The sequence below is a fragment of the Bos mutus genome, chromosome 7 (assembly GCF_027580195.1).
Source record: "Bos mutus isolate GX-2022 chromosome 7, NWIPB_WYAK_1.1, whole genome shotgun sequence".
NCBI classification, from domain to species: domain Eukaryota; kingdom Metazoa; phylum Chordata; class Mammalia; order Artiodactyla; family Bovidae; genus Bos; species Bos mutus.
In genome coordinates, this window is record NC_091623.1 from 99020486 (window position 1) to 99164664 (window position 144179).

At 38.1% G+C, this 144179-nt stretch overlaps 2 protein-coding genes, 1 non-coding gene and 1 pseudogene across 3 annotated transcripts; 3 read left to right on the forward strand and 1 right to left on the reverse strand.

Moving 5' to 3' along the window:
- Window positions 1-2118: 2118 nt before the first annotated feature.
- Window positions 2119-2222, reverse strand: LOC138988661 (U6 spliceosomal RNA). Its single transcript, XR_011464933.1, has one exon. It is a non-coding gene; the product is annotated as a U6 spliceosomal RNA (small nuclear RNA).
- A 26753-nt stretch (window positions 2223-28975) lies between these two features.
- SPINK5 (serine peptidase inhibitor Kazal type 5) lies at window positions 28976-113012 on the forward strand. Its single transcript, XM_070374898.1, has 34 exons — window positions 28976-29134; window positions 30564-30589; window positions 34524-34651; window positions 36493-36565; window positions 46707-46834; window positions 48636-48702; window positions 54863-54990; window positions 56637-56718; window positions 58582-58709; window positions 59900-59981; window positions 61087-61214; window positions 61651-61732; window positions 62072-62199; window positions 64968-65016; window positions 71284-71411; window positions 72978-73065; window positions 78229-78356; window positions 79999-80083; window positions 80955-81082; window positions 81791-81854; window positions 84119-84246; window positions 85304-85400; window positions 86843-86970; window positions 88597-88669; window positions 89570-89697; window positions 89838-89916; window positions 92590-92717; window positions 93517-93589; window positions 94291-94380; window positions 94490-94617; window positions 95519-95618; window positions 104544-104674; window positions 106774-106852; window positions 112731-113012. Exons 1-34 carry the CDS (start codon window positions 29080-29082, stop codon window positions 112737-112739), a joined length of 3276 nt encoding a protein of 1091 aa, XP_070230999.1. The 5' UTR covers window positions 28976-29079; the 3' UTR covers window positions 112740-113012.
- Window positions 98988-99890, forward strand: LOC102269662 (DNA polymerase subunit gamma-2 pseudogene; annotated as a pseudogene).
- A 12498-nt stretch (window positions 113013-125510) lies between the features above and the next one.
- On the forward strand, window positions 125511-129667 carry LOC106701174 (double-headed protease inhibitor, submandibular gland-like). Its single transcript, XM_014480393.2, has 6 exons — window positions 125511-125627; window positions 126351-126382; window positions 126898-127019; window positions 128458-128500; window positions 128953-129065; window positions 129515-129667. Exons 1-6 carry the CDS (start codon window positions 125561-125563, stop codon window positions 129570-129572), a joined length of 435 nt encoding a protein of 144 aa, XP_014335879.1. The 5' UTR covers window positions 125511-125560; the 3' UTR covers window positions 129573-129667.
- Window positions 129668-144179: the final 14512 nt, after the last annotated feature.

Genomic DNA, 144179 nt, shown 5'->3' on the forward strand with positions numbered 1-144179 from the left:
TTGATGATGCTATGCTAAGTGAAACAAGACAGACACAGATGGACAAATGTTCCATGATTCCACTTTATCCACAGTAGTCAAACTCATTGAAATGGGAAGTAGAAGGATGGGTTCCAGGGGCTAGGGGGAGGGGTAAATGGGAAGCAGTTGTTTAATCAGTTTCGAGCTTTAGGGATGCAAGATGAAAAATCTTAGAGATCAGCTGTACAGCTTTGTGCTTATAGTTAATACTGTACAGTACACTGAAGCTTTTTAAGAGGGTGAATCTGAAGTTACGTAGTTTCTACTGAAGTTGAATAAAAAAGAAGAAAGAAGGACACTAGGGGAACCCTCAAAAGGCTTTGGTTGAAGACTGAAAGCAGTTCAAATAAATGATCCAACAGGAAAACTGACAGTATACTTAAGGGACCTTCAAAGCTGAGGTACCAGAGTTTTATTTTTTAAGGTTTTGATATTACATTACAATCAATGCATAGTCACCAAGGTAAAATTCAAGTGTGTTGAACTGCTCTAGACATGTTTTGGTGATTAGTAATTTTACAATTTTGAGTTTCATATTTTTTCAAGAGTTCTGTTGATATACAGATATACAGTTCTGTTGCAATACTTAGAACCGCTGTCCTGCCTTTACTTCTGGGAACAACAGATTTCCTTTCTGCAGCCCTTCATTAGTTCTTCTGACTTCACTATTATCCTAGCTTTAAGCTACTTTTTTATGTCTTATTTATTTTTTTGTTTGTCAGTATTTTGATTTTCTCCATATTGTACCACTCAAATTCCATCAGGAAAATTTAGCTAAAATAGAGGGTTATTTAGCTAAAATAGCATCCATTGCCTCTCTTATTCAGAGCCAAGTATTCTCAACCTATGGATTGACTGCCCTGGGACCATATGTCCACTTTGTCCAGTCGGTGCCCTTGTCGTCCCATACTCAAAAAATGGCCTAGGGCTGCTTTTTCCTCAGATGAATTGGGCAGGGCAGTTTCCTCATAGACAGGTAATGCATCATGGAAGACAAAATTACTATTATTGTTATTATTTGAAATTAGAAGACATTTGGTCTAGTCTCTCTGTGGCATAAATGAATAATCTTTGTTCTGAGAGGACGATGTAACTTGTCCAAGGCCAGATGACTTGTAATTAGTCAATGTTCCAACATTTCTCCTAAAGCAGGTATGTTTGGCATGGTAATCAGCATTGTTAAGGGAAATTATCACATGGCAACACTTTTTCTTAGCACCACCAATCTGTTATGGCATTTGCCACAGTAATTGCTATCATGACTGAATATTGGGATAGATAGATAGAAAGAGGTAAAGATAGAATACAGAGATCTCAGTTGGTAAAGAATCTGACTGTAATGTAGGAGACCCCGGTTTGATTCCTGGGTTGGGAAAATCCTGTGGAGAAGGGATAGGCTACCCACTCCAGTATTCTTGGGATTCCCTTGTGACAGCTGGTAAAGACTCTACCTGCAATGCGGGAGACCTGGGTTTGAACCCTAGTTTGGGAAGAACCCCTGGGGAAGGGAAAGGTGACCAACTCCAGTATTCTGGCCTGGAAAATTCCGTGGACTGTATACTCCATGGGGTCCCAAAGACTTGGACACAACTGAGTGACTTTCACTTCTCTTAAATATATTTTAAAACCACAGCTTGTAATATTATTTTCAAACAACTTTGATAATTTTTCATTTTACTTTTTTTCCAAATATTACTCATAAAACTTAGCTCATTTCCAGTAAAATATCTTTTTCAAGTCCACTTCAAATGTCATTTGTTCTAACTTTGGCCAAGTATTAAAATAATATTTCCTTATTGATTATGTGTAAGTGAGAACAGTTTCCATTTATGATAGTCCCTAACTTATAAAGGTATATCATATTGCTCTTCAATTTGGCATGCCAAAAGTTGTCCATACTCAGCAAATATTTAAAGCAGAATAAGTAACAAAGATGTTTCTTTTAATAGAGCATTAATCTGGTATTCAGACTTCCTATAAAATATTTGATACTAAAAAATATCAGGTAGAAGAAGCCATGGGAGATAAAGCTGAATGAGTCCTGAGATCCAGGTATCGCGTCCTTTACATTGTGGTCCCAATATCCTTTTCTTGCTTTTTTATATGGAACTCCTGACTAATTTGCATGTCATCCTTGCACAGGGGCCATGCTAATCTCTGTATCATTCCAATTTTAGTATATGTGCTGCCGAAGTGAGCACCTAATATCTTTTCTAATTGTATTTGTTGTTATTTCATTCACCTTTTGTTACAGTCAAATTAAACTCTGTGATATCACTGTTCCTCCAGATATACATATCCTGAGTCTTACCCCACATATCTCTATGTTGACACCATTTCTCAAGGTTCATTTCATTTCTCAAGGCTTTTTTTTTTCCAGATTTCATGTCTCTTATAAACTTTTTCTTCATATTTCAGCTGATAGTACAATTTTTCATTCTAAATTCCCATGCCATTATATTGTTTGGCAATTAACACTTTTTATTTCAAAATAGAGCTACATTGGGCATACGCCTTGCCTACCCTATTATAAGATCCTCGAAGGCAAGACTTGTATCTGATTCATCTTCAGTAACTTCCACCAACTTTGAAATTGATGTTCAGTAATGACTCAGCAAATCAGTGAATGAATAGTTTCACTATGTGTGCTGCTGAAGCAAGTACAGTGAAAGAACAGTTTTGATATAATGGGAAATGAGAAGACATCTTTAAAAATGAAGAGAAGGGATGGCTAATCTGAATCATGCATTCAATGAAGAAAAATACAGTTCTTCATAACAGGAGTATTTAGCATACCTCTGAGCAACTGAGATAAAGGAGGAAAATAGGGAGAAAAGTACACACTTGACATTGTTGTGATTTTCAAACAGTTTATATCTTTTTCTTCTTTCATTTTGATCAATAAAGTATATAAGTCTTGGCAGGTACCCCATCCTAAATGCTAGATGTGTACAAATGATTTGAAAAGTTATGATCTTTGTACTTGGCTGCCTGATGTGAAGAGCTGACTCATTGGAAAAGACTCTGGTGCCAGGAAAGACTGTGGACAAGAGGAGAAGGGAGCAACAGAGGATGAGATGGTTGGATGGCATCACTGACTCGATGGATAAGAGTTTCAGCAAGTCTGGGAGATAGTGAAGGACAAAGAACCCTGGTGTGCTGCTGTTCATGGGGTTGCAGAGTTAGACAGGACTTAATGACTGAACAACTGTACTTGTAATGTAGGGGGAGGCTAGGTGAAGTGTACTAGTCCTCCCATCTCTGTTTGGAAACAAAACACTTTTATTTATTATGTATGTTATGGTTATATTCAGGCTTCTCTGTTGACTCAGACAGTAAAGAATTTACCTGCAGTTTACCTGCAGGAGACCCGGGTTGAATCCCTGAATTCAGAAGATTCCCTGGAGAAGGGACTAGCAACCCACTCCAATATTCTTGCCTGGAGAATTCCATGGACAGAGGAGTCAGGCGGACTGCAGTCCATGGGGTTGCAGTGAGTCAGACACGACTGACTAACATTTTCACTTTTTCACTTGCATCGTTATATTCAAGATTATATTTGAACAAATTCTGTTGTTTAAACATTGAATTACATATAGCAAAGACAGAAATGTTGCCACCTCCAAAGTAAGAACAGAAAACACTTAGGAAAATTCTGAAGAAGCAGAAAGAATGGAAGTGAGGAAAGCATCCTTTGGAATGCAAATATAAGGTAAACCATGGCTTTAACAGTGAAAAGGATCAGAAATACAAATAAACCTCTGTATGTGACCAGCTGTGAATCCCTAGGTAAGTAACTTGGTGAAGTTTCATCAAAGGTGAAAAGTCACTCATGAAAGATCCTTGGAAGGAAAGGATCTTGACATTAGATCTACAAGAAGTTCAGCTCTGGAGATGCTTTTGAAAAAGTAATGATTGGAAAGCTTGGAGGAAACAGAAGACCTAAGTAAAATGTCCAGTATTCTATATGTTTTTTAATGGTTCTTTCTCTCAAAAATGTGTTATTGATGGATTTAAGATTTGTTCATATATTCTGTACTCAGGGGAGGATTTTATTTTTAAAATCAGAAATAAGAAATTGGCCAATCCTGTAAAACATTCAAAAATAAGTATCACTTGACTTTTCTATCAGTATATTATACTCCCTGTGGAATATAGCCAAATTCCTTGTTCTAGAATCAACTGTATAATCACCAAGATAATCAATGAAGCTTTGTAGTTAGTTCTGGTTAATAGCTCTAGAGTATAGTCTCTGAACATCTCTATTGGCATTTTAGATTGGATAATTCTTTGGGTGGGGAGAGTTGTGCCTTTCAGAATGTTTAACAGCATTCCCAGTCACTTTCTGATAGGGGCCATAGAATATCCCAAATTGTGATAAACAAAAACACCTCCATACATTGCTAAGTGTCCCCCGGGGGGCAAAACTGCCTCTACTTAAATTAAAACTATTTAAAATGTAAATGAGCAGTCAAATCCCATTATGAGTCTGAGTTTATTCCCTGACATACAGGGTGTTGAATAGTCAATCCTCAAATCAGGCAATGAATGAGTGAGTGAAAAAGTTGTGATTGGGAAAAATTACATGAAGCTAGGAGTCAGGAGAAGTGAAATGAGGTTTCAGCTCTCCTAGTCTCTAGCTATTTGTCCTTGAATCTATGGCTTCCCCTTACTGATAAAATGAAGATATTTTAATATAGTAGAATATACTATGACCCATTCCTGCTCAAAGACTATGACACATTTGTGACTATTCATAAATTTATATATCAATACACCTAGTTCTTTGGGTATTGAACTCTTGCAAAGACTGGAGACTCAAGAGGGCTGTGTGTTTTCTTGTTAGGATCTGACCTGAAAGGTTTTCAGTATTTTTTCCTTTGGTGAGAGGATTCACCTCATATCTACTCTCACTGTTTACTTCCATGAGAAATGAAAGGAAAAACTGAACTCTGACAAAGGCATTTATTTGGCCCTAAGATGATATTAATTTTTTCCACCCCTGGAGAAGAGGCCTGGGGCCAAGCTGTTTGGGTTATGCAAGCACCTTCTGCTGAGCTCAGAAGCCTAGGCCAAGTGGGCAAGGAATCAAGAGTGAACTTCCATGGGAATTACAGTGCCCATTTCTCTCCTCTTGCCTCCCTTCCCAGAAAACCAACGTCAGAGGATGTTCTTCATTTCCGCCCTAAGTAGGCTGCCATTTTCCCATTGCATCACAAGTCAAAGATGAGAGATTATTTTGACTCCCAAGAGTTGTTTTCAGAGCACACCAGTTAATTAGGTGACAAGACAACAGGGTGGAGTGATACTTTATTATTCTGGATGTCTCCACACCCACAATGGATTTGGCCTGGTGCCGCAGCCAGTCACCCTCACAGCAGTGGCATCTTACAATGCAACCTCGCCCAGATGACAACAAATTGTATTTTTTAAGGACTAACTTTAATTTAAAAATTGCATATAGTCATTCATCTAGAGGGAAAAAAAAAAAAAAAAAAATTGTGTCAGAGCTTCCCTCTCTTCTTCTCCAAACCTCACATACTTGTTTGAGATTTTGAAATGTGACGAGCTAGACTTGTAGGTGAATATATAATACCTGATAAAGACAGGAGCTGAGGCACACAATACCAGTCTTCACCAAGAAGAGTGACTGGCTTCTTCCTAACACCTTATAGCTCAGAAATTCCTTCCTTTTATATTGTTTAATTATATCTTCATTCAGGTTCACTTTTGTATTTTTTTTAAAAAAACTTTTAATTTTATATTGCAATATAGTTTCAGGTGGACAGCAAAGGGACTCAGCCATATATATACATGTATTAGGGCTCACTCTTGATAGTGTACATTCTATGGGTTTGGACAAATGTATAAAATGTATAATGCCTATTTCCACCATTATAGGATTATACAGAGTATTTTCAGTATCTTAAATATCCTCTGTGAAGCAATACACTTCATTAGTACAGTTTAATTGGTCTACCTTCTTTTTGTTCCCTTTTTTCATTTCCCAGTATGCCTCACCTCATTAGTAATTTAGGAATTTAATCTCCCTCACTTTGGGTAAAAGTGAGGACTGGAATTAAAAGGCTTCCTAATTCCATATCAAACACTATTTTGACTTTATTCATGAACTTGCAAATGAGCTAAAGGCGTAAGAGACTGGTAACAGAAAGAAAAGGCATTCCCTCCAGTCTCATTCCCTGCTGAATAATAAGCCACTTCCTCTCTTTTCAACAGGTGAAGTATTTGAAAATTTATGGGCTTAGAGTGAGCTGTTTGATTTTCTGAACTATTTGAAAAGGTATCGCTTCTTGATGACTCAGAAGACCTGTCAGTCTGTCCAGCATTTGTGGCTATTGTTCCATGAGAGCAACCCAGTTCCTTACAAAACTATACCAGCTGGAGTACAATAAGTTGTCCAAAGCAAGGGGTACCAAGAAGGAAATAACTCCCCTCACCTGGAGTCTATTAGTTCAGTTCAGTTCAGTCACTCAGTCTTGTCCAACTCTTTGCGACCCCATGAATCACAGCACGCCAGGCTTCCCTGTCCATCACCAACTCCCGGAGTTCACTCAAACTCATGTCCATCAAGTCGGTGATGCCATCCAGCCATCTCATCCTCTGTCGTCCCCTTCTCCTCCTGCCCCCAATCCCTCCAGCATCAGGGTCTTTTCCAATGAGTCAACTCTTTGCATACGGTGGCCAAAGTATTGGAGTTTCAGCTTTAGCATCAGTCCTTCCAATGAACACCCAGGACTAATCTCCTTTAGGATGGACTGTTTGGACCTCCTTGCTGTCCAAGGGACTCTCAAGAGTCTTCTCCAACACCACAGTTCAAAAGCATCAATTCTTTAGCTCTCAGCTTTCTTCACAGTCCAACTCTCACATCCATACATGACCACAGGAAAAACCATAGCCTTGACTAGACGGACCTTTGTTGGCAAAATAATGTCTCTGCTTTTAAATATGCTATCTAGGTTGGTCATAACTTTCCTTCCAAGGAGTAAGCGTCTTTTAATTTCATGGCTGCAGTCACCATCTGCAGTGATTTTGGAGCCCCCAAAATAAAGTCTGCCACGGTTTATCCATCTATTTCCCATGAAGTGATGGGACCAGATGCCATGATCTTCGTTTTCTGAATGTTGAGCTTTAAGCCAACTTTTTCACTCTCCTCTTTCACTTTCATCAACAGGCTTTTTAATTACTCTTCACTTTCTGCCATAAGGGTAGTGTCATCTGCATATCTGAGATTATTGATATTTCTCCTGGCAATCTTGATTCCAGCTTGTGCTTCTTCCAGCCCAGGGTTTCTCATGATGTACTCTGCATAGAAGTTAAATAAGAAGGGTGACAATATACAGCCTTGACGTACTCCTTTTCCTATTTGGAACCAGTCTGTTGTTTCATGTCCAGTTCTAACTGTTGCTTCCTGACCTGCATACAGGTTTCTCAAGAGGCAGGTCAGGTGTTCTGGTATTCACATCTCTTTCAGAATTTTCCACAGTTTATTGTGATCCACACAGTCAAAGGCTTTGGCATAGTCAATAAAGCAAAAATAGATATTCTTCTGGAACTCTCTTGCTTTTTCGATGATCCGTCAGATGTTGGCAATTTAATCTCTGGCTCCTCTGCCTTTTCTAAAACCAGCTTGAACATCTGAGAGTTCATGGTTCACATATTACTGAAGCCTGGCTTGGAGAATTTTGAGCATTACTTTACTAGTGTGTGAGATGAGTGCAATTGTGCAGTAGTTTGAGCATTCTTTGGCATTGCCTTTCTTTGGGATTGGAATGAAAACTGACCTTTTCCAGTCCTGTGGCCACTGCTGAATTTTCCAAATTTGCTGGCATATTGAGTGCAACACTTTCACAGCATCATCTTTCAGGTTGAAATAGCTCAACTTGAATTCCATCACCTCCACTAACTTTGTTCATAATGATGCTTTCTAAGGCCCACTTGACCTCACATTCCAGGATGTCTGGCTCTAGGTCAGTGATCACACCATCATGATTATCTGGGTTGTGAAGCTCTTTTTTGTATAGTTCTCCTGTGTATTCTTGCCACCTCTTCTTAATATCTTCTGCTTCTGTTAGGTCCCTACCATTTCTGTCCTTGATTGAGCCCATCTTTACATAAAATGTTCCCTTGGTATCTCTAATTTTCTTGAAGAGATCTCTAATCTTTCCCATTCTGTTGTTTTCCTCTATTTCTTTGCATTGATTGCTGAGGAAGGCTTTCTTATCTCTCTTTGCTATTCTTTGGAACTCTGCATTCAGATGCTTATATCTTTCCTTTTTTCCTTTGCTTTTCACTTCTCTTCTTTTCACAGAAGCAGAGTCTATTAGGTGTGCACCTAAAATTAAGCACTGGTTTTTAGCACTTCCTACAAAATATTTCAACAGTTTAAAAGACCCAGAAGTGGATTTCCCAGTTGTGGTCTCTAATTCAATGTAGTCAGCAGCCTAATGAGAAAATCTTTCTAACAACAGATAGCACTGGGCACTCTCCATAGTCCAGGTACCATCTAAAGACTTTACATGAAATACCTCATGTAATCCTCATGGCAATCATATAACACTTCTCAGGTTAGTCGTTAAGAAATTGAGACAGAGAGTTTAGGAAAAATGTCCCTGGTCACACAGCCAAAAAGTCAGTTTTTGAATTCAGATAGCATTGCTCCAGGAGAAGGCAATGGCACCCCACTCCAGTACTCTCGCCTGGAAAATCCCATGTATGGAGGAACCTGGTAGGCTGCAGTCCATGGGGTCGCTAAGAATCCAACATGACTGAGCGACTTAACTTTCACTCTTCACTTTCATGCATTGGAGAAGGAAATGGCAACCCACTCCAGTGTTCTTGCCTGGAGAATCCCAGGGACCAGGGAGCCTGTGGGCTACCGTCTATGCAGTCGCACAGAGTTGGACACAACTGAAGCAACTTAGCAGCAACAGCAGCAGCAGCAGCATTGCTCCAAAGCCAACATTTCTAAGTTATATCTCCATTGACTCTTAAGTAGGCTTCAGCATGTATAACTTGAACTGCTACCAATAATAATAGCTGTTTTAACCTTTTCACAAATCATGTCAGTCTGCTCAACAATTCTGTAAAGTGAATGATTCTCTTATCATGTTTGCTGAGATCAATATGCTAGCAAGTTACACATTTCCAAAAACTACTCGTCTTCTGTGGTGCAGGTTAGAGAACTAATCTTCTCTGTCCAGACAGTATTGGGATCCACCTGCGGGAGATCGGCCAGGAATCCTGAAACACTTTGCTTTGGCATTAAGAAGCGGGAGTCTGGAAGGATGAAAACTGCCCCCTCTATCAAAATAAATTATGACATTTGCAGTTAGATCATACCACTTAGGAGATCAAGGTACTGTGGATGTGTGGTTTTAAATTTAAATAATTAGGAAAAATCATTCTGTTAGTCTTAGCAAATGGTGCTTTGTGACCCCATGAACTGTATCCCACCAGGCTCCTCTGTCCTTGGGATTCTCCAGGCAAGAATAATGGAGTGGGTTGCCATTTCTTTCTCCAGGGGACCTTCCTGACCCAGAGATTGAACCTGTATCCCTTTCATCCCCTGCATTGGCAGGCAGATTCTTTACCATTGAGCCACCTGGTAAACCCTTTAAATTTAAGTAATTAGGAAAAATCATTCTGTTTGTCTTAATCCTCATATCTTCATCTGTAAACTAAACAAGAGAGCTGGATGACTTTGTGTCCTATCCTGCCCTAAAAATGCTCAACTAATTTTTAAAAATAGCATTTTTGTTCTTAAAGATAATACCCACTTTGTGCAAAAAACTTATCAGACAAGAAAAATGAAAGAGAAATATGAAAAATCATAGGTAATTCACTCAGAGATAACAAATGTTAGGACTGTCATGTAAATCCATTTCTGTCTTCCTTGAGATATATATGATATTGAATGTCAATTTTTTTGCTAAAGTTGAGTTTATTGAAGTGAAATTTATAAAGGCAAAATTCAAAATTTAGGGTGTATATTTGCATAAGTTACGATTAACAGTCACTTGTGTAACACACTTCACCACAGAGTATTTTCACGTGCACCTTTGTGGTCAATTCTGTATCCTGTCCTTTGGTTCATGGCCCCTGGAAGCCACTGATCTGATTTCTGCCCTTGTAATTTTGTCACTTTAAAACTGTCATATGAATGAAATTTTGTATCTAGTTTCTTTCACTTAGAATAATGTTCTTAATGTTCATCCATGGTGGAGTAGTTCATTTCTTTTTATTCTTGAATAAAAATCCACTGTAAGGATGTACAATAGTTTTTTTTTTAATCCATTCACCAACTGATGTACATTTGGATCATGTCTGTTTCTCAGTGATTATGAACATAATTGCTATAAATATTCTAAGTTTTGTGTGAACATATATTTTAATTTTCCTTTGAATAAATACTTAAAAGTGAGATTTCTGAGTCCAATGATAAGTATATGGTTAGCTTTATAGAAAAAAAGGATTTTGTAATCTACATGTTTTAAAACCTTTTTTTTTGGAATTTTGCTAAGATAGTACCATACGAAGAAGTCCTGTATATTCTTTACCCAGTGTCCCCCATAATGAAATCTTACATAATTATAGTATAAAAGCAAAACTAGGAATTTTACTTTGATGAAATGTATCTGAGTGGTTCCATGTTATTTTATTGAATGCATAGTTGTGTCATCAATCAGGATATAGGATTTTCCATCACCACAAAGATTTCCCTCGTGCTACTTCAGTAGAGTCCATCCATATACTCCATTCCCTCTCCAACAGCCATCCTTCACCTCTGACAATCTGTTTTCCATGTCTGTAATTTTGAATGTTATATAAATTGACCTACATTATATGCATTTTGGAGATAGCCTTCCTTCACTTAGAATAATGCCCTTGAAATCCATCCAAGTAGTTACATGTATACATAATTGATTCCTTTTTATTGCTGAATAGGATTCCATGGCTCAGTGTACTAAAATTTGTTTAGATGCTCAGTTGCTTTAGTTGTATTCCAACTTGTTGCAATCGCATGGACTATAGCCTGCCAGGCTCCTCTGTCCATGGCATTTCCCAGGCAAGAATACTGGAGTGGGTTGCCATTTCCTGCTCCAGGGGATCTTTTCAACTGACCCAGGAATCAGATTTGCGTCTCTTGCATTGGCAGACAAATTCTTTATCACTGAGCTACAAGGGAAGCCCAAAGTTTGTTTAACCATTCACCTATTGAGGGACATTGTAGTTGTTTCCAATTTGGAGATATTATAAATAAAGCTACTGCAGGTTTTTGTGTGGATGTAAGTTTTCATTTTTCTGGGATAATTGCCCAGGAGTGCAATTACTGGGTAGTATAATTAGTATATGTTTAGTTTTGTAAGCAGCTGCCAACTTACTTTCCAGAGCGGCTGCACCATTTTACATTCCTACCAGAAACATATGAGAGATCTGGTTTCTCCAAACACTTGCCAGCATTCTATGGTCACTGTTGTTTATTTTAATCATTCTGGCATCCCACTCTTCTAAAGTTACTTTCTGCTCTTTCCTTTCTCATATATCAACACAGTCAAAAGGAGTACTACATATTCTTTCATAGAGACCCCACATTATTTTGCTCCTGGAATTTTGTGTGCATCATTCTGCTGAAAAATCAGTTACATTACCATCCCCACATGTTCAAATATTCTTAATCCTCAAGGCCCACTGCTGTCTTCCAGATAGAAATAATGTATCTTTCCTGGACACTTCACTTGTACTTCTTTTATGACACGTTAATATTTTATGTTCTGTTGAATCATTTCTGAGGTAAGTATTGGCTTCCTTACCAGGGTGCTAGATTCCTTAATGCAGAAAAAATTTTTTTAATATTTTTATTCTTCCAGCAACTATGATTTTCAAGCTTTCAATTAATAAAATTCAACATGATGCCTACAAATTAATATTGATCTAAAATTTTGGTTGGCATTAGTATCCTTATATATAAGGATCCAAGAGAAAAATGCTTAATTTCAAATCTCTATGTTGAATGCTTTCTTAATCTTATACCAACCCCATTGTTTCTAGTTAATTTCTACATAGGTTTCTATATAGCATTCAAATTTTATAGTTTAAAATCCACTTATTCTACCCAGGCTCAAATAGTAGCAGCCCATGCATGTGATCTCCTAAGTGTTAATTGTGGTTTTTCTGCCATCTCTGGTGTAAAAGACAATCTCTCTAAGACAACCACCTGCTTTATTTCTGGACAGATTTCATTGCTAGAGAGATTTCCCTTTCAGTGGAGTCATAACAGCCTCTAACTTTGGTCAGATTCTAGCTTTACTCTCTTGGGTTACATGGAGTAAATTTTTTTTTTTCTACTTGATCATAAGGAATTTCAAGACTTTCCTAAGTATTCAAAATGCCAATGGGTAACAATTCTGTCTTAAAGTGAGTTATAAACAGATACTATGATTTATAAACATATGAATAGTTTTCAGCTAATGAAACAATAAGAAATATTCTCTCATGTAATTTTTGTAAGTCTAGGTCTCCTTTGTTAGGTACAAACATTAAGAGTGGTAAGAGAGTCGTCTTTGGTAAACTGATCTCTTTGTCATCTTGAAATGATTCTCCTTATCCCTGGTAATATTCTTTGCTCTGAAATCTACATTTTCTGATATTCATATAGCCAATCAAGCTTTCTTTTGATTAATGTTAATCATCTTTTTACTTTCAACCTATTTCTATCTTTATATTTCAGAGGAGGCAATGGCGCCCCACTCCAGTACTCTTGCCTGGAAAATCCCATGGACGGAGAAGCCTGGTAGGCGGCAGTCCATGGGGTCGCTAAAAGTCGTGCACAACTGAGCGACTTCACTTTCACTTTTCACTTTCATGCATTGGAGAAAGAAATGGCAACTCACTCCAGTGTTCTTGTCTGGAGAATCCCAGGGATGGGGGAGCCTGGTGGGCTGCCGTCTATGGGGTCGCACAGAGTCAGACACGACTGAAGCAACTTAGCAGCAGCAGCAGCATCTTTATATTTAAAGTGCATTTCTTGAAAGCAGCAAATAGCTGGATTTTCCTTTTTCATCTAATTTGACAATCTGTCTTTCAATTTACAGGCTTACATATAATACACATATTTTATGTCTAATACACTTTTTGTTGTTCAGTCACTAAGTCGTCTCCTACTCTTTGTAACTCCATGGTCTGCGAAACACCAGGCTTTCTTGTCCTTCACTATCTCCCGGAGTTTGTTCAAATTCATGTCTACTGAGTTGGTGATTCTATCTAACCATCTCATCCTCTGCCACCCTCTTCTCCTCCTGCCGTAATCCATCCCAGCATCTGGGTCTCTTCCAATGAGTCGGCTCTTTGCATCAGGTGGCCATAGTATTGGAGCTTTAGCAACAGTCCTTCCCATGAATATTCAGAGTTGATTTCCTTTAGGATTGACTGGTTTGATTTTCCTTGAAATTTTATATAAAACATATTTACATTTAATATATATTTTTAATAAAATATATAGATTTAAATATAGATTATTGAGTCTGCCATCTTTATGTTTCCTATTGGTCCCATCTGTTTTCTTACTACCTTTATCCTTTTTTCTGCTTTTGGATAAATCAAGTATTTTATGATTTCATTGCATCTCCTTTGTTAATTTATTATCATGTATAAATTTTTAGTTTTTTATTATTAAAGCAGTTGTTTTTAAAAGAGTTGTAAATAATAAGAAAAATTCTCATATATTTCCCCATGTAGTTACACTTTCTAATGATATTCTTTCTTTTGTGTAGATCCATATTTTCATGTGATATGTATTTTTCTCTTGCCTGAAAATCTACCTTTAACATTTCTTTTAGTAAAGGTATGCAGTAAGGGATGAATTCTTTCAACTTTTATATATGTGAAAAAGTCTTTATTTCACATTTTTTTTCACCATTATTTTTAAAAGATGTTTTTATTGGGCACAGAGTCCTAGATTTACAGTATTTTCTTTCATGCTTTAAAGATCTTTAAAGATGTTGCTTCACTGTGTTTTTACTTGTGCTATTTCCAAAGAGAAAAACTGTCATTCTCCTAGTCTTTGTTATTCTATATATAACAGCCTTTCTATACCCACCCTCTGGCCCTGTAGTTGCTATAAAGACTTCCTCACTGTTTTTTAGCAACTTGCTAATGATATGCCTTGGTATGGGTTCTTTCCATTTCTTATATTTAGAGTTCACTACGATTCTTGACCTGTTGGTTTATAGTATGGAAAATTTGGGGCCATTATTACTTCAAATATTTTTTCTGCTTTCCCAGGCCAACTTTTGAGAACTCTAGTTAAATTTATATCAGTCTTCTTATATTAGTTGTCCCACAGACCACTGATGTTCTTATCTTTTTCCTCTGTGTTTTATTTTGCATCATTTATATCATATGTCTTTTATAATTAATTTTTTTTGATGACATTCAATTTACCATTAATCATATGTAGTATATTTCAAATTTTGTACTCCAAGGTCCAATTTTTATTTTTTGTGATTTGTATCTTCCATGTCTCTTCTTTACATTTTCAAACATATGGAACATGGTTATAACTGTTTTGTTGTCCTTGTCTGATAATAACAATATCTGTGACAGTTTTGAGTTAGTTTTAATTGATTGATTTTTCTCCTCACTATTTTCTTCCTTCTTTAGCATGCTTGGTAATTTTTATTGAATACCAGACATTGTTTTATATTATTGAGTAGAGAATGATTTTTTATTTCTGTAAATAATTTTAAATTTTGTTCTCAGATACAGTTCTGTTCATTGAAAACTGTGAATTCTTTTGGGTCTTGCTATTACCATTTGTTAGGTAAGAGGGGAGAAATATTCACACTAGAGCTAATTATCACCTACTACTGTGACACAGCCCTTTTGAGTATTCTGTCCAGTAGGGTTGAGTTGCCTTATGAATTTTGAGATTTTTCCAGTGTGGTTGATAGGAACAGGTACTAGTCCTGATCCTGTATAAACATAGGGTACTGTTCTCTTTAATCATTTCAGATGGACCTTTCTTTGATCTTGAGCAGTTACTCATATGTGTTTGGTGATCAGTACTCTGTGGAATCCTTAAGGGTTATTCATATTTCTAGGGTTTCCACTGATCAGCTCTCTCATCTCCAATATTCAGTTTTGATAAATTTCAACTGACTTCACCTTCCTGGAGTCTGAGCTGTCTCCTTAACACAGGGTCTGCATGGCTGTACCTGAGTTTCTCCTCCATTCTCTGTGACCTGTAAATTTTCTAAGGACAGTAAGCCGGGGCAATTTTAAGGTTCACCTTGTTTGTTTACTATCTGTTTATCATGGGTCACTTGTCTCCATTTCAAGAGACTGCTGTTCAGTATCTTGAAAACCATTGTTTCATCTATTTTATGTGTTTGTTTTTATTTGTTGACTTACTACAGAAGTGTAGTAAGTTCTGCAGTACTGCAGAAGTGTATCTCCGGTTCCTATTACTTTGCTGGGATCATGAGTCCAGCCAATTCTTTGGGTTGAATTTTCCTTCTTAACGTGAATTCCATTTCCTGTTTCTTGGTCTGTCTGTGGTAATTTTGGATTGTATGCTAGTCATTTTCTGTTTACTTTGTTAGGTGATGCATATTTTTCTTTCCTCTAAATGTCCTTGAAGTTGGTTCTGGAACATAGTAAAGTTACTTGAAAATACTTAGATAATTTCTAGCCTTGCTTTTAAGCTTTGTTAGGTAGAAGCAGAACAGCCTTTTGTGGATTATTTTGTCCCCCTACTAGAGAAATACCTTCTCAGATTTCTAACCGAATGACATATTTTTTCCCCCATTTTATTGGTGGGAACACAAGCCATCTCCTCTCCTGTTTAAACTCGAATATTATTCCCTCTACTTCTTAGGGTGAATTTTTCCCCCAGCCTTGAGTAGTTTTCTCATGTAGAATTATTTATTATCACTCATTTGAAGACTCTAGGTGGATAATTTGCTACAAATCTCTCCTTGAAGTTCTCTCCTCTTGGTACCATGCCACATAAATTTTAGTTCTCTTGGTCTCCCCAACTCTCAGCTTTCTATCCTCATCTCAGGGAGATTGTTGTGCTCTATCTGTGTTTTCTCTATGCAACAGCCTAGAAACTATAGACAGTAAACTGTGGCAATGTAGATCTAACTGGGGTTTTATTCTCACTCCCAGGGATCATGACCTGCATTATCTAATATCCAGTATCAGAAAACTATTGTTTAATGTAGTTTTTATCCTAATTAAAAAAAATTATTTCAGGGGGAGGAAACCTCCTTTCCTTGTTCCTGTATCTTGGCCAGAAACAGAAATCTTATCATTAAAACAAAATAAAAGACAAAACCCCTGGTGTATCCTTTAGCATGAGCTTCCCGGGTGGTGCTAGTGGTAAAGAACCTGCATGCCAATGCAGGAGACGTAAGGGACACAGGTTCGATCTGTGGGTTGGGAAGATTCCTGGAAGAGGAAATGGCAACCCATTCCAGTATTCTTGCCTGGAGAATCCCATGAACAAAAGAGCTTGGTGAGCTACCGTCCATAGGGTCCCAAAGAGTCGGATATGACTGAGTGACTTAGCAACTCTTAGCATACATATTAATTTTTTGTTTCTCTTTTCAGAGAATAAAATAGGTATTTAGTTTTCTTATTTGCCTTCTCATCATTTCCTTTCTAATGAAATTATGAAAGCTGTACCTTGAAACATCTTTCACAGTGTTAGAAAAGGCTAAGGGCATAGGGAAAAGGCGATGGAATCTTGATTGAACAGACTTCTGTTGAACTCCAGCTTTCAGCACTTACTGTTTGTATCTTTGAGAAAGTTACTATATCTGTAAGTTTTGCTAAAATGAGAATGTTAACAATAATGTAGGTCCAGCCTGCTCAAAAGTTGATCTTGAGGCCCAAATGAGAATATGTATTAAAAGTTTTAATTTGTGGGACTTCTCTGGTGGTCCAGTGGTTTAGGACTTCACCTTTCAATGTAGGGGTGCAGGTTCAATCCCTGGTCACAGAGCCAAGATCCCACATGCCAAGTGGCAAAAAAAAAACCCCAGAAACATAAAACAGAAACAATGTTGTAACAATGAAGACCTTCAAAATGGTCCGCATCAAAAAAATCTTTAAAAATTGTAATTTGGAAAGCATTTGACATGTTAATATTTGCCCTTCATCACCAAGATTGGTTCAAATTGAATTATTTCTCTCTTTCAGTGTACTTGGTGTCCTTCTCTTTATTTTCTTTCTGAATACCTGCCTCTCTTTTGTACTCTTTTCATGTTTTCTTCTTTCTTATCCTAATCTCACTGAGTTGGTGTTTAGACCTCATGGGAGAGTATAAAAATATATATCAGAATATATATATATATATATGGATATTAGGAGACTTGAATTCTGACAGTGATTCCTTTTATGGCTAATAGACATGAGGGAAATCATTCAACTGGGCTTATTTTCAGTTTTACTGACTATGAGTGGAAATAAGACATTATCTGCTTATCTGAAAGAGTTAATGTGAGGATCAGGTATATAAAATATAGACAGTATATAAATATTTCTATATATACATGTTATGTACAAATCGGTATTGTACTATTGTTGTTATTATTTATTCTCTGAGTCATGTCTGACTCTTTGTGAGCCCATGGGCTGTAGCATGCCAGGCTCCTCTGTCCATGGGATTTCCCAGGCCAGAATACCAGAGTGGGTTGCCATTTCTTCCTCCATGGGAACTTGCTGATGCAGGCATTGAACCTACATTTCCTACTTGGCAGGTGGATTCTTTACTACTGAGTCACCTGGCAACATCCTTATTGTACTGTGTTATTCTATAAATATTATTATTATATTATAAAATCTTATACAAAATTGCTCTGTAAGTACAATAATGTAAATGCCTTTATTAATGCTAGTAAGTGCATAGAGTTCTGAAATAATTTCCTATACCCTTTTATAATACTTCTCAGAAGCATAAGTAGTATTTTCTGTCTAGAAGTGAAAGAAAAATAATCTTATCTTATACGGTAGGCTAATCCAAGGCTGTGTATATAGATAAATGTTCACTACATACAACTTCTTGCTCAGAAATATTAAAATTACTTTCTGGAAAATACTTTCTTAAATAGAGGTGTTTTATAGGAAGGACTTGGTGATGCAATGCATTAACATCATGTAGGAGGTGTCACTCAAAAGAAACAAAACCCCACTAAATGCAAAGTGATTTCTACATTCACTTTTAGACTCAACTCCTGCCCCCAAAAGACTGTTAGTTAGCTAACATTTTTAGTGTTTGTTAGTGATATAGTGGAAGCTAAAAATTCAGATAAAAGAATTTACTAAAGCACAATGTTGGCTTTCTTCATTATTTAAGGAGTGATTCATTATTTAAAACAAAAAAATATTGGAGTATACTTGATTTACAATGTTATGTTAATTTTAAGTGTACAGCCAAGTGAATCATTTATACATATACATATAACCACTTGTTTTTAAGATTCTTTTTCCAGATAGGCCATAACAGAGTATTGAGTAGAGTTCTCTATTCTATACAGTTGGTCCTTATGAGTTATCTATTTTATATGTAGTAGTGTGTTTAGGTCGATCTCATTCTCCCAATTTATACCTCCTTGCCCCTTACTCTCTAATAACCATAAGTTTATTTTTTTACAAGGAATGATCCATTTTGATTTACTGAATTTTTCATATGGATGAAGTCTATATACCTTTTTAACTCCAGCTTATTTTTTAGAATTGAGATTATCATCAGGGAACCCCCTTCTAGAGGTCAGATATCTTATTTTATGCTAGTTTGACTCAATGGACACCCTTTTAAAAAGATTTTCACAGATTCAGGTGAACAGTGATTTGTATGATTAATTTCTATTTTTTCAATTAGACTATATTTTCTTAGAGATTAGAAACCGTATCTTTTATTCACAAGTACAACACTGGGCTCTCAAATGATATCAAATAAATGTAGGCATTTATTCTTAAAGAGATGGGAATACCAGACCACCTGACCTGCCTCTTGAGAAATCTGTATGCAGGTCAGGAAGCAACAGTTAGAACTGGACATGGAACAACAGACTGGTTCCAAATAGGAAAAGGAGTACATCAAGGCTGTATATCGTCACCCTGCTTATTTAACTTATATGCAGAGGACATCATGAGAAAGCTGGGCTGGAAGAAGCACAAGCTGGAATAAAGATTGCCAGGAGAAATATCAATAACCTCAGATATGCAGATGACACCACCCTTATGGCAGAAAGTGAAGAGGAACTAAAAAGCCTCTTGATGAAAGTGAAAGTAGAGAGTGAAGAAGTTGGCTTAAAATAAAGCTCAACATTCAGAAAACTAAGATCATGGCATCTGGTCTCATTACTTCATGGGAAATAGATGGGGAAACAGTGGAAACAGTGGCAGACTATTTTGGGGGGCTCCAAAATCACTGCAGTTGGTGATTGCAGCCATGAAATTAGAAAACACTTACTCCTTGGAAGGAAAGTTATGACCAACCTATATAGGATATTCAAAAGCAGAGACATTACTTTGCCAACAAATGTCCATCTAGCCAAGGCTATGGTTTTTCCACAGTGGTCATGTATGGATGTGAGAGTTGGACTGTGAAGAAGGCTGAGCGCTGAAGAATTGATGCTTTTGAACTGTGGTGTTGGAGAAGACTCTTGAGAGTCCCTTGGACTGCAAGGAGATCCAACCAGTCCACTCTAAAGGAGATCAGTCCTAGGTGTTCTTTGGAAGGACTGATGCCAAAGCTGAAACTCCAATACTTTGTCCACCTCATGCGAAGAGTTGACTCATTGGAAAAGGCCCTGATGCTGGGAGGTATTGGAGGCAGGAGGAGAAGGGGACAACAGAGGATGAGATGGCTGGATGGCATCACTGACAAGATGTACATGAGTTTGAGTGAACTCTGGGAGTTGGTGATGGACAGGGAGGCCTGGAGTGCTGCAATTCATGGGGTCGCAAAGAGTCAGACACGACTGAGTGACTGAACTGAACTGAGTGGTTATGTGTTGTATTCATGTGGGCAATATTATGGAATCCATTGGAATACCATAACACCTAACTTTGGACTTACATTTAAAACTTTTTAAAACTACAGTTTGGTAATTTAGTCCCATACTTGACAATTCTCTAATTTATTAATCCTTTTTTCTGTCTAATGAATCAGAATTGTGATATGACACAATGGTTGGTACTATTTAACTTGCTGCTTTTAGAACAAAATTTTAAGTCTTAAAACCTAGACATGAGCTCCATCTTGACCACGTACAAACCATGTGGCCTGGGGTAAGTCCCTGTGCACAGGCATCCCCCAAGTCTGTGTCCAAATTTCTTCTTATAAGGGCACCAATCAGTTGGGTTAGGGCTCAACCCTAATGACCTCATTTTTAACATGATCATCTTATGAAAGGATTTTTTTCCTTAAATACAGTCATGTTCTGAAATACTAGGGGTTGATTAAGACTTAAAAATATGAATTTTGGAGGGACACAGTTCAGTCTATTGCAAGGAGTGTCTGAGATAAGTTAGTTATAGGTGTAGATAGTATGGTCACTACAGTGGGTGGTAGTTTGGAGTTTGGGCTCTGGATTTAACTGCCTCTATTTGTACTGACTGTTAGCATTTTCAACAACCACTGCTTACAGCCTATATGACTTTGGAAAAGTAATAGAGTCTCACCAAACCTCACATCACCAGATGGTTGACACCGAAATCAGATTGATTATATTCTTTGCAGCCAAAGATGGATAAGTTCTATACAGTCAGCAAAAACAAGACCGGGAGCTGACTGTGGCTCAAATCATGAACTCCTTATTGCCAAATTAAAAATTAAATTGAAGAAAGTGGAGAAAAGAACTAGACCATTCAGGTATGACCTAAATCAAATCCTTTATGACTATACAGTGGAAGAGAGAAATAGGTTTAAGGGACTAGATCTGATAGACAGAGTGCCTGATGAACTATAGATGGAGGTTCATGACGTTGTATAGGAGACAGGGAGCAAGATCATCCCCCCAGAAAAAGAAATGCCAAAAAGTAAAATGGCTGTCTGAGGAGGCCTTACAAATAGCTGTGAAAAGAAGGGAAGTGAAAAGCAAAGGAAAAAAGGAAAGATATACCCATTTGAATGCAGAGTTCCAAAGAATAGAAAGGAGAGATAAGAAAGGCGTCCTCAGCAATCAGTGCAAAGAAATAGAGGAAAACAATAGAATGGGAAAGATTAGAGATCTCAAGAAAATTGGAGATACCAAGGCAACATTTCATGTAAAGATGGGCTCAATAAAGGACAGAAATGGTATGGACCTAACAGAAGCAGAAGATATTAAGAAGAGGTGGCAAGAATACACAGAAGAACTGTACAAAAAAAGATCTTCATGACCCAGATAATCACGATGGTGTGATCACTCACCTAGAGCCATTCACATCCTGGAATGTGAAGTCAGATGGGCCTTAGAAAGCATCACTATGAACAAAGCTAGTGGAGGTGATGGAATTCCAGTTGAGTTATTTCAAATCCTGAAAGATGATACTGTGAAAGTCCTGCAGTCAATATGCCAGCAGTTTTTTGGAAAACTCAGCAGTGGCCACAGGCCTGGAAAAGGTCAGTTTTCATCCCAATCCCAAAGAATGGCGATGCCAAAGAATGCTCAAACTACTGCACAATTGCACTCATCTCACATGCTAGTATACTTCACTATCCTTGAAATTCTCCAAGCCAGGCTTAAGCAATACGTGAACCATGAACTTCCAGATGTTCAAGCTGGTTTTAGAAAAGGCAGAGGAACCAGAGATTAAATTGCCAACATCTGACGGATCATCGAAAAAGCAAGAGAGTTCCAGAAAAACATCTATTTCTGCTTTATTGACGATGCCAAAGCCTTTGACTGTGTGGATCGCAATAAACTGTGGAATATTCTGAAAGAGATGGGAATACCAGACCACCTGACCTGCCTCTTGAGAAACCTGTATGCAGATTAGGAAGCAACAGTTAGAACTGGACATGGAACAGCAGGCTTGTTCCAAATAGGAAAAGGAGTATGTCAAGCCAGTATATTATCACCCTGTTTATTTAACTTGGACTTCCCTGGTGGCTCAGATGGTAAAGAGTCTGCCTACAATGTGGGAGACCCAGGTTCAATCCCTGGGTCAGGAAGATCTGGAGAAGGAAATGGCAACCCACTCCAGTATTCTTGCCTGGAAAATCCCATGGATGGAAGAGCCTGGTAGGCTACAGTCCATGGGGTCACAAAGAGTTGAACACGACTGAATGACTTCACTTTCACTTTTATTTAACATATATGCAGAGTACATCATGAGAAATGCTGGGCTGGAGGAAGCACAAGCTGGAATCAAGATTGCTGGGAGAAATATCAATAGCCTCAGATATGCAGATGACACCACCCTTATGGCAGATAGTGAAGAAGAACTAAAGAACCTCTTGATGAAAGTGAAAGAGGAGAGTGAAAAAGTTGGCTTAAAGCTCAACGTTCAGAAAACTAAGATCATGGCATCCGGTCCCAGGACTTCATGGCAGATAGATGGGGAAACAGTGGAAACTGTCTGACTTTATTTTTTGGGTCTCCAAAATCACTGTAGATGGTGATTGCAGCCATGAAATTAAAAGACACTTACTCCTTGGAAGGAAAGTTATGACCAACCTAGATAGCATATTGAAAAGCAGAGACATTACTTCATCAACAAAGGTCCGTCTAGTCAAGGCTATGGTTTTTCTAGTGGTCAAGCATGGATGACCATGAGTTGGACTATAAAGAGAGCTGAGCACCAAAGAATTGATGCTTTTGAACTGTGGTGTTGGAGAAGACTCTTGAGAATCCCCTGGACTGCAAGGAGATTCAACCAGTTCATCATCCTAAAGGAGATCAGTCCTGGGTGTTCACTGGAAGGACTGATGCTGAAGCTGAAACCCCAATTTTTGGGCCACCTGATGCAAAGATCTGACTCATTGAAAAAGACCCTGATGCTGGGAAAGATTGAGGGCAGGGGACAACAGAGGATGAGATGGTTGGTTGGCATCACCGACTCAATGGACATGGGTTTGGCTGGACTCCAGGAGTTGGTGATGGACAGGGAGGCCTGGCATGCTGCAGTTCATGGGGCTGCAAAGAGTTGGACACAACTGAGTGACTGAACTGAACTGAAACCTCTATTTTTCATCCTGTAAAAACAGAACAAAATGGTATTTACTCTTTATTATTGTTCCTGTCAGTAAGTACACCTTAATGATGTACTTTATGTATGTACCTTATGTAATGATGTACATTATGGTACATAAAATGATGCACGATAAATGATAGCAAATTTTGTTTCTTTGCAAACAATTGAATAAAGAAAGCTGAGTGCTGAAGAATTGATGCTTTTGAACTGTGGTGTTGGAGAAGACTCTTGAGAGTCCCTTGGACTGCAAGGAGATCTAACCAGTCCATCCTAAAGGAGATCAGTCCTGGGTGTTCATTGGAAGGACTGATGCTGAAGCTGAAACTCTAATACTTTGGCCACCTCATGAGAAGAGTTGACTCATTGGAAAAGGCCCTGATGCTGGGAGGGACTGGGGGCAGGAGGAGAAGGGGACGACAGAGGATGAGATGGCTGGATGGCATCACCAACTCGATGGACATGAGTTTGGGTGAACTCCAGGAGTTGGTGATGGACGGGGAGGCCTGGCGTGCTGTGATTCATGGGGTTGCAAACAGTTGGACATGACTGAGTGACTGAACTGAACTGAAATATATTTTCCTAATTTTACCTACAAATTTGACAATTTTCTCATTGTAAGTATGCACATAAAATATTTCAGTATAAAATATGCATTACTCTTTTACCTAAATTCAGTATACTAGCTACTTCAGAATTAAGTCATTGTAATTTTCCCCCAAAGGACTTTGGCTTCAGAAACCTGTTTTCTACAGTCAGAATAAATCCTAGGAGACTTCAGAACATACAGAATTCCCAGGTAATGGATAGTATAGTGTCATGGAACAGGGGTCTCTGTAGTATCAACTGTAGGAGAAGCTGAATATTGTATTTAAGAACCAAATATTACACCAATACATGAAACTTAATACAGTCAAACATTAGGTATTGAATCATTCTGTTTTCTTAATCCTAATCTAACAAAAACAACAATTATATCTATAAATAGTAAGGTCTGTATGCTTAGTGATCAAACAGCACCCATCTCATCTTGTTCTTAGATAAAATGATATGCTTATCTCTATAGTCTCTTAGCCTTTCTAGACAGACAAAAAGAAATTCTCATAGAGGGAGTAAGATACAAAGAGGTGATTAAATAGATAATCCCACTAAGGGATTGTAGGCTTCCCTAGAGACTCAGATAGTAAAGCACCTGCCTGCAATGTGGGAGACCCAGGTTCAATACCTGGGTTAGTAAGAACCCCTGGGAAGGAAATGGCATCCCACTCTAGTACCCTTGCCTGGAAAATCCCATGGACAGAGGAGCCTGGTAGACTACAGTCCATGGGGTCTCAAGAAGTCGGACACGACTGGGTGATTTCATTATTCATTATAAGATATTGTAAGTAGAAAAAAATATGGGAGCCCCCTATAAGTTAATGGATAACTCAAGAAAGCAGATTTACTTAGCAATAAACCATGCAAGATGCACGAGACAGACCCCAAAACAATAAAACAGTGGTGACATGAGATTCCCATCCTGCCCAGTGAGCTCAGTAAGTTAATGATCTCCAGGACATGGTCTCTGCACACATAAAAAATAATAATTTGTGCACCTAGCTTGACCATGTAGGGACAAGAAAACTCCCTTGCTCAACCTGGAGGAGGAGCTAATTATGGAAGCGTGACATCTACTTAAGAAAGACAAAGAAGGTCTTCTCTCTCTCCCCGCTTTTCCTTTGATTGTAAAACTGTAGTTCCATAAGTTCTCAGAACATGGCATTTCTCACTTGCCCACTTGTAAACTTCAGAAGAATCCTATTCTAAAAAAATCACTTCTTAATCTATCACTTTGCTTACACTGAATTCTTCTCTGCGCTGAAACATAAAGGACTGTGGTAACAGAGCTCTTCAGAGCCCCGGAAAAAACACAATTGGTTTCAATACCTGTTAATAGGACTTTCAAAAAAAGAAGGGGGGTAAAGGCTGTTTTCCAGTTAGTGTCTTCAAAAAAGGAGAATTCAGACTTGTTAGTCAGGAAAAACATGAGAATCTTAGGAAAGGAAACAAAAAATTAAGAAAATAAAAAATTAATTCATGTCCTAAGAACTATTAGGTTATATACTTTGTCAATCATGGTCACAGCATGCTTCTTTTTATCATCATGGGTTTATGGTTGTGTGTATCTATGAATGTGCGAGAGCAGGCAATAAATAGAAAGGACCACTTTAGCAATAGAATGTTGTACCTAGTTTAAAGCACTATAACATCCAGATTCTCTTGAACTGCCTGAAAATCTATGCGCTGCCAATGAAGGGTGTAAAAAATAAGAAAGTGGCAAGGCTGGGACTACCATTGAGGCTAGTTCCTACTCTGAGGTTTATGAATGACACCATTTCTGGCAGGTAAGGAAAGGATAATGATACCTGCTCTGCTGCCTCACAGCATTGAATAAACAAGTCAAGACAGCTCATGGAAGACAGATTGTTTGGAAAGATGCAGAAGGTGGTTTAACTGTAAGGGACTATAGTTATTAAACTGTTGTGATCATCAAGGAAATCTCAGCATAGAAAAAGAGACCATCTGAACAGTGATCTGCTAACTTTGGATTTTAGAAGTAACCTTTGTCTTTAGTAATACTGCTGATCTGCAAAGTCTTGTTTCCTTCATAGTTTTCTTGTCTCTTCCCCATGTCAATATCCTTGATGCGGATTCAGATTCTGGGCCACTTGATACCTGTGTTGAATTGTAAAGTCTATACTTTTTGCAACCTAACTCCATTCCTTTTTAATGGGAAGGAAAAGGGTTGTGCATATTTGATGAAAAACTAAAAGAGCTGGGAAAAAAATTTAGAATTTAAGGAAAGTATTCTGACAACCTAATACAAAAGTACTCTATTAACCCAGCTCTCTAAAACCTTGGTTTCTTTCATTTGAATTTCAAGTCTATGGTTTTCGAAGTAAGACGTGATTAACAGAGTATGTGATCAATCACCTCTGGATTTACATGTCTAAAATGAAGTGGAGAAGTAGCTCTGATGACAAGAGCCAGCTGACACGTGCTTCTGGTATTGCAGTGCTCGCTGAATCTTCTCTTGGCGATTTTATTCTCCTGGAAGAGGTTATGAGTTTCAATCCTCTTATGCATCGTTTCATAAGGTTCTGGGTGTCCGTGAGGAACTCTTCTCCAGTAAGAAGGGAACTAACTCCTTCAATCCTTCCTCATAGCTGGGATACTTTAGAGACACAATCATCTTTCAGTTCTTTGTTACACCCTCTCACCACTTCCACTCCTGGGAAGACTGTCCATTTGGGCTAGATTTGATTTTCATCATTGCATATTACATAGTCACCAATTCAATTTAAGGCATTAAACTTTCCTACTATCAATAATGGGCTTCCCTGGTGGCTCAGTGGTAAAGGATCTGCCTGCCAGTGCAGTAGACATGGGTTCAATCCCTGGGTCAGGAAGATGCCCTGGAGAAGGAAATGGCAACCCACTCCAGTATTCTGGAAATCCCATGGACAGAGGAGCCTGAAAAGCTACAGTGCATGAGGTTGCAAAGAGTTGGACATGACTGACCGCACACCCACACACACACCATCAGTAAGAGTGTATGGTTAGGACACATTTCATATGTTCTACCAGAATAAACGGAAGATTAAAAAATTAGTATTGGCATGTCATTATACAGAAGATGATTTTTACAGGAATCAATGATGACCAAAATCTAGCAACAGCTTCAGCAAATTTAAATGGCTAATACTTTGATTTGTTTTAGGTATCATGGTTTAGAACACAATGATAGGATGAAAAAGAGAGCTTGTATCTTGACTTTTTGATTTTACTTCAGAATGTTTTGGGATTGTTATTTCTATGCTGAGCAAACTTAAATCTGTCATTGTGGACCACGTCTAAGAGATGTTGACTTTTCTTGGAGTCTTAGAAATTACCTAGGAAGCCACATTATTATAATGAGATGAAAATGCAAGACCAGCTATCAACTATAAAGCTTATCACATGTACTTGGAATTTTCCTGAACATTACATACACACACACACACACACACACACACATGATTTACCTCTAACTCTTATAACAATTGTACAGTATAGTTTTACTATCCCTACTTTACATATTTGGAAACAGGCTGAAAGAAAATAAGTGATTTGCCCAAGGCAACATGGCTGGTAACTTATGATCAAGATTTGAACCCAGGTTTACCATGAGCCAAAACCATGTTCATTTCCATTACACTGTATAGTTGCAAAGACAGAAATAGAAAAATTTTCTGATTCCCTGTCCCATTCTCTTTCCATTAAGCTATGACAGATATCAATTTTCTAATCTGTAATAGTAATGCAATCTGAACTTGCTTTCTATGGTTACTAATTTTACTAAACTGTTGGAAAGAAATACAGAAATACAGCACAGACCTTGAGACCAATGATTATATTTTATAGGAAAGAAATTATTTCATGAAAGAAAGAAAAGGAAACACAATGGCTTTGATGGTATATTCAGAATATTGACATGACCTCAGCATTGGCTAGCCTTAGATCAGTTTTCTGAAACAATCTTTAAAAGGGCTTTGATCCCATTGAATCCAAAATTTCCTTTCTATAGATTTGGAAATGTATAGAATACCAGAATCCAACCATTTGGCTTTGATTTCAGTCACCTTTGCGTAATTCTCCAGGTGCTTTATTGAATGGAGTAAAATAAACCAGTAGACAAAAGGCATTGCTTATAGAATGGAAGAAGGAACTAAGGAGAAGATACTTTCTCTGGAAAAGTTATCTATACTTTTAGATATTTTGTTTCTTCTTTACTTCTTGGGAAACTAAATAATGAAGTATTACAGGAGTAAACTTAATCTAAAACTGATTTAAGTGAAAATTTCCAAACAGTAATTTGCAAAGTGATGGACTGTGGAAAGTTAAATCGTGCATCTCTAATGTTTATGATTATGATGTTTGGCTAGCTACAGAAAAAGCTTGCACATTTAAAATGTCTTTCAGATTGAAAAACTTTAAAAGTAGCTGTGTGCAAGCTTTTTTTTTTTTTTTTTGTGGAGAATGTGAGTAGCTATGCACAAGTTTCAATTTCACATCTTTCTGCCTTTACTAATGTATAGTGGGTGAAAGCGTATGGAGTTGAAAAAATGTTGAAATTGTGGTCTTCTCTTCCATCTCAATGGTGCGCTTTTGGGAAACTCATAGCTTTTTCTGTTAGTTTCTGTTTCCCCAAGTCTTCAGTGTTTGAATTTTGATAGTTATCCCTTAGGGTCATTTTATAACATATATGAGTCTGTGACACTGAATTGAAACACTCTAGGACAGATGCAGATGGAAGCAAAAGGAACCCTGGGTGCTCTTGCTAGCAGCAGCTTTCTCCAGATGTCTTTAAATCTTTACCTGACTTGTAGGACAACCCATCTGCCTTATTTTCCCCTCCCTTCTCACTTATGAAGGGAGCTGAATTAGAAACACATTTGTGTATGAGGAAATGTGTCTAGGGTTGGTGAGAAATTCAGTTCTCATATTGGACTCTGGAGTGTTAAACTTTGAGTTTTGGACATAATCTCTTGCCTTCTAGGGCAGGTATCTTGAAAACACATTAGAACTACTTTAGAAATAGCTTTTGTGCGAATCTGCCACCTTGACAGGATCCTAAAAGATGGAAACTAAATTGATGTGGTATATTAAGTTTAGCATGACCTTGAACAACTGGTTTTGCAGTGTTGGCTGTTGTGGGTGTTACCCACAGTTATATTATAAAAGTGAGCTGCATCTCCACGGCTTCAGTCTTAGAGCACCAGCTGGTGAGCAATGCAAGAAGCAGACTGGTAACCAACTTACATCATCATCAACATGAAGATAACCACAGTGCCAATGCTTCTGACCCTGGCTGTTTGTCTCATACAAGGTGAGCAATTTGCCTATAATCTAAGCCTCTTGCCACACATTCCAAAGCTCTAGGCAGAGACTTCTCTCCCTTCCTCCCTCCTCAGTGTGTGTGTGTGTGTGTGTGTGTGTGTGTGTGTGCTTGTGCGTGCGTGCGCACATGCATGTGTATACAAAACCCTGAACTATCTTGCCAGACATAGAGTTTTGAAGAATTACATATGCAACTTTATAAATAGGGTATCTTTAAAAAGGACATGTAGTGTGAGATAATCTGAATTTTTATCCATCAGAAATTCTTCCATTAATTCAACATTAATTCTGAAAAGCTAATAGAGTCTTCTCCATATTCCCCTCACCAAACATATAAGTTCATAGTGATATGAATTATATATATATACATATTTAGAATATTAAATGCATGAAACATAATTATATGAATCATGTAGACAACAGATATTTAAAACTTAGATGTACTTAATATGTATACTTTAATACTCTACTTATATATAAACATTAAAAAATCAAATTCAATCATCTGGTTTTAAACCAGCATGCTTTCTAGCAAATTTTATTTTTGTGTTTTCAAATCCTAAATGAATTGAAAGTATTTCTTCTACATGGTAAGGGTCTTTCTTCTTTGGGTGCCAGGAGATGATAGGTTTTTGATTTTGCTATCTGAATTTGAAGGGAACACAGATTACCTAGACTTAACTTGCTGTGAAGTTTTATGTATTTTAAAAGGAAACTTCAGAGATGGAGAGTGAGGAGACTATTATACACAAATGATACCCACTTTCCTAAAATGAGTGTCTTGGTACCAAAAATAGTCTGTTAATGAGAGAGCGTATTAGTCTGTAATTTTAATTTTAATGTTCTGTGACCAATACCTTCATATTAATAATACAGACATATTATACTGATGGGAACTAATAGCTTTGTTAAAAACACAGAAACAGGTGTTTATGAATCAAGGCATAATATTTACCAGATCTCTAAATTTTGTGGCTGTGACTAGGAGACAGTATTACCAGAATCCAGAAAATTTAATTTTATGTACATAGGATATAAACTTTATGCTACACTATTCCTTAAAACTGTGATTGATATATTGGATATGTGTGTTATAATTTTAAAAGAAGCCTACAATACTTTGTTCTGAAAGGATTTTTTAAGAAGTTAGATATTTTGAGGGGGTCAGAAAGTATATGAATATTATTTTTTGAAGAAATTGGCACTTTATGAATGAGAGGTCTTTGTTATTGTATATACTGCTGGTGCAATGCCCTCACTTTACTTGCCATGGTGCATTTTAATGTGTTCAAATCAATTTGTGGTTTTAAAATATATTGTTGTTAAAATAAGCAAGAAACTACACTCAGTGGATTGTTCATTTTACTTATTAAATGTTGTACATTCCCTTAACTTTGGTTTCTGTATTTTTGTCCCAGATGCTGCCAGTGAAGATGTAAATCAGGTTAGTCCTGCTTTTTCTGTTCATTGAATTCATTCCAAGATCCCTGAAGAAAAATGTTCTGTGACCAACACCTTCATATTAATAATACAGACATATTATACTGATGGGCACTAATAGCTTTGTTAAAAACACAGAAACAGGTCTTTATGAATCAAGGCATAAATCACACACACACACACGTCAATGCATTAATGATAACAGAGGTTGGCAAGAGGTTGTCTATCACACTAAAGGAATGCTTTACAATTCCACAAACAAACACATTAGTGAATTACTCTTGTTCAGCTTAATAGCTGAAAAAGTCATGACGCACACAGGAAGCTGAAATAAGTTTTCTTATGATCACTATGCAAAAAGGAATTGTCTATATCGTGTATATATTCAGTGTATATAGTTCATTCAGTACATATTTACTGAGCATTTTTTGTATGTCAGATCCTGTTTTGAGGTGCCAGGAATATAAAAACAAAAAAAGAATCCTGCCATCATGGAGTTTACCTTGTAAGGGAAGAAAACAGACAAGGTAGTAAGTAACTTAGCAAAATATACAGTACATTAAATAATGATTAGTGCTAGAAGGATAGAAGATAGGAATTTCTGTGGATGGAAATGGTATCAGTTCTTCTCAATAGTCAACTAAGTTTCCTCTGAGAAGATAGCCTTAGAACAAGGATAGCATAAGATGCAGAGGGAGTGAATCATGAAGATACTTGCAACTCACAGCAGACTGAGCAGAAGCACCTGTGTTTAATTTCTATAGAAATTAAATATTTTTTAATATATTTGAAAGCCACATTGAGAGAGCCAATTATACACACACACACACACATGCATGCACAACTGTGCCATTATTTCAGATTTAAAATATTTCTGGTTATGAAGCAGATATTTACGTCTCTCAAAAATCATGAACATTAGAAGAATAAAATAATACAAAGATTGTTTTCTACACCAAAACTCATAAACATGATTAAAATACTCTTGCTGTATTTTATTAACTTTTTTTAAAAGAAACTTGTTACAGGAATATTCTAGAGAATTCCATTATAGTCTCTGTTATTTCATTGAAGTTTGCTGATTAAAGAGGTTCAGAAACTTCCATTGCATAAGTAGAGTGGGATGATAGGGTAGGAAAAAAGACTGGATTTTTGATAATCAAAGAGCGTGCTTGTTTGGATATTTTATACTCAAAAAAAAGCGTATTGTGTAAATCTCTCTGTGCATGAAGAAATATGTTTATTTTTTCAGAGTCTATGATAATGGGTGGTAGTTTCTAGTGCATACTTCAAATTTTGCACTGATATTTCTCATACTGTTAAATTCTTATTTCACTGAAAAGCATTTTAAAAACAGAAATTTAGCCTCCTCTTATGTTGACAAAAGCAAAAAGAATATGAAAAGTGATTATTTATCTGGAAAAAATTCAGATCATAGTCTGAATATTTTGTCAGAAATGAAAACTATTGATTTGGTCTTCCTTACAATGCTGGATTTTTTTATTTTCCGAGTTTGGTAGCTCGAGGTCTTTCTAGTACCATAAAACATGTTGAATGTTACAAACATGTGCCAGAGCAGCACAGAAAAGCACCAGAGTGATCTACAAGGATCCTTACTAAATGCTTACATTTGTCATCCCAGAAGGGTAATTACGAAGCCACATCAACCGTGTTGGTGCTTTAACATAGAGCAGGGGTGATACCAGCTCCTGGGGTTTATTCGGATGCCTGGGGAGGGACAATGGAAGACAATGAGACGGGTATCACAGCCAGTGAAAGAAAACAGAAAGAGCTTGGCCCTACAGGGCTCCAGTTTTTCTGAAATAAGTGGAGAAAACACGGAGAGCAACAAACAAAATTGAGCCAAAGACTGGAAATTACATCATGAGTAAACAGTTGCAGGGAAGTCATCTCCCCACCTCAGAACCCCTGATGGTCCAGACCTGTTCCTGTTTCAACCTTCTCTATTATGGTCTTTGGGAAGCTATTTCACTTTTCCCAAAGAAAAATGCAACTGTTTCTTTCAATTTTTATGGACTTTTCCTCTTGCCCAAGAGAATATACTGGATAACCTCATAACTCAGAAAAATAGCACTGAATTCCATCTTTACTGATTACAAACTGTGAACAAATTTCTAAACCTATTTTTTGGGACTCTGTTGTCCATTTGTGTGGGAAAAAAAATAAGAGAAGAGGGTCTTTCTCGGATTTAGGAATTTATCTAATTGTGATATTGGAGAAATCCAATTCAGGAATTATTTTCGTTGACAATGTTCTTTTAGAGTTGACCAATAGAAACTATTTAAAGCTTCATTCTTCATGAATTTTTGTTTCTAGTATGTTCTTTAAGACCTGCCTCACAAGAAATATATATTTATTACAAAGACACCAGGCTCTTCTCTCATTCCATGACAAGAATTTTATTTGGACTTTATAGGTTCAGTTATATCCAGCCAGTTAAGCAGTAACTTGCAACATCAGCATAAAATACTACAGAATCAGAGACCAGACATGGATCTCAAAAGACCTAGTTGTCAGTCTGCTGCCATAAATTGTTATTGTGCTACTCAGATAAAATCACTGGTTGGTGATCATAATCTTAGAGATGTCTTAGTAGGTTACCCTTAGCAAAATTTCCCAGGGCTGGTCTCTGAAATTATGTATTCTTCTTCATCATTAATCATTCTTCATTCTGCAAGTGCTATCACCTGCCTCCCAAGTATAGGATGCTGGGTTAGGTACATCATTGTCCATTAGATGGTAAACACCATTTAGGCCAAGGATCCTTCTGCCTTATTTATTGCTATATCCATGGCACCTAGAAGAGTATAGTATCCTCATAGTGTTTGTTGACTGACTGAATGATTACTATAAAGATATAGGAGGTTGAGTAGAATTCTATAATCAATCCTTTGGAACAGGTGCATTTGTCAGCATTGGATCAAAGGCTTGATTTAATTACTTATGTTTTCTGTTATGAGGATATTGAAGCCTTTTTTCAAAGTCAAAACAAAACAAAATATAGACCAGTGAATTTCCTAAACTAATAGGCAATGTAATATTTTAAATCAGTGCTTTACTAGGTAGTGCAAATGCACCATTAATACTAAGCTCCTAGAAAAAAATTGAGTGTCATATACCCGGCCTTCATTAAATATATTGAGTATCTCAGAGGTTAAAGCGTCTGCCTGCAATGTGGGAGACCTGGGTTCGATCCCTGGGTCAGGAAGATCTCCTGGAGAAGGAAATGGCAACTGACTCCAGTACTTTTGCCTGGAGAATCCCATGGACAAGGAGCCTGGTAGGCTGCAGTCCAAGGGGTCGCAAAGAGCTGGACACGACTTCACTTTTACCTTCACTTTCTAACCTTCTCAGCAACCTTTACATATACCTTTCAATGACAATTATTATTGAACTATGACATTAGACATTTTTATATGTATGAGCTTAGCATATTCCAATAATAAGCGTGGCAACAACAACAGCTATACTAAACAGGAAGAAGAGGTGAGGTAGAGAACCTAATTATTGAATATCTACAAAGTATCAGGCCCTCTTTGAGGGATTTACATGCTTATGATATTTAATCCACACAAAACTTATGAAGCATGTATACTTATAAGTGGGCCTTTGAGAATTTCATTTGCCATGACTATTGGACTTATAAATGAGAACCCTGTCATATAGGCTCAGATTTTTTGACTCCAAGTCCCTTGTTCTTTCCATTTTGCTAATGGTTTTAGATGAATGCTTTTAGATGAATTTTCAATCTCCAACTGGCAATCCAGATTCATTATTTTTATTTGTATTATCTGTATCAAGTTGAGTGAATGTCTTCCATACAAAGAGGGTAGTGGTTATGAAATAACACTGTTCTTAGAAGGTAAAACTTGCTGTGATGAGGTTTCTGTAAACACTTTTTTCATATTTTTCCTAAGGAAACATGCAGTGAATATCGAGTATTGATGAAAAATGGAAAACTGTTCTGTTCCCAAGATAAAAAATCTTTTCAAAGTCCTGATGGAATAATGTTTGTCAACAAATGTGCTATGTGCAAAATGATATTGTGAGTAAAGTTTATCTTTCTTTCAATTGTTTTGAATTACCACTATTCTGTGAACTCAATATATTTTTATTTTCTGTCACGTATATTTTTCTGAATCTCAGTTGGTAAATAATAATGCTCAGCAGATGATACCTTTTGTCAAGTAAAGTTGGATAAATGCCTCCCACCCACAAAGATTTTAATAAGCACTTATGGTGTTTCAAAATATCCCAGAGGACTCAGTATCAGTACCTTATGTAGTACTTAATAGTCTTTTGAGGATGTGGTTCCAAGTTGAGTTTTCTTACCTTGGGAGAAAATGATTCTTGGGCCTGTTAAGACCTGACACTGTTGTATCCCTGAGAATGATGTGATAGCCAACCAGGAGAAGCAGGATATAGCCTGACTCTGGGAGCTCCCAGTAGGGCTTTAGACCTCTAGGATTATGCTAGCATGAAAGGACTCTAGAATCGATTGTGGCTTCCAACTGCCTGCAACACAGAATTAATATCCTGGAAGTTTACTGACACCTTTGCAATGCTTCCTAACTTGATTTCCTTCTCTCCAGTGACACCCAAAAAAAGTTTGGGTTGGAAAAGGAAAACCCTCAAATCAAAGAAACTTAATTTACTTTTGAACAGGGAATCCATTCTCAGTTTCTGACCGTCAAAACTTCAACTCTGGTACCAAGACAACACTAAGCTAACCCATTGAAGATAATTATAACTGGTAATGTGTCAAGGGATTTTATCTGACATACTTATTAATATTGGGATAACAAAGCTCTGATCACATATGCTTCTAATGAAGACATTTTGGAAGATGAAGGAAGGCAGGGCAAAATTTAGGGAGGGGAGACTCCCAGGGCAAGCTGAAGAATCCTTAGTCTTTTGAAAGCTGACTGTAAACCAGTAGGTATATTACTTACTAAAGAGTTTTCTACTTGTTAACATAAGATGTTTAGATAGGAGACTGAAACTATGAGTAAAATAAATTTATTGAAAAATAAAACAAAAATACAATGCCTTTAAATATGCAAGGCAGGTTATTTATCACTTTGAAGTCACTCAGTCAATTATTATGTTACTTATGTAAATTACATTGAGATAAACTTGGAAACCTGGAAAGAAGGAGACTGCATGAGGCATTAAGGTTTTCTTTAAATTGCTCAGTGTGCTCTGTGGGTCCTTAAGAGGCTGGAGCCTAAGACCAAGACAGGCAAGCAGATTTGGGGTTGATGTGAATACAGCCTTTCAAAGAGAGCCTTCTGAAAATAGTACAAATGGCTTTTAGAGCTGGTGACCATCTGGATGTTGGCAGTATTTATGGTGGGTAGTGTGTTGTGCCAGAGAAGGCAGTGGCACCCCACTCCAGTACTCTTGCCTGGAAAATCCCATGGACGGAGGAGCCTGGTAGGCTCCAGTCCATGGGGTCGCTAAGAGTCAGACACGACTGAGTGACTTCACTTTCACTTTTCACTTTCCTGCATTGGAGAAGGAAATGGCAACCCACTCCAGTGTTCTTGCCTGGAGAATCCCATGGACAGAGGAGCCTGGTGGGCTGCCGTCTGTGGGGTTGCACAGAGTCGGACACGACTGAAGAGACTTGGCAGCAGCAGCAGCAGCAGTGTGCTGTGCAGTTAACAATAGAGATTGTTGCCTTCAATAGGAATACATTTAAGATGGATGTATTTCAGTACTCAGGAGAAGTCTGTGGTATCTGTGGTCAATTCTGGACATACTTCCATTTCTGACAAGCTAGACTGGGCTGAGAACAGCCAAAATTCAGTTTACCATGTATGATGTTAGTCCTAAAAATTGGGCAAGCATGTCTGAGCTATTCTATTCTTTGCTATCTTCCAGGGAAAAAGAAGCAAAATCCCAGAAAAGGTACAGGCTTTTAACAAGAGCCTCCAGGGCTACTGCCCCAGGAAAGGTGAGACTGTTTTGAGTCAACTTGTCTTACTTGCTTTGGAGATCACATTCAACTCTATTCAGATCTGTTTATTTCCTTATTACTAGGTCATCACCTGTTGTAAAGCCAGCTACTTAGAAGGGAGGGAACAGGGCTTAGTCCAGGGGTGGGCTAAATATGTGGTACCGCTTGTCCATAGGCCCAACCCATGACCCAACTCTCTGAAAACATTCTGGGCACTAACAGATGTAAGAGTAAACCAGTGTGGTGACTGCCTTGCATGGTCATTTCTCATTCCTACTATCCTGTCTCGGTTCCAACAAGGCCTTCATGGGACTATAGAACTAAGTTCAAGTCTCAGAATTTGGACAATTTATGTATCTCTGGGTCTCAGTTTATTCGCTTTTGATATGGAACATGGGTCAAATGAGAATCTAAATTTAAAAGGTCAGCTACAGTGTTTAACATGTGTTAGCAGGCATGTGACTCATTTCCTTTCTCTTTTCCTCTGAACATATTTTCTAATACTTGGAGATTTCCTCTAATTCAAGTAGACTGGCTTGTTTATATCTATTTTGCAAATTGGAATTCAGGCTAATATTTGTTGGAGAAAACTGTTCTGTGGTAAAATTTTAAAAAATTAAATAAAATGAAAAAACTATACAGATGCAACCCAACACACAACCACTTCCCTTTATACATAATTTTTCCATGATACAAAAATTTTTATTTGTATAAAAAAATAAAAATTCTAAGCCCTGATTGGGCAAAGTCTCTGGCTGGCCTACAATATCTCACAATAAGGTATTGATGAAGCTGGAGCTATCACAAGGTGTTCTGACAACTAGTCATATTATTCCAGGTCTCCTATGTAGCTTCTTCTCCAATATCTTCTTTCTCTTCCTCCTCTCATGCCTCTGACACATAACCAAAATGATCAGTCAAGGAAGGCACACCCAAATTACCTTAATATCCCTGGTCTAACCAAGCTAACATCTTCCTTGTCAGTGTTACTCAGGACTGTCTGAGCACCTCAGCTTCCACAATAGACCTGGTCAACCAAAGTCTTTGCCTGGGCTCAAACGGTCTCACTTTTACAACAATGACACAGTCACCATGCAACTGATCAATAACTACAAACTCTGAGGAAAAGGGGGCTGCTTTTATGCTCCCCAAATCTGTGAGGGTCAGAAAGGTTTACTTGATTTTTCAAATCTGCCTTTCGTTGTCACATTTAGAGAGAGGCTTATAATGTAAAATCCATTCTCCTCCTCCTCCTCTTTTTTCTTCATGAAAAGCATATATATCAATGGTGCTTTAAAAAATTCAAAATACAAGTAAGTGACAAAAATCCCCCAAATACACCACACACACACACACACACACACACACACACATATATCATTTTTAATGCTACTGTTTTAAAACATTACTAGTGATATGTTTTCATACACAGACATATATTTGCTGAATTTTAAAATAAGAGCTTTAAGAAAATTCTAGAATATCGAAACAATATACTTCTCTGTTATCATTTTATGCCTGAATTATAATTTTGACCTCTCAATAACGTTCTTATGGTTACATATTTTGCTACCTAGGAAATGATTTACTTATAAATGAAGGCAGTTAATATTTGGCTGTGTGCCTTAAAGTAATTTCCTTCTAGATTTTTACATGTCTGTGAATAGATTAATGCAACTATACATTTTTATTGTTGCTATTTTTCTCCTCACTATAAAAGAAAACAATCTACTCTCTCTGTTTAGATTTCTCCCATCAAAAATTAACCCTGCCTCTTACTCTCAGAGTAAGATGCTCTACCTGTTCAAGAAAGTTTCTCCTACAGACATCCTCTCTCTTGCACCATCAATCTATTCTTCATTAGTGTATCTGTCATTCTTTAACCTTATAATTCTGATATCCATTCCATCAACAAGACTTGTTGGTTTTGCCTCCAACTAATATTTCAATTTGACTCCTTTTCATGATTTTCATTCCTACCACCCAAGTTTTCTGAACTTGCATAATTTCTAAGCATAACATCTTTGGTCTATGTAGAAACTTTTGTTTTTTAATTGATCATTTCATTCATTCAGTATTTCTCATTGATTTAGGTTGCCAGCTTTCTAGTATATTAAGTAGGGTTACATGTATGTGTTTCAGAGTTCCTTATTTGTTCATATTAGTTCATTTCTTTAATAACTAATAATGCAATTCCTCTTTCTCAGTTTTTCAAAGTTGACTTACCTATGCACAGGAAATACATTTTCCACATGAATATTTGAAATAAAGAAATTTACTAAGTTTATTAAAAAATCAAACGAGTTTGGGAACTCGAGATAGTTCAGGCTACAGAGAATTTATAAATTAATTTGCATAAAATTGACTTTTTACAATAGTAACTTGCCTACGCGAAAGGCATAGAATATCATATCATTAATTCATGTAATTTTTGTGGCTTCCCTGGTGGCTCAGAGGTTAAAGTGTCTGCCTGCAATGCGGGAGACCCAGGTTCGATCCCTGGATTGGGAAGATCCCCTGGAGAAGGAAATGGCAACCCGCTCCAGTATTCTTGCCTGGAGAATCCCATCGACGGAGGAGCCTGGTAGGCTACAGTCCATGGGGTTGCAAAGAGTCAGACATGACTGAGCAACTTCACTTTATGAAATCCAAAAAATATTCTCCACAGGTATTTTTATGTTTTTGCTAAGACTTAGAAAATTGGCAATTTTACTGCTCTTTTGAGTGGTATTTTTGTTATTTATGGTATTTATACCTGATTATTGTTGGCATAGACAAATTCTATTGATTTCTATAAGTTGATCTCATATTAAAAACCTTTATGATACCTTGTTAATTATTATTTTTTACATGTTAATTCTCTTGTATTTTTCTTGGAAGCTGATCACATCATCTGTAAATAATAGAAGTTCTGTAACTTTTCAATTTTGTTACTTTATTTCTTTTTCTTTCATCATTGGCAATAATCTAGAGTTCATACAGTAGTTCAACAGTAGCAATGATAATGAACTTCAAACTGCCCTTTCTTGTTGTGAAGTTGCTCAGTCGTGTCTGACTCTTTGCAACCCCATGGACTGTAGCCTGCCAGGGTCCTCCGTTCATGGGATTTTCCAGACAAGAATACTGGAGTGGGTTGCCATTTCCTTCTCCAGAGGATCTTCCCGATCCAGGGATCGAACCTGGGTCTCCCACTTGTAGGCAGACGCTTTTACTGTCTGAGCACTAGGGAAGTCCTTAAGATAGCCCTTTCTCGGCCCATCTTAAATGCTATATATCTATAAAGTTTCTCCATTATATATAATGTTTACTATAGGTTTTTTTTTTTTTCTGTAAACTTTAATAAGTTTAGAAGTTCCTTTCTGTTTTTATTCTTCTCAATATGTTTTACTCATTATCACATGCCTTCTTGGCAACTATTGAAATAATTTTACAATTTTTCTCTTTCAATCAATTAATATAATACATTTCTGGATAACCACACTGATGCTAAATCATTATTTTCTCAGAGTAAATCATACTAATCACATTGCATTTTTAGTACACTGTTGAATTTGCATTGTTAATATTTAGAAAATTTGAAGCTATTTTTATAAGTGAAATGAGTCTCTACTTTTCCCTTTTAATTATTCTCATGTGGTTGGGAATCAATGTAAAATTACCCTGAGGGGTGGCACTTCAAACTATTGCTGAATCAGGAGTTCAGCAAATTCCCTCCCCAAGGAACAACAATAATGCTACCCAAAATTGAGTAAAATAACCACTTTAGCACTCTAGAAATTGACCAGCAGCCTATGTTAATCTGATAATCAGTTATGTTTTAAAAACTGTTGAACTTTGGATAAGAATGATGGGAGTCTATGGTCCTCTTGCTTAATAATAATCACATCTCACCCCCATGGCTTGGTTGATACGAAGGGTCTACCAAAGAAGAGAAGACTGTGGATCAGTAACTGCATCGCCAATGTTGAAAGGGGTTTATTGAATTTGGAGTTGTGGGAAACTGTCATATCCAGAGATATTTTTGGTTGCTCCAGTGAGGAGAAAGATCTTAGGGCTGTAGCAGTAAGCATATTTCTGGCTAAGTCTTCATAAAGGGGCAGCAGAGGCTAAAAGGGACTAAGCAATTCAAAGTCCTGGCCAATCATGAAGCTATGGGCAAGCACTTACAAGACACAAGAATATCCTCAAGAAAAGCAAATGCTGAGGCAGATATAAAAATAGCCTGAGTTTTTAATATTCTCCCATACATACATAGGTCCTTCTGTGGAGGATGAAAACTTTACTGGCTTTGAGAAGTTTGTGCATAAACTGTGTCCAATCATTGGCCTGCTGCTAAGTTACGCAGATCTAGGGAGAAGCAGCTCTGAGACTGCATTAAAAAAGAATTAGTAGGAGACTTCTCTGGTGGTCCAGTGGCTGGGAATCTGTGCTTCCAGTGCCGGGGGCCCTGATTCAATCCCTGGTCTGGGAGCTACATCCCACCTGCCGTGGCTGAGAGTCTGTATGCTGCAACCAAGAATCCTCATGCTGAAAGTAGGAGCGCGTACCACAACTAAAGATCCCTCATGCTGCAATGAAGATTGAAGATCCTGTGTGCTCCAGCTGGGACTGGGCACGGCCAAATAAATAAATAAAAGCAAATGTTAAAAAATTAGGAAACTTGAAGATAGATTAATAAAGTTTAACAGAAGTAGTACAGAAGGAAAAAAATATTGACCAAAAATGTACAGAGTCGCAGAGCCCTTGAGACAAGTATATCAATACATGTGAAACAGGGATGTCAGAAATAAAAGAGGGAGACTGGATAGAAAAGTTATTTGAAGAAAAAAATGGCTTAAAATGTATCAAATTACTGGGCTTCCCTGAGAGCTCAGTTGATAAAGAATCTGCCTGCAATGCAGGAGACACTGGTTTGATTCCTGGGTTGGGAAGATCCCCTGGAGAAGGGAAGGCTACCCACTCCAGTATTCTGGGCTGGAGAATTCCATGGACTGTGTAGTCCATGGGGTTGCAAAGAGTTGGACACGACTGAGTGACTTTCACTTCATGTATCAAATTGGATGAAAAAATTAATCTTTATAGTCAAGGATTTCAACAAATTATAAATAGGATAAAGGAGATTTACAGCTAGGCTCAGGCTTCCCTGGTGGCTCAGTGGTAAATAATCTGCCTGCCTATACAGCAGATTTGAGTTCCATCCCTGGGTTGGGAAGATCCCCTGGAGAAGAAAATGCAACTCAATTCAGTATTCTTGACTGGAAAATTCCATGGACAGAGGAGCCTGGCCGGCTACAGTCCATGGGGTCACAAAAGACTCAGACATGACTTATGATTAAACAGTACCTCCACCACCACCTAGGCTCCTCATGATGAAAATGCTGAGATCAAGAAAGAATTTTAAAAGAAGCAAAAGAAAAAACAATGCATTATATATACAGGTTATAATTGATGACTGGCTTGTCATTTAAAATAATGAGGTTCAGAAGGCAATGGAATGAGATGCTCAAAGTGCTGAAAGAAAAAAAAAATGTTAACCAATATTCTATATCCACAAAAATTATCCTGTAAAATTAAGTCAAAATAAAGATATTCCCATATCAATGAAATCTGAGAGAATTTGTTGCCTACAGATTTTACAAGTAATAATATAGTTCTTTAGAAAAACGAATGACCACCAGATGATAACCTGGAATTATACAAAGAAATAAACAGCACTAGAAATGGTAAATATGGTATACTCTATAAATATATGTTGCTTATTTTCACCTAGCTTCTTTTGAAGATATTACATACAGCAATGATTATAATGCTGTTTTACTGGGTGTACAAATATTATATAACATATATAATAGTTATAGTACAAAAAGGGATAGAGGAAATAGAGCTACAATTAGGGCAAAGTTTCTATATTTTACTAAAATTAAGTATTCATTGGTAGTAAATTGTGATCAGTTAGGATGCTTATTATAATCACCAGAGTAACCAATCAGAAGTGACATGTATACCTCCAATTAAAAATAAATTAAAAAAAAGAAATGACATGTATAATAAATACATAAAATCAACATGAGAATAAAAGAGACACACTAGTAATATTTAACCCAAAATAAGGCAGTAGTAGACGAATAAAGAAGTAAAAAGAACAAGAGTGTATTGAAAACAAATAGAAACATAGCATATATAGATACTATCCTATGAATAATTATATTAAGTGAAATGGTTTTGACATCCCAATAAAAAAGGCTGAGATTGTTATATGCTAAGAAAAAAAAGCAACTGTGCCTCTAGTACATACTCCTTGAATTCAAAGTTTTAGAAAAATGGATTTTAAAGCTATTTGAACTGGGGCATTCTGGGGAGAGAATATCTTAGACTAACATATCTGCTGCTGCTAAGTCACTTCAGTCGTGTCCGACTCTGTGCGACCCCATAGACGACAGCCCACCAGGCTCCCCCGTCCCTGGGATTCTCCAGGCAAGAACACTGGAGTGGGTTGCCATTTCCTTCTCCAATGCATGAAAGTGAAAAATGAAAGTGAAGTCGCTCAGTCGTTCCCAACTGTGGGGTGCCATTGCCTTCTCCGAGACTAATATATCAGTTAATATTTATTCATCTGTTCAACTTTCCTCCTGCTTATTATCCCAGTGTAGATATTTTATATGAGTTTTATAGCCATGTCTCCATTTTGATATCCATACAGATACTCACAGTATGCTTCAACTGTGTTTCTCAATGTTGATACAATTATTTCTAATATCATTGTGCATGGGTGCTAAGTCGCTATCCTTAAACTGTTATCCTCTCTTTCATCAGTTGTACTAGAAACTATAACCTTAGATTTTTAAAAGAGCATTAATTCGCTTTTGGCTACGCTGGGTCTTCATCGCTCTGTGGACTTTTCTCTAGCTGCGCTGAGCAGGGGCTCACCCCTCAGTTGCAGCGCGTGGCTTCTCTTGAACACAGGCGCCAGGTTACCTGTGCTTTAGTAGTTTACTACTGAGCCACCAGAGAAGCCCAACATTAGCTTTATATTAATTTTCTCTGTAGTTTCTGTTCTTTATGTCATTCATTCCTATTTATGTCTGCTCTGCTGCTCATTTTACAATGAGCTGAGCAATACTTTGGTCTTTAAATTTTCCTTTTTTAAATTTCATGACAAGGGTATTTGAAGGTATCGGTAATCATCTACCTCAGATTTACTCCTGAAGTGTTTTCCTGTGTCATTCTTTGCCAGTCATTTCTTAATTTTCCTCCCTCCCAAAGTTATTTAGTAATACATTATTTGATTTTCAAATATGCGATAATTTTTCCATTTAAAATTAACCTTTAATGTGATTGAATTATGTCTAAAGTGCATAGGCCATTTGACATTGATCCTCTGGAATTTCATAAAACTTTGTGGCCTGATAAATATTCTGCTTTTATAAATGTTTTATATGTTCTGAAAAAATTGTTTATTTTCTGTTTCTTGGATGTAATTTTCTATTAAAATCTAATAACTTAAACATCTTAATTTTTTCCTTTGATATGTCAGTTTCTGAGAAGTGTGTGTTAAAACCTCTAATATCAGTTATTGATTTATGTAATGATTACATTCTATTGCTTATTGTTTGACATATTTAGAACCTATATTATTGAATATATGCTCATGATTATTATGCTTTCTCATTATTTTCTTCCCTTATGTAATGTCCTTCTTTGTTATCTATGATGCATTTTGGACTAAATTCTATATATTAAGTATTATTATTGTTGCTTCTGCTCTCTTCTTAGTTACTTTTCTTATCCTATTATATTTGTGTATTTTTCAACTTTAATTTTTTTTAGTAATTTTTTTTCTGCTAAAGTGAGCTAGAAAATATTCAAGGCCAAGCTTCAGCCTCTGCCTCTCCTGGTGAGTGTCAGGAGAGGACAAGGGATAAGTGCCAGAGCTGAAGGTTCTAGAACCAGCGTTGCTAACTCTAGTTTGCTGCCTCTTGACCAGGTCAGGAATCCACCTGTAAGCTCTCAGAAATTGTCAGCATCAGGAAGAGGTGTTCTCTGTGGGCTGTGATCCACCAGCCCTTGGAGTTTGGAGGAGGAGGTGGAGGTGGAGTAGTAAATGCTTGCACCTGTTCTCACCACCTCCCAGCTGGGCTTTTCATCTGCCCATCACCCTGCCGACACTTGTGACTTAGTATCTGCTGTTGAGTTCATTGGTGAAGGGGCAGAGGAGGGATGGCCCCAAGCTAATTGCTTGGGTCCTTATCCCCTTGCTTCTTCAGTTTCTCCAGAAATAATTTGTGAGAGAAAATCAACAGCTTTTCTTCATGCTCCTGCTTTTTCCTTATGTTCCAGCAACACTTCTCTTCCCTCTGCTCCTTAAGCAGGAGAATCTAGTTCCTATCCCCAGTCCTTTGCAATTCTCCACGCCTGGAATGTTCTTCCCAAGGATCTTTAATGCCTGGCTCCTGCTCATGAATCTCATCTCACAGTAAATGTTACCTTTGCAGAAAGATCTGTCTCGACACTATATTTAAAACAGCCACCGTCTGGACGCTACATTTCATAGCACTTACTATAACTTAACGTTGTTGTGTTCACTGGCTATCTTGTCCCATTAGAATGTAAATCCCTTGGAGTTTGTATTCCATTTCTCTTTTGTGCTATGCTAGGGTCATAGTCTAGTGGAATACCTAGAGACTAGTAAATATATAATTGGTTTTGAGGAATAAATGAACCACCAAATGAATAACATACCACATATGGCCATGGCTTATCCTGTTTTCTCTCTATTTTTAACTTCTTCCTAAACATTCGACATGAAGATTGGGCTATGTTTAAAGATTTTCTTTTCTAGTTTAAATTCTTTTTCCTTTTTAATTGTCTTCTAGGAGAGTTCCTCAGTGTAATCTTCTGGTTCACAAGTGTATTTTACATTTGTGTCTGTGCTACTTTTATCTTTGGTATTATGTGGCATACTAGGGCATAGGACCATATTCTACGTTTTCAAATCTATAATTAAAACATTTTGTTATAACAATAATGACAACAATTTTTTTGATAAATGTCAGAATGGGGGGAAACACGGGGGGACTGACTTTGAAAAGAAAGAAGATGCTCTCTTCTTCCTTCTTTGATGGAGGTGTTTGGAAAGAACGAATTCTTGCTGCACCTGAAGTAGAATACTGCTTATATAGATGAAAAGCAACTGATAGCTCCTGAAACTGGAGTGGATTACTTTGGTAGTTAGACCTTTCATCTCTATTTCTGCTTTCTATGAAGAGAAGAGAAAAGAAAAGGAGGGAAGGAGGGAAAGAAAGGAAGCTACATGTGTTGTACAAAGGGATCTACTTCAGCTACTGAACCTGAGTAGAAAGCCCTGTCCCTGACAGTCAGGATCTCAGGCAGATTACTCAACCACACTTTACCAGTGTTTCCATATCTACAACGAGAATTGGACCACATACCATCTTTTGATGCTAAAATTCTGTGAGCCTGTGATAACAGGGGAAGTGAGTGAGTGCCTCGTACACCTCACACTTGATTTTTTATAGTGGGATGATTTTCCCGAGTCAAAGTCTGGTGACCTTCCAATATGCAAGTGCAGCACCTGAGGTTACCTCCACCGAGACATTTAACACGTTGTATTTTTTTTTTCCTCAGATTCATTTAAACTATATTTTTTTCATTTTTTAAAATTGAAGTACAGTTGATTTACAATGTTGTATCAGTTTTTTCTTCTGTACACCAAAGTGATTCAGATACACACACACATTGCTTTTAATATTCTTTTCCATTATGGTTTATCATAGGATACTCAATACAGTTCTCTGCAGCACACTGTATTTTAAAAGTCTCTTTGTATCACCCAGTAGATTGTGAACGAGTTCAGGGCGAGGACTGTGTTCTAACTTGGTTCTAGCACATCACAGGCTATCCACGTTTACTAACAAATGAATAAACAAGTAAATGAGCTCTATAGTTAACCATGTGAATTACACAGCACTTAATGACCTGCTTCTACACACTGGCACTGCTCCAGGTAGCTAGTGTGTCCTGGGCAGAGGGCCACTGGGCTCTATAAAATTTCTGAAGGCAGTGTTGTAAGCATTACCATCAGGATGGTAAATGTCACGTTCCTTTCTCTGTTCTTCAGGATATATGTAGTGATTTTCGGCCTTATGTGAGGGATGGAAGACTTGGATGCACGAGGGAAAATGATCCAGTTCTTGGTCCTGACGGAAGGACGCACGGCAACAAGTGTGCAATGTGCGCTGAGCTTTTGTAAGTATCCTCACCCCCTCGCAGGCTCGCAGGTGAGTCTGTTGAGAATGCACTTGGTTGCTGTTCTGAGAACCACCCCACAGAGCAAGAAAGTCCTTTTCCTGAAGCATGTTATCCTTGATCTTTATAGGGTGAAATGGTCCCTGCTTCCACAGTGTCTTCTCTTTCTATTTCATATTATCTGATAATGTTTCTTAAAGGGAGTGGATAAAGTGGTTGTACTAGTTATCTAATTCAAGACTGTTAATTTCTTTAATTATAATGACTTAAATGCATAGTGTTGTTTAAGGCACAATATTTCAAAATTTAAAAGGTGCTCTCTTCTGGAATAATCTAAATAAGTAATTTGACATGCACTGCTTTATTCAGGCATGTGTAGATACTCTTTCTGAAAATGGCAGTTGAAAATAATTATGTCGTGCGCCTAAATGTATTAGTTGTATAAAAGGTGGGGTGGGCTTTGTGAAAGGGAAGAACTCTTGGGTTAATCTTTCTCTCAGTGCCTGATGCTACTCTGAACACTGAGCCCCAGATATGAATAAGATCCAGGTAGTCTTTAATATTCTGGCTGTTAAACAAAGCACAGACTCTCTAATCTGTGTGTTAGAAAGCCTTAAATGCTCTGCTTACATTGTTGGATCTTTAAGATCACGACAGGGAAAGACTCAACAGATTAAAGAACTTTGCACCTGTCTTTGGAAATCACAGTATGCTACTGTAGAATTCAGGCCTTCCCTGGTAACTCAGCTGGTAAAGAATCTGCCTGCAACGCAGGAGACCCAGGTTCAATTCCTGGGCCAAGAAGATCCCCTGGGGAAGGGATAGGCTATCCACTCCAGTATTCTTGGGTATCCCTGGTGGCTCACACTGTAAAGAATCCGCCTGCAATGCAGGAGACCTGGGTTCGATCCCTGGGTTGAGAAGATCCCCTGGAGAAGGGCATGGCAACCCACTCCAGTATTCTTGCCTGGAGAATCCCAATCGATAGAGGAGCCTGATGGGCTACAGTCCATGGGGTCGCAAACAGTCAGACATGACTGAGCAGACTAAGCACAGCACATTGTGGATTTCAAGGGCGTGTCCTCTCAGGTTTACAAAGCAGAGACTAACTGGTTTCCAGACAGGAAATCATCCTCATTTCCACTTTCTTATCTACAAGGCATGTACTTTTAGTGCTCAAACCTGCCCTAATTCTGTGATTTTGTGTTTCTTTTCATTCCCTAGCTAAAAAAGAGAATTTGACCTCCTTGACTCCTGGTTTGTTTCTTGCTCCATAGAACTAAGATAGTCATGCCTATTTCTAAGATAAGATTGCAATTATATAATAGATCTGAAAGGATTTCCAAGCTTTGTTCAATGTAACTTTTTAGTGACAAGGGTGCTTCTACATGAAGACAAACAAATGCTTTACAAGGTATAAAAAGCTATACATAAGGGTGTGTTTGACAACATGTACTTCAGATGCTTAGTTCGGTTTCACGCTTGTCACAGGATTGTTTTAAAGCTCTTGGTTCTGCTTGTTAAAGCAAGTTTTCCTGACAGTCTTATGTTTGTCAATCAAGTAGCCACACCCATCCAGTTTTACAGAACAAAGCTTCTAATTGACTGTCAGTGAGTTAGTTTCACACCCACCCTTATCTCTGGCAATTTTCTGGCTCAAACATTTGAGACAGGGGAAAGCTTGTCTCATGTAAGTGGATGGGTTTAGCAAGCTAGAGCACAGGGTATAGAACTGCTTAGCACAGAACTGGACATTGAAAATCTGATACAGTCATAAATCAATCAACTGTTTTCTTAACAGCTTAAAAGAAGCTGAAGAAAATGCCAAGCGAGAAAATGAAACTAGAATTCGACGTAGTGCTGAAAAGGTAAATTTCTCATCAACATAATTTAGTTCCTGTGGACATAAATATTAACTTACATTTGAACCTTTAAGGTAATTCAGTAATGTCACTGTCCATTATTATATTGAGCTTTTTTCCTTAAAGTTCCCCAAGTTGAATTCCTGCTATACTACTCCTAGAATAATCTTCCTAGTATATTAATCATTAGATTCAACTTTAAAATAGCTTTTCCCACCTAAAGCTCAAAATGTGCAATTTCTGTCCTTGCTTAAAAAAAAAAGACAAAATTTATACAAATTAAATACTATTTCATTTCCACCAGTCTTCTCTTTGACTTAAATTACTTTTGCTTTGACTAGGTTAGTTTAAAAAGCAATATAATATAAATTTGACAGAAATAACTTTAAAACAATTCCAGAGTCTTTTAAACAGTATATTCACTGGTGTCTTTGTATAATCCTACTAATGCAAGTTAGTTATTCATTTTTCCATTATGGTTATTATGTTCAGAGAGGCCTGCATTTATAAAGGTCATGCTTCTAATTAAACAAAAACTTCAAATACTGATATTGTGGTTTTTAAAATACCTTTAAAATTAAGGATTTTTCAAATTATTTGATGATTTAGCTTTTCAATCTAATATAAAAAAATTATTCTTTTTGTTAATTGAATACTCATTGTAGGTAACGTAGCCTGGATTTCTTAAATCACCAAGGTTATTAAACCTTACTGTCAATGAAAATGATGGTAGTTATTTTGGTAATAAGGTTCCCTGGTGGCTCAGTGGTAAAAAAGCCACCTGCCAATGCAGAAGACATGAGTTCAATCCCTGTGTTGGGAAGGTCCCCTGGAGAAGGAAATGCCAACCTACTCCAGTATTCTTGCCTGGAGAATTCCCATGGACAGAGGAGCCTAGCAGGCTACAGTCCATGGGGTCACAAAGAGTCAGACATGACTGAGTGACCAAACAACAACCAAGTCTTTTGCTGAAAAGTGAGGACACTTGAGTTTTAGTCCTGCTCTGAGTGTGTCAAACTGAGCAACTCATCTCTTCTGTCCATGTCTCAATTTTCTTATTAGTAACATATGGAGGCTGGGTAAATGATTTCAATCGCACCCTCCTGTTGGATTCCAATTCTGTGTCCTGTGCTCTTTTGCGCTAATATAAGGATACTATTTTTGTGGATTGTAGGGCCTGTATTTTCCTAAAGGGACATGCAGGTCCAATTCTTGGTAGTTAAGCGCTGAACTTCCACTTCATAATGCAATTCAATGAATCAAATGTCCCACCCTAAATAGGGCACTCAGAGTTTAAGAAACACAGAACACTCATAATTATCAATACTTTGTTCAACACTCACTGAGATTGCAAAAACACTTCTTTTGTGGTGGTTGTTAAATGTCAGTTTAACACTTTGGGTCACCTTGTGAGATCAATATTGCATTACTTCATCAACAGACAGTTCCTTTTCCCTTGTCTTTCATCCTGTCTCAGCTACTTTTCCTTCTTTTACTCTCAATGGCTGGGGTCATTGTTTTGATGGGGTCATTAGATGTGATTTTGTTGAATGGGACTGCATTAGAGTGATGGCTCAATATTTACCCCATGATTAACCTGTCAGTGGGTTGATCACACAGTATGTCTTTAGAATCTCCTTGGATGAATCATAACTTATAAACTGAAATTATCATTGTTTCTTTTATGGGAACCATTGAGCATTAATTTTATTACTATGCTATGATTATCAGATGACAGTCTTCTGTGTCTGTATTCCTAGATTGTTACAATCAGGAAGTTGAGAGCATACCTATTACTCCTCCAAAAACAAGTATCTTCTCATTAGATTCTCTTTTAAAGTATCCTAGTGAAATGTGAGTTATTTTTTCAAAATTAGAGAATACTAGATCTAGGAAAGGTCCTAAAGAGCAGCTATTCTGAAAACCTCCTTTGTGTTGGTAGTGAGACTGAAGTCTCAAAGGTGAGGGGACTTTGCTATGGTTTCCCAGTGAGTTAGAGCCACAGTTTAATTTCACTTCTGACTCCAAATCACATTCTTTTATTAAATAAGGCTTTTAATTGAAGTATAATTAACATACGGTGTCACATTAGTTTCAGGTATGCGTCATAGTGATTCGATATATACATATATATGCCAAAATAGTTTTATTTAATTATATATATTATAAATATATAAAAAGTTTAAAATATATATTTATTCCAAAACATAACTTATATATATCATTATTCATATATACATATATATATGCCCTCACCAAATAGAATTTTATATATATATATGTACACACATATATATACACACACATATATATTTATGTGTATACATTTATGGCCCTCATCTAATAGAATTTTGAAAACACAGAGAGAAATACTGAAAATACTGAAAAATACTGAAAGCATCAATCAGGAAATTTGTGGATATAGACTTCTTCCAAATTTGGGGATTAAGTCGCAACCTTCTTAGGTTTTCTAAATAGATATATCTACTACTGTGGTGTTGGAGAAGACTTTTGAGAGTCCCTTGGACTGCAAGGAGATCCAACCAGTCCATTCTGAAGGAGATCAGCCCTGGGATTTCTTTGGAAGGAATGATGCTAAAGCTGAAACTCCAGTACTTTGGCCACCTCATGTGAAGAGTTGACTCATTGGAAAAGACTCTGATGCTGGGAGGGATTGGGGGCAGGAGGAGAAGGGGACGACAGAGGATGAGATGGCTGGATGGCATCACTGACTCGATAGATGTGAATCTGAGTGAACTCCGGGAGTTGGTGATGGACAGGGAGGCCTGGCGTGCTGCAATTCATGGGGTTGCAAAGAGTGGGACACGACTGAGTAACTGAACTGAACTGAACTACTGTGGGCAAGAATCCCTTAGAAGATATGGAATAGCCCTCTTAGTCAGCAAGAGTCCAAAATGCAGTACTTGGGTACAATCTCAGAAACCACAGAATGATCTCAGTTCATTTCCAAGGCAAACCATTCAATGTCCTAGTAATCCAAGTATATACCCCAACCACTAATGCTGAAGAAGCTTAAGTTAAACAGTTCTATGAAGACCTACAAGACCTTCTAGAACTAATACCAAAAAAAAAAAATATATATATATATATATATATATGTATGTCCTTTTCATCCTAGGGATTGGAAAGCAAAAGTAGGAAGTCAAGAGATGCCTGGAATAATAGGAAAGTTTGGTCTTGGAGTACAAAATAATGCAGGACAAAGTCTAACAGAGTTTTGCCAAGACAACACTCTGGTAATAGCAAGAGACGATTCTGCACTGTGACATCACCAGATGGTCAATACCTAAGTCAGATTGATTATATTTTTTGTAACCAAAGATAGAGTAGCTCTAAACAATCAGCAAAAACAGGACCAGGAGTTGACTGTGGCTCAGATCATGAACCCCTTATTGCCAAATTCAGGCTTAAATTGAAGAAACTAGGGAAAACGTTAGGCCATTCAGATATGACCTAAATCAAATTCCTTACAATTATACAGTGGAAGTGACAAATAGATTCAAGGGATTAAATTTGATAGACAGTGTGCCTGAAGAACTATGGACAGAGGTCCATAACATTGTACAGGTGGTGATCAAAACCACCCCTAAGAAAAAGAAATACAAAAGGCAAAATGGCTGTCTGAGGAGGCCTTAAAAATAGCTAAGAAAAGGAGAGAAGCAAAAGGCAAAGGAGAAAAGGAAAGATATACCCATCTGAATGCAGAGTTCCAGAGAATAGCAAGGAGAGATAAGAAAGCCTTTTTAAGTGAACAATGCAAAAAAATAGAATAGGAAAGACAATAGAAAAACAGAAGAATAGAAAAACAATAGAATAGGAAAGACTAGAGATCTGTTCAAGAAAATTAGAGCTACCAAGGGAACATTTCATGCAAAGATGGGCACAATAAAGGACAGAAATGGTATGCACCTAATTGAAGCAGAAGAAATTGAGAATGAGTGGAAGAATACACAGAAGAACTATACAAAAAAGATCTTAATAACCCAGATAACCATGATAGTGTGATCACTCCCCTAGGGCCAGACATCCTGAAGTGTGAAGTCAAGTGGGCCTTAGGAAACATCACTACAAAGATAGTAGAGGTGATGGAATTCCAGCTGAGCTATTTCAAACCATTAAAAATGTTGCTGTGAAAGTGCTTCACTCAGTATCCCAGCAAATCTGGAAAACTCAGCAGTAGTCACAGAACTGGAAAAGGTCAGTTTTCATTCCCAAAGAAAGACAATGCCAAAGAATATTCAAACTGTCACACAATTGCACTCATATCACATGCTAGCAAAGTAATGCTCAAAAGCCTTCAAGCTAGGCTTCAACAGTGACGTGAGAACTTCCAGATATACAAGCTGGATTTAGAAAATTGCCATCATCTGCTGGATCATAGAAAAAGCAAGCGAATTCCAGAAGAAAACCTCCTTCTGCTTCATTAACTATGCTAAAGCCTTTGACTGTGTGGATCACAACAAACTGTGGAAAATTCTTAAAGAGATGAGAGTACCAGACCACCTTACCTGCCTCCTGAGATATCTGTATGCAGATCAAGAAGCAGCAGTTAGGACTAGACATGGAATAACAGACTGGTTCCAAAATGGGACCAGTAATCCTTTAGTATGTCAAGGCTGTATGTTGTCACCCTGCTTATTTAACTTATATTCAGAGTACATCATATGAAATGCCAAGCTGGATGGAGCACAAGCTGGAATCAAGATTGCCGGGAGAAATATCAGTAACCTCAGATATGCAGATTTCACCACCCTTATGGCAGAAAGCGAAGAAGAACTGAAGAACCTCTTGATGAAAGTGAAAGAGGAAAGTGAAAAAGCTGGCTTAAAACTCAGCATTCAAAAAACAAAGATCATGGCATCCCATCCCATTACTTCATGGCAAATAGATGGGGAGACAATGGAAATAGTGACAGACTATTTCCTTGGGCTCCAAAATCACTGCAGACGGTGACTGCAGCCATGAGATTAAAAGATGCTTGCTCCTTGGAAGAAAAGCTATGACAAACCTAGACAGAGTATTAAAAAGCAGAGATATTACTTTGCCTACAAAGGTCCATCTAGTCAAAGCTATGTTTTTTCCCGTAGTCATGTATGGATATGAGAGGTGGATGATAAAAAAGACTGAGTGCCAAAGAATTGATGCCTTCGAACTGTGGTGCTGAAGACTCTTGAGAGTCCTTTGGACTGCAAGGAGATCAAACCAGTCAATCCTAAAGAAAATCAACTGTAAATATTCATTGGAAGGACTGATGCTGAAGCTGAAGCTCCAATACTTTGGCCACCTAATGGGAAGAGCCGACTCATTGGAAAAGACCCTGATGCTGGGAAAGATTGAGGGCAGGAGTAGAAGGGGATGACAGAGGATGAGATGGTTGGTTTTCATCACTGACTCAATGGAAATGATCTTGAGCAAACTCCAGGAGATGGTGAAGGACAGGGAATCCTGGAGTGCTGTAGTCCATGGGGTCACAAATAGTTGGACATGACTGAGCAACTGAACAGCAAGAAAAGATAAAGATTAGTCTTGATGGCCCACAATTCTAAGTGAAAAGTGAAGAAAATTAGGTTCACTCTCTGAGGTTTCCACCTGCAGTGTTAGAAATGAGCACTGATGAGGAAGAGTAAATTAAAATGATCCACAGAGTGAAAAACAGAGTAAGCATACTGTTGGATGCCATCTTATTTCTTTTCCCTTGCAGATTATGCAGATTGTTCTTGACTTGTTCTATTAAGCAGCTCTTAAATATCTTATCTCACAGATTCTATATTCTGCTTATTGGCAACATTTCTTTTGTCTTGGCTGCTGTGTTTTGTTATGTTCTTATTCTTTTGGAACCCCATGACAGACCTTTTATTTTTTCCACAGATTTGAAAGTTAACAGTAACTATCTGATCTTAGAAAATATTTCCTCAGCCTGATTCTTTCCTAGGCTCTTTTACCTTTTAGTATATGAACCACACAGTAGATACAAGTACCAAGTAATTTGACAATATAATTTCTATTTTCTCATTAACTCTCCTTAATATATGTGTTTATGAACACCTTCTGGATATAATATCCTTTGAAAATAAATACATGATGTACATTTTTCTAGGTTAAAGGGTAGGAAAGTGCTAAATGTAATTACTTGTCTTTTTTAAAGGATCTTTGCAAGGAATATGAAAATCAAGTGGGGAATGGAAGACTTTTCTGTACACGGGAAAGTGACCCTATCCGTGGCCCTGACGGCAGGATACATGGCAACAAATGTGCCCTGTGTGCTGAAATTTTGTAAGTATAGATGTGGTTTCTTTGGAGTGACTCAAAGGTGAAGTAAAGATTGACTAAAATGATGGGATAAGAACAGTGTTTATGGGAAGATTTGCTGTTGAGAACATCTGAGCAATGCTATATTCTCTACAAATCATAATGCCACCTAACAAGCAAGCTCTAATATTTCTTTTTTAATACAAGTGGATTCTAGTTTCCAGTAAGATGACTGGATCACAAAATACTTGTTACCATTTCTTCCCATCACCTTTGTAAGCCTTCTTGTGAGCTAGTCATAGTGTGCGTGTGCTCAGTCATGTCCCACTCTTTGCAAACCTATGTACAGATCGAGAGTTAAAAGTAGGCACCAGGACTGATTATTTTCCTTCAGTTATTACCACATTAGGGCTGCTCAGGTGGTGCAGTGGTAAAGAATCTGCCTGCCAATGCAGGAGACACAAGAGATGTGGATTTGTTCCCTGGGTCAGGAAGATCCCCTGCAGTAGGAAATGGCAACCTGCTCCAGTATTCTTGCCTGGGAAATTCCATGGACAGAGCAGCCTGGAGGGCTATACAGTCCTTAGGGTCGCAAAAGAGGTGGACGTGACTAAGCAACTGAGCACACACATACATACATTACCCCACTGTGGCAGAATAGATGGGATGCCCACAAAAAAATTCATGTCCATATGTGAACTAGATTAACTATCTTTTCATCTTGGACATCTGGCCCTGGGAAGAGAGCAAATCCCACAACACATAAATTAGGACATATATAAAGATGGCTCAGGAAAGGTCTCATCATACTTTCTTTCAGATCCTTGAACTCTATAAGCTCTTTCCTCTGAACTGCTAGTTCTTCTGTTGGTCAACTAATGTCTCTTCTGTGTATTTCATATCAAAATTATACTTCTTTGGATAAGATCTCTTAAAATCACTGATTAAATTCAATCTTTATAACATTTAATAGTTTCATAACAATCTTAATAGTTTATATTTGTATAATTATTTCCAGTACTATCTATCGACTATCACTCTGCTCTACTTGTCCGTAAGTTCTAAGAAGATAGAATATGTGCTCATCTTGCAAAGTACTCTATGCCCAGGGTGCTATCTAATGCTTGCCAGCAAATAATTACTAACCAAATGTTGAATAAATAATGGATGAATGTATGGACAAAGAAGCTTTTTTAAGGCTAACAGCAATACATGGATGTGTGTGTACATGTGCACATGTGTGTGTGCACGCACACACACTCTCTCTGCCAAAGAGAATGAAAACTATCCTATAAGAGAAGAATATCCAATATGAAAACACAGTAAAAGATGTATAACTCATTTCTACTCTGAGGTATGGGATGTCTTCTTAAAGAAGGTAGAATTTAAGTTGGGGGAGATTTAAAAGAGAAGATGACAAAAAAAGAAAAAAAAAGATTGCTACAATGGGAAGAAATGGCAAACAGCAAACTTGAAGGCAAAATGAAAGGGGTTCTTTGGGAAAATAGTAAAGATTTCAATTTAATCAGGGCTTCAGGGTGATTTGAAAATGTTTGTTCTAAAACTCAGGAACACTTAGCTGTTTGTTTCTACCTGCATCCAAATGACTGTTTTACTACTTAAAGATTCAAAACATCTATATTTATTCCCCTTTTCATTTCTGTCTCCAGCAAACGGCAATTTTCAGAAGAAAAAAATAAAGCAGATGAAATCTTGAGAAAGGCTAATGAAAAAGCTAAAAGAGATACTGAGGTAAGGATTAGTTTGATCAACTTAGTTATGACTTTTATAGGGGTGTGTGTGTGTGTCTTTTACTCCAGAATGGAATGGCTACCTGCTCCAATATTCTGGCCTAGAGAATTCCATGGACTGTATATAGCCCATGGGGTTGCAAAGAATCGGACACGACCGAGTGACTTTCACTCACTCACTCACCATCTTAGCTCAGACACCTACCAGCTTTCCTTTGCACTGATGCATTGGCATCCTGCCTGGTCTCTATACTTCTAGCCAGCATCCTCCTCAATCCTCAAGATTCATCTTCCATGTTGTTTTCAGAGTACGAAACATCCATGAACCAATGGCATTATGGAAATTTAATGTTTAAAGTATACTGGGCCATTTCACTCCATGAAGAAACTCTACTTCAAATAGCTCACTCCCTTAGTCCACCTTCTGTCTTCATGTAACTCTTATTGTTAAGGTCTCAGTTTCAGTTGCTTTCTCCCTTCAATTCTGTGTTACAAAGGCCTTTTGATTTTAGCTATCAAATGCCCCCCAGCTATCCTTTTATGTTTCATTTTCAGTTTCTTCCTTCTTCTCTTTTCCTTCCTTCCCTCTCCCTCCCTCCCTTGTCTTCTATAGTTTCCCTAACTTCAGCCTTTAGTCACCTAAACCCTCCACATATCTGACTGGACAAACTTTTTAAAACAAAAATCTGATTAGATTTTTCTCTGCTATAAATATTGTTTTCCTGTTTCCAATGAATAAAGTGCAGAAGTCTTTTCAAAGTTGAGTGGTCTGCTTCTGACTTATCTTCAAATTCTCCTTTTGACCAGTTCCCAAACCTTCCTCTTTGTGTCCTGATAATTCTTTAGCCAAATGGCACCCCACTCCAGTACTCTTGCCTGGAAAATCCCATGGATGGAGGAGCCTGGTGGGCTGCAGTCCATGGGGTTGCTAAGAGTTGGACACGACTGAGCGACTTCACTTTCACTTTTCACTTTCATGCATTGGAGAAGGAAATGGCAACCCACTCCAGTGTTCTTGCCCGGAGAATCCCAGGGACGGCGGAGCCTGGTGGGCTGCCGTCTGTAGGGTCGAACACGACAAAGTGATTTAGCAGCAGCAGCAGCAGCATTGTACTCATGGCTGTGATAGATTATCTGAAAATAACCTGTTCCTTTAGGCCTCTGGCTTTGCATATCATAATTCCTCCTGGGGTTCATTTTTGCCACATTGTTTTCCTAGACACATTCTAAAGATACAACTCATGATAAATTCTTCTGGGAACTTCCTTGAATCATTCTTTCCTTTATGCTGCTGCTGCTAAGTCGCTTGAGTCATGTGCGACTCTGAGACCCCACAGACGGCAGTCCACCAGGCTCCGCCGTCCCTGGGATTCTCCAGGCAAGAATACTGGAATGGGTTGCCATTTCCTCCTCCAATGTATGAAAGTGAAAGTGAAGTCGTTCAGTCGTGTCCAACTCTTCAAGACCCCATGGACTGCAGCCTACCAGGCTCCTCTGTCCATGGGACTTTCCAGGCAAGAGTACCAGAGTGGGGTGCCATTGTGCACACTTAATTTAAACATGTGTCATATCCCTTAGCTTTTCATATTGTAATCCCTTATCCTCTTCATTCAACATAAAAGGGCCAAATCACATTCATATTTAATCCCTCTAACTTAATACATTTGTTGAATACTTAAGTGAATGAATCTTTTAAGGAGAAATATCACAAATTTTAGAAAATTCTAAACCCTAAAAGTTTTATTTTTGATCCTTAATTCCTCTTTTCTAACATCTTTGATAAAGAATATCATACATTTATAAAGAATATCATACATTTATAAACAAAGAACCATCTCTAAACTGTCTGATTTCCATTATTCAGAAACTGTGCATTGAGTATCAGGATCGTGCCAAGAATGGAGTACTTTTCTGTACCAGAGAAAACGACCCTGTTCGTGGACCAGATGGGAAAATGCATGGCAACCTGTGTTCCATGTGTCTAGCCTTCTAGTGAGTATAGACTTTTAGAATGTTGAGGAGTAAAAGGATCCTACAGTAATTTAATAGAACTAGCCTGTTTTCAGAACTGGGGAGGGAGCTACAGAAGTTACACAGAGAATGTTAATAATAGAGGTGGGAGTACATATCTAGAGCTATTTATGCCAAGATGTCTGTTTCCCCCAACATCTATTCCTTCGCACTGGAACATCCTGATTTACACAAATATCAAATTCTCCTACTGCTGAAGCTTCATATTGTGAACCTGTTGTACAAGTTTATAGGCATTTAGTCTTCCCCAAATTAACACATAAACTGCAGAAACTGATTATTAAAGTTGTCCATGAAACATCCATGAACTCATAAAATAACAGTACATGTTGCTTTTTATAATGTGACATTTCTCAGTAAGTTATAATTGAGTTTGGTTTCAAAATCTGGGATTGGGCTCAGCTTATTTGATTGAGTTCAGATTAAGTAGTTCACTACATTTAGTTTGACCTTTTGCTTTGACTGACAACCATGTATAGTTGAAATACCATCAATTAACTGTACATATCATACAATTCCATTGTATAGAACAAACAGGCTCATTTGGCTTATCAAGGTATGGCAATTATTAATCTTTTTCTATCCATCCTACATTTCCTTATAGAGAACACAGTCATGAGTAGGCAGTACATATAAATTGAATTAATAAATCTAGGATATACATGAGGTGGTAGATTGAACATAGACTTGAGATGAAAGCTCTTGGTTAGTTGTGGTCATATCCTGAGATTATAAGCAAAGCCCTCACTACTTCACCTTGTGTCTGTGAAACAAGGGGACCAGTCGGTGTGCTCTGTTAAGGCCACTTTCAGCCTCCAGGTATAATGTCACCAAGCTAGTAGTTTTGGTATCTCCTTGATGAATGCCGATGATGTTCCTTTTCTGAGCATGGTCAAGAAAGGTAATTTTCGGAAAGCAAGTCTCCCAGTATTGCTATCTTTATCTCAATGTTAAGCAGAAACTATGAAGAAGATATGGTACTTTACCACAGTGGAGGCTGTTGTGTGCTGTTTCTCATTAATATGTAGTGATAAAGGGGCCACGTTGCTTCTTCCTAAGGAGGGAGGACAGATTAGCAGTGCAGGAACATGGAGAAGCCATTGCCTGGGTTTGGTTCTATGGATCTGTCCTTTTTCCACCCCCTCATTCAGCCAAGCAGAAGCTGAAGAAAAGAAAAAGGCTGAAGCAAAAGCAAGAAGTAAAAGAGAATCTGGAAAAGCACCCTCATATGCAGTGAGTAGACTATAATTTGAACACACTTCAAAGAACCTAAATGCTGGCATACTGCCCTGCAAAAATCCCCAGAAAACCTTAACCCTTCAATCTAGAGATGACATTGAGATGCATGCTATGGCAGACTGATCAATTCTTGCTGCTTCAGAGACTAACTCTGTACAATGAAAAGGACTTATTTGCAGTCTGGGGAAAAAAAATGAGTACTAGCTCTACTTTTATCATGTAACAGACTGGACTAGCTTTTGCTACTCAGTTTTCAGAGACACTTGGTGTGTATTTTCTACAGGTGAATTTTTGAAATTTCACCTCTGAGTTGGGTTAAAAAATACCTTGCACACCTGGAAAAAACATGATTTTTACCTTTGAAATGCTACAATATTCATTTTCATGGACCTATCTAAGTTATCATAACTTGTTTAAATGATAAAAGTCGAATCCTCCTTTTCTAATTTTTTTTTCCTTATCCAGCCATTCTCCCTAACACAGCTGGACTAAAGTTTCAAAATATCAACCAGATCGTAATACTTATCTTCTTAAAATGCACAAATCACTCATTGTCAACTGAAGGATGCATTTTAGTCTCCTTCGCTCTCATTTGGCTCCGTACTGCTGTTCAGAAATTCATATGCTGCTATATATGCCATGTAGTCTCCAACATGTGCCCCTCAGCTCATTTTAGCAATCTCAAATGTATATTTCTCAATCTATTTCTTAACCAGGAAAATTCTACTTACTCTTCAAAGTCTCACTCAAGTTATTGTAATTCCCAGAAAACATCTTCCCTGATTTCCACAATCAGATTTCATGGTCCCAACATTTGGGTTCTCAGATTTTCTTGGACCTGTATGTGTGTACTTGTTTCATCCTATGTCTAGTAGAGTTTACTTGCCTCCCTCTTTTATTATGCATCCTCTGATGTCTTGTTTGTTTCCGTCTCTTAGCAAATCATGAGTTCTGTTCCTTGAGTTGAATTTCATATTTGAAAGAAACACAACTAAAGTCCTGGATTCAAAAGATTAGTTTCTACCAGTGGAGATGCTTTGAACTTCTGCTTTGAATGGGGATGAAATGTATTTCTAGATTACCTTCTCTATTTTGGCAGGAGGTGTGCAGTGAATACCGCCAGTTTGTGAGAAATGGGAAACTCCCATGCACCAGAGAGAACGATCCCGTCCAGGGCCCAGATGGGAAGATGCATGGCAACACCTGCTCCATGTGTGAGGCCTTCTTGTGAGTAGAGCGGCTGCTGGGAAAATGAGGGAGGGTTCTGTCCTTTCTGCTTCATCTCTCTCTCTTTGGGAGCTTTATTCTCTTTCTTAAATTGTGTCTGTTTCTTGTCAATGGCATTTGTATGTGTGTGTGTGTGGCACATTTTAGCACAATGTTGTAAGAATCCAAGAATGATTCTTGCGTATTACTTGCTGGTTGAGTTCCCATGGGAGTGTAAATGATCTGAAACAAGGATCACACCCTTGTGGAGTGGGATATGAAATCATCGGAAATCATGTGACAGATCACTAGCAAACATAGCAATATGCCCAACAGTGCATACCTAGTTCATAATTTATATCAACTGTAATAATCAAATATTTGAGTACTTTAGATCACTTTCAATCTGGATAGTCTAGAATTCTTACTCATTTCTCTTTAAATGACTCTCTTTTAGCCAAGCAGAAGAAAAAGAAAAGAAAAAGAAGGAAGGTGAATCAAGAAATAAAAGACAAACTGAGACCACACCTTCCTTTGAGGTAAGAGGAACTTCTGCAACAAGTCAGAGGCATATGGACCTGGGATCCATAGGTGGCGTTCAGGGCACCCATAAATTCTCTAAAACCGTATGAAACACGAATATAGTTTGTGTTTGTGTATTTGTTTATATGTGTGCATGCACACATGTACATAGATAACTGTTTCTAGGTTGAGGGTCTATAAATTCCATCATTTAAAATTGCTTGTGTCCTCAAAGTTATTCTAAAATTTACCAACTGCTGAACCCCATTTGAGAAAAAAAGTCTAAACTTCAGGATTTTTTGCAATCTGATCCAACTTGTGTTCAACAGCTCAGACTTCCCTCCTTGATTTCACAGGAGCTGTGCAGGGAATACCGCAAATCCAGGAAGAATGGACAGCTTCTCTGTACTCGAGAGAACGATCCCGTCCAGGGCCCAGATGGGAAGATGCATGGCAACACCTGCTCCATGTGTGAGGCCTTCTTGTGAGTAGAGCCCAGGGGTTCTGAGGCTTGGGGGCAGGGAACTGCTAAGGGAAGTTTTCAAATAATTATGAATAACACATTTTCCACTTAGGCATAGCTAGCCTTTTTTTCTGTGTCACATTTAAATGAACTGAAAAACAAAAACAAAACAAATCCAAAACTAAAAAACAAATGGAGAATTTTTAGATGATAACTTCTGTGATGCAAAGAATACAGAATCATTTCAGGACATTTCAGAAAGATCTTTTTTTCAGAGCAGAGACTACTCTGTGAAAACCACACTAAATGCTTTTAGTTTTATGAAGGATTATTAACTGAAAGAGGAAATACATGAGATTATATACATTGATATCATTATGGTATACAGCGGATTTTAGGAATTTTTTGTTTTGGTTCACTATTTTTCTTTCTACTCATTCTGTGTGACCGCAAGCAACAGGATTAAAACTGATGAGAGATACAGGGAGACAGATTTGGATACAACATGAAGATGAACTCTGCAATAGTTAGAGAAGGACTGCTTCAGGAATGATGATTTTATTGTGCAGGAGTTCAATACCCCATTTATAGGGACTAAAGTATGACTCTATTCTCAATAGACAACGTGGTATGTCCTCTTAAACCGGAGTCAATGATTTTCCTTAAGTCTTTTGCTCTTTGTCCCAAGGGATACTCTATTTTCTATATGCCTAGAATTTCTGAAGGAGAAGGCAGTGGCAACCCACTCCAGTACTCTTGCCTGGAAAATCCCATGGACAGAGGAGCCTGGTAGGCTGCAGTCCATGGGGTCGCTAACAGTCGGACACGACTGAGCGACTTCACTTTCACTTTACACTTTCATGCATTGGAGAAGGAAATGGCAACCCACTCCGGTGTTCTTGCCTAGAGAATCCCAGGGACGGGGGAGCCTGGTGGGCTGCTGTTTATGGGGTCGCACAGAGTTGGAAATGACTGAAGCAACTTGGCAGCAGCCGCAGAATTTCTGAAAGGACTCAGTCATTCCATCTCCCCTAGCTGAGAGCAATATAACCCAGGAGATTTGTCCCATAGTGTGAGAGAGCCATGGAAACATTAAAAAAATCTGTTACGTGGAAATCATGACAATGACCATATAATTATCATAACCAACATTTATTGAATGCATATAATCCACATATACTTGTTGAGGGCTTTGCTGCCCAGTCTCATTTAATCTTTACAGCAACCGTATGTAATGGGTTTGGTATTATCACAAGTTATAGATGAAAAAAAATTAAGGCCCAGAGAAGATGAGGATGATATAAATTTTGGCACAGGAAAAATGAAGAAAATGATAAGATTTCTCATTGTTTTGGTAGTAACATTTACATGTATTTAGGCTTATTTCAGTCTATTCTTGATATTAATCTTTCAGAGATGAGGAAGTAAGACTGCCACCTAATGGTCATCTCTGCTGTTTCCTCTAACTACATTATGAAAGGGAAATGTGTTAAATCTTACAGACAATTTACACTCATCATAGTAAAGTTTGGATCAGTTTTCAAATAATGAAGTTTAAGAAACTCCACAATTTTGGAGCTATTTTAGTTAGTTTCTTCCATCAATGTAAAAATTATTCAATTAAAGTTTTATTATCTCATATTTTAAGGATATGTTAGCAAAGGCTATTGCCTTTCTTAAGAATCATGCTTTCCTCCATAGTCATTTCTTGCACACTTTAATAGCATATACAAATAGAGTTCTCAACTTTTTAAGTTTTAATTTGATCAATGAGAATTTATGCTGATTGTAACATATAAAAATTGTTTTTGTCTCTATATGATTGAATTATCTGCATTATAGATCAAATTATGCTCTAGACTGAGCATATTAAACTCAGTTTGCAACACTGTCACTTTTCCAAAATGGCTAAGAGCTGTTACTCTCATTTAAACATAGGCCTGTTCTTGGAGAGTTAATTTTCAATAATGCTGATAATGCTGATGATATTGATCACTTTTATCAATCCCTTTATTATATACCAGATACTTATTCTCATTGCTTGGCTATGTATCAACTCATGTAATGCTCACAACAGTCCTATGAGAGAAGTATTCTTATTACTTCTCCTATCCTTCCACTCTATCTCCCACAGTTAAAGATGACAAAGACACAGATAGGTTGACACTTTCTGTGTTTCTTGTTCAATTTTGCTGCAGAGTCTTTCTTCTTAATCATCATGCTATACTCCTCCCAGAAGCTAAATATTACCACTTTATAAAGAGTTTTTTTTTGGAGGGGGACTTCCCTGGTGGCTCAGACAGTAAAGAATCTGCATGCAACCAGGCAGATTCAATCCCTGGGTCTGGAAAATCCCCTGGAGAAGAGAATGGCAACCCACTCCAGAATTACTGCCTGGAGAATTCCATAAACAGAGATGTTTGGTGGGCTACAATCCATTGAGTAGCAAAAAGTCAGACATGATTGAGCCACTAACACCTTGACTTGCAATGAAGAGTTTTGTACCTTTTGCAAATGCAAAAGAATCAGCAAGTAAGAAAGTCCTATTGCAAGTTATTTGCTGAGAAGCTAAATAGGTTTCCTTGTTAATTAAATGATTATTTCTTGAATATCATTCTCTTGAGATGAAATAAATCATTCTAATTATTACCCAATAAAATGATACCTACTATAACTGGATCATTGGAGTTGCTTGAGAAAAATGAAAGCAATGAATGATCAACCAGTGAGTGTTAAGAATCTACCATATTAAGATTCATTTCTTTTCTCTTTTATCCTATTTCTTACAGTCAGCAAGAAGACAGGGCAAAAGCAAAGACTAAAAGAGAAGATGCAAAGGTAATTTTCTCACAAGTTCTTATATTATACCCTAACATGATTTCTCTACAATAACACTCTAGGTATCTCATTAGCGTAAATGCTCCCCTGTTTAATTTTTATGGGACACAGAAAGACAAATACCATATGATATTGCTTGTATGTGGAATCTAAAAAAGGTGGTACAAATAAACCTATTTAAAAACCAGAAATAGAGTCACAGATGTAGAAAACAAATTTCAAGTTACCTAGAGGCAAAGTTGGGACGGGCGGTAAACTGAGAGATTGGGAGTGACATATACACATTACTATATATAAAAACTGGGATTCCCTGGTGGCTCAGATGGTAAAACATCTACACGCAATGAGGACACCTGGGTTCGATCCTTGGGTCAGGAAGATCCCCTGGAGAAGGAAATGGTAACCTACTCCAGTTCTCTTGCCTAGAAAATCCCATGGATGGAGGAGCCTGGAGGCTACAGTCCACTGGGTCGCAAAGAGTTGGACATGACTAAGCGACTTCACTTTCTTTTCTTTTATAAATAAAATAGATAACTAACAGGAACCTACTGTATAGTACAGGGAACTCTCTCTCTATATATAATTTCAGTTCCATTCGGTCACCCAGTCGTGTCCAACTCTTTGTGACCTCATGGACTGCAGCACACCAGGCCACCCTGTCCATAAAAAACTTCTGGAGTTTACTCAAGCTCATGTCCATTCAGTCAGTGATGTCATCCAACCATCTCATCCTCTTTTGTCCCCTTCTCCTCCTGCCTTCAATCTGTCCCAGCATCCGGGTCTTTTCCAATGAGTCAGTTCTTTGCATCAGGTGGCAAAAGCATTGGAGTTTCGGCATCAGCGTCAGTCCCTCCAATGAATATTCAGGACTGATTTCCTTTAGGATGGACTGGTTTGATATCATTGCAGTACAAGGGACTCTCAGGAGTCTTCTCCAACACCACAGTTCAAAAACAACAATTCTTCAGCGCTCAGCTTTCTTCACAGTCCAACTCTCACATCCATACATGACCACTGGAAAAGCCATAGCTTTGACTAGATGGACCTTTGTTGGCAAAGTAATGCCTCTGCTTTTCAATATGCTGTCTAGGTTGGTCAGAACTTTTCTTCCAAGGACCAAGTGCCTTTTAATTTCATGGCTGCAGTCACCATCTGCAGTGATTTTGGAGCTCCTGAAAATAAAGTCTGTCACTGTTTCCACTGTTTCCTCATGTCATAATTCCAGATGTCATGATCTTAGTTTTCTGAATGTTGAGCTTTAAGCCAACTTTTTCACTCTCCTCTTTCACTTTCATCAAGAGGCTCTTTAGTTCTTTGCTTTCTGCCATAAGGGTGGTGTTATCTACATATCTGATATTATAGATATTTCTCCCGGCAATCTTGAATCCAGCTTGTGCTTCATCCAGCCCAGCATTTCACATGATGTACTCTGCCTATAAGCAGGGTGACAATATACAGCCCTGATGTACTCCTTTTCCTACCTGAAACCAGTCTGTTGCTTCCTGACCTGCATACATATTTCTCAAGAGGCAGGTTAAGTGGTCTGGTATTCCCATTCTTTCAAATTTTTCCACAGTTTATTTTGATCCACACAGTCAAAGACTTTGGCATAGTCAATAAAGCAGAAGTAGATGTTTTTCTGGAACTCCCTTGCTTTTTTGATGATCCAACAGATGTTGGCAATTTGATCTCTGATTCCTCTGCCTTTTCTAAAACCAGCTGGAACACCTGGAAGTTCACAGTGCATGTACTGTTGAAGACTGGCTTGGACAATTTTGAGCATTACTTTGCTAGCGTGTGAGATGAGAACAATTGTGTGGTAGTTTGAGCATTCTTTGGCATTGCCTTTCTTTAGGATTGGAATGAAAACTGACCTTTTCCAATCCTGTGGCCACTGCTGAGTTTTCCAAATTTGTTGGCATATTGAGTGCAGCACTTTAACAGCATCATCTTTTAGGATTTGTAATAGCTCAGCTGGAATTCCATCACCTCTGTTAGCTTTGTTGGTAGTGATGCTTCCTAAGGCCCACTTGACTTTGCATTTCAGGATGTCTGGCTCTAGGTGAGGGATCACACCATTGTGATTATCTAGGTCATGAAGATCTTTTTTGTTTAGTTCTGTGTATTCTTGCCACCTCTTCTTAATATCTTCTGCTTTTGTTAGGTCCATACCATTTCTGTCCTTTATCATACCCACCTTTGCATGAAATGTTCCCTTCATATCTCTAATTTTCTTCAAGAGATTTCTAGTCTTTCCCATTCTGTTGTTTCCCTCTATTTCTTTGCATTGATCACTGAGGAAGGCTTTCTTATCTCTTCTTGCTATTCTTTGGAACTCTACATTCAAATGGATATATCTTTCATTTTCTCCTTAGCCTTTCGCTTCTCTTCTTTTCACAGCTATTTGTAAGGCCTCCTCAGACAGCCATTTTGCCTTTTTGCATTTCCTTTTCTTGGGGATAGTGTTGATCCCTGCCTCCTGTACAGTGTCACAAACCTGCATCCATAGTTTTTCAGGCATTCTATCGGCTCTAATCCCTTGAATCTATTTGTCATTTCCACTCTAAGGGATTTGATTTACGTCATACCTGAATGGTCCAATGGCTTTCCCTAGTTTCTTCATTTTATGTCTGAATTTGGTAATGAGGAGTTCATGATCTGAGTCACAGTCAGCTCCCGATCTTGTTTTTGCTGACTGTATAGAGCTTTTCATCTTAGGCTGCAAAGAATATAATCAATATGATTTTTGTATTTTATATATATATATATATATATATAATTTTATATTTATATAAATACATAATGTATGTTATATATATATATATATAATTGATTCACTTTGCTGTACACTAACATAACATTGTAAATGAACTATACGTCACCTATCCACATTAGTTCAATTTACAAAACAAAGTGCACATATAATAAAAGCTAGTGGAGGTGTTGGAATTCCAGTTGAGCTATTTCAAATCCTGGAAGATGATGCTGTGAAAGTGCTGCACTCAATATGCCAGCAAATTTGGAAAACTCAGCAGTGGCCACAGGAATGGAAAAGGTCAGTTTTCATTCCAATCCCAAAGAAAGGCAATGCCAAAGAATGCTCAAACTACCACACAGTTGCACTCATCTCACACGCTAGTAAAGTAATGCTCAAAATTCTCCAAGCCAGGCTTCAGCCATACATGAACCGTGAACTTCCAGATGTTCAAGCTGGTTTTAGAAAAGGCAGAGGAACCAGAGATTAAATTGCCAACATCCACTGGATCATGGAAAAAGCAAGAGAGTTCCAGAAAAACATCTATTTCTGCTTTCTTGACTATGCCAAAGCCTTTGACTGTGTGGATCAAAATAAACTGTGGAATATTCTGAAAGAGATGGGAATACCAGACCACCTGACCTGCCTCTTGAGAAACCTATATGCAGGTCAGGAAGCAACAGTTAGAACTGGACATGGAACAACAGACTGGTTCCAAATAGGAAAAGGAGTGTGTTAAGGCTGTATATTGTCACCCTGCTTATTTAACTTATATGCAGGGTACATCATGAGAAATGCTGGGCTGGAAAAAGCACAAGCTGGATTCAAGATTGCTGGGAGAAATATCAATAACCTCAGATAAGCAGATGATACCACCCTTATGGCAGAAAGTGAAGAGGAACTAAAAAGCTTCTTGATGAAAGTAAAAGAGAAGAGTGAAAAAGTTGGCTTAAAGCTCAACATTCAGAAAACGAAGATCATGGCATCTGGTCCCATCACTTCATGGCAAATAGATGGGGAAACAGTGTCAGACTTTATTTTTGGGGGCTCCAAAATCACTGCAGATGGTGACTGCAGCCATGAAATTAAAAGACGCTTACTCCTTGGAAGAAAAATTATGACCAACCTAGATAGCATATTCAAAAGCAGAGACATTACTTTGCCAACAAAGGTCCATCTAGTCAAAGCTATGGTTTTTCCAGTGGTCATGTATGGATGTGAGAATTGGACTGAAGAAAGCTGAGTGCCGAAGAATTGATGCTTTTGAACTTGGTGTTGGAGAAGACTCTTGAGAGTCCCTTGGACTGCAAGGAGATCCAACCAGTCCATTCTAAAGGAGATCAGTCCTCAGTGTTCTTTGGAAGGACTGATGCTAAAGCTGAAACTCCAATACTTTGGCCACCTGATGTGAAGAGTTGACTCACTGGAAAAGACCCTGATGTGGACGATAGAGGATGAGATGGCTGGATGGCATCATGAACTTGATGGACATGAGTTGGGGTGAACTCCAGGAGTTGGTGATGGACAGGGAGGCCTGGCATGCTGCAATTCATGGGGTCACAAAGAGTCAGACATGACTGAGTGACTGAACTGAATCATATTTGATCTTTGTCAGGATCCAGCTATGGATGAATACTCATATTCCCACCTTCAATTATGATTATTAAGTAAATCCTTTGACTCTTTATTTTAAATCTACATCACATGATTTTATAATTGTACATTTTTACAAGTAGCAGAGCAAACTATGCTGGATTACTCTCAGTTCAGTTCAGTCGCTCAGTCATGTCCAAGTCTTTGGGACACCATGGACTGCATTACACCAGACTTCCCTGTCCATCACTAACTCCCGGAGCTTGCTCAAACGATGTCCACTGAATTGGTGATGTCATCCAATCATTTCAACCTCTGTCATCCCCTTCTCCTCCTGCCTTTAATCTTTCCCAGCATCAAGGTCTTTTCCAATGAGTCAGTTCTTCACATCAGGTGGCCAAAGTATTGGTGCTTCAGCCTCAGTATCAGTCCTTACAATGAATATGCAGGATTGCTTTCCTATAGGACTGACTGGTTGGATCTCCTTGTTGTCCTAGGGACTATCAAGAGTCTTCTCCACCACCACAGTCAAATAGTCTTATAGAAAGTTTATCTTTATTCTAGTTCCTAACAAGAGTTGCAAAAGTATAAGCCTAATAATTTTGGAAGGTGGGGGGGGGAGCAGAGTCAACAGCAATTAAAAGTTTTCCTTTATACTAATTTTCTCAATAACTCTGTTACCTGGAATGATCTTTTTATTAATATTAGTAATTCAGAATTGAAAATTTGTTCTATCCAGAATGTCTGAACAGTTTCTAAAATCCTCTAAGCTTTTTGAATGATCTTAACACATTCCTCCTTCTCTCCACTCCCACTGTTATTCTTCTCATTTCAAATATGCCTCCTCCAACCCTGGACTCTGTCTGTCAAGTAACTCTCAGAAAGATGTCAACCAGTTTCTCCAGCCATTATACTTTCCTATTTGCTCTCCCCAGATCTTTATTTCAGATATGTCTTTATTTCTTAGTTTGAGAATATTTTTTCTCTTCTTTCTCAGCCTTTTAAAGACAAATGGAGGCTCATAATATTCTTTGGGGGGGGGAACATTCATTTAAAAATGTTCAGCTTTACTGAGATATAATTGAATTACAACATTGGGCAAGGTGTATAGCTTATTGATTTGGTACCTTATAAATTGGAAAATGCTTGCCACCAAAGCTTTGGTGAACAACTCCATCATGTCACATAATTACATTTGTCTTTTGTGTGGAGAACATTTAGTCTCTTAGGAACTTTTACATATATAATGCAGTATTGTTAACTATAATCACCATGAACTAGAACTTATAACTGCAAGATTGTATCCTTTGATTACTTTCTCTCTCTCTCTCTCTCACACACACACACACACACACACACAGTAAACACCATCTAATTCAGTTTCTGTGAATTTGGCTTTTGGGGATCCCACAGATAAGTGATACTATACAGTACTTGTTTTTCTCTGACTTACTTTACTTAGCATAATACACTCAAGTTTGTCCAAATTGTTGTAAATGGCAGGATTTCCTTCTTTTTCATGAAGACCTGGTAATATTCTCAGTTTTTCCAGGAAACCTCCTCTTCTAGGCCTGTTGAATTTCCTCCCCTTTGATCTTTCCTAGCTTTTATAGACTGTGATGTGTGACACATCATAAACATATATATTTTATTTTGGTCTCCACCAATTTTATCAGCCTTCCTCTGCACCTCTATTGTAAGCACCCTCAAGAGGATGCTGACGTTAAACACTCTCAGATCCACTAAACAGTCAGAACAATTCTGAGTCCACGAAAGAAGACTTTTAAATGCTTACTGATTTACTGTTCCATGTAGTCACTTTTTTTCCCCTTAACTCTGCATTACTTCTCCTTCATAACAGAAAGAAGTGTAGGAAGGGTAGAAAACCACTCTGAGAGTGTATTTTCTTCATTTTCCAGGAACTCTGCAGTGAGTTTCGGAACCAGGTGAGGAACGGAATGCTCATATGCACCAGGGAGAATGACCCTGTCCGTGGCCCGGATGGCAAAATGCATGGAAACAAGTGTGCCATGTGTGCAAGCCTGTTGTGAGTGTCTAAGCTCTTCTCTCCCCTTCATTCTCTTTACAATTTATCAGCCCTGTCTCAATTTCTCCATAAATGTGTAGAATATAGACCATGACTTGAATGCTAGACAATTTTAAAGCACATGGAAAAGACATTAAGTAACACTGAGTCACAGTGACAATGTTATTCTCTATTCAGCTATCTCTCTATCTTCTAGCTAATGCATGGGAAGAGTCTTAATTTAGTGCACATATGTTTTTAACACCTGACAATCATCATTTGTAACAAAAAGAGACCAGAAGTTTGATGATCTGGGTGAGATTAAGTGTTTGGTCCCCCACCCCTGACATTTTATGATTCTGTGAGTATACTCAGATGCCAGTTAAGGGAAAACCAGCTGAACAGAAGTCTCTGGGGTCAGTGTGTAAACATGTCTAAAATAGCCTAAACAAGAAATGGAATAGAATGGATTGCATTTATCTTTTCAGGGGCATTACCATATGCAGGTGAAATACTCGGATAAGTGGCTTACTGTAAGAGAGTGAAATCTGTAAGAGGCAGGCCCCATGATGGATGTTTACTAAAAGTCTTCTTCTTTAGCCATGTCCAGGTCTTTGGGCCACTGTTTTTCTGAGTGGAGCCAGAGCTCCATCGCGTAGGACAATACAGACATGGATTATTACCACCTCTGCTTCACCTCCTCTTTAGATTCTCAATCCTCTAGTGAGCCTCACACATAAAATGCTGAGAAATATTTAAATAATATTTGTTTAAAGAAGTGCAGAGTTATTGCCCCTTAACTTTCACATGTCTTGGTCTAATCTAAGTATATTCACATAGTTCCTTAGAGGAAAGATTAACAGGGGCAGTCAATAAAAAGTGCCTGAGATTCAAGAAATCAGGGTTTTCCCCTTATCGGCTTGATTTGCTAGTACTGTATTAGATGACTATATTAGATGTGATAAATGCTAAGCATTTTTCCAGCTCTGATATGATATATGTCAGTAGAAAATAACAAGAATGTCAGAATTTTAGGCTCATGACTGACCTCAAAATGTTAGTTGTTGAATCTTCTTGGACTTGAATCATTATTATACTCGAAAACTTGAGTTTCAATTTGAATATTAATTCCATGAAAAAATATTAAAATTTTTAATTCTATATTAAAACATGATTAATTACCAATATGAGCCCCTCATCTGCTATGGTATCACCCCTTGCTCTCATCATTAATATGGTAATTATTTAGATATAAAAAGCAATTTAAAAATTTTTTAAAAATTAAAATCAAGGCAACTGTGACTTTTTCCCCAGATCATTGATTGAAGTCACCGAAAAAAAAAATACCAGCCAAGGTTCACATACTGATAAAAAAGCATACTAGGTTTATTTTTTTTTAAGGATGATTGTAAACTACTGAATTTATCTGCATTATTGGGCAAAGTATTAGTACATCTTGATTGGATAAATCTGTACTGAAGACTAAATCTGACCTTTGGTCTGGAAGATTCTTACTCCTTTTTAAAATACGTTACTGAAGAGAATGAGAAATTGCATTTAGCTTGTATCTTCTGTATTTTATTGCAGCAAACTTGAAGAAGAAGAGAAGAAAAATAATGGCAAGAAAGAAAAGGATAAAGCTAGGTCTGCGAAAGTTAAGAGAGAAACAGTGCAGGTAATTGTTTCACATCATCAGAGCCACATAAACATTGCATTTTCTCTGGGCAAGGCTCCTGCTTCCACTGTCCTCAGTGACTCTGCAAACTGAAGAGCTATATTTGGATCCCCATACTTAAGAAGATTCCTTCTTTGCTCGGCTTATCTATCTAATATCTGATCTAGTGCTTGTGCGTTTAAGAAGATAACCACCCTTTTCTCCACTGACCATGTGAATTATAGTAATCGCGGGAGATGTATCTGAATGCAAACCAACAGAGGTAGAGTTTAGACTTTTCTCCCCATTGTTTTGTATTAGAATGTTTAGTTTAAAACAAAATCCCAGTTAATTCTCTGTAAGATCTTGAGAAAATTACTTAAAAGCATCTTTAAGCCTCAAGTTTACATTCTATAACATCTCACAGGATGATGACAATGATGATGGTCATGGCTATTAATTATGTAGTGGCTACTGTATGACATGTTGTATAACAATTTTATAACTGATCTTTGTAGTAACCATTCAAGGTATATATTATTATCTGTATTTATTTTAAAAAAGGAACTGGAGGCTTAGATAACAAGTTAGGAAATATATATTTAGTGACTATATATGTGTGTATAGATACATACACACACACGCACAGTAACTTGGGGGCTAACAGTTGAACCACATGTTCTGGCTCTGAAGCCTATGATGCTCTTTAGATGTTGCCCCCAACCTCCATGTGTGATATTCTGAAGGCTGTGCTTCCAGTCTTCATCACTCCTTTCCTTTATCTTTATCTAACTTGGAAGATCTCATTTCTGACTGTTTTTTCTGCTCTCATCTTTGGTTCTGACTTTGAAGAAAGACTAATTATTTACAAATGTAAGGCAGGTTATTTATGCCACCCAGTGGCTTCTCATCTCACTCAGAGTAAGAACCAAGGTCCTTCTAGTGACTGACAGTGCTATATGGAACCTGACTTCTGTCACCTCTCAGACCCAGTTTCCTGCTCTTCTACCCAGTGCCGTACTGGTCACCTGGTTGCTTCATGGACATGCCAAGCATTGATTCCTGGCTTTCCAGCCTGTGAACTCAAGAACACTGTGGTTAGAGTCCTGGGCTCTGGACTCAGACTGTCAGGGTTCAATACTGGCTCCATCTCCTTACCAGTAACGTCAGACAGTTAACATCTATGCATTTTCATCTCACTTATAAAATAATAATATAGTTATCATTATGTATATTATGTTTATGGAGTCCCCAGAAACCTACCCAAGAATAACAGCACAGCCCTACACACATTAGGTCCTTAGTACTGTACATACAGTGAGCTCTGCCTTCTATGCGGCTTTCTTCCTACTCAGTCATGAGTGTTCATTTCCACCAGCTGTCAAAATTCTGACCATTTCTCATGACTCAGATTAAGTATTTTCTATTTCTTAAAGATTTCCCCATTTATTCCATAGATGTAATAGCTCTAATATCTATTATTTCTCAATTATACCATTTTAAAATTGTAACATATAGATGCATCTACGTATTTTATCCAAAGAAACTAAAATCTGTGTTCTATTTTTTTTTTTTTTATTGGTTTCTTTGACAAATTACCACAAACTGGGTAGCTTAAAACAGCACGTATTATCTTATGATTATTTAGGTTATAATCTGGCATGGATCCCAAGGGGCTAATAGGGCTGGCTTCCTTCCTGGAATCTCTATGAAAGGTCCTTTGCTTTTTCTAGCTTCTGGAGGCTGTTGTTGTTCCTTGATTCCTGGACTTTTTCCATCATCTTCAAAGCTGACAACACTGCATGTCTAATTGTTCTCCCTCTAATTAATTTCAAAAACAGGATACAAGAGCCCTATCATTCACATTAGTTTAATTTACAAAACAAAGTGCACATAAATTATCATATTTTCTGTTTGTCATCATCCAGCTATGGAGGAATACCAGTACTCCCACCTTCAATTACGATTATTCAGTAATCCTTCGACTATTTTATATCGACTTCACCTTATTTTATAATTTTACAATTTACAAGTAGCACAGCAAACTCTGCATCTACTCTCACATAGTCTTAGGTAAACCTCACAAGGTTTACCTTTATTTATTCTATTTCCTAACAACAGCTGCCAAAGTATAACTCTAATAATTGTGTTTTTTTTTTGGGGGGATAGTTGACACAGCCTAAAAATTTGCCTCTAAACTGACTCATTTTCTTAATAATTTTTTGTTACTTGGAACCATCTTTTTGTTAGTAATTCAGAACTGAAAGTGTTTTATCCATAATGTCTGAAGAGTTTCTAAATCCTCATAGGTTTTTTGAATGGTCTTAATACAAGCTTCCTTCTCTCCATTGCCATTGTTATTCTTCTGTTTCAAATATGCATCTCCCATCCCTGTACTTTATCAAGAAACTCCCAGAAAGTTGTCAGTTTCTCTAGGTATCATACCTATATTTTTCTTTCCGCATATTTTTATTTCAGATATGTATTTCTAAGCTTAGGAATGTCTTTGCTTTTTCAGCCTTTTAAAGACAAAAGAAGGGTCATAATATTTGTTTTTTGGGCACATTATTTTAATTTAAAAATGTCCAACTTTATTGAGATACAATTGGATTATAACATTGGGTAAATTGAAGGTGTATACACTGGACACTTATAAATTGAAAAGTGTTTGTCACCATAGCATTAGCAAAAGTTCCATCATGTCATATAATTGCAACTGTTTTCTGTATGGAGAATATGGAATCTCTTAGGAACTTTTAAGTATATAATACAGTATTCTTAACTATAATCACCATGAACTAGAATGTATTCATCTTGTATCTGCAAGTTTGTACTTCTGACCACTTTTTCTCTTGCTCACACACACACACACACACACACACACATACATGTAGCCACCATCTGCTTTCTGTGTCTGTGAATTTTGGCTTTTGGGGATTCTACAGATAAGTGATACCATATAGTATTTGTCTTTCTCTGACTTATTTTACTTAGCATAATACATTCAAGTTTTTTTTTTGACTCCCTGATATGACATTTATTGATCTAATATATGATGTTTATTGATATAGTAATAAATTGACAGTTAAGGAGACTAAAGTAGAGAGAAGTCAAGGCCAACCGTTGGACAATACACTGTCACACAGTCTTACTGCTATTCACTATAATGCCTACTAAATTTTATATTATTTCAGCTTCATAACTCATTTTTAAAAAATTTTGATTGTAAATTTTGGGGCTGTGCTGGGTCTTCACTGCTGCTCGGACTTTTCCCTACTTGTGGTGCACAGGCTCCCGTTGCGGTGGCTTCTCTTGTTGCAAAGCAAAGGCTTTAGGGCACATGGGCTTCAGTAGCTGCAGCATATGGGCTCAGTGTTATGGTTCCCAAGCTCTGCGGCACCCGCTCCATAGTTGTGACATACGGGCTTAGTTGCTCCATGGCAGGTGGGATCTTCCCAGACAAGGGGTTGAACGCATGTCTCCTGCATTGGCGGGAGATTTAAAAAATTTTTTTAAACTTATAAAAATTTAAAAAATTATTTATTTATTTTAATTGGAAACTAATTACTTGACAATATTGTGGTTTTTGCCATACATTGACATGAATCTGCCACGGGTATATTATGTGTCCCCCATCCTGAACAACACCCCTCCCCATCCCATCCCTCTGGGTTGTCCCAGTGCACCGGCATTGAATGCCCTGTTTCATGCATCAAACTTGGACTGGTGATCTATTTCACATGTTTCAGTGCTATTCTCTCAAATCATCCCACCCTTGCCTTCTCCCACAGAGTCCAAAGTCTGTTCTTTATATCTATGTCTCTCTTACTGTCTCATGTATAAGGTCATCGTTACTATCTTTCTAAATTCCATATATATATGCATTAATATACTGTATTGGTGTTTTTCTTTCTGACTTCACTCTGTATAATAGGCTCCAGTTTCATCCACCTCATTAGACCTGATTCAAATGTGTTCTTATTAACAGTAATATTCCACTGTGTATATGTACCACAATTTTCTTATCCATTCGTCTGTGATGGACATCTAGGTTGCTTCCATGTCCTGGCTATTGCAAACAGTGCTGCAATGAACATCAGGGTACACGTATCTCTTTAAATTCTAGTTTCCTTGGTGTGTACGCCCAGCAGTGGGATTGCTGGGTCATAAGGCAGTTCTATTTCATTTTTTAAGGAATCTCCACACTGTTCTCCATAGTGGCTGTACTAGTTTGCATTCCCACTAAGTGTAATCCCTCAGTATAAGAGGGTTCCTTTTTCTCCATATCCTCTCCAGCATTTGTTTGTAGACTTTTTGATAGCAGCCATTCTGACTGTCATGAGATGGTACCTCATTGTGGTTTTGATTTGCATTTCTCTGATAATGAGTGATGTTGAGCATCTTTTCATGTGTTGGTTAGCCATCTGCATGTCTTCTTTGGAGAAATGTCTGTTTAGTTCTTTGGCCCATTTTTAGATTGGGTCGTTTATTTTTCTGGTATTGAGCTGCATGAGCTGCTTGTATATTTTTTGAGATTAATTCTTTGTCAGTTGCTTCATTTGCTATTATTTCTCCCATTCTGAAGGCTGTCTTTTTACCTCACTTATAGTTTCCTTTATTGTGCAAAAGCTTTTAAGTTTAATTAGGTCCCATTTGTTTATTTTTGCTTTTATTTCCATTACTCTGGGAGGTGGGTCATAGAAGATCTTGCTGTAATTTATGTCAGAGAGAATACACTCATTTTATCCAAATTGTAAATGGCAGGATTTCCTTCTTTCTCATGAAGGTCCAGTAATATTCTAAGTTTTTCTAGGAATCCTCCCCTTCTAGGCCTGTTGAGTCTCTTCCCCTTTAATGTTTCCTAGCTTTTATAGATTGTGATGTGCGACACATCATAAACATATATATTTTATATTGGTCTCCACCAATTTTATCAGCCTTCCTCTGCACCTCTGTTGTAAGCACCCTCAAGAGGATGCTGACATTAAACATTTTCAGATCCACTATAGAGTCAGCACAATTTTGAGTCCATGATAGAAACTTTTTAAATGCTTTTGATTTACTGCTATATGTATTCACTTTTCTTTTTCCTTCTTACTCTGCATTAGTTATTCTTCAAAACAGACAGAAGTGTAGAGAGGGTAGAAAATCACTCTCTGAGAGCATATTTTCTTCATTTTCCAGGAACTCTGCAGTGAGTTTCGGAACCAGGTGAGGAACGGAATGCTCATATGCACCAGGGAGAATGACCCTGTCCGTGGCCCGGATGGCAAAATGCATGGAAACAAGTGTGCCATGTGTGCAAGCCTGTTGTGAGTGTCTAAGCTCTTCCCTCCCTTTCAATCTCTTCATGATTTATGAGCCCTGTGTCTCAGTTTCTTCATAAATGTATAGAATATAGACTATTACTTAGATGCTAGACAATTTTAAAAGCACATGGAAAAGACATTAAGTAACACTGAGTCACAGTGACAATGTTATTCTCTATTCAGCTATCTCTCTATCTTCTACCTAAGGCATAGGGAGAATCTTAATTTAGTGCAAATATATTTTTACACCTGACAATCATCATTTGTAACAAAAAGAGACCAGCAGTTTGTTGATTGATCTGGGTGAGATTAACTGTTTTTAACACTTGACAACCATCATTCATAACAAAAAGCAGAAATTGGATGATCTGGGTGGGATTATATGTTTGGTTCTTTTCCCACCCCTGACATTTTATGATTCTTGAGTATATTCAGATACTGGTTAAGGGAAAACCAGCTGAACAGAGGTCTCTGGGATCAGTGTGTAAACACTTCTAAAATAGCCTGAACACGAAATGGAACAGCATGGACTGTATTTATCTTTTCAGGGGCGTTACCATGTGCATTATTACCATATGAAATAAATATTTGTATAAGTGACTTACTGTAAAGATTGAAAGCCTTAAGACTTAGGGCCACATAATAGATGTTTACTGAACTGTCTTCTTTTTAAGCAACATCCATGTTCCTCTGGGTCCCTGTTTTCCTGAGTGGGGCCAGAGCTCCACCGTGTGGGACAATATAGAAATGCAATCATTATCACCTCTGATTCTACTCCTTCTTAGATTCTCAGTCCTCTAGTGAGCCCCACACTAAAATAAATGCTGAAAAAAAAACTTAAATAATATATCTGTTTAAAGAGGTGCAGCGTTATTGTCTCTTAACTGTCATATGTTTTGGTCTAATATAAGTATATTCACATAGTTCCTTAGAGGAGAGATTGATAGAAGCAGCCAGTAGATTAAACAGTGCCTGAGATTCAAGAAATCAGGGCTCTCCTCTCACATGCTTGATTTGCTAATGCTGTATTAATGACTATACTAGGTGTGATATATGCTAAGGATTTTTCCAGTTCTGATAATGGTACATGTCAGTAGAAAATAGCTAGGATGCCAAAATTTTAGGCTTATGATTTCCCTCAAAATATCAGGTGTGAAATCTTCTTGGACTTGAATCATTATTATACTCCAAAACTTGAATTCAAAATTGAATTTTAATTCAAGATAATATTTAAATTTTTAATTTTATAGTTAGACATGGTTTATTTTGATTATGGGTCCATCATAGGATTGTAGCAATCCTTAGTCTCATCATTATAATTGTAATTATTTAGATAGCAATTTTGAAAAATCAAGGCAATTGTTGCTCTTTTTCAGATCATTGATTGAAGTCACTGACAGAAAAAAGTCCACCCAAGGGTCACATACTGATTAAAAAAAAAATACTAGTTTTGTATTTTTAAGGGCAATTATTAACTATCGAAGTTATCTGCATTATTGGGCAAAGTGTTAGCACCTCTTGATTGGATAAATTTGTACTGAATCTGATTTTTGGTCTGGAAAACTCTCATTCTTTCTTAAAATATATTACCAAAGAGAATGGAAAACTGAATTTAGTTTGTATTTTTTTTTTTTTTTAATTGCAGCAGACTTGAAGAAGAGAAGAAAAATGTTGGCAAGGAAGAAAATGAGAAAGCCGAGACTGAGAAAGTTAAGAGAGAAGCAGCACAGGTAACTGTTTCAGGTCCTTGGAGCCGCATGAACACCCCATTCTCTCTGGGCAAGGGAGAGAAAGACCCCACGTACTACTTTTTTTATGGTTTCTCTGACAAATTACCAGAAACTTACTGGCTTAAACCTTACAAACTTGTGATTTTATGATTGTTTAGGTTATAACTCTGACATGGACCCAAGGGGCTAAATCACAGGGTTGGCAGAGCTGTGTTCCTTTCTGAAATCTCTACAGGAGAGCCTGTCTCTGCTTTTTCTAGCTTCTAGAGGCCTTTCATGAAAGTGCTTTGGGTCTTGGACTCTTTCCATCATCCTTAAACACTGCATCTCTAGTTGTTCTTCTGTAGGCACAGCTCCTTCTCACTGTGCAGTCTTAACTTGTCCAGTCTTAAGGTTTGACCCTTGTGACTTCACTGGGCACACTAAGAGAATCCATGATAATATCCCCATCTCTAGGTCCTTAACTTTTTCACAACTGCAAAGTCGCCTTTGCTCTGCAACATATTCACAGGTCCTGGATATCAAGACTTGGATAGATTTCGGGTCAGGAGCTAATATTCTGCCAACCACAAACTGCTTTATGAAAGGGACAATAAATAACTGTTTTTAATCTCTCACAGTGCTTACTTCAGAATGATATTTGAATTAAGTTGAAGGTTTTCTAAGGAGATAAGTGATAGTAATCTTATATTCCACAAAAATGTGTGACCTCAGCATCTGAAAAGTGTCTTGTCTAGTATTGACCTTCTGTGTCATCATCTTGATGCATCCATTATGTTTGGGGCATTATATCCTAGTTTTCAAAAGGGTAACGTGGAGGAAGCGTTCAGTATTTCATTACCTGATGCTTAACTCCTCCCTCATTTGGCAGGAGCTGTGCAGTGAATATCGTAACTACATGAGGAATGGACAACTTCCGTGCACCAGAGAGAACGACCCCATTGAGGGCCCCGACGGGAAAATCCACGGCAACATTTGCTCCATGTGTGAGGCCTTCTTGTGAGTAGAGCTGCGGCCACTGTTCCTCCTAAGTGCTGGAGAGGCTAGGCCTGTGGTGGGCGAGAGAGAGCATGTTGAAGGCTCCCTCTCTGAGGCAGACAGTGAAGGTGACCTTTTCACTGAGTTTGGGGATTTACTATTACAAAGCTGTCTACTTAGTGCATTTCTTTATAGTGTTCTCAGTGTTCTGAAAGGTACTTGAATTGCTCTTAAGGGGAGACCATGTACTAAGGGGAAATTCCCCCAGAGTTAATGGAATACAAGGATTGGCCATTTTTGTTCTGCATACATACTGTCATGAATAACCCAAAGATGTAATCACTGGGTGCTAACAAATTGAAAGTACCCTATCGTCGCATCAATTTTTTAAGTATCCTCATCGCTTCCTGGGAAGAAGGACCACAGCTTTGTTTTCCAAAGGAAGCAGAGTAGTGAAAATGTATTTACTGGTTGGCTATGCCTGTGTCTTTGCTGCTGCTGCTGCTAAGTCGCTTCAGTAGTGTCCGACTCTGTGTGACCCCATGGACGGCAGCCCACCAGGCCCCTCCATCCATGGGATTTTCCAGGCAAGTTTTCTGCCTGTGTCTTTAGGTAACACTAAAAATAAGAGGTGCAGAAGTAAGGGAATATATCTATCTAGAGAGATCCCCTTTAGGATAATAGGTACGGTACTAGGAATGGATTGATCCTCTTGCCTTTCTCTTACAGCCAGCAAGAAGCAAAAGAAAAAGCAGCAGCTAAATCCAGAAAAGCTAAGAGAGAAGCTGAAAAGGTAGTTACGCTGGAAGCTTCATACCACAATGAAGCTTTGTAGTTTCTCTTTAAAAATAACTCACGGGATCACTGAAGGCCTATGTGCGAGAACTCAGGTTCAGTTAGTCCAGGCCTCGATAAAATTTTCTTAAAGAGTCAGACAGTAGATATTTTCGGTTGCGACTATTTGGTCTCTGTCATGACTACTCAGCTCTACTACTGTAGCTCTAAGGCAGCCATGGATAATATGCAAACAAATGGGCATTTATTTTGCATAAATAAAATTTTCCAGTAACTTTTTATTTATGCAATAAGGTGGTGGGCCAGTTTTTGCTCACAGGCCATAGTCTGCAGACTTCTAATTTACTCCATTGCCCTATTTTTAAATGATTTAAAATCCAGAGACAGGAAGAACTTGTGTACAAAGGTAGTGAGAATATTGGTTTCAGAATCTTTATGTTTTTCCAAATTTGTCACACTTGAAAAATGGGAACAACAGAATTCAAGACACCAAATCTAGCATTACCTCCATACAACATGGAGCTTTGGATGAACACATTTGGTCAAACCAGGAGTGTCCCTTGCTTTCATTATTTCTGGGGCCAGCATTTGAGCAAAAATTAGAGCAACATTCCCAAATAATATTTTCTTGGTTCCAAAAGGACTCACTCCAGGTAGATTTTTCCAGGTTTGTGGTCATTTCCTTGCCCCCATCAAAAACTATTGATGTTAAAAATAATCTCTAATGAAATATCACTTGGAATTCTGAATGATTTGGTTTGTTTTACAACTGTATTTCCCACAATTGAGAATCTGAATTTTTAAAATATTAGCTCATATGCTTTCCTTTTTTCAACATCAATAAGAGACTAGTCTTTAGCATCAGATGATTTCTGATTTCACATTAGCTACTACCAATAAACTATCCTCTCATATTTCTTTTGCTAAATATGACCAGTTAGGGAATCTGGCAGTGAACCTTGCAGCAGAGCTAGGAAAAGTCACTCTTGTCTTCACTGAGTTTCGACTTGAACTAAAAGAAACAGAAAAAAATACAAAGTCAATCTTACTTGCCATCAGTAATTAATTATATGATCTTAAGTATTTGCTTATTCCATCTCAATTCCTCATAAATTTACTGAGTACTTCCGAGATGTCAGTCATTGTAGATATGTGTAGAAATATATTATCTCACATTATTGTCATAACAATTCAGCACATGTACTGAATACTTAATATTGGCATTATTATTTTAACTGTGTGGAATTTATATTATTTTCATTTTATAGAAGAGGCAGTTGAGGCACAGAGAGGGCAAGACCCCTCACCCAAGGTCGCAGGGCAACAGATTAGAATTCTAACTAACAATATTAAATAGCCATCAACACATTGGGTTTGTCTGGACGCACCTGGAATATTATGTTAAATTCTATAGGAAAGGGAAAGAAATCAGAATGAGAAATGGTGCAAATGACTGAAAAAGACTGGAACAAAAGGACTGAAGTATCTGGGGGTGCTTTGCTATGGGAGAAGGACAAGAGGATTTTCTCCAGATATTTGAAGGAGTCCGTGTGGAAGAAGAAAAATATCCTCAGTTTTTCTGAGGGAAGTAAGATATGTTGACTTTGCTTACTGGTTTGAAGGAACATACTCATCCTATTTGCAATGACATCTTAGAAAAATAAAACGCTATGAATAAGGATCCTATAGGAGTGATTAGAGTTCCCTTCCAAGATCCTCCTAAGTAGCACATGGCTAATTTGTGGGAATGATCTAATAGAAATTCTGGAATGAATTATCTGGAGGGTAATGAACTCCTTATCACTGCAGGTGTTACAGTGCAAATTACACAAATTATTGGCAGGCGTGACATAAAGGGGAGTATCAGGTGAACTTCAAAGTTCTACCTAAACCTTAATTCTTTAAAATTCTATGCTATATACAGTGTTCTTATTGCATTATAATATAATAGAGATAGACAGTGAAGTCTTGATTAAGAACTGTGTCCAATCCTCTGAGAACCCAGTTTATTAAGAGATTCTTGCTTATGTGTGACTGCCAGGTTCAGTCTGGACTTGGAAGCTAAATCTCAAGGAAAAAGAAACAGGAACCTCTTTTTAAGTCCTGTGGTCTTAGTAGGAATTGAACAAAACAACTGCCAGAAAGAAACATTCATAGGTCATTTTCCTTTTCCTTTTTTATCTCCAGGAAACACTTAGTAGGGACCCAGTAGGGTTATTTTCAAGAAAATACCCAAGCTCTTGCCTTTTCTCCTCCTTTTAGGATGCATGCAGTGAATTTCGGAGCCTTCTTCAAAATGGAAATCTTTTCTGCACTCGAGAAAATGACCCTGTGCGTGGCCCAGACGGCAAGACCCATGGCAACAAGTGTGCCATGTGCAAAGCAGTCTTGTGAGTGTGCAGATCAAGTCCATGCTGTGGGTGGCAGAGCTGGGAGGATAATATATAGTGTTGGTTCTGTCCTTACATGTATTGTAAAAGCAACAAAGGAGTAATTGCTAAATGAAAAATGATGTATACAATGTGTTATGGTAGTTCAGGAAGGGAGAGTTAATAGAAAGTTTTATGGAGGGATAAAACTGGATCTGGTAATTTGGATAATATGTGAACAGTACAGGAAGGAATGAGGATAAAACAGGGAACAGCATAGGTAAAATCTAAAATTAAGCAAGGTGTAGTATGTACATAGAAGAGAAAGTCATTTTAATTAGAACTTATCTACTTCACCAGCTTTGAAGGCCAGATCATGGATTTTGAAGCCAATTCTGTATATAGTGATGAGCTGCTAAAATTTTTCAGCTAGGAGAATAAGTGGCATAAATGTGGTTCCTTTTTGGAAGATTCATATGTTAGCAGTAAAAAGAAAAGCAAGGTACCAAAATTCAGAATACTGTTGGTGGTAGTAGGGAGTTACAGTAATCCAGCAAGAGGTAACTAGAACACAGAGCTAGAATAGAAGGTGAGTACATCAACACGGGAGACACAGCAAAGTGAAACCAATGTAAACAGCCATGTGAGCTAAAGAAGAGGGAGCAGTTAGGGATGGCTCCAGTGTTTTGTCCTTTCTGAAGGAGAATTCAGGAGGAAGAACACATTTGGTAGAGGAGATAATTATGTTGGGACCTCTTTAATATGAGGTGTTTGAGAGAAATCCCTCTGGAGATTCACGGGAGCATTTACAAAATGCTAATTAATTGCTCACCAAGTCTTGCTTGTGGTTCCGTGAACGCTGGTTTTCTTCTACTGCAATAAGAGTCTTCCAGGCAAAAGGATGCAACGTGTAATGCATTTTTCTATTTTCAAAGAATAGGGCCTGCAATGTAACAGATTCAATAAAAGCTGGTGGATTCTATAAAAATCTAATATGGTCATAGGATGAGAAACTCATAGAAATGCATTCCACTTTCTGTAATCTATTATTCCCTACCTCCCACTTTCTAATTTTCAGCCAGAAAGAAGATGAAGAAAGAAAGAGAAAAAAAGAGGAAGATCAGCGGAATGCTGCGGGCCATGGTTCCAGTGGTGGTGGAAGAGGGAAAGCTAAGGTCAGAGCTGCCTCTGAGTTCCATAACCAGAGTGGGCTCAACTCAGTGGCACTGGGCCATGGCAGAGCCTGTGGTCAAAGGCTATGAGTGTACACAGTGCTGAGCTGGAGAGCATCCTTGGAAGGACAGGGGATTTCCCCCTTATGACTGCAGAGTAATATCCAAGCAATTTTTAGTTTCTCTAGGGCTCACTCTGACTTCTCTGAACTTGAAAATAATTAACATGATGACCTGATCCCAGTCTCCTGACTCCTCTTTCTGTCATCTAGCTTTGAAGCCAATACATGATCCTAGGAGAGGAAGTGGCATAAATATAATGATGATCCACATCACGTGCTCTTTAGTTCCTTTCATTATGCGCTCTCTCTGACTGGAGCCACTTTTGGGAGGTATATTTGCTATTGTTCCAAGACAGGATAATATGGTGAAAGAGCATAGGTTTTTGAGTCAGGTAGTTTAGGGTGTGATCCTACCTTTGCCACCTAGACTTGCAAAGCATTGAATAAATCACTTCATCTCATTCAACTGTATAGTTTCTCATACTTAGCAGTACTCTTATAGGGATACAGTAACTTAGGCGAGTGTTGGCACATTTCCTGAGATGTTTTAAATGTCACTATGACAATGTTGCATACAAGCCCACTCCTCAGGCATGTGAACACAATTGCTAAGATCACAGACACCTTGTCTTTAGTCGTATGACCTGGGTATGTTAAGACCCTCTCTTTGCCTCCAGATCTGACATAGGCCCAGTATTTGTCTCTGAAAAATTTTGGCTTTTATGTTTGTACGTATTTTCTCCTATAGGAGGTTTGAGTTCTTACTTTCAAGTACAGACTTGTTAAGACCCTTTGTCTATCTTGTCTAGAATTTACTCAAGCCTGTCTTCTTTGGCATTTTGCATGATTTTATGCTTTCTCCTAGCACTTCTTTCTCTCTCCTATCTACATTAGAGGTCAGCAATTTTTTTTTGTTTTCTGTAAAAGGCCAGATAGCAAATATTTTAGGTATTGCAGGTTACACAGTTTCTGTTACAACTATTCAACTCTGCCACGTCTATGGGAAATCAGCCATAAATAATACCTAAATGAATGAGTGAAGGTGTGTTTCAAGTTTTATATATAAAACTTCCTATATAAGAACAGACAGCAGGACAGATTAATGTTGTAGGCTAGAGTCTGCTTACCCTTGGTCTATGCGATTAAATTCCAGCCAGCTTTATAATTTCCTTGTGTAAAACCTTAAAAGCAACATTACCCATGACAGCTGACCTCTTAGAATATGGATGATTCCAGCCTCTCTTCTGTTGACAGCAATCCTAGGTGTTACATGCTGTATAAGAGGAGATAGATAAGAACTTCTGACTCAGATTATTTAAGAAACTTAATAAACATACAACAGACCAAGTCATCCAGGGGGCCTGCTCTCTTTTCCCTTTTCAGGACCAATGTGCTGAGTATCGGGAAAAAATGAAAGATGGAAAACTCAGCTGCACTCGCGAGAGTGATCCTGTCCGTGACGCAGATGGCAAATCATACAACAACAAGTGTACCATGTGTAAAGAGATACTGTAAGTACTTTGCTCAACCTGTTTGTCTAAAAGAGATAGACACATATTCCTCCTGAATTAATGGCTGTTTCTCATTTGCCTGTAGTTTCTTTCATGAAATTTCTGTTAATTCTCAAATATCTCCTTCTATTGCATCTCCTAAGGAACAATGAGCCCAAACAAGGGCAGCTGATTCCTACTCTATTTTGTATCATAATTCTGTGAACTATAAGCCACTGGAGATTTTTTATCAGATCCGTGACTGTAAATTAAATTCCACCAGACTGAATCATTAGTCTCTTTTTCCTAATATTTTGTTAAGGTTCCATGACTTAATGTTTGTTTGAATCTTCAGGTTACACTGACTACCACTTCCCTATTTTTATTTTCAATTGAAGGATAATTGCTTTACAGTATTGTATAGGTTTCTACCAAACATCAACATCAATCAGCCATAGGTTTACCCATGTCCCCTTCCACTTGAACATCCCTCCCACCTCCCTCCCCATCCCACCCCTCTATGTTGTTTGAAAGAAATGAAACTCAAACCGAGCCCCGGTTTGAGTTCTCTGAGTCATATAACAACCTATTTCTTATATATGAAAAGGGAGCTCCCTAAAATACACACACACACATATATTCATGTTATATATATTCATACACATTTCTTTTAAGCATAAAGCCAAATGAAACTTTGAAAGAGATATACATGTACCAGAGTTCTGTACTGTTTGGATCTTGGAGCAGAATCACCTGGGTTATTAAAAGTCAGATTACTGAATCTCAAGGTAGATCCTGTCAGTAAAACTGTTGGGATTGACAGTGAATCTGATTTTTAAAATCTCACAGGTCATTCTTAATGTACATGAAAACTTAGGAACCACTAGCATAAATATTTTATCAGAAAGGTAAAAGATTAAAGAAACCCCTGCCCCCCAAACCGTAATCCTAAGGTACTTCCTACACCACTTGTCTTCTATCTTGGAATCCACTGGTAACCTAGATAAATTGAAATATTAGTACTAATCACTCAGTCATGTCCAACTCTTTGTGACCCCATGGACTGTAGCCTACCAGGCTCTTCTGCTCATGGAATTCTTCAGGCAAGAATACTGGAGTGGATTGCCATTTCCTTCTCCAGGAGATCTTGCCAACCCAGGGATCAAACTTGGGTCTCCTGCATTGCAGGCAGATTCTTTACCATCTGAGCCACCAGGGAAGCTTAGGAACAAGAATGATGAATTGGTAAGGAATTAAAACTACAACTTATGAAAAAAAGGTGAAAGAACTGAGGAAGCTGGACTTGGAGACCTGAAGCTTGCTTTTAAATATCAGAAGGATTAATATCAGGAAGAGATAATGGATTTAGCAGGCTTGTTCCATGCTTTCCTGAGGGTGTGAAGTAAGGATGAAAGCTACAGGGAGATTAATTTGGACATATATGAAGGAGACTTGGACATTAACTGAGTTGATCTCACTAGAATATCTTGTAGTGGGGAGCTTCTTCATACCCAAGGTGACTGTCCATCTCTGAGAGGTGCAGAGAGATTCTCTATGAAGAAGGTGGATTAGGATACATAAACTCTTAGGCCTCTTCCAAACCTGGATATGTGTTAACAACATGGCTACTGAACTCTTCTTTTTTAGGCAAAGAGAAGCAGAGGAAAAAAACAGGCAATCTGTCTACAGATCAAATGGGACTGATTCAGCATCAGGAAAGGTAAATCATTAACTAGGTTTGGGCAAGAATGGTCTTTCTGTAAGTCATTACTTGACTATCAAAAATGTGGAAAGAGCATGCCAGTTGTTGCCAGTCAAGATCTTATGCTTAGAAGCTCAGAAGTCATCATGAATGTGAATATCACTGATAACTTGTTCGGTGCAGAAATTTAACACCAAATGGAAATCTTCCAGCCTAACACTTTATAAAACACTTTTATAAAGAGTAGTTTATTTAATTATCTCAATAACCTGGTCAACTAAGATTTTCCCTATCTCATTTTATAGATGGGGAAAATGAGGTTTGGCTGCTATAACAAATTATTACCAACAATAGCTTAAAACAACCCTGATTCAGCATCATATATTTCTGGAGTTCAGAAGTCCTAAACAGGTCTTAGTGTGTTAAAGTCAAGGTGTCAGAGAAAGGCTGCTTTCCTTGGTGGAGGTTCTGGGGAAGATCTTTTTCTTTGCCTTTTTTTTTTTTTTTTAATGTTGTATCATTCCGACTCTGGTTTGCCTGCCTTCCTGTTTCACTCATAAGAATCTTTTTGATTATAATGGGCCCACCCAGATAATCCAGCATAATCCTCCCATTCTAAAGTGACCTGGTTATAAAGCCACCTAACCTTGATGTGGGGAGCTCTACACTGGACCACAGAGGTGTCCAAGTGATCATTTTTGGACTATGTAGCCTTACATGGCAAGCAGGAATTAAGGTTGAAGATGGAATTCACCTTCAGAAATTACCACTTGGACACCTCTGTGGTCCAGTAAAGAGCCTCCCACAGCAAGATTAGGTGGCTGCCCAACTCCTAAGTCAAAATCTTCAAAATTTTCAAGCTCAGTCAAATACTATGTGAAAATAGCCATCTCCAATATAATTTTTGCTTCTTTTCAGGATGTATGCGATGAGTTTAGAAGTCAAATGAAAAATGGAAAGCTTATTTGTACCCGAGAAAGTGACCCTGTACGGGGTTCAGATGGCAAGACACATGGTAACAAGTGTGCTATGTGTAAGGAAAAGCTGTGAGTATTTTTCGAAAATGAGCTTTTAATTGTTGAGTCTTAATCACTCATCCGTTCAAGACAACTTTTTTTTTTTTTAAGCATACCTGAGGTCTTTGTTCATTTTGGTTGAAACGTTTCTTCTCATTTTTCTCTTCAAGGGAAAGGGAAGCAGCTGAAAAAAAGAAGGAAGAGGGGGACTACACGAGGAACACAACCGGAAAGGACAAGGAAAAACAGGTAATACATGCCAGACGTATCTTGTGCTCAACTGCTGTCACACCTGACTCTGCAACCTCATGGACTGCAGCCCTCCAGGCTCCTCTTGTCTATGGGATTTCCCAGGCAAAAATAGTGGAGTGGCTTGCCATTTTCTTCTCCAGGGGATCTTCCCGACTCAGGAATCAAACCCATGTCTCTTGCATCCCCTGTATTGGCAGGTGGATTCTTTACCATTAGTGCCACCTGAGCATGCTTATGCTTAAATTTGGATGAGTGGTTGCAAGCTTGGTTTATTCAACAAATAAACAGAATGCATATTATGGAATGCATACTCTGTCCCAGTTGTTGTGAACTTGATGATAAACAAGAAAGACATGACCAGATATTCAAAGAAATAACATGGAATTTAACTGTCCTTGAGATGGCTGGATGGCATCACCAACTCGATGGACATGAGTTTGGGTGAACTCGGGGAGTTGGTGATGGACAGGGAGGCCTGGTGTGCTGCGATTCATGGGGTTGCAAAGAGTCGGACATGACCAGGACTGAATTGAACTGCAACTCTGATGCAGTTACCACACATTATAGGAACAATGGCAATTGTCAAATTATTGTTATCAACTTGATCTCCCCCCTGAAGTTTAAAAACAGTTATGCAAATAGATGCCAAATTTATAAACAAGAAAAGGATCTAAAGCTTGGAGCTCCAGATGGTAAATTCTTGGCACTCTAGTGCCATCTTGTGTTCAACTTGGGGTTTTAAAAATGAGGTTCAATGTTTTACAACACCAGCACATAGACGATGACACAGTGCAACCTCTTCTAATCCAGCTATGGACTGAGAAGAGTGAAACAGTGAAATTTCCCCAGGAAAGTTTTCCCATTAAAGAGGCAACTTGTCATTAGTTTTATGCTGACTAAGCAAAATGAAACATTAGTAGTAATGGTCATTTTTGAAAAATAAATTGGGAATATCTGTTACCCATATTTTGGTAGATCAATGGCTTTGAGAAAATACTTTATTGTACAACTTGAAATGACCTCTACTGGACATGTATTCTAGATTGTTAAATTTCTTTCAAGTTTAAAAATATCTATCTCAAGAATTTCAAAAAAGGAAAAAACCTATATGTACGTATAGAAAATACCTAGATATTTTTTGTGCCTGTGGCAAAAAGAAAGCTACAGTCTTATCTACAAATGCAAACTAAAATAAGCTTTATAAAGTACATGCACCATCGTATTTAAATCTGCCCACAATCAATGCAGTAGGTGGTAGTGTCCAATTTTACAGTTGAGGAAAAAATTCAGAGAAGTTAACTACCCACAGATAACAGATGGAAGAGCTAGAGATTTGCACCCAAAGAGCAAAGGCTGCAATATCCTCACAGGGGTGCTACCATAGACACAGATGTATGCGGCATTTTAGGTACCTGGAAGAGGAAAACAAAATTCTAGCAAATTTAAAAATGATGGCTATGAGACATTTCGTATGTTGATCAGGTGTTTGGTTCCAGAGAATCAAATGCTATTAAACAAAGAAAAGTAGGTCTGGAGTTATTCATGGTACCACAATTTAAAGAAAGGTAACTCCAATCTAGGTTATTGATAGCATTTTTAAAGATAATTTCTCATATACTGTAACTCTTTGGGCTTAAAAAAAAATGTTTAAGACAAACTTCTATGGATGTTCAAAAATTTCAACAGGGGTTAAATCCTGTGGGCCCAGTTCCATTGCCTTCTTTTTAAGGTTCTTATTTTGCAAGGAGCAAAGACGGCAGCTAGCTCCATGTTCTTAGAGATGTGCCAGGAGTCTTTATCTTCTGTCATGTAAAGGCAAAGAAGGCAAGGAATCTATAGCCTGGTTATTAATAGGTTTCTGATCTCTGTTCCAACACTGATTTTAATCACTTACTATCTGTGAACTTTTTTCCTCTCATCTGTAAAATGGGGATAATGTGTGCTTATCTTACAGACTTTTTAATGACAACCAAAAGAAATCCATTACCACACACAACAAAATGCTAAGAGTATAATACAGATTTGCTGAAACAATTTAAAAAAAAATTTGTTCTTGAGGAACAAAGCTAAAACTTTAGATGTTTATATGCCGCCTTGCCAAAGGATGTCTTTCAATTCAGTCTAGGGCTTTTTAATGTGTGAAGTAATGAGTTGAGGTGCAGTGCAACAAGTTTGGGGATCAACCCAATGAAACTGTATAAAAATGGCACAGGCTGCCTTAGGTGGCAGTGAAATTCCACTGGGGCTGACAAGTATTTGAAGGGATGCTGTGGAGAGGATTCAGACTTCTTAAGCAGATACTGAACACAGTGCCCGTAAAATGGGTCTCCAGCCTCTGGGATCTAATGCCTGATGATCTGAGGTGGAGCTGATGTAATAATAACAGAAATAAACTGCACAATAGATGTAATGTGCTTGAATCATCCCAAAACCACCCCCCGAGCCCCAGTCCATGGAAAAATCGTCTTCCACAAACTGGTCCCTGGTGCCAAAGAGGTTGGGCACCGCTGCTTTAAAATACATTTTATCTCTAAAATTTTATTTTCTCTAGATTTTAATTTTCCTCCTCAAGGGTTATGAGTTTACATATAACCAACCGATCATATTTTCTGTTTTAAAGATCAGATGGTTGTAGAAACATCTCTTTTTTGTTGTTGTTCTTATTGGCAGGATCAGTGTCATGAATTCCGGAACATGGTGAGAGATGGAAAGCTTATTTGCACCAAAGAAAACAACCCTGTTCGAGGCCCATATGGCAAGACGTATGCCAACAAGTGTGCTATGTGTCAGAGCATCTTGTGAGTAGAGAGGTTTATGAATCAGTTTGATATGCTGTGTCTGCTCCCCAGAAATTGGTTCCTTTTGATTTAAAACTACGGTGTTTGGCATCACACATTAAAAATTTATACTAATAGCTCCTCAGTTTAGAAGAGGACAGTAAGTTTCCAAAGCACTTTCATAAGAAATTTCTATTTTGAATATTATGAGAAGCATAATCATGCCAGGAGCAGCTGGGATAGGAGAACACCCTGTTGTATCATGCCAACATCACTGACCTTCAAAGAGGAAGTGTCTCAGATAAGTGACATGGGACAGACCCGTTCACTCTGCACAGCCTCAGTTCCTCCTGTATATAAAGAGAATAATAACTACACAATAGAGTTTTTGTAGGGATTCAAGGAGATAATATTTTTAAAATGTTTATAAACTTTAAAGCATAATAGTAATATAAAGAACAATCAATACAGGAGAGTTATTGTAATTCAGTAAAAAAAATAAAAAGGAGAAATGAAGCAACTCTCTACCTGAGAGTCATAAATAATCCTATTAGGAAAAAATGTACTGACCCTTCAGATGTATATCACTCTACACGACAGTATAGAAACTGGGTTTATGAAAGTTGACAGCACCGTCACAAATATTTTATGAAAACCCCAATGATCAGAACTTATTTGTTTAAAAAGTATCTTATGTATTTTTTAGATACTAGCAAACAGTGTTAGATATTCTAATGTTTAGAATTGGAGAAATATTTGGTTAAACAATTCAATAATGACTCTGGAAAAACTACTCTCTCCCTTTCATAAAATTTTTCAGTGAGCGAGAAGCTAAAGAAAGAAAAAAGAATGAAGAAGAAAGATCAAGAGCCAAGCCCTCAAATGATGCAAAGGTTATTTTTTAAGATACGAAGATAACTATTTTACTTTTCGTCCTCAGATTCTTGTCTTCCCCTTCACTTTTTGGATAATAAAGTTGCTAATCTTCTGCTTCAAAGAAAATTGATTTTGCCAATATTGTCATGTTGGGTTTTAATAAGATTTATCTCCTGGCTTTGAAGTTTAATGTTTTTTCTCAATTTTATAGAGAATTCTCCTGCAGTGTGTATTGATTATTGCTTTGGTTTCTCCTGTTTGGGAGAATTGTGGATTGAAAAATAGTGGGTAAAATTCTTTACCACCTTAACTGCATGCTTATGTCTGACACTTTAAATGTGAAATGAGGCTTCATGTTGCTTGTTGACACTGATTTTAACAATTTATGTAAAATAAACTAGTCTCAAAGTCTCTCTTTTAGCGTCTCTCCTTGATGCCTTTCCCATTTTCTCCAGAGGGTCTTCTGAGCATCAGTGAATCAATAGTGCACATGCATGGTGCTGCCTTTTCTATTTGCTTTTCAAGATCACAAAGAAGACATCTTCAATCAGTCTTTCACCAGTGATAATGTCATTCATAGAGTTAGACAACTGTGGGATTGTCCTCTGGTCAAGAGCGTATCTCCCGTGAAAAGTAGAGGAAAGGAAAGATTGATGGAAAGGGCGAGCAAGACCAGGAGGTCTTTCAAGTATTGTTTTATGTTTCCCTGTATTTCCAGGACCAGTGCAGAGAGGTTCGGAATGAAGCGGAGGACGGGAAGTTTAGAGAGTCTGGGCGTTCCTTGGCCTCCATTGCCAGGATAAGTGCAGTGAGTCTGAGACCAGAGCCAAGAGAGGAATTCCTAAAACCAAGTTTAAGAAAGTAACCAAGGCACAAAGGGAAAAAGCCATGCCCACTTCCCTTTTCTTATTTTCTAGGATGAGTGCAGTAACTTTCGGCAGCATGTGAGGAATGATGAGCTCATGTGCACTAGAGAGAACGACCCTGTGCTTGGTGCTGATGGAAAGTTATACAAAAACAAGTGCTACATGTGCAGAAGCATCTTGTGAGTAATAGGATCCTGTACCCCCTTCAGCTACTGCGGGGACTGCATTTTTAGAGACTGTTGATTAAATACTCATGTGCTCATGAATCCATTCAGGCTTTAAACCAAGTCTTTAGATGCAATGCTTTTAAGTTGACAACACCCAGTACAGGAGAAAGAACAGTTGGACTTGAAGACAGGAAATCCAGATGGAAGTTCTAATCATATTTACTAGCTATGTCACTTAAAAAAAGTTTCCAACCCTCAGTATCATAGTTACAACAAATTATTCCAAATCTGTTCTACAACTAGATCACACTTAAGAGAGGTCTTAAACACACACACACACACACAGATTAGTCCTTCAAGATAAGTTAGAGTCTCCAAGGCTAAGGAATTTGTTTTTTAGAAAGAGTTTCTAGTTTATTCTGATGAACAACTATATTTGGGGACCTATGAACATGATGGATGATGATGGTTCTGAAAAAAACACTATGAACAAAATAGTTAAATATATTATATATATATATAATATATATATATGTATATATTAGCTCCTCATAGTACATTCCTTGAGGAAGGAATTACCAGAACTATCATCTTTTTATGGGACTTCCCTGGTGGCTCAGATGGTAACGACTCCGCCTGCAATGCAGGAGACCCAGGTTTGATCCCTGGGTCGCGAAGATCCCCTGGAGAAAGGAATACTCTAAACAACTTGTCCAAGATCACACATCTGTTAAGTGAAGGGAGTGCCAAGCCAGTTCCCAGCTGTGTGCTTTTCTTAACATGTCTTCCTGGACACTTTCTCATTCAATGTTCTGTGGTTCCATCGTATTTTATTAGAAATGTTTAACTTCCAACTAGAAATTACAGGAGCCAGTCTTTGTGGACGCAAATTTACTTTTGTCTTCTTTTCTAGTGAAAAAGAAGCTTTGGACAGGATAAGACTTGAAGAAAAACCATCCCACTTTAGATCTTCTGAAGAGGAAGACAGCTCAGAGTCTTCCATTTCTTCTCTGGTAAGAACTGCTGTTTCTAAAAAGTTACTTATTAACTTAGTTCACCTATTCTGGGGGCAGGCAGCGCTGTTGCCCCTTGCCCTCCATAAGCCTCATTTCATGTAAAGGCCTAGGAAGACTGATTCAGTACAGCCTCAAGTCCTTCCAAGGAATCCGTGCAGTTCATGCTTAGTAAGAGTCTCAAGATTACTCACTGGTGCATTATTCTGTGCTCCTTGAGATTATTAGTCTTGTTCTAAATGAATTTATTTTGAAATTTTAAAAAGTGGGTGTACAATGCATGTAACTTCTGGCACATGCAGTCAAATAAGTAGTTAGGAGTCTCAACCCTATAATTTCAGCAGACCAGAAAGGCTCCTCACCCACTTCCTACTCCCCCTCCAAACCTAGTCCTTTTCCCAATAAACTGAAATTTATGCTGAACATATTTATACTTATTATACATTTATAAGAAGTGTTAAATGACATACTTATATTTACATATTTACACTGACCCTATTTGGGATTGCTTTTTTAGAGCTTTGTCAAGGTCAGGAGTAGAAAGAAGAAGATATGAGCATGAAGTATATTCATTCACAAAGGGCAATCTCAAATTGGTCCCTAGAAGGGAGACTTTAGCACCTAGTCTGATGACCCAAAAAAGAAGAAAGAAAGGTATCAAACATGAATTTTATCTAATTATTTTCCCAAATCAAGTATAATAACAGATAAGTTACCCTAACAAAATACTAATTACAAATTTCTAGTAAATCAAACTAGGGATCCCTAAGCATGGAGAAGTGCTAGCCACAAAATCTGCTCCTTTCTCCCCAGCTTTACTGTGTTATGTGTGTGTGTGTGCTTAATTGCTCAGTTGTATCCGACTGTTTGTGACCCTTTGGACTGTAGTCTGCCAGGCTCCTCTGTCCATGGAATTCTCCAGGCCAGAATACTGGAGTGGGTAGCCTTTCCCTTCTCTAGGGGATCTTCCTGACCCAGGGATCAAACCCACATGTCCTGCATTGCAGGGAGATTCTTTACCTGCTGAGCCATTGCAAAGCCCTTACTGTATATGTGTTGACCTGTAACATATGTAAACTTGTGTACAACATATTGATTTGATAGACTTATTATAAAATAAGACATTACAAAATGATTACCACTATAGTGTTAGCTAACATCTCCATCACCTCATATAATTACCATTTCTTTTTTGTGGTGAGAATATTTGAAGTCTACTCACAGACTCTGAGTATATTACACATTACTATTTCCTATAGTTTTCCTGTTCATTTCCAAGGCAAACCATTCAATATCATGGTAATCCAAGTCTATGCCCCAACCAGTAATGCTGAAGAAGCTGAAGTTGAACAGATCTATGAAGACCTACAAGACCTTCTAAAATTAACACCCCAAAAGATGTCCTTTTCATTATAGGGTACTGGAATGCAAAAGTAGGAAGTCAAGAAAACCTGGAGTAACAGGCAAATTTGGCTTTGGAGTATAGAATGAAGCCAGACAAATGCTAATAGAGTTCTACCAAGAGAAAGCACTGGTCATATCAAACACCCTCTTCCAAAAATACAAGAGAAGACTCTACACATGGATATCACCAGATGGTCAACACCAAAATCAGATTGATTATATTCTTTGCAGCCAAAGATGGAGAAGCTCTATACAGTCAGCAGAAACAAGACCAGGAGCTCTGACTGTGGCTCAGATCATGAACTCCTTATTGCCAAATTAAGACTTAAATTGAGGAAAGTAGGGAAAACCACTAGACCATTCAGGTATAACCTAAATCAAATCCCTAACAATTATACAGTGGAAGTGAGAAATAGATTTAAGGGACTAGATCTGATGGACAGAGGCTCATGACATTGTACAGGAGACAGGGAGCAAGATCATCCCCCCAAAAAAAGAAATGCAAAAAAGCAAAATGGCTGTCTGAGGAGGCCTTACCAAAAGCTGTGAAAAGAAGAGAAGCAAAAAGGAAAGGAGAAAAGGAAAGATAAACCCATTTGAATGCAGAGTTCCAAAGAATAGCAAGGAGAGATAAGAAAGCCTTCCTCAGTGATCAATGCAAAGAAATAGAGGAAAACCATAGAATGGGAAAGACTAGAGATCTCTTCAAGAAAATTAGAAATACCAAGGGAATATTTCAGGCAAAGATGGGCTCAATAAAGGACAGAAATGGTATGGGCCTAACAGAAGCAGAAGACATTAAGAAGAGGTGGCAAGAATACACAGAAGAACTGTACAAAAATCTTCACGACCCAGATAATCATGATGGTGTGATCACTCACCTTGAGGCAGACGTCCTGGAATGTGAAGTCAAGTGGGCCTTAGTAAGCATCGCTATGAACAAAGCTAGTGGAGGTAACAGAATTCCAGTTGAGCTATTTCAAATCATAAAAGATGATGTTGTGAAAGTGCTACACTCAATATGGCAGCAAATTTAGAAAGCTCAGCAGTGGCTACAGGACTGGAAAAGGTCAGATTTCATTCCAATCCCTAAACAAGGCAATGCCAAAGAATGCTCAAACTACTGCACAATTGCACTCATCTCACATGCTAGTAAAGTAATCCTCAAAATTCTCCAAGCCAGGCTTCAACAATACATGAACTGTGAACTTCCACATGTTCAAGCTTGTTTTAGAAAACGCAGAGGAACCAGAGATCAAATTGCCAACATCCCCTGGATCATTGAAAAAGCAAGAGAGTTCCAGAAAAACATCTACTTCTGCTTTATTGACTATGCCAAAGCCTTTGACTGTGTGGATCACAATAAACTGGAAATATTCTGAAAGAGATGGGAATACCAGACCACCTGACTTGCCTCTCGAGAAATCTGTATGCAGGTCAGGAAGCAACAGTTAGAACTGGACATGGAATAACAGACTGGCTCCAAATAGGAAAGAAGTACATCAAGGCTATATATTGTCACCATGCTTATTTAAATTATATACAGAGTACATCATGAGAAACGCTGGGCTGGAAGAAGCACAAGCTGGAATCAAGATTGCCAGGAGAAATATCAATAACCTCAGATATGCAGATGACACCACCCTTATGACAGAAAGCGAAGAAGAACTAAAGAGTCTCTTGATGAAAGTGAAAGAGGAGAGTGAAAAAATTGGCTTAAAGTTCAACATTTAGAAAACTAAGATCATGGTATCTGTTCCCATCACTTCATGGCAAATAGATGGGGAAACAGTGGAAACAGTGGCTGATTTTATTTTTTTAGTCTCCCAAATCACTGCAGATGGTGACTGCACCCATGAAATAAAAAGGCACTTACTCCTTGGAAGAAAAGTTATGACCAGCCTAGACAGCATATTAAAAAGCAGAGACATTACTTTGCCAACAAAGGTCCATCTAGTCAAGGCTATGGTTAGTTACCTGGATCTGGTAAACAAGAGGCTACCTTTTGGCCTTGCTCAGATTGGAGCGTGTTTTCACCCTGTTTCTGATACTAAGCAGACACCTGATGGTGTTAAAAGAATCGGTGAAAAGACTGAAGCTTCTCTGGTATGGTTTACTTCAGCAAGAACTGCAAGCCAGTGGCTTGATTTCTGGTTACATCATCGACTCCTATGGTGGAGAAAGTTTGCTATGAGTCCATCTGACTTCAGCAGTGGAGATTGTCAGGATGAAGCAGGCCGAAAAGGAAACAGACTTTACTACAATTCCCCCTGGGGAAAGGAGCCAATAGAAACCCTGTGGAACCTAGGAGATCATGAACTTTTACACATGTATCCTGGAAGTGTGGCTCAAGTACACGGCCGAGACGGGCGGAAAAATGTGGTTCCTTCTGTTTTATCTATAAATGGAGATCTAGACCGAGGCATGCTGGCCTACCTCTATGATTCTTTCCAGCTAACAGAGAACTCCTTTACAAGAAAGAAAGATCTTCATAGAAAGGTGCTTAAACTTCACCCTTGCTTGGCCCTATTAAAGCTGCTTTGGATGTGGGACGAGGCCCAACAGTGGAACTAAGACAGGTTTGTCAAGGGCTGTTTAATGAATTACTGGAGAATGGAATTTCTGTGTGGCCTGGTTATCTGGAAACTGTGCAGTCTTCACTGGAACAACGTTATTCAAAATATGATGAAATGAGTATCCTCTTCACAGTGTTGATTACTGAAGCTACTTTGGAGAATGGATTAATACAGTTGAGAAGCAGAGACACCACAATGAAGGAGATGATGCATATATCCAAAGTAAAAGACTTTTTAACTAAATATATATCATCAGCTAAGAATGTATAGATTTCAATATTTGTATAATAAATATTCATCTTTCCTAAAAAAAAAAAAACATAGTCATGTTTTTTCATAGTCATGTATGTATGTGAGTTTTTCCATAGTCATGTATGGATGTGAGTCATGTATGGATGTGAGAGTTGGACTATAAAGAAAGCTGAGCGCCGAAGAATTGATGCTTTTGAACTGTGGTGTTGGAGAAGATCTTGAGAGTCCCTTGGACTACAAGGAGATCCAACCAGTCCATCCTAAAGGAAAACAGTCCTGAATGTTCGTTGGAAGGACTTATGTTGAAGCTGAAAGTGCAATACTTTGGCCACCTGATGTGAAGAGCTGACTTATTAGAAAAGACCCTGATGCTGGGTAAGATTGAGGGTGAGAGGAGAAGGGGACGACAGAGGATGAGATGGTTTGATGGCATCACCAACTCAATGGACATGAGTTTGAGTAAACTCTGGGAGATGATGATTGACAGGGAGGCCCTGCATGCTGCAGTCCATAGGACACGACTGAGCGACTGGACTGAACTGATTGCCTATAATCATCACACCATATATTAGACTGCCATAAATTGTATCTAAAAATTTATATCCTATGACCAATGTCTCCTTATTTTCTCCAATCCTCTAGTAATCACCATTCTATTCCCTGTCTCTATGCTATTGGCTTTATTGTACAGTATTTGTCTTTCTTTGTCTGACTTATTTAACTTAGCATAGCATCCTTAGGGTTCATCCAAGTTGTCATTAAAGGAAGGATTTTCTTCTTTCTCCTGTCTGAATAATATCCTATTGTTTCTATGTGTGTTTGTGGGTGTGTATCTTGGCTATCATAATAAAATCTGTTATTTAACATTTTACTGCAGTATAATAGTCATAAAGAAAAAGTGTACCTATCATAAGTATACAACTAAATATTACAAAGTGATCACATCTGTGATATTGACACGTAGGTCAAGAAATAATGTATCACCAGCAGACCAGAAATCCCATCGTGCTTATTCCTGTGTAACTTGGTTTTGAGCTGAGCTTTCTCTTGGAGAAGAGAACAACATTCTTTATTCAGTTTGTCATTTAGCCACCATTTATGCAGGCTACAAATAATTATTGAACACTTGTTATTTTCCAAGCATTACTATGTGTATGATTAAAATGGTGGTGCTGGTGGTTTAGTCGCTAAGTTGTGTCCCACTCTTTTGCAACCCATGGACTGTAGCCCGCCAGGCTCTTCTGTCTATGCAATTTCCAGGAAAAAATACTAGAGGGGGTAGCCATTTCCTTCTCTAGAGGATCTTCTTGACCCAGGGATTGAACCTGAGGCTCCTGCACGGGCAGGCGGATTCTTCACCACTGAGCCACCGGAGAAGCCTCATGAGAACAATAGCCGTAAACAAAATAGACAGAACTCTCTACAATAGATCACAGGCGATGTGACTCAATAGAAAAATGACATAGTAAATGCTGAGATACAATTTTAAGTATCTTGTACAGAAAAGAGCTCCCTGAGAAGGTGCCATTTGCACCTCCTAGGGAGATTAATTCCATACATGTAAGTGAGGGAAGAACATTCCAGGAAGAGGAACAGCAAAGACTTGAGACAGGGCTTACAGTACAGCAAGAAGCCCAGTACAGCTGACACAGAGTGACCTCAGTAGGAGTTATACAGGAAGATATCATTCCAATAACAGGAGGCCTGTTATGTAAGGTTGTGTAGACCATTTAAAGGATGTTGTCTACTAGTCTGAATGAAGGTTTTGAAAAGAGGAGTAACATGATCTATGTTTTAAAAGGATACTGCACCTGCTGTATTGAAAATACACTGCAGGAAGGCAAGAGCAAAAGCTGGACAGCTAGTTAGCCCCAGCACTAACCAGAGAGGCTGGTTTATGGTGGTAGTAGTGGAGGTCGTAAGAAGTAGCTGAATCCTAGGTCTATTTTGAAGGTGGATAATTTGTTCAGAGTTGATGTACTATGTAAGAAAAAAAGGCATAATTCTGCTTGTTGCTTCTTTATCACTCTTTATTTTGGTAGTTTTCAACTTTGGAGTGGCAGATACCTGGAAAACATTAAGGATATACTTGGTTCAGTCCTACCTTTGCCAGTGACTTACAGAAGGTGCTTGTTTAAACTCTCCCTGAATATCATTATTGACATGGAATTCACCTCAATCTAAAGCAGTCCCTTTAGATGTTTGAATTGTTTTAGAATACAAATTAGCAAATACTTCTTTACACCTCTGAAATGATTATCAATAGATATGCTGCTACTGCTAAGTCGCTTCAGTCGTGTCTGACTCTGTGCGACCCCAGAGACGGCAGCCCACCAGGCTCTGCCGTCCCTGGGATTCTCCAGGCAAAAACTATACTACTATTAAATATCTACTCAGTGTCTGTTTCAGAAATTAGTTTTCAAGGAATTTATTAAGTTGTCAAATTTATTGACATTCAGTTATTCATAACATTTTCACATTATCCTTTTAATATCTATATATAAGGCACCACTTTTAATATTGGTAATGTGTGTTTCTTGACTTTTGTCAATTTTGCAAATAGTTTATCAATTTATTAATCTTTTCAAACAACCATTTGGCCTTCTGTTTTCTATTTCATAAATTTATTCATTTTCTTCTATTTTCTTCGAGCTTATTTTGCCTATTATTTGCTAGCTTCTTGAAATGGAGGTTTAGATTGATTTTAAGATTTTTTTCTATTTATGTATCTACCTAAAACTTTCCTTCAAATCACTGAATTAACTACTGAGTATTTTTTATTTTCATTATCATTCAGTTCAAAACATTTCTGTATTCCATTATGACTACTTTAGAGTCATAATTTATTTAGAAGTATGTTGCATAACTTCTAAATGCCTAGTAGCTTCATAGCTATCATATATATTACTAATATTATTTCACTGTGATCCTAAAACTTGCATTTTATGACTTCAGTTTTCAAATTTATCAATACTGGCTTAATGGCCCAGAATGTGGTCTATTTGGGCAACAATTTCATGTCTACTTAAGAAGAATGTGTAGTCTGCAGTTGTTGGATATAGAGATCTACAAATATCATTGAGGTCAAGCTGATTATATTGTTTTTCAAATACATATTTTTATGTTTGTGTCTGTGGTATTAATGACAAAAAGAAGTGTTAAATATAAACATAAAGTTTGATAAATTTGCCTTTTTCTCCTTTCAGCTAATTTTGCCTCATTATCTTAAGACTCTACTGTAGGTACATAAATGTTTGAGATTGTTAATTATGGAATCTATTATTTTATAATTAGAAATCCTCTTCTTTATCTCTGACATTAGTTCTTATCCTAAATTCTACTTTGTGTGATATTAATATAGATATATCACCTTTTGTGTGATGAGTGTTTGTACATATCTATTTTCCATCCTTTCATGTTCACCCTATTAGTTGAAATATAAAGTATACTTCTTTTAAATATTATAAGTTGAGTCATTTTGTTTCTCCAGACTAAGAGTCTCTGTTCTTTATCTGGAGTAGTTAGTCCTGCTAATACTTAATGTAATTTTTGACACCACTGAATTTGTCTTCCATAATCCTATTTTTAAAATTTCTGTGTTTTTTCCTTTTTCCTGCTTCCTTTAAGATTAATAAATTTATTATCATCATCATGAAACTCACAATTCCAAAAAACTACTAAGAACAAATATGTTCCTTTTTCTACATGAAAAAGTTATGTATGTTTTACCTTAGGAAACTAACAACTATCATATATTGAGCACTTAGTATGTGCCAAACACTGTATTATGTATGCATATAACTACATTATCTGATTTGATTCCCTAAAACAACAATATGAGGCAAGAGCTATTATTATTCATGTTTTTCAGATGAGAAGCTAAGGCTCAAAGAAGTCAAGTAAATCACTCACTTTAGTTAGTGGCAGAGCTGGAACTCAAAACTCCATGTGATTACCTAGCATTTATTTTGAGTCTTTCTAGATTGTATATAACCAATGTCTTCATTTAAAAGGACAAAAAAAAAAAAGGTATTATTTTCTGTATGGGAGTTTTCTCCCATACCTCAGTTTATCTGTGCCTAGGTGGCTCGGATGGTAAAGAATCCACCTGCAATGCGGGAAACCCGGAGACCTGGGTTCTACCCCTGGGTTGGGAAGATTTCCCTGGAGGAGGGCATGGCAACCCACTCCAATATTCTTGCCTGGAGAATCCCCATGGACAGAGGAGCCTGGCGGGCTACAGTACAGGAGGTTGCAAAGAGTCAGACATGACTGAGTGACTAAGCACAGCACTGCTGCTGCTGTTGCTGCTAAGTCGCTTCAGTCGTGTCCGACTCTATGTGACCCCATAGACAGCAGCCCACCAGGCTCCTCTGTCCATGGGGTTTTCCAGGCAAAGTATTGGAGTGGGGTGCCATTGCCTTCTCCAAAGCACAGCACTATCTGGTAGGATGTCTGCTTTCTAATTGCTTTGTTCTTCCTTGTATCTTGGTTTGGCTACTTCCTTAGTAAAAAAGAAACTAAATCCAGGTTACCTAACAGTGATGGGAAATGAATATATGAGTTTGTATAACCTATGTTACACTTCCTTTACTGTTTAGTCACACATGATTGAGGAAATCAAGAGGTTTTCACCAAGTCCGTATCTCTTAAGTGCCATTGAGCAAATCTACTTTATGTTTTGTTTGTTCAGAATTCTGAGATGTGCAAACACTACCGAATATTACCCAGGATGGGTTACCTTTGTCCAAAGAATTTACAGCCTGTCTGTGGTGATGACGGCCAGACATACAACAATCCCTGCATGCTCTGCCATGAAAATCTGTACGTATACGAGTCCATCTTCTAGTGTAGAGGTTCTTGAAGACAGTGTTGACCCACAGTAGAGTACTGATATGAATGCAAGGTACTGCACCTCATCGTAGAAGTTTAAAATTCAGATGTGAGTGATCCTGTTCATGCATAAAATAGAGAATATCTATGGGTATGCCTTTAATAAAATTGTTCATATACTTTACTGAGTGGAAGAGAAAGGGAAAAGTGGTGGGGTTACAACGTAACTAGAGAAAATCTCTCTAAGCCCATGTTCACTCATGGGAGTGTGAACATCAGCTATACTTTATGTAAAGAGAAAAAAGTTGAGAATCATTGCTGTACAGAGTCAGCCCAGGCTCTAATCTCTAATAACCTTATGACTAGCTTCTAGTCACAGATTTCCCTTCATTCTCCACGTGTTTCCAGCCTGCATTACACCAGCTTTAAAAAAGGGCATGGTGGCAAATTTTGCCTTTTCTACCACATCCCACCTCAGGAACATGCAGTCCCTGAATGTTCATCCTGTCCTTCTTAGAATACCATAAACAAGACCCAGAATATGAAGATGGGCCTGATATCCTCCTTTTCAATTCTGGAAAGATATTTGAATTTACATTTATTTCTTTAAAATCAACTAACTCATGAAAGAAAAAAAAAAACATTCTACAGTTCATATATGTAGACTAAAACTTGAATATGAGTCCTTTATGTGTTATATCTGTAAGTAAGACACTTTAATATTCTCAGTTTCACTGACCTCACTACTTACTATAGAGCGGTATTATTTTCATTGTACAGAAGGTTAATCTGAGGCTCAGAGAGTCCAGGTAATCTGTTTAAAATGACAACGTTTTGGAAATAGAACAGACCGGATTGTAACCTTGTTGATTTGGGTTTAAATACAGTTTGCTTTTCTGTCTACTACAATACTGTTATATCAAAGGTAAACAAAAGGGGATCAAAGATTCCTTTGATAATATGGAGAAAGTCATCTCTTTCTACAAAAGAAAGAATGATGAAACATTAAAAATCTGTATGCAGAATATCTGTGGGCACATAAATCTCTTGAAGTCCATCTATGGATATCACACAGTTTTAATAACTAAGGAATCTTAATTCTTAAATGTCTTAAACATTTAAGAAATGAATAAAACCATTCATGAATCTGTTACAACATGTGTCTTATTCTCTCCCAGAAATCCTTCAATTTCTCTTTACTGTAAATACCAGGCCCTAAATTATCCAAGCAATGCTCTACAAACATTCCATTAACTGTTTAAACCTATAAGTTATACTTTATTCAAAGGAACTTTAGAAATTACAGAAATGCCCATGATAAAAATACTGATAAAGGATGTCTCAAGATGGATTGTTTAGCTCAAGAACTGAGAACACATGTTATAAAGAGAAGATTTAGGCTGTCCCAGGCAAGATGGAACATTACTGGTTTCTGAGGTCTTAGAAGAAGCTAGAGGGAAGAAATTTCAATTTTTGCAATGTTCAAAGACTAGATGAACTGTCCTGATAGACAGTTAGTCTCCTATCACCAAAGCAGACAAGTAGATGTTTGCTATATAATATTTCTTATGAGAAAGGCATTAAAATTCATATATCTTAAGATTCTTTCCAAGTATAAAATTCACGATGACCATATAGTTATGTTTTATAACATATATACATAATTTATATATATTTATGTAAAACTTATTTTGTAAAATGTGTCCTATTTTATAATCCCCAAGTCACATTATAGATATCAAATAAAGTCAAACTCCTCTCTGGGATCCAGTTTTCTCATCTATAAAATAATGGCTTTTGTGTTAGATGATGTTTATTTCTAACATTCAACAATTCCATGAATATATAGTGTATAGGAGAATGACATATGATGAAACAGATCCAGGCCTGGGGCATAAATCTGGAGCTAAATCAGAAGAGGGAGAATAAACCTGAATGATGCCTACTAGGAAATGGATACCAGTTCCTACCCCTGATTTCAGTTTTGATTTGATGCCCAAATGTCATTCATATTGATGCTTGATTGTATTTTGTTTTGTTTTCATTAAAGCTGAGTTTTCCCAGCTTTGAAACTTCCTGTTCTGTTTTAGAATACGCCAAACGAATACACACATACGCAGTAAAGGAAGGTGTGAGGAGAACAGCATCGAAGAAACAACACCTCTTGACGTGAGTACTCTGGCGTTCAGAATCACAGTCTTAGACCCAGGTGGTTCGGCTGCTGTTCTCTTGTATTAAGTGATGGATGTTTCTCTGGCCAGGGAGATGATAGTAGGTCACGTAACCCCAGAATTATCTTCATTGTGAAGATAATTAATTACTGAAATGTGTGGGATTTAAAATATAGTAGTTAACATTTCTAAATGTTTATAGTTTACTGGGATTGATAACAGACTGTTTATGAGCAATGTACATAATGTCACCAACACTTCTTTAGAGTAGCTTTTATTTTCTGTGGACTATGATACAGAGGCCAGACAGGGATAGAAGCAGACTTAAACTTTCTATCCTTGTACTTTGCATTAAACTGTTCCCCAACATGAAAAATTGACCTTTTCATTTAAGTCCCTATAAGGAAGTTTCTGGAATCAACTTTGGAATCTTCTGGAATCAAGATTGCCAGGAGAAATACTGATAACCTCAGATATGCAGATGACACCACCCTTATGGCAGAAAGCGAAGAGGAACTGAAAAGCCTCTTGATGAAAGTGAGAGAGTAAAGTGAAAAATCTGGTTTGAAACTCAACATTCAGAAAATTAAGATCATGGCATCTGGTCCCATCACTTCATGGCAAATAGATGGGGAAACAATGGAAACAGTGACAACCTTTATTTTCTTGGACTCCAAAATCACTGCAGATGGTGACTGTAGCCATAAAATTAAAAGACCCTTGCTCCTTGGAAGAAAAGCTATGACCAACCTAGACAGCATATTAAAAAGCAAAGACATTACTTTGTCAACAAAGGTCCATCTAGTCAAAGCTATGGTTTTTCCAGTAGTCATGTATGGATGTCAGAGTTGGGCCATAAAGAAAAGTGAGCACAGAAGAATTGATACTTTCGAACTGTGGTGCTGGAGAAGATGCTTGAGAGTCCCTTGGACTGCAAGGAGATCCAACCAGTCCATCCTAAAGGAAGTCAATCCTGGATATTCACTGGAAAGACTGATGCTGAAGCTGAAACTCCAGGACTTTGGCCACCTGACTCTGATGCTGGGAAAGATTGAAGGCAGAAGGAAAAGAGGATGAGATGGTTGGATGGCACCACCGACTCGATGGAAATGAGTTTGAGCAAGCTCTGGGAGTTGGTGATGGACAGGGAAGCCTGGAGTGCTGCAGTCCATGGGGTCGCAAAGAGTTAGACATGACTAAGCGACTGAACTGAAGGATGTTTTGACACACCCTACGGTAATCTCACCTTATTCGAGGTTTTGTTTTCCATAGTTTTAGTTACCCAAAGTTCACAAATACTAAATGGGAAACTCCAAAAATAAATAATTCATAAGTTTTAAATCATTTGCTGTTCTGAGTAGCATGATGAAATCCTGCACCGTCCTGCTCCATCTCACCCAGGAGGTAAATCATCCTTTGTCCAGCACATCCCATCTCCTAGTCACTTAGTAGCTATCTAGGTTATCAGATGAACTCTTGTGATATTACCATCTTTTGTTCCAGAGACCCTTATTTTGCTAAATAATGCCCCTTAGAGTGCAAGGGTAGTGACACGGGCAATTCGTATATGCCAAAGAGAAGCCAAAAAGTTCCTTTATGTGCAAAGTGGAAGTTCTCAACTTATTAAGGAAAGAAAAAAATCATGTGCTGAGGTTGCTCAGGTCTTTTGTAAAAATGAATCTTCTATCCATGAAATTGTGAAGAAGGAGAAAGAAATTTATTTTAGTTTTGCTGCTTCATCTCAAATGGCAAAAGTTAAAGACATATTATGTGATAAGTGCTTAGTTAAGATGGAAAAGGCATTATATTTATTGGATGGAAGACATGAACAGCAAATGAGTTCTGACTGGTGACAAGGTGTTTGGCCAAAAAGCATTAAGACTATAATGAGATTTCAGTAAGGAATCCCCTGAAATTAGTGACACCAAGCCATTTACTATAATAAAGTATGGTTACACAGATTCAGGAATAGGTCTGGACTGAAAAATATAAAAATGAGTGGAGTGGATGCATCTGCCATGAAGAAGCTGCTGCCACATTTCTAGCAGAGTTGAAAGGTTGATTAAAGAGAAAGACTATCCTTCAAAGCACATCTTCAATTACAATGAGACTGGGCTCCTCTGAAAGAAGATATCCAATAGAACCTGCATTTACAGAAGCACAAAGGAGACACCAAGTCATAAAAGCAGGGAAGGACAGATTAACTCTGTTACTACGTAGTAATGCCACAGGGGATTAAGGCCGGCAAAGTGTGAAGAGCAAATAACCCACCTGCTCTGAAGAACAAATATTAACTGCCCATGTTCTGGTAACAAAATCAGAAAGCGTGGGGGACAGTCATCTTATTTATGGAATAGTACCACCAGTGCTCCATCCCAGAAGTGAAACATATTTGGAAGAGGAAAGTTTGGGATTTAAAGTACTACTAATAAAAGACAATGCCCTTAGACATCCTGAATCTATCTGCTATGAAAATAAAAACACTGAGGTTGTATTTTTGCCTCTAAATACAATCTCATTGCTTCAGTCCCTTGATCAGAGCATTGTTCAATTTGTCAAAGTCACATACACCTGCCTGGTGTTTAATTACATTTGATCAGCAATTGATGCAGACCTTCATTTGGACAAAAAACACTACTGGAAATCGCTCACTATTGCTGACACAGTAACATTCCTCAAAGCTACAATGGATAAATTAGAACCAGAAAGTGTAAATGCTTGCTGGAAAAATGAATGGAGTGAAGTTGTGAATTATTTTAAAGGCTTCCTGGGGATTGATGGAGAAGTTAGCAAATTCATTCACAGGAGAAGACAAGTTGATGGAGAAGGATATTCTGTCATGCTTGATGAAGTGGAATAACATATTGAAGGCCATTGACAAGTATCCAAGAATGAGGAGCTAGAAGAACTTACTGAGTCATCCACAGAGGGAGAGGAAGACAAAGAAGAAACTGAAGCAGAACCAGCAATGTAAACATTAGCAAACTTTGCCAGTGTTTCAAGCTGCACAAACATTAAGGCAAAATTATGGAATATAATGGTGGGCTGCTGTCTATGGGCCTGCACAGAGTCAGACACGACTGAAGCGACTTAGCAGCAGCAGCATCGAGTACAATCCTTGAATGGAAGCCAGCATTAAAGTCACCCATATGATCACCAAAGGATTGCAACTTTTGCAGCAACACTTTGAGTTAGAAAGAGCAACAACTTCTAACTACAATATCCTTTCAAAAGTTTTCCTCAAAAAAACCTTTTGCTATCAGATTCCTAACCATGGATATCAGTTCCTGACATCCAGCCATGCACACCATCACAGTTTGATGATACAGGATCGCTTGAAGCAGATGATCCTCTGGCTGATGTATTCAGAAAGTCAGTGATAGCCTAATGCTATGTCACAAAACCTCCCTCTTTCACATCACCTCAATTATACAAGCATTGTATTGTATCATCACAGAAGGGGTGGGTACAGTAAAATAAGATATTTATAGAGAGAGAGGGGGGACTACATTCACATAATGTTCTGTTTTAGATTTATTGTTGTTAATCTCTTACTATGCCTAACTTATAAATTAAACTTTATCTTAGGTGTGTAGGTATAGGAAAAAACATATATGAAATTCAGTTTACACATAGTATATCTATGGTCTCAGGCATCCACTGAGGGTCTTGGAATGTATACCTCGGGGGTAAAGAGAACTACTGTATTGAGTTTTACATTGTCCCTGGTGATGGCATTTGAGTAATCTCCTCCTCAAGCAAGAGGATATTTGACTTGGGTAAAAATATTAGGAAGTTTCAAATAAGAGAAAAATGTTGTTACCAGGTAAGTATAAGTTCAGAGTTTTGGTGTTTTTCATGTATGAGACCTTTGGCAAATCACATAAATATGTAAACCAAAGTTCTCACTGAGTTACTGAAAATTTTTAGTAAATACTTTTAAGCATTTGGCAATAACACTTTGGCAATAGTGGAATTAAAAACGATTCTACCACATTTGAGGATATCAAGCAACACTAGATGAGACCATATTCAAAAGAACTACTCAGTAAGCACTGATATGGGAAAGTGGAAAAATAAAAGAGCTATAAGCTAGATGTTTCTGCTTTTACACTGGCAGCTGGAAGGCAGGGGACTGGAATGAAATGAGGAGACCTTTGCTGTTTTTTCTTCTGGGTTAAAAAAGTCATTTATCTACTCTGGGTCTTTACACATGTACAAAGAGAGGTTTTAAACTTTTGCCCTAGTCCCTATATGGGGTTTGCTATCTTACTACATAGAAACTGTTAGTGGTTTGCTTCTCATTTTATTGCCAGAATATACTGTCTCCCCATCTTACAAACACATCTGGTCACATATATCTCAAAACAGGAAGGTAAAAATAATCTTTCTGCAAGTCCTACAGACCACACCTTAGACTATGCCTTGCTGCAATCTCACGTAGACAACTTGATGAAAACTACTTTATGAGGAATTTGCCATAAAATAATACTAAGATGTTTTTATTCAAATAATGACGTATCTTGCCAGAGATAAGATCAAAACGTTTTATAAGTTCCTTCCTTTCATATGAGGGTGTTTTCTTTCCCCTGGAGTTATATAATGGATATTACTTATGGTTTTATCTGATCGAACAAAGGATCTTGGATACACCAAGGTGGTATGGGTGGGTCATGGCCCAGCATTGCTCTGATAACTATTATGGGTGTAAATCCCAGAGGTTGAAACTTATTGCCTGAACCTAGTTCATGAGTAGATGATTCTCTAAGAGAGTCTAGAATCCCAAGAATGAATAAAAGACCCGACAGTAACAACTTTCCTGGAAAAACAGACTGAAAACCCAATATTCTAAGAAATATTTTTCATTATATGGTAACTTCTAAGATTTATATAACTCTTTAGAGAGTTCCCTGTGCTCTTTCCTTTTGCATCCTCATAGTAGATCTGTATTTAGAGCAGGGATTGTTATCTTTCCCATTTTAAAGAAAATCAGCCTGGGAGAAATCCTGCCATTTACCACAAGTTCATTAGAATTAAGTTCTGGGTCAACTGTAGACCTGCCCCCATCCTTTAGTTGTCAGGAGATTCTGAAAACCGAGGGCTCTAGAAAAGGCATTATCTGAACGAAATAAAGATTAGCTACACTGGAAGGAAATTCCTATATTAAGAAAAATATCAATACTATTTTGAGATGAAGAAATGACTATTCTCAATTCCATGACAAAGATTTTCAAGGATTCGAGACCATAAGTTGCCAACCCAAATCAAAGAAAGCCTGATGTGCTCCATGTGAGAACTAAAATGGAGGCTTGAGTTTGTAATAAGAATGCTGCTAGTGTCCCAGGGAGTGCCAGCAGACAAGATGCAGTCACTACTTAAAAGCTTTAAATGTCGACTGAATGTTTTAAATGTTGGTTTTAAGAATATGCATGGATGAGTCAGGCACGAAGACAGCTATTTAAATGCTTATGGCCTAAAACTATAATAGTAAAGCATTAACTGTTAGAGGAATTAGACTTAAGTCCTGACCAAATGCGAGACCTTGGCAAGTCAGTGAACTTCTCTGAAGCTCAACTGCTTCCTTTTTGAAAAGATATGAATGACACCTTCCTTCTTTCATTATCATGAGGGTCACAAGTAATCAAGAGCAGAGGTCATTTTTGCATCCACCTCAATAGGTAAAATGTACTAGATACTCTATAAATACTCATTGAATCAATTAAATAAAATGTGAAAGTGATTTGAAATCCTGTATTCTTGGCAGAAGGCAGGAATCTACAGATTTCTTTGACTATGTTACAATAATACATGCATAGCCAGCATTTCTACAATGTCTCTGAGTTTCTAACATCTAACCTCTTCATCTTCTTGTCTAGGTCAAATGATGCAAAAGTTGGTAAAAGCCATGAGGGAAAATGTATACCCCAATTCTGAATTACCTACCTTCACCATCTGTATATACAAAGAATTCTTCAGAGCTCATATTATTTACTATAGAAAACAATACAGAACTGTTGGGGGAATGGACTCATTGACTTTCAGTCTATTCCATCTCTTCCCTCCTAGATTCTGTGATCTAAGGGCACAGAGACATCTTAACCAGTTTGTGCTGTGGAAGCCTCCTGATCACAATGCTGTCTGTTCAACTGCTTGTTCAATAAAAGTAAACTCAGCAGAATGCCATTTCTGGGATTTTTTTTGTCACTGTCTGGATAACAGAAATTTTTTTTGAAGAAAATTAACTATATCCTTTTTTTTCTTTAATCCTTTTCTCAAATTCTAGTTGCTCTCAGAGTTCAGAAGAAATGTCTAGAAGAGAGGTGAGAAGGTAAGGGCTCCTAGGCTATGACTCAACCTCACCTTCACTGTTACCTTACAGCTCCTCTATCTATCTTCTGTATTTCCATGGATAGCATAACTATCTCAGTTACTTGGGTCTCATCCAGTGACACAAATTAGTAATTTCTCATAGTAACCATGCAAGGAGATCCAACCATGCAAGGAGATCCAACCATGCAAGAACATTCATCCTAAAGGAGATCAGTCCTGAGTGTTCTTTGGAAGGACTGACATTGAAGCTGAAACTCCAGTACTTTGACCACCTCATGCAAAGAGTTGACTCATTGGAAAAGACTCTGATGCTGGGAGGGATTGGGGGCAGGAGGAGAAGGGGACGACAGAGGATGAGATGGCTGGATGGCATCACCGACTCGATGGACAGGGGTTTGAGTGAACTCCGGGAGTTGGTGATGGACAGGGAGGCCTGGCGTGCTGCGATTCATGGGGTCGCTAAGAGTCGGACACGACTGAGCAACTGAACTGAACTGAACTGAATCATGCTACCTCTTGATAATTTCCTGTATCAGAGCCTTGAACCCATACATAGTCTGGGGGAAGACTAATGCAACAAGAGTAACCAATGTATGCAAGTCTGAGCAGCACTGACTAGTAGAAATATAATAGTAGTTACATGTGTAATTTCAAATTTTCTAGTAGCTACAAAAGAAATGGGTAAAATAAATTTTGGGAATATATTTTATGTAGCCCAATATATCAAAACTATTATCATTTCAAAATACATACATAATATGATAATCATAATATCAATATAAACTTGTTGTTACTAAGTCTTTGATATTGGTGTGTATTTTAAACTTCCAGCACGTTGAAATTTGGACCAGACACACTTCAAGTGCTCAAGAGCTACATGTAGCCGGAAGCTACTAGTGACTTATAACACATGAGAAAACCACTAAAGAAAGTAAGCGCTAGACAGGAGTGGGACAGAACAATGTGTGAGCTCCCGCCTCGATGCTGAAACACTGTCAAGCTCAGACTCTTGCTACAGCTTGCCCCTAGTTATTGTCCCCATGCAGATTCTGGGCTGATGCTGAACACACTATAGATGCAGGAAAGTAAAAGTGTGTGTCACTCAGTCGTATCCGACTCTGTGCGACCCCATGAACTGCAGCCTGCCAGGCTCCTCCACCCATCGGATTCTCCAGGCAAGAATATTGGAGTGGGTTGCCGTTCCCTTCTCCAGGGGATCTTCCTGATGCAAGGACTTGGGCTTCCCTGGTGGCTCAGGTGGTAGATGGAGGAAGCTATGGGGAACCCATTGTGCTTCAAACTGTTCTTAGCTCTAGAGCTATGCCAGGAATAGTTGGCTTACCTGGATTTGGGAAGTTAATTTTGTATTTATTATGCTGTTCTTTTTCTTTTAGATAAGTTGCCACTAAGCCAATTAAAGCAAAATTTTGTGATCTTTGTCCTTTTTAACTAAAGTGAAGATAAATCATTCCCTAGGTATTTTTTTTTCCTATGATATCATTAAGAAAAAAGAAAGAAGGCTTACATATAATTTTTCAAGCATGAAAACACAGAGCCATTTTAGGGGGGAAAAGTGAGAAAACAACATTGCTATTTTCTTTGGTAATTCCAGGATATACAGAATGGGTTTCAAGATTCTAGAACATATGAGATTGTATCTCTTTCCTGGTTATTTCTGAGGAATCCCAAAACACTATTTTCCTGACCAAGATATATAATTGTTTGAGAAATAGTTACTTTATTATATCATTATGAATATTTTATTGAGATAAAAATAGCAAATTCCTTGTACTGCTTTGATCATTATTATGATTATGGTCATAAGGTTACATGCACAAAAGACTATGTTATCGCACATTCAAGACTTGAGCAACCTTCGACAACCATATTGAGTACCAGGGAAAGTGTGGCTCAGGGATACTGTGAAGTGAAGGATAAGGTAGTCTAGAACTGGATGAGACATAGGAATAGAGAAATGCCTACGGACCCAGTGAAAGTCAAGGGTGAAGTGGGGATGCAGAGGTCAGGAATGGAATGGGGACCAAGGAGGCTCAGGAATTGGCGTTAAGGATGTGAATGTGTGAAAGCTGTTTATTTTGGAGACACAACCTGGAGGCAAACATAAAATGTCACCTGTGTCCAAATGGTCACAAGAAAATAGCTGCATTAAGTAAACTAATTTCTGGGTTGCTACTTGAATTATATCTTGATATCCATATGGGAGGCAAATGAAAACCAGACCCATCTCACTGAGGTTCCCCAAACCAGCCCTAAACTTCTAAACCGGGAAGTGACAAATGATCCTGAAATGGAACTAAGAAAGCCAAACTATTTGTATTATCTCTTCCTGTCACTACCACAGACTGACGCATTTCTCTATAATTGATATTTCAGATTTCATTTGCAGAATGCGGGTTTTCAGAGAACTATCACTGTCCAACTCCTATATTTCCTGTAAGGAACTCACCTGAAGTCTCCCTCTCTCTCTCTCAAGGCTTCAGAAACAAGTGCAGAGAGCACTTGTGGAGACTACAGGCCAACAAACTTTTCCACTGAAGAGCCAGATAGACCTTGTGAGACATACAATCCTGTCACAGCCACTCAATGCTGCTGTTATAGAAATATATGAATTTACATTATGTAAGATCATATGGACAGCTGTGTTCCAATAAAACTGTATTTACAAAAACAGGTGGTGGGCCAAGTTTGACCTGTGGGTAGCTCAGTAATGGTTAAGAATCGGTCTCTTTAGCTACATGTAAATCAATGACATTAGAAGGCTCCCTCATACCATACACAAAAATAAACTCACGATGGTTTAAAGACATAAATATAATACCATAAAATTCCTAGAGGAGAACATAGGCAAAACATTTTCTGACATAAATCACAGAAATATTTTCTTACATCAGTCTCCCAAGGAAAAGAAAGAAAAAATAAACAAACGGGACCTAACTAAACGTAAACGTTTTTGCACAGTGAAGGTAATATTAACAAAATAAAAAGACCACCCAGGGAACAAGAGGATATATTTGGATACATTGTAACTGACAAGGAATTTCCAAAATATACAAACATCTCATTAAAAAACAAACCCAATCAAAAGATGCGCAGAAGATCTAAGCAGACATTTTATCGAAGACACACAGATGGTCAACAGGCACAAGAAAAGATTTTCAACATCACTAATCATTCAGTTCAGTTCAGTTGCTCAGTCATGTCCCACTCTTTGCAACCCCATGAATTGCAGCCCGTCCAGGCCTCCTTGTCCATCAGGAAGGATGGACATTGCATTTCCATCCAATGCAAATCAATATCAGGATGAATTATCACCTCACACTGACCAGAATGGCTATTATTGAAAAGCATACAAATAACAAATGTTGGCAAGGACATGGAGAAAACTGTTGGTGGGAATGTAAACTGGCTCAACCACTGTGGAGCAGAGTATGCAGGTTCCTTAAAAACTAAAAACAGAACTACCATATGATTCAGCAATCTCACTCCTTGGTATATAGCCAGAAAAGACAAAAATGCTAATTCAAAAAGATACATGCACCCTCAACGTTCACAGCTGCACTATAATGGCCAAGACATAGAAGCAACCTAAGTATACATTAACAGATGATTGGTTGAAGAAGATGTGGTTTATATATATATATATATATATATACACACACACAAATGGAATGTTACTCAGCCACAAAAAGAATGAAACACTGCCGTTTTCAGCAACGTGAATGGACCTAGAGAATATCATACTAAGTAAAGTCAGACAAAGAAAGAAGTATTATATGATATCACTTATATGTGAGGTCTAAAAAAATAATGTAAGTAAATCTACATACAAAGCAGAAACAGATTCACAGACATAGAAAAGAAAGTTATAATTACCAAAGGTGAAAGGAAGGGGCGGAGGGATAAATGAGGAATACGAGATTAACATATACGGACTACTGTACATAAGGGCTTTCCCAGGTGGCACAGTGGTAAAGAATCTGCCTGCCAATGCAGGGGATGCAAGAGACAGGGTTTCAGTCTCTGGGTTGGGAAGATCCCCTGGAGGAGGAAAATGGCAACCCACTCCAGTATTCTTGCCTGAAAATTTCCACGGACAAGAGGAGCCTGGGGGGCTACAGTCTACCACAGAGAGTCAGACACGACTGAACAACTGAACTCGCAGACACACACACTTTACATAAAATAGACAAGCAACAAGGATTTACTGTAGCTCAGGGCACTATATTCGATGCCTTACAGTAACCTATAGTGAAAAATAACCTGAAAATATATATCTATGTAGATAGATAACTAAGCCACTTTGCTATATACCCAAAACTAATGTGATATTGTAAATTAACTACATTTCTATTTTTTTAAAAAAGAATCTCTTGTCCTTCTTTGTAAGTTATTAGTGGTTGTCTTCTCTTTGCTCCTTTCTATACATTTAAATAAAAACCACACTTCTTATTCGATGAAAATAATAATAAAAAGTAACAAATGTTGACATTTAAACATTTAATATGTGCCTAAAACTGAGACAAGCATATAATCAGACTCACATTTGTACCCCAATCCAACACTCTCTGTGGCCTTGCTGGTTGACTTTGACCAAGGCCAGTCTCATATATAACACGGATTATGGTAAATGAAGTGAATGTACCCTCAAATTACACTCCCTGTGACCTTTACCAGTAATGGATAATACTTGTTTCCCTCTTAGTAACGAGCATAACAAGGCATCTTATTCTTTCCCTGGTACCATCCTGCCACAGAAATACCTTTTTCTTTCCAATATTGTAATTAAAGCTCAATATAAATAATATGTAACCATAAGTCACTCTTCAAGCATGAAGGGAGGACAGAGAGAAAGACTTGGTCATCTGAAAAGGAGTCATAGGGAAAAGAATCTAATAAAACATTGGTCATCCTTGAGGGACTTTTCACAAGATGGTAGTTCTTGTGGATCATTTTGCGGGATGATGTGCTGTCTTCCTCCAGGCTGTTCTATACACTCTGTCCTATTACAGTCCTTGTAAATACCTTTCAAGCCTAAAGACAATTTACTTTTTAACTTTTTTTCTTGAATGAATTTTAGACCTTCTATCTTTTCAGTGGACTTTTTCAACGGCCTACCAGACGTGCTCGTCGCCATCCTTTACAGCCCTCTCTTTTAAAACAATCTTCCAATGACCTCTTTGAAACACAGATCTGCTTAATTCCCCAGTTTAATGTTTTGTTTTGTTTTTTGGAAAATTCCTCCTAAGCAGCCAGGGTGCACTAAAACACAGTAAAACAAGACAAACCTGAAACCAAGGCAATGTGTTCCCTACTCCCTTTTGTCCTCTATTCACTTATCAATAAATTTATTAACTCTTTCGTTTAAGCCATCATCCTCTTATGACTGACTGTAACAACTTTATACATGATCTCCCTGCAGGGTACTGATCTGAAATCCAAATTTGGTAGTATTATGCATAAAACCTTTAAGTGATTTCTCTAGTCCCCAAGATGAATACCAAACTCCCTCTGACGTGTAAGGCCTCTGTCTACCTCTTTAGTCTCAGCTCTTATATTATCCTTTTTCCCTTCTACCCTTGAATAATTTCCTGAAATTTATTTATATATGTCCTCTCCTCCTAACATATCCTCTGTATTCACCTCTGGTCCTTCTCCGATTTTTTTCCTTCCATCTTTTAAGGTTCATTCCTTTAAACTCTAGGATAAATTTATTTTCACCTCATTAAAGGTGAGGCTTTTTTCTAGAAACCTTCCACAACTTCTTTCCCCTCTGAATGTGAATTAGTTATTCCTCTCTTATGCTCCCATAACCTCTTCTCCCTACACCCAGATTACCAGCTGTCACTTGTTTCCTAGTTGCTTATTTACAAGTCTGTCTCTCTCACCAGACTGTGACTGCTTTAAGAGAAGAAAAGATGGTTTAATATTCTTGCTTTTCTTTCTAGTTCATACATACTGTAATACTTAACTTGGAGCTATTACTTATTAAAGTTGTTGGGTAAAGCTATACTCGCTTAGAGTTTTTAAAGGAAATTTAGAACACGCCTCTTAGTTACTGTCAATGCCTACAAGGACTTTTCTCTTCAAAAACTGCTGGCAATGATGGTTGGAAACAAGCTAGTTAAGTGAAAATATGAACTTGTAAAATGTATCTCCTCCCTAGACAAAGGCTAGATTCATGAGGTATTTCTTAGAAATATTAGAAAAGGTTGTAGCTAAAGAGGAATGCAAAAGCAGTAGGAGCCCAGAAAAAAAAAAAAGCTATGAAGTATACTGTTATAATTAACCTTAATTTCAACTAATTAACTGCTCTTAGTCAACTAAATATATGATACATAGTGATAAAGAAAATCTCAATTATTTTATTTCAGGTTGATAACCTCCTAGATTGACAGAGCTAGAATAAAACTACCCCATGATTTATCCAGCATGTTTAATATATAGGAATCCTAAAGCCAAAAGAGAGGAAGTGATTTTCTGAGCTTACCCAGATGGGAGTAAATGAGGTATAAATTCAAGTAAATGGTTTTTAATTTCATGTCCCTTACACCACTCCCTCTGGCCTCATGAACCACAGTTCTACACTTTTCATGAAACTAACTAACCATGTGATTATGTTTTCAGACAAAAGGGTGGCGTTTATATCCAGTGATCCTAGAAAACTGTTTATTACCTACAGAAATGTCACTTCTGTTCATTTGTGGAATACTTCAATTCCAAATCTATGGGGTAAGTACACATGCAGATTTGTTAGCAAAGAGTAACAGAATTAACAACGAAAAGTAAATTCTAATGACAACACAAAAGAAGTCCTTGGAATAGTAATGAAACAGAAAACTGCCAGCTAGTATATTCTCGTCTCGATTCTTTCTGCTCCTAAAATTTTAAGTGAGAAAAAGTTGCCAAAACTCCATTGCAAAAGTCTCTAAAATGAGCTGCTGACAATTGTGCTTGCAAAGGATATTTGCTCAGGGCCCAGCCTCTGGTTGCAAGATGGGCATTGATGAATCAAGCAGGAAATGCCACATCCGTCTCTGCCCAGACGCTGTGCCAGGCACTCAGAAGATGTGTAGGCAGTTGGATAACCTCCAGTTATAATTGCCCACTGAAGAATTTCTGGTAGAGCTCTTCCCCCCACCCCCCATATTAGCACTTACCCCACTCCAGTACTCTTGCCCGGAAAATCCCATGGAAGGAGGAGCCTGGTAGGCTGCAGTCCATGGGGTCGCAAAGAGTCGGATACGACTGAGCGACTTCACTTTCACTTTACACTTTCATGCATTGGAGAAGGAAATGGCAACCCACTCCAGTGTTCTTGCCTGGAGAATCCCAGGGACGGGGGACCCTGGTGGGCTGCCATCTATGGGGTCGCACAGAGTCGGACATGACTGAAGCGACTTAGCAGTAGCAGCAGCAGAAGCACAAGATAAGACTCTAAAGGAGAATGGAATCGTGATAGTCATTTTAATGCCAGTATGTCAAACAAGAAATAGTAACACAGCATCAACAACTCAAGCAGTAGTTAAAAGCTATTAACTAGTTTTCTTTGTATCTTTCCTTGACCATCAAGCACAAAGCTTGCAAAAAATGATATGATTTTTTGCCTTAGTAATTCCTTGGACAAAACTTACAAAAAATGATATGAATTTTTGCCTTAGTAATTCCCTGGACAAAAACATAAAAATAGGTAAAATATTACTCCTAGTGTTGCAGCAAAAATAGAAATGGAGTTTTTCCTCTCCTGAGAACGAGGAAAGTAAAGGGAACAAAGAACAGACTAAAGAAGAAACATAAGTGTGCGTGAAAGAGTTAATAACACCTAGTTTTATTTTTTTCTTTTAGTTATTTTATTTAAAAGAAAAAATTATTTAGTAAAATGCTGCTTTATTTTCACTGTGACTGATAGTATATTCTCATTAAATATTCATGATCAACCTTGAAGAAAAATCATAGGATGAGGTAAAAATGTTATTGAAAAATTGATATTATATAACAAAGACAAGATATTATAAGCACAGTAGGAAATGCCAACACAAAGTATGAAAATTTCACTAAGAATGCTTTTTTCTTGACTGCCCTATCGAAAAAATTTTTTTAAGTTTTACTTTAACTGTTACTAACCTGTAGTCTATTTTACAAAACTAACTTGACACTATGTAAATTACATCTCAGACCTACAACCCCTTAACTCTATGCAAATTACACCCTGTACCTGGTGCTTTCCTCCCCGGCACTCCCTTTGCAGACCTTGTCAAGCAGTTCAGTCGCTCAGTCTTTTCTGCCTCTTTGCAACCCCAGCTTTCCTGTCCATCTCCAACTCCCACAGCCTACTCAGATTCATGTCCATTAAATCAGTGATGCCATCCAACCATCTCATCCTCTGTTGTCCCCTTCTCCTCCTGCCTTCAATCATTCCCAGCATCAGGGTCTTTACAAATGAATCAGTTCTTCGCATCAGGTGGCCAAAGTATTGGAGTTTCAGCTTCAGCATCAGTCCTTCCAATGAATGTAATAAATACAATGAATACAAGCAGACCTTGTAGCTTTCTGCATTTCAGAAAGTAGGCCCAGTAGGATGAATATGCAAGACTCACTACTTTGGTCTTTATCACTTACCCCAGACTTGGAGCCCCATCTACAGGATCTCCTCAGATTCCCCACGTGGGGAGGTGGGGGTAGGGTAGGGGGAGAACCACGGTTCTTGAGGCACCAGCCTGCTGTGTTCTCTCTCCGCTAGGCCAGCTGAGGATCAAAACAGCCTTTCTATTTCCTCCAGACTTTGTCTCTGTGTTATTTATTTGGCATCAGAGGGCAGAGAAAGCCAAGATTTGGGTGGTAACATTAGTGGCTTGAGTACTTTAGAAAGGAATGCAAAAACAGAAGAAATTAAATTTTCAAGAGAAATCAAAAGGACTGAGTTCTAACACTGACCGAGACTGCTGCTGGCCGCTTCCTGAAGAGGCAGAGACTGCTGAGTGCCTGCCTATACAAAGTATCTGCTGAACCCTGGACTCAGGAGTTTTTCAGTCTCAGTCAAAAATCACCCTGTCTCCTGTGTGGCATGGAATAGGGAGCTGCCTCAGTGAAGGGAGCCATTTAAGGCTGGCATGCACGGCAGAGATGCAGGTAGAAACCATGCCTGTCCAGAGATAAGAGGGCCTGCTCTCATTTCCCATGCACTGCTTACGCATTTCAGATCATCACAAACTCTAATAATGAATGAGACTAAATCTACTCAAATCCAAGCAGAGTGAAGAGCTCAGAATTCTGTAATTTTATTTAGAGAAAACGACAGACAGTATTGTGTATCTACATTTACTGATCAAAACTGACACCTACTCCATGGAACCATGTTGGGGATTGCTAGGAATTCACATGCAGTGCATGTCTGCATCAAGGCCTGGCTACCTCAGAATCACAGCCAACCTACGAGTTTTGAAACAAAAACTTTGTGCCTGTTAAGGAACTGGTAATAGAAATGGGTGTGGATTTACTGATGGGTTTTTTGATATGGGCAATGTATTACGAGGATGTTGAGTTTAATGTAATTCTACATACTATTTTTAAATCCTTAGTTACTGAATAGATAAAGGAAGAAAGAGAAATGGAGTCTTATTAGTTTGTTGAGCAGATTCATTTTTTTTAATGAAGATTTCCAGAAAGAACATGGGAGGTAGACATATAGGTCATTCTTCTTAAACTCTGGATTTAAAGGAATGAATCAATGAAACAAAGTTAAAAAAAAAAAAAAAACTTCATGGAGAGGAAAGCACATACACAAATTAAAACCTAATTGTAGAGAGATTAGATGGTGTGAAAATTAGACAGGATATGAAGACTCCTAAATTTTCCTGGGTTGGGTTACTACTGACAGCTATCAGCACAGTGAAACTGGAGAGAAGCCTAAAAGTGAGATTAAGCAGCAAGGTTTTGGGGGAGCAAGTTGACCTGGAAGATCCTACAGGATGCCCAGAAGGCACTCCTCAGTAAACAGTAGAGACCTGAGTCTAGGACCCAGGTAGCAAATCTTCCCTCATCTTATTTGGGAAAGTAAGTCAGGCCAGACATGTTGACTTAGAGCTGTGTGCACGTGAGAAGATATGAAGTAGCAGGAAGAATCCTGTACTCTAATCAGGTGATCTAATTCAATGAATGGCCTCATCATGGTACTCTTCCTCTGAGGGCCTCACTTCCTTTTCTTTTCCAAATTGATTTCCATGGAGCCTTGAAGTGCATGGTAGAAATGCAAGTACTCTTGAGCCCTATATTGCTTCCATTTAACTTAGATTTAAAAAAAAAAAAAATCTGCTTCTTTATCATTTGCCTCATAAAAGTGCATTTGAGTGTGGAAAAAGTTCCGTTTTTAAATTTGACAACAATTAAAAAAATGACAAACATAGACAGCACATTAAAAAGCAGAGACATCACTTTGCCAACAAAGGTCCATACAGTCAAAGCTATGATTTTTCCAGTAGTCATGTACAGATGTGAGAGTTGGACCATAAAGAAGACCGAGCGCCAAAGAATTGATGCTTTTGAACTGTGGTGATGGAAAAGACTCCTGACAGTCCCTAGGAGAGCAAGGAGATCAAACCAGTCAATCCTGAAGGAAATCAGTCCTGAATATTCATTGGAAAGACTGATGCTGAAGCTGTAGCTCAAATACCTTGGCCACCTGATGCGAAGAGCCAACTCACTGGAAAAGATCCAGATGCTGAAAAAGATGGAGGGCAGGAGGAGAAGGGGGTGACAGAAGATGGGATGGCTGGAGGGCATCACTGCCTCAATGGACATGAGCTTGAGCAAACTCTGGGAGATAGTGAAGGACAGGGAAGACTGGTGTGCTGCAGTCCAGGGGCCGCAAAGAGTCGGACACAACTTAGTGACTGAACAACAACAACAGAAAGTCTGAAGACCACAGATCCAGATGTTTGTTCTGGGACTCACCAATTCTCACATTCTGTGAGTCATTGTTCTCATTTCTGTTACCTGCTTAGAACACGGTCCCTCTAAACAGGTGTTTCACTATAACCTGGAAAGATGACCATTTACCCCATTCAGAAAACCTTCTGGATTGCACTTCATTGTGGTATACATATTTCAAATGTTGATAAAGCCTCGAAATATATGTAAAATATAAGTATTCAAATTTTTACAATAAACTAAAACTGTAGAATTCAGAGAGAAAAGAGGTGGTATTGGAAAATGGGAAGTATGAATGAGAGAAACATATCTTAAAAAATTAGAAACAAATACAATCATTACTGGAAGATAGTAAGATCTGAAACTGGAAGATCTGGTTTCAGTGAAGATCAAAATAGCTATCTATTTTGGGGAATTTGCTTACCTCCTCCATCTCTGAATCTGTCCTTTGTGAATGAATTTTTCCTTTATATTAACTCTGTCTTCTGGAGAGCTGATGTGAAGAGCACAAGGGATAATAGAGGTGAAAATGCTAAATAATTGGAAATCACTGGGTGTGTGTTGTTGAAAAAATACTGGTCATGTGGATAAACAGAATATTTATAGATATGGGTGCAGGAGAATGGGTCATACACAATATCATGGTATGATCTTAAAAGGCATGAGATAACATGTTGAATATAGGTTTTCATTATAAATATCCATTTTAGTGACCAAAGTAGTATATCGTAGTTTTTTGTTTTTTAAAGTATAGGTAGGCCTAGAATTGGAAGGGACCAGCTCTCCTAACTGTTAAGAATGTGACTAAAAAGAATATACTTAATCTTTCTGATTTTGTTATTTTATTTGCAAAATAACAATAATACTTGTCTTCACATTTCATAAGGTTAATCATTTAACAAGCCTTCACAGAAGGTTGTAAAGTGTGTTCATACTTACAAAAGCAAGGTTTATGGTACTATTAATGTTGTCTATTACAGTACATTTTAAAGAAATGTCCTCAGCATTTCTCTGATCTATTTCAACATTCTTGCATTTCACATAACTGTAAAATCCCTTTACGTGTCATTTAAGAGTCCATTTGCTATTCATTTCACCTATGACTTTATTTGTCCTCAAATATAGCCATGCCATTATAACTGCTGAGTGATCAAAGGACTATTATGGAAAACATCTGGTAGTTGGTATCAGGATGTAACTATTCCAATTGTCTGTAACTCAAGATAATAAGGAAGCTTTGTTTGACAAATGAAAAGAAACAACCTTGCTTGGATTAACAGCCAATCATCACTGCAAAGACCAGTTTTAATGAGGGTAGGTCTCTGCTCTGAGTGTATATATACATGCATCTGTCAGACTGCTTTTTGTCTGTTTCTCTCTGAACTTCTTGACTCGGGGCAGCGGCTCTCGAATACCCTCATTCATCATCACTATGAACAGCATCACTACTTTTGCCATCCTCGCTCTGGCAGCCATGACATGGGCTGTCACTCCACCCGGTGAGTTAGGATTCCTTTTCAATATTCATTCTCTTATGTTAACTGCAGTATATTTGGCCTTCAGTAATTATAGAATATTAAGTGAAAGTGAAATACTAGAGTGGGTAGCCTTTTCCTTCTCCAGGGGATCTTCCCAACCACAGGGATCAAACCCAGGTCTCCCACATTGCAGGTGGATTCTTTGCCAGCTGAGCTACAAGGGAAGCTCATAGAATGTTAAAGTCAAAAGAAAATTTAGTAGGCATCTATTTAGATTGGTCTGATCAACAGAGTAGGGGTAAATCAGACCTTCAGGAAGAGGAAGAGAGACTGAGAAGAAAAGGACTGAGAAGTTCCTGCTCAGTTCCTCATTAGATCTCTCAGGTTTCTGACTTGCCCTTTTAGAAATCAACTATGCAACTCTGAGACCTTAAGTCCAACTCTCCCTGGGCATGCCCACAGGATCTCCTGGATTCCTCTACAGTTTCTTCTCCAGTGATCAGAGATTCTCGCCCCCAACCTCATTTTTTTTTTTTTGGTGGGGTCAGGGGGTCAGGATTATATTTCTCTGACTTCACCCTTAGCTGGCCTGACTAAAGAAGTGACCTCTTTTCGGTCTGGTCTGGGCAAGGGATGTTGGGAAATGGGTTTTAGTTACTGTGAACAATGAATTCAGCTTTGCATTTCTAACTGTAGAATTTACTATTTCTCTAATTCCTTCTCTCCAAATGCATCTCATCATAGTCTCTTCTGGTGATCAAGAAATAGGGATAGAGGTGAGTACCTTTTTGGCATGCTCTTTGTAAAAATGAAATCAGGGTGAATATGTAAATGAGTGGTGAAGGTATCTAAATTGACTCACAGTGGGCTGAAATAATTCCATGGGAGGTAAAAACTGTTTCTACTCTACTTTTCTAATGGTGTTTCTTTAAACGAGTCTCTGTGCAAAAGGAGAACAGGAGATCAAGGAAGCTCCTACTTTTAGGTAGTATTTTAAACTTTTCTCAGTATCATTCATTATTCTACTGGACTGTCATTATAACCCTAAAAAAAAAAGAGAGAGAGACTAATATTTCTTGCTTAAACTGCTCATTCTCATTTAAATACTGTTCTAGGTCTGATTTATTTTTGCAGCACAGCACCTGGTCCACAAAAGGCCTTCTAGACATGTTTGCTGAAAAGCTGAGGAGGGAATCTTCCTACTCTCTTCTCACTCTTCACCATCTAGATATAAGAATGATAACAGAATTGAAGAAACACAATGCAGAGTATTATTTTGTCCCAATTACAGGTGAACTGCACCAAATACAACATAAAAGGTATCGGGATTGCGTGCACAAAGATATGGAGTCCAATATGTGGCATAGATATGAAAACTTACAGTAATGAATGTATGTACTGTTTCCTAAATAGGTAAGTATTATACTCAATTTGGAGCCCAGTTTTGTTTTGCTTTACAATCACAAAAGTCACATTGGCCAAAATCTACTCGGCTTTTGAAAACATGGTTTGACATCTTACCTTTTGTCATGTTCCTCTACTACTCTGTGGACATTGTTTTGTTTAAAAAAACCCCAAAACTAGTTATATTAGGGATATATATTATGTATATTTCTTTGCTATCCGGCCAAATTCTCATGTGTATTATATTACACGGTATCCCTCAGGCATTAGCTGTTACATATAGGCATTTTTATTCCCAAATTACATTTAAGGAAACTGGGTCTCAGGCAGGAAACATATTTTTGGTCAAACTTTCATGATCTTTCTTATCAGTTAATGGAAACTCAGAAGAGAGATGTTGCTACTTGGGCTGTAAGCCATGGACACTATTGTAACACTTTGATCTACCCTTCACACCCCAGAGGAAAATCATGTTGCTTCTCTGATTGTCTGGAAAAATCTAGGGAAGAGAATGAAAGTACAAACGGATAGTTGGAATTTGTTGGAATCCTCACCACCATCATCCCCACACATTAAGTTCTCACTATAAACAACATCTCAGCTTCTAGGAGACTTTACAATAATGATTATTACCAGTCACTCCAGCAACTTGAACTCACTGCTTTCCAACTAGCAGTTAAAATCGTGGACTTTTGTGTCAGACATCTGGATTCAAATCCAGGCTGCACTTAGTAGATCTCTGACATTAGGCAAACAAATACCCATTCTGCTATGTACTTCTGTATTCAGCAAAGCAGAAATTATAATAGTGTTTAGGATTCATTGTGAGAAAACATGTCAAATCTTAACTAAGCAGCTGACACAGAGTGAATACTCAAAGAAAGGAGCTTTTCTTCCTTTTAATCATTTTCCTCCTTCTTTTCTAGCCTTTCTGAAAAGTCATAGTCAAATATAATAGCAAGTGTTAGTCAAATAAAACCCCTCAGAATATGCAATACCAGAGACTAAACACTGAGATGGGATTGATTATATTATCTCGTATCTTTTTAGAAGGAGGAAATCTAATACTCAGAAAGGAGAAGTGATTATAACAAAATTACACAGACTATAAGTGCCAGATATGGATATGTGAATATTTTCTTTTAAAACTGCAAAAATATCCACATACTTTATTATACCTTTGATTTCCATCTGAGTATTCATGGATTATTTTAAAAATGCCCAATCTACTCTCCTTTTAGTGTTGATCTTATTTTTTTATATTTTAATTTGTTTGCAAAATGATCATTTATCAAAGATGTTAATGACAAATATTAACTAACTGGGGAAGAATATTAACCAGAACTACTTAGTTCAGGTCAGACAACACAGAATGACATATGACCATGTTTTACTCTGTAGATTAAGAAATATCAAATTACTGATTCAATAAAATCTTATTTTTCAGGGATAAAGGATCTCAACTCAGGAAACTTCATAATAATGAATGCGTAAGTATACACAAAAATTTTACATATCCTTAATATAAAATGTTTCAACAATTCCTCCCTTTCATCAAGAACAACTATTTTAAGGTATTTATTCTACAAATTATCTATGACTATGAGTAGTCACAGGTAACACACCTGGCCAGCCTAAACAGAAAATCTGAAATATAATTTATTTACCCAGAAGACTCCAGAAACTTTATTTATACTCCTTTATTCATAAGCCACAGGATGGATTCTGTTCATTAGCTACACGGGAGAATGAGAGAGAGGGCAGCCTTGAACTTGGGCTGAGCAATCTCTTGCTGTGATGGTATTCTCACCAATGTTGGGTCAGGTTATGTAAACTGCAGAAAATACACCTTTCTGCAAGTGGGATTCTGAACTAATGATCCTCTCAAGGCTTTAAAAGAGTTTCTTTTCTATGATTTAATGGTGTTTTTTTTTTTGAACAGAGGGAGGTTGAGTGCACCACATATTCAGAAATATGCACCATGGAGTACCTACCTCACTGTGGATCTGATGGGATAGTATATGGCAACAGATGTGTATTTTGCAATGCTGTTGTGTAAGTGCTTTATTCAGTATTTTATTTGTAGAAAGAGCCCCTCACACAGAACCAGAAGCCATCTTAGCTATGTAAGCCAGATGCTGCTATGAAGCCTAAGAGATGGCTGACTGAAAATCATAATATTTTACAAAAGGAAGGAAAAAGAGAGAAAATGAGAGAGAAAGAAAATGCCTAAGAATAAGAATTGAAGTTAGGGGAAGAAACATTTGATTGTCATCATAATATTATTCAGTGGTAGATAAAAGAGAAACTTACAGAATTTTTGGCTCCTAACACTGGCTTTTACTGGTACACTGAGTTCCCTTTTTTCCACCATGCTGAAGCTTGGTAATTAATTGTTCAGCTTTCATGTTATGTATTCATCTGGCTGGCTTGATCTAAGATGATGCAACTTTCAACTTAAGATTTCCAAAGCTCCCCTTTTAAAAGTATTATTTTTCTTGCAGGGAGAGCCGTGGCACACTTTATTTTGTAAAATATGGACCATGCTCTGAGTCTCCCTGATGTTCAAGGGCACCAAGTTTCCTTTGGCAGCGAACCAGTTTCTCTAGGATGGCTATGGGGACAAGTATATGGAACTTAATTCTTCAATAAAAGATTCTCAGCAGAAAAAGTTGTCAGGCTTATCTCTGTAGATGCAGTTCTTCTCATATCTATGGTCCTTTCCCTAAACTATAAGTCATACAGAAATATTTCCTCTGTTTCCACTCAAGTTGGAAGCTAGAAAAGATTATACATAGAGTGGTGAAAAAAGAATCTGCTCTCAGCATCCCATTAAAAAAATATTTTTTTTAAGTAAACATGGATCAAAGTGTGTATCTGACCATTACTATTACATTACCTTTAGCTACACTAATGAAAAGTGGAAAATCCAGATTTGCAGAAAGATAAGAGTGAGAATCCTTAACACTATAAATGAATCAGAACAGGCTAGGAATAACATAATACTTTAGGTATCACCATTTAAACAGAGCTCAGTCACATGTGGGCATCTGCAAAGGAAGGTACCTTATGGTTCATGTTGGAGAAGAGATAATACACACACACACACACACTCTCTCTCTCTCTCTCTAAATGGTGAAGTCACTAACAAAGCCTGAGAAATATAAGGCTATGTGCTGGACTCTCAGGAAGTAGAGATATGAGAACTTTCTCATGGCTGTGTCTCCACAGAGTACTCAGTTGAATACAGTGTGCACAGATAAATATTTAACTTGGTAAAGAATTTTTTAATAGTGAGTCTGCAAATAAGCACACAGTGATGCCCTATAAGTTCATGTTTCCAAAGCACAATGTATTTTTAGCAAAGAGTGGTTAAACGCTTGCCAGCTATGCTGTAAATATTTGTGTGACTTTTCTAACAACACATATAGAAAGGTCACTAGAGAGGGGACCTTGTGGGGAGAGGGAATACAATGAGGCAAAGAGAAGCCTGCATGGCATTAAGGAATTTGTAGGCTAGTCAAAGAGACAGACTTTGTAAAGAGCTGATTACTAAATATAAAAACAGTATACTTCAGAATTAATAAAATTCCAGCAAGAACTGATGGGGTGGGGGACAGTCTTAATCACACAATGAGCTTGTATATTAGTATGCCCAGGCTGCCATAACAAAATACAGATCTCCCTCCACTTAGCATGGGGTTCAGTTCAGTCGCTCGGTCATGTCTGACTCTCTGCGACCCCATGAATCGCAGCACGCCAGGCCTCCCTGTCCATCACCAACTCCTGGAGTTCACTCAGACTCACATCCATCGAGTCAGTGATGCCATCCAGCATCTCATCCTCTGTTGTCCCCTTCTCCTCCTGCCCCCAATCCCTCCCAGCATTAGAGTCTTTTCCAATGAATCAACTCTTCACATGAGGTGGCCAAAGTACTGGAGTTTCAGCTTTAGCATCATTCCTTCCAAAGAAATACAAGGACTGATCTCCTTCAGAATGGACTGGTTGGATCTCCTTGCAGTCCAACGGACTCTCAAGAGTCTTCTCCAACACCACAGTTCAAAAGCATCAATTCTTCGGCGCTCAGCCTTCTTCACAGTCCAAGTCTCACATCCATACATGACCACAGGAAAAACCATAGCCTTGACTAGATGAACCTTTGTTGGCAAAGTAATGTCTCTGCTTTTGAATATGCTATCTAGGTTGGGCATAACTTTCCTTCCAAGGAAAACTATCATAAATTGGAAATGTCATACACTGAAAATACACCTTACCTACCAGCCTCACCTACCTTAAACGTGCTCAGAATACTTATATTAGCTTACAGTTGGGGAAAGTCATATAACACAAAGCCTATTTTATAATAAGGTATTGAATATCCTTTTCCTGGTGGCTCAGAAATTAAGAATCCACATGCCAATGCAAGAGATGCAGGTTCGATCCCTGGGTCAGGAAGATCCCTTTGAGAAGGCAATGACAACCTACTCCAGTATTCTTGTCTGGGAAATCCCATGGACAGAGAGGCCTGGTGGGCTACAATCCATAGGCCTGCAGAGTCAGACATGATTTATTGCCAAACAACAACACTGAGTATCTCATGTACTTTCCTGAATACTGCAAAAGTGGAAAACAGAATGGCTGTGTGGGTACAGAATGGTTGTCAGCATATAAGCTGTTTACCCTGGTGACCGTCTGGCTGGCTGAATAGGCACTATAGCTCACTGCCTAGCATCACAAGAGAATACTATACTACTTATCACTAGCTCAGGAAAATATAAAAGTTAAAAGTAAAACTTCTACTAAATGTGTATTGCTTTCACATCACCATAAAGTCAAAAAATTGTTAAGAAACTGTCTATAGCAGAGATTGGGTGGCTTAAACAGTAGGAATTTATATTCTCACAGTTCTAGAAACAGGGAAGTCCAAGATTAAGACACAGAAGGTTTGGCGTCAGGCAAGAGCCCACTTCCAGATTCACAGGCTACTGTCTTCTTGCTGGGTCTTCTCGTGGTAGAAGGGGTAAGGGTGATCTCTAGACTCTGTTTCATCAGGCCTCTAATTCCATTCATGAGGGCTGTGCCTTCATGACCTAACCATCCCCCAACAGTTCTACCTCCTAACACCATCACACTGAGGATTAGGCTTCAACATATGAATTTGGAGCTGGTGAGGGGGGCCGGGGCAGACACAAACATTCAGGCAGTAACACACAGGAGACTTAAAGGTTGATGGCCATTCTAGGTCATGACTGGGATGGTGGGTACATGGGGGTTGACCCTATAATAATAAGCAATTGACCTAACTGAAAACAACAATAAGACAAAGTCTACATATTGTAGGTGCCTGGGAGGCGGATCAGGCCCAGGGAAGCCAGTGGCAATAGTCAGGCCAGGGAGCCCTCTGTCCCTGGGCATCCTCCAACATCAATCAGCTTCAGCCAACACCAGCAGCAGGGCCTTTGCCCTGGACCCCCGGCCGCATGTTGACCAACACCTGGTGGCCCGTGAAGCTTTACAGTCCCAAGAGGACCAGCAGTGGGAGAAACAGGACACTGGGCATGTCTTCCACCTAAGTGAAGCAGCTGAAGGGCATGGCCCTGGTAGTCAGGTCCTGACAAAATGTGGTCCACTGCAGAAGGGAATGGGAAACCACTTCAGTGTTCTTGCCTGGAGAACCCCATGAACAATATGAAAAGGCAAAAAGATAAGACACTGAAAGATGAGTCTCCCAGGTTGGTAGGTGTCCAATACACTACTGGAGAAGAGGGGAAATATAGCTACAGAAGCAATGAAGAGGCTGAGCCAAAGCAGAAAGGACACCCAGATGTGGATGTATCAGGTGGTGAAAGTAAAGTCTGATGCTGTAAAGAACAATATTGCATAGGAACCTGGAATAGGTCCATGAATCAAGGTAAATTGGATGTGATCAAACAGGAGATGGCAAGAGTGAACATTGACATTTTAGGAAGCAGTGAACTAAAATGGATGGGAATGGGCAAATGTAATTCAGATGACCATAATATCTACTACTGTGGGCAAGAATCCCTTAGAAGAAATGTAGTAGACCTCATAGTCAAAAAAAGAGTCCAAAATCCAGTACTAGGGTGCAGTCTCAAAAACCACAGAATGATATCCGTTTGTTTCAAAGGCAAATCATTCAACATCACAGTAATCCAAGTCTATGCCCCAACCACTAATGCCAAAGAAGCTGAAGCTGAACGGTTCTATGAAGACCCACAAGACCTTCTAGCACTAACACCAAAAAAATGATGTCCTTTTCATCACAGAGACTGGAATGCAAGAGTCCCCACAGGGGACTGGAATGCAAACGCAAGACATACCTGGAATAACAGGTAAGTTTGGCCTTGGAGTACACAATGAAGCAGGAACAGGTTAACAGAGTTTTGCCAAGAGAACGCACTGGTCATAGCAAACACTCTCTTCCAACAACAGAAGAGATGACTCTACACATAGACATTACCAGATTGCCAATACTGAAATCAGATCAATTATACTCTTTGCTGCCCAAGCTGGAGAAGCTCTATTCAGCCAGCAAAAACAAGACCTTGAGCTGACTGTGGCTCAAATCATCAGCTTCTTATTGCAAAATTCAGGCTCAAATTATTGAAAGTAGGGAAAACCACTAGGCCATTCAGGTATCAGTTTAGTTCAGTCATTCAGTCATGTCCAACTCTTTGCAACCCCATGGACTGCAGCACCCCAGGCTTCCCTGTCCATCACCAACTCCTGGAGCTTACTCAAACTCATGTCCATCGAGTCGATGACGCCATCCAACCATCTCATCTTCTGTTGTCCCTTTCTCCCCCAATTTCAATCTTTCCCAGCATCAAACACCTTATGATTATACAGTGGAGGTGATGAGTAGATTCAAGGGATTACATCTGATAGAGTGCCTGAAGAACTATGGACAGAGGTTTGTAACATTGTACAAAAGGTGGTGAACAAAACCATCCCCAAGAAAAAGAAAGCAAGAAGGTGAAGTGGTTGTCTGAGGAGGCCTTACAAATAGCTGAGAAAAGAAAATAAGCAAAGACAAAGGAGAAAGGGAAAGATACATTGGAAAAGACTCTGATGCTGGGAGGGATTGGGGGCAGGAGGAGAAGGGGACGACAGAGGATGAGATGGCTGGATGGCATCACTGACTCGATGGGCGTGAGTCTGAGTGAACTCCAGGAGTTGGTGATGGACAGGGAGGCCTGGCGTGCTGCGATTCATGGGGTCGCAAAGAGTCGGACACAACTGAGCGACTGATCTGATCTGATCTCATCTAGATTGTGACAGTTCTATGGTTTAGACAGAGGAAATCGAGACTTTCTTTCCTACTGGAGAACATGGAATCTTAGGTTAAATCCTATGAAGGATTTTTACATCCCTAAAGGTAGTAAGAATCTGCTTTGGCCACACAAATATGGTCAATTAATCTTTAACAAAGGAAGCAAGAATGTACAATGGAAAAAGACAACTGCTTCATTAAGTGGGAAAATGGGACAGCTATGTGTAAAATTATGAAATTAGAACATTCTCTAACATTATGTACTAAAATAAACCCCAAATGGATTAAAGACCTAAATGTAAGACTGGATATTATAAAAGTCATAGAGGAAAACATAGGCAGAACACTCTTTGACATAAACCTCAGCAATATTTTTTTGGACCCTTCTTCTAGAGTTACAGAATTAAAAGCAAAAATAAACAAATGGGACCTAATTAAACTTAAAAGCTTTTGCACAGCAAAGAAAAGCACAAACAAAATGAAAAGACAACCTGCAGCATGGAAGAAAACATTTGCAAATGATGCAACTGACAATGGATTAATTTCCAAAATACACACTGTTCATACAGCTTAATAATAATTAAAAAAACCCAAACAACAAAATCAAAATATGGGCAGAAGACGTAAATAGACATTTCTCCAAATAAGACATATAGATGGCCAACAGGCACATAAAAAGATGCTCAACACTGCTAATCATTAGAAAAATACAAATTAATCAGAACTACAATGAGCTGTCACCTCACACCAGTCAGAATAGCCATCGTTAAAAACTCTACACTGCACACCAGACAGAATGGCCATCATTCAAAACTCTGGAGATGGAGTGGAAAAAACAACAACACACACTGTTGGTGGGGGTGCAAACTGATGCAGTCACTATAGAGAACAATATGGAGACTCTTTAAAAAACTAAAAGTAGATCTATCATATGATCTAGCAATCCCACTTTTGAACATCCATCTGGAAAAACTATAATTCAAAATGACATATGCACCTCTATGTTCACAGTAGCACTATTCACAGTAGCCCAAACATGAGAACAATCTAGATGTCCACTGGCAGAGGAGTGAATAAAGAAGGTGTGGCCCATGCATACAAAGGAACACTGTGCAGCCATTACATTAAAGTAGAAAGCAATGAAACGATACCACTTACAGCCGCATGGCTGGATGGCATCACTGACTCGATGGACGTGAGTCTGGGTGAACTCCGGGAGTTGGTGATGGACAGGGAGGCCTGGCGTGCTGCGATTCATGGGGTCGCAAAGAGTCGGACACAACTGAGCGACTGATCTGATCTGATAGCCACATGGATGCACTTAGAGATTATCATACTGAAAGAAGCAAGTCAGATAGTAAAAGGTAAGTATCAGATCAATATAATATCACTTATATGTGAAAACTTAAAAAATATATACAAATGAACTTATTTAAAACAACAGAAACAGACAGATGTAGAAAACAAAGTTACTGTTACCAAAAGGGAAGGAGGAGGGAGGGATAAAATAGGAGATTCAGGCTAACAGATACACACTACTATATATGAAATAAAAAATAAGGACCTGCTGTATAGCATGGGGAACTACATTCAATATTGTGTAATAATCTATAATGGAAAAAATCTGAAAAAGAATATATATATATATTCTATGTATTCTAATATATATATATATATATATATATGACTGAATCACTTTGCTGTATACCTGAAACTAACACAACATTGTAAGTCAACTATACTTCAATGAAAAAAAGAAAAAGAAAAAGAATCTGCTTTGGACTACAGAGTGAGGAGTTAGTTTTTTAAAGTATTCATTTGAGATGATATTGGAACAAACAAATTGAATTATTTCCTAGCTAGGAAAAGGGGCCTGACATCTAGGGACAAAGCCCCAAATTGTGGCTTCTGGAAGTAAACCATGGGTATGACAGATGGTGAAGAAGTCACAGACTAAGGATTCTTTGATCCCTCAGTCTTACCTACTGTCCACTCATAATATTAGTTCAACTGGAATTTGGTGGTCATTGGAAAAGCTAAAAATATTGCAGTCTGATTTCTTTCCTATGTTTTACTTTTTCTTCTATGAGCTTTAGGTTTAAATACTGTTTGTATACCTTTCTATGTTATCTTATTTTTGCATCTATTAAACAGAGTCACATGGTAAAAACATGCAATTCCTTTTATTTAACATGGGGTTGCAAAGAGTCAGATACAACTGAGCGACTGAACTATACGGTATTGGCACTGAAAGTACAGCAGTGAAAAAGAATGGCATCTCTTTACCCTAATGGAGCTTATACCTTGGCAGGAGAATATCACTGCAACCCCAGTTCCTTTTATTACTTAACTGCATAGTCCATGGGGTCTTAAAGAGTTGGACACGACTGAGTAACTTTCACTTTCACTAGGAAAGTTCACTTTACTTTTACCTAATCAGTGTATTAGACTTGTAGGATTTATTCATTTTTTAATTGGAGTATAATTGGCTTCCAATATTGTGTTAGTGTGGAATTTAATGTTTGATTTCTCAGTCTGATATAGCTCAGCTGGTAAAGAATCCACCTGCAATGCGGGAGACTGCAGTCTAACCCTGGGGTGGGAGGATACCCTGAAGAAGGGAACAGCTACCCATTCCAGTATTCTGGCCTGGAGAATTCCATGGACTGTATAATCCATGGGGTCTTAAAGAGTTGGACATGACCGAGCAACTTTCACTTTCACTAGGAAAGTTTGCTTCACTTTTACCTAGTCAATGTATTAGATTTGTGGGATTTATTTTTTTAACAGGAGTATAATGGCTTATAATCCTGTGTTATTGTGGAATTCATTGTTGATTTATCAGTGTTGATATGGATGAGACTCTGAGGGGCCATGATTATTACTGGAATGTTGCAAAATTCAGAAACCTCAAATATTAAATTTTCTTCTTTAAGTCTGCCTTCCAGGAGTGATTATTTGTTTAATAATATTCTCCTGCAAAGTTATAAGCTCTATTAGGGTAAAGAAGATGCCATTCTTATTCACTACTGTACTTTCTAAGCTGATATAGTACAGTTCAGTCACTCAGTCATATCTGAATCTTTGGACTTCATCACTGCATCATATCAGGCTTCCCTATCCATCACCGACACCTGGAGCTTGCTCAAAGTCATGTGCATTGAGTCAATGATGCCATCCAATCATCTCATCCTCTGTCATTCCCTTCTCTTCCTGCCTTCAATGTTTCCCATCATCAGGGTCTTTTCAAATGACTCGGCTCTTCACACCAGGTGGCCAAAGTATTGGAGTTTCAGCTTCAGCATCAGTCCTTTCAGTGAATATTCAGGACTGATTTCCTTTAGGGTTGATGGGTTTGATCTCCTTGATGTCCAAGGGACTCTCAAGATCAATACCACAGGTCAAAAGCATCAATTCGTCAGCACTCAGCTTTCTTTATAGTCCAACTCTGACATCTATACATGACTACTGGAAAATCCATAGCTTTGATTAGACAGACGTTTGTTGGCAAAGTAATGTCTCTCTCTGGTTTTGAATATTCTGTCTAAGTGTGTCCTAGTTTTTCTTCCAAGGAGCAAGCATTTTTAAATTTCATGGCTGCAGGCACCATCTGCAGTGATTTTGGAGCCCCAAAAAATAAAGTCTGTAACTGTTTCCACTGTTTCCCCATCTATTTGCCATGAAGTGATGGGACCAGATGCCATGATCTTAGTTTTTGAATGTTGAATTTTAAGCTACCTTTTTCACTCTCCTCTTTTACTTTGTCAAGAGACTCTTTGTGGCTTTCTGCCACAAGGGTGGGGTCATGTGCATATCTGAGATTATTGATACTTCTCCTGGCAATCTTGATTACAGCCTACACTTCATCCAGTTTGGCATTTTGCACGAAGTACTCTGCATATATTTAAATAAGCAAGGTGACAATATACAGCCTTGACGTACTCCTTTCCCAATTGGGAACCAGTAGGGTGTTCCACGTCTGGTTCTAACTGTTGCTTCTTGACCTGCATACAGATTTCACAGGAAGTAGGCAAGGTGGTCCAGTATTCCCCTCTCTTGAAGACTTTTCCACAGTTTCTGGTGCTCCACACAAAGGCTTTAGCATAGTCAATGAGGCAGAAGTAGATATTTTTCTGGAATTCTCTTGCTTTTTCTATTATCCAACAGATGTTGGCAATTTGATCTCTGGTTTCTCTGCCTTTTCCAGATCTAGCTTAAATATCTGAAAGTTCTCAGTTCACGTACTATAGAAGCCTAGCTTGGAGAATTTTCACCATTACTTTGCTAGTGTGTAAGATGAGTACAATTGTGTGGCAGTTTGCATTATTTGGCATTGCTTTTGGGGGGGATTAGAATGAAAATGGACCTTTTCCATTTCTTTGGACACTGCTGAGTTATCCAGACTTGCTGGCATATTAAGTGCATCACTTTCACAGCATCATCTTTTAGGATTTGAAATAGTTCAGCTGGAATTCCATCACCTCCACCAGCTTTGTTCGTAATGATGCTTCCTAAGGCCCACTTGACATCACACTCTGGGATGTCTGGCTTTAAGTGAGTGATCACACCATTGTAGTTATCTGGGTCATGAAGATCTTTTTTGTATAGTTCTTCAGTGTATTCTTGCTACTTCTTAATAACTTCTGCTTCTGATAGGTCCATACCATTTCTGTCCTTTATTGTGCTCATCTTTGCATAATATTCCCTTCAGTTCGATCAGTTCAGTCGCTCAGTCATGTCCGACTCTTTGTGACCCCATGGACAGTAACACACCAGGCCTCCCTGTCCATCACCAACTCCTGGAGTTTACTCAAACTCATGTCCATTGAGTTGGTGAGGCCATCCAACCATCTCATCCTCTGTCGTCCCCTTCTCCTCCTGCCTTCAATTTTTCCCAGCATCAGGGTATTTTCAAATGAGTCAGTTCTTTGCATTAGGTGGCCAAAGTATTGGAGTTTCAGCTTCAGCATCAGTCCTTCCAGTAAATATTCAGGACTGATTTCCTTTAGGATGGACTGGTTGGATCTCTTTGCGGGGACTCTCAAGAGACATCTCCAACACCACTGTTCAAAAGCATCAATTCTTCGGCACTCAGCTTTCTTCACAGTCCAACTCTCACATCCATACATGACTACTGGAAAAACCATAGCTTTGACTAGATAGACCTTTGTTGGCAAATTAATGTCTCTGCTTTTTAATATGCTGTCTAGGTTGTTCATAACTTTTCTTCCAAGGAGCAAGCATCTTTTAATTTCATGGCTGCAGTCACCATCTGCAGTAATTTTGGAGCCCCCCAAAATTGTCTGTCACTGTTTTCCCTGTTTACCCATCTATTTGCCATGAAGTGATGGGACCAGATGCCACAATCTTAATTTTTTGAATGTTGTGTTTTAAGGCAATGTTTTCACTCTCCTCTTTCACTTTCATCAAGAGGCTCTTTAGTTCTTCTTTGCATTCTGCCATAAGGGTGGTGTCATCTGCATAATGAGGTTATTGATATTACCCCCAGCAATCTTGATTCCAGCTTGTATTTCATCCAGCCCAGCATTTCTCATGATGTACTCTGAATATAAGTTAAATAAGCAGGGTGACAATATACAGCCTTGACATACTCCTTTCCTGATTCGGAACCAGTTTGTTGTTCTGTGTCCAGTTCTAACTGTTGCTTCCTGACCTACATACAGATTTCTCAGGAGGCAGGTCAGGTGGTCTGGTGTTCCCATCTGTTTAAGAATTTTACACAGTTTGTTGTTATCCACACAGTCAAAGGCTTTGGCATAGTCAATAAAGCACAAATAGATGTTTTTCTGGAACTCTCTTGCTTTTTTGATGATCCAATAGATATTGGCAATTTGATCTCTGGTTCCTCTGCCTTTTCTAAATCTAGCTTGAACATCCAGAAGTTCACGGTTCATATACTGTTGAAGCCTGACTTGAAGAATTTTGAGCATTACTTTACTAGCGTGTGAGATGAGTGCAATTGTGTAGTTTGAGCATTCTTTGGCATTGCCTTTCTTAGGGATTGGAGTGAAAACTGACCTTTTTCAGTCCTGTGGCCACTGCTGAGTTTTCCAAAATTTGCTGGCATATTAACTGCCAGACTTTCATAGCATCATCTTTTAGGATTTGAAATAGTTCAACTGGAATTCCATCACCTCCACTAGCTTTGTTTGTAGTGATGCTTCCTAAGGCCCACTTGACTTTGCATTCCAGGATGTCTGGCTCTAGGTGAGTGATCACACCATTGTGGTTATCTGGGTCATGAAGAACTCTTTTGTATAGTTCTTCTGTGTATTCTTGACATCTCTTCTTAATATCTTCTGCTTCTGTTTGGTCCATACCATTTCTGTCCTTTATTGTGACCATCTTTGCATGACATGTTCCCTTGGTATCTCTGATTTTCTTCAAGAGATCTCTAGACTTTCCTGTTCTATTGTTTTCCTCTATTTCTTTGCATTGATCACTGAGGAAGGCTTTCTTAACTCTCCTTGCTATTCTTTGGAACTCTGCATTCAAATGGGTATATCTTTCCTTTCTCCTTTGCCTTTCACTTCTCTTCTTTTTGCAGCTGTTTGTAAGGCCTCCTCAGACAACTATTTTGCCTTTTTGCATTTCTTTTTCCTGGGGATGGTCCTGATCCCTGCTTCCTGTACAATGTCATGAACCTCCATCCATAGTTCTTCAGGCACTCTGGCTATCAGATCTAATCCCTTAAATCTATTTCTTACTTCCACTATATAATTGTAAGGGATTTGATTTAGGTTATACCTGAATGGTCTAGTGATTTTCCCTACTTTCTTCAATTTAAGTCTGAATTTGGCAATAAGGAGTTCATGATCTGAGCCACAGTCAGCTTCCAGTCTTGTTTTTTGCTGACTGTATAGAGCTTCTCCATCTTTGGGTGCAAAGAATATAATCAATCTGATTTTGGTGTTGGCCATCTGGTGATATCCATGTGTAAGTCTTCTCTTCTGTTGTTGGAAGAGGGTGTTTGCTCTTGACCAATGACCAGTGGATTCTCTTGGCAGGCCTTTGCCCTGCTTCATTCTGTATTCCAAGGCCAAATTTGCCTGTTACTCCAGGTGTTTCTTGACTTCCTACTTTTGTATTCCACTCCCCTATAATTAAAAGGACATCTTTTGGGGTATTAGTTCTAGAAGGTCTTGTAGGTCTTCATAAAACCATTCAACTTCAGCTTCTTCAGCATTACTGGTCAGGGCATAGACTTGGATTACCATGATATTGAATGGTTTGCCTTGGAAATGAACTGAGATCATTCTGTGGTGTTTGAGATTGCATCCAAGTGCTGTATTTCAGACTCTTTTGTTGACTATGAGGGCTACTCCATTTCTTCTAAGGAATTCCTGCCCACAGTAGTAGATATATTGGTCATTTGAATCAAATTGGCCCATTCCAGTCCATTTTAGTTCACTGTTTCCTAAAATGCTGATTTTCCCTCTTGCCATCTCCTGTTTGATTCTTTGACTTAACATTTCCAGCTTCCTATGCAGTACTGTTCTTTACAGCATTGGACTTTACTTCCATTACCAGTCATATCCACAACTGGGTATTGCTTTTGCTTTGGCTGAGCCCCGTCATTGCTTCTGGAGCTATTTCTCCACTCTTCTCCAGTAGCATATTGGGTACCTACTGACCTGGGGAGTTCATCTTTCAGTGTCCTATATTTTTGCCTTTTCATACTCTTCATGGGGTTCTCAAGGCAAGAATAATGAAGTGGTTAGACATTCCCTTCTCCAGTGGACCATGTTTTATCAGAACTCTCCACCATGCCCCGTCCGTCTTGGATAGCCCTATACGGCATGGCTCAAAGTTTCACTGAGTTAAGACAAGGCTGTGATCCAAGTGATCAGTTTGGTTAATTTTCTGTAATTGTGGTTTTCATTCTGTCTGTCAGGATGAGACAGATAAGACAGATACTGGAGTGCATATAGATATAGTGGAGTGGTTTGCCATTTCCTTCTCCAGGGGTTCTTCCCAACCCTGGGACTGAACCCGTGTCTCCCGCCTTGCAGGCAGAGTCTTTATCGCTGAGCCACCAGGGAAGTACTATGCCCATACAACTCCTGAGAAACCAGAATCCCAGACAGCAAAAGCCTGTGGGAACTCATTTAACCAGTGGTGTTCTACTAATAACAAAATCTGTGACATGGGACTTCCATGGTGGTCCAGTGGTTAAGAATCTGTCTTCCAAAGCAAGGGACTTGAGTTTGATTCCTGGTCCCAGGCAGATTTCACATGCCGCAGAGCAACTAAGCCTGTGCGCCACAACTACTGAGCCTGTGTGCCTCAACTATAGGGAATCCTGCACATTGCAACAAGGCCCAGTGCAGCTAAAAATAAACAAGTAAACAAAATAATAAACAACAACTAACATTAAAATAAGAAAGACATTTTGCAAAAACCTAAAAAAATCTGTGACAAAGCAAAGGTGAAAATGGCAATTATTTATTATTTTCAGGTGGGAAGCAATTTCACACTGATTATTACCCTTGAATATTTATACAATGCAATGAATCTGTGCCTATATCAGTAGCCCGAGGCAGGCAGTTTTCCAGTTGATGAAATGTTAGCTCACTTAAACCTCCAAAGAGTTTCTTAGGGAAGGTTTGATTAACCCATTGTGCAAATGAGAAAATTCTGTCCAGAGAGGAGAAATTAAGTTTTCACGGTGACAAAATATTGTAACTTGATTTTCAGCTTTTAAGTCCAGAATTCTTTCTAAACAATGGAGTGCCTCTACCTCTGTGTACTGCAAGATGAATGACTTACTTAGGAAAGTGACAGGGTATATCCAAAATGTTCCATATTAGACTTACAAGAACAGAGCCTACAGGTTGGATGAAAACCACTTTTTTCATATTTTAGGTGACCCAAGTCCTTTCTGGAAGTTTTCAGTAGGTTTATTGTCAAGTTTTATTAAAATAATGAGACAAATAAACTTGGGTAAGTAAAAATTTGTTCATTCCAGCATTGCTAATAATAATGAAATTGGAATCAACCTAGTTGAGCAACTATAGAAAAATTTTAATATAATAAAAATCCATATATGTGACAGAACACAATACAAGGCATCTAAATTCATGTTCTATATGACTGTATTTGAACATCAAGACATTTCTAAGTCAAAAAAGCAGAAAATAATGTATACTACAAAAATCTGATTAAATATGACAAGAATATGTATATATATGTGCATCTCTGTGTATGCATATATACATATTTTTTTTTGACAAAACTGGAATGATACAATTCAATGCAGTGTATGTTTCACAGTTATTTATGGGTTTTGAGGTTTCTTGTCTTTTACTTCTTTTCCAATATTTTTGCTTTCTGAATTTTCTAGAGTAAACTTGTATTTCCTTGATATAAGAAGAATTGTTTTTTTTTTACAAAACATTACATAAAGGCAAGAAGTTCAGAAAGCAGGAGGAAACCCACCATGACAAGGTATCTTCCCTGTTACAAAGCTGCAAAGGTCTGGAATGTTGCAGGACATGCTGGACCCACTGCAAATGGCATCCACAGACCTAATCTGTCACTGCAGCCTCCTCTCTTTCTCAGCTGTTGCTACATTTTTTCATTCGGGCCAAAGGTGCTAATTATTGCTGTGGAACATCCTATATTTTTTCTGCTATGCTCCTTCTTTCTGTGGTATGTTCCTTCTGTTCCTGCCTCTTTGGATTGCCCGCCCAGGGCTACCCTGGTCAGTGATCTGTTCTCACCTCCTCCCTCCCAACCCCGACTCCCACTTGGCCAAGTCTGATAGACATCTCAGTGCTCCCTTCCCAGTACCTTCCCAAACTCCTGCTGAGTTTGCCTTTAACTCACACTAAGTGTTTGGCCTCCCAGGGCCT

Bases quoted from the DNA above. Each gene is read 5' to 3' on its own strand.
- SPINK5 (XM_070374898.1), top strand. From the start codon at position 29,080: ATGAAGATAACCACAGTGCCAATGCTTCTGACCCTGGCTGTTTGTCTC. The intron at 85,401-86,842 runs GTCAGAGCTGCC...TTCCCTTTTCAG, and splicing joins GTGGAAGAGGGAAAGCTAAG to GACCAATGTGCTGAGTATCG. The intron at 86,971-88,596 runs GTAAGTACTTTG...CTTCTTTTTTAG, and splicing joins ACCATGTGTAAAGAGATACT to GCAAAGAGAAGCAGAGGAAA.
- LOC106701174 (XM_014480393.2), top strand. From the start codon at position 125,561: ATGAACAGCATCACTACTTTTGCCATCCTCGCTCTGGCAGCCATGACA. The intron at 127,020-128,457 runs GTAAGTATTATA...CTTATTTTTCAG, and splicing joins ATGTACTGTTTCCTAAATAG to GGATAAAGGATCTCAACTCA. The intron at 129,066-129,514 runs GTAAGTGCTTTA...TTTTTCTTGCAG, and splicing joins GTATTTTGCAATGCTGTTGT to GGAGAGCCGTGGCACACTTT.